This window comes from Acanthaster planci, linkage group LG07 (assembly GCF_054643075.1).
Source record: "Acanthaster planci isolate LZ-2023a linkage group LG07, COTS_SCS, whole genome shotgun sequence".
NCBI lineage: Eukaryota > Metazoa > Echinodermata > Asteroidea > Valvatida > Acanthasteridae > Acanthaster > Acanthaster planci.
The window spans coordinates 19654214-19787249 of NC_141783.1; the positions used below are offsets into that span (position 1 = coordinate 19654214).

Consider the following 133036-nt stretch of genomic DNA (forward strand, 5'->3'; position numbering starts at 1 on the left):
TTTCCCCGGCTTGACGCGACAAATGCTCGCCTGGTAACCGTTCGGCTTTTTGTGAGTGCAAGGGTTGTTCTAAAACCAATTTCCTTGGGGGGGGCCCTTCGCGCGTGACGTCACCTTTAAACAATCGCCACTGCTCTTTCATATTTTCATTTTTGCGGGGGGGGGGGGTAGCTCGAAGTCTGCTTCCGAATCAGACATACACAAATATCGTAAGTTACACTCAACTTTATATTTGTTCAGTTATAGGTAATTCCGGAAATAAGGGGTCCAAAAGTGTAACATTTTGGTGTCCCTGTTACATCTGACCTTTGTTATTTGACATGGAAATATCACCAGAATTGATTTCAAACTAACACTATTTGTTTGGCAGGTAATTTGCATTAATTTATCACTCTTGGGAATTAGAAAAAGTGTTCTGAGCTTACAAAATCATGTGTCAGATGTGACAGGGACACGAACAAAAATAGACCCTTAATTTCTTGAATTACCCTTATAATTATGACGACAAATGCGCAGCTACAAAGCAAAGAATTTACGGACTACACCGCTGACAGGTGAACTCTGTTTTTGTCGACTTCGGTATCTGGAAGGTGGTGACTCCCTTGCTAAAGGGGAGAATAAACATCTGTGCGAGACGTAAATGCAACAAAAATAACCCACAATTGCAAGGAAATCCATGTGGATAATAACAAAAAAAAGAGTGTTCGTATTTTCATTTTTCGAGAGTAAATAATTCGGCATATGTCAGTTTCAGATCCACTGATTTGACAACTGACTGGAACCGTGATTTTTTTTTCTCATAATTAATCCTCTTGGAAGACGAACAGAGCATGCTGTTCGGAACGTCGAGTGTTCACCATCGGTTCCTCTCAGAACCACGCACTCATAAAAGAAATTGTTCCTTGTACATGGTGCAATCGCAAGCCTAGCCTAATATAGTTAATCCTATAACAAACACGACTTTAATACTATGTAGCCCTATAATCGAAATACATTGACAATTCACTCTTTGACAGAACGGAAAATGGTAGTGCTGTATACGTACTTTGCCAGATATCGCTTACTCTTCGATGAAAAATTGTCCTCCACGGAACCAGAACAACATTGACGGGGTGGCCAAACATGTCGAACAATCTAGTATCTTCTGGTATTTGCATTATTAAGTTCGGAGGCGACCAACTACATGTACATAATCCAGTGACAGGTGTGGGAGTGCAGCTCGATTCGCAACTTCACTTTTTTGCGACCATTGTGGTGAATTCCTTCCCGAGTTTCATAACTGAGTTTGTATTGTTTCTTACAACCATACAAGAGTTAGTTTTCTCTGCAAACCGTTTGCCGATCGTGGGATAATTACTTTATTAGATGGTCTTAGAACTCTGGACACTGATGGGCTACAATTTAAAGGTTGGAAACAATCTTCGATTTCTTTTCCACTTTGTTCAATTGGACTGTCGCATTCTGGCACTTGAAATACATTGGGTGATTGAAAAAGACTTTTGAAGCATGGCTCAATTTTTGAATGCGACTACAAATGACGCGAGAAGTGTGATGAAATTGAAACATTTCCCAGGGATGTAGATGGTCACATTGTCAGTTACATTTACATGTAGCCTACACGGTTTGCGTGCGAGGTGAAGTGGGGCATCCGTGTTATATGAATAAAATCGATCTAGAAAAATCCTAGTGTACAGAATAGAGATTGCATTGGAATGGTCTTAAATGTATATGACGTGAAGTGAAATGGTGTTTTACATGAATGAAATTTATCTACTAAACGCCAAATTGTCGCAAAATGTTTAATTTTGTTCAAACGAATAAGATCACACGATTTTGGGTGGCACACCCTGAGAGCCGTTTTTTAAACGTTGGCCTATGTACTACCCTTGCCTGGTATTACGTAATCAGCGGGCTTTTCGATGAGTCACTAGAAAAGCCATCCTTGAATAATTATGGGAAACAGACCAAAAACATCAGCACACGGTAATTTTGTTTTCAAGTTGAATTAGAACTCATTGAGCAACCCTCTCCTTATTATGTCAGGAATGTATCATCGGGCTCTTTATAGGAGCACATGTGACATGTAATCCATTCAAGCTTCCTGACACAGAAAACTAATCGCAAATAACGTTTGTCCCTGGTTTGTCGGAGATGGATGCTTTAGGGAGGATCCGCCATGGACCTAAATATAAAACTGGCATTGATTTTCATTTCTTTTACTTTCTTTCTACGTTAATAATTAATAACAACAACAACAATAATTACTGCGAGGTCCCTATACGTTGTCCCGGATTGTAGAGTTCGAATAGATATGTTTTGAGCCGGGTTTTTAATTGATCAATTGATTCTGCATATTTGACGGCATCTGACAAATTGTTCCATGACTGAGCAGCAGCTGCCTGATTGAAAAGACCAGGATCCGTAATATTTAGTTTTAACAGGAAGTATAACAGTGAAATATCTATGGGTGTAAGGCAGGTTTCTAACTGCTAGGTACCCTTAAACTAAGCTTTGAAGGAATACGAGGGCTAAATTGTGGATACATTGGTAAGTAGAAACCAAAATTTTAAAAACAATTCCAGCCTGTATTGTTCGCCAGTGCAAGTCATGAAGAATAGGTGTAATGGACTGTCTTGTGCGAGTTTTAGAGACAAGTCTACAGCGGCAAAGTTTTGTAAGCATTGCAATCAACGCAATTTGACTATCAGGAAGCCCAAATAGTAAGCTGTTGCAATAGTCTAAACGAGACGTAATTGCACCGTGGGTTCAAAAGCAATCGCAACAAAATTTATTGTTTGCTACAGAAAAGGAGATCTAATATAGGAGTAATATGGGGGTCACTGATTCCCCCCACTCCTCGCTGCTAGTTGAACCGCGCGTATTCTATGCTCTCCATCGCTTTTCTTCAAATATGAATGATTGATTTTAACAAGAAATCCGACAATGTACGTTAAAATATACAGTACAAGCAAGGCCCAGTGTACTCTGTGCATTATATTTGTGATGACAAACAAGATTTTCACGGATCGAATGTTTAAACCAATCCTTCGAAGTATGGCTCAATTTTCGAGTGCGACAACCCGCAACGCAAGAAGTGTTGATTAAAATACCCTTGCCTAGCCTAGGCATGGCCTTTGGAAAAAGACTATTACGTAAATCATGAAACGCAGACGAAAATACTGGTCCACACTAAGCGTCTCACAAATTGATTTTCTTTTTCAAATTAGAACTAGGACAACCCGCTCCTAACTATGTAAGTTCAAGTATCGTTCGGCCTGGTGGGAACACACGCCATCATAAATTGAAGTAGTCCATTTCGGCCTGATTGTGTACAAGAAACATGTAAAGACCGATGAATTCGATAAAAATAGATATTACAGGAAAGTATGTCATCACGGACCTTTAAGAATTAAAACTGACATCATTTTGTTTTCTCGATGCTTAATTGGAATCAATGACAATAATGTCATGTCGACGCCGCCACACCACTATCCAACAACTTGCCTCATGAGGTTCTTTGATGTTTTTGAGGACTGTATTCATGAATATGTCATTTTATTTGCCACCGTGAGCTATGCCAGGATTTTCCAGGGGGGGGGGGCACTCGTCAGCAGCGAACTGACTAATTAATAAAGATGGAAGGGGGTTAATTCTGAGGTATTTCAAGCAAAATTTCATTTCCACTCTTTTTTTCGTGTTTTTTTGTTTTGTTTTGTTTGTTCGTTTTTGTTGTTTTTTTGGGGGGGAGGTTGTTTTTTTGGGTTATTGGTTCGTTTTTATTTGTTTGTTTGTTTTTTGGGGGTTTGTTTGTTTGTTCATTTGTTTTATATATTTTCCTCTTTTTAATCCTTTTTACCCCGTGGAAAGCAAAGGTGTTGTGCCCAATTCGATTGTCACCACAGACTACATGGTATCTTCATTTCTTTCTTGGATGGTGCAAGTTAAAACCCGATTGTTCCTTGTTTGACTTGATTCTGAGTCAGAAAATAATGGTGAATTTCGCCGGAAAGCCTCCAACATTATCACAAATAAATTTGCAAAGTAATAAAACGCAAAGATAATCAATACTTGTACAATTAATTTCATTGACCGTCAACAGACCCATCCAGTAGGCCTAGGTGATCAGTGAAAACAAAGCTACCACAATGGTGTCATACGTTGGAACGAGATAGTGTGTCAGGTAGTCCATTTTCACGAATGATTTCACTGACACTGGGCCATAAACCAGTTAGTGGTTACAGCTGCGGGTCCCAGGTGTAAGCAATTCAAATGAGTGCATATATCGAATTTTGTTGGGTTGACCTTTTCTAAGGTCACTGTTTGCATGACGTCCATACGCCGAGTAATGCTGCAGCTGTAGGCCTATACGTTTGCATTGCTGCGTGCTGCAGACGGCCCGTCTCATAAATTATGACAATGTAGCGTGGCTGCTGCTACTGTCGATGATGCGGTCGATTGGCGCTGCTCTTCGTGCAGTACACCTCTGCATCCAACATGGCGGCCCAGCATGTCATCAAGTGCATACACACCGCATCCTTGCTGCCTTGTCTATCCGTGTGTTTCGGCTTGTTCTGGTCTCTCGCCCTGGTCTCGACATCGTCGGAGGAAATCACCAAAATCAAGGTGCCCAATACGGAGCTGGTGGTCCCCGAGACAGAGAAGTCCCTTATTGTCACCTTCTTCAACAACCGCAAGCCGGAGTTTCAGCCGAATCTTAAGAACTGCAGCACCTGGTACCCAGGACAACTGCTGTTGCCGCCAGGTCGAAATCGAGGTGGCTTTCGGCAAAGTCAAACCCCTAAAAGGGGGCCACACTACCCTGCCAGAGGTACATCAATTACCTGATCTGCTACATCTGTGCGCCGACCCAGTACGAGTTCTACCTCCGGCAGAGGCTCACGGTGTGTGAGGAGTTCTGCGATCTTATCTTCGACCGTTGTAAAGACGCTATACTCAAGGGCTCCAAAATCGGGGAGCTGTACAAGAACGGGACGAATTTCTGCCGCAGTCGGCGCTTTGAAGTCGCGCCGTACTCCTCGGGAAAGTGCTTCTACTTCAACGAGACCATGGATACATCCTCCACCGGGGCTTTCGTGGCATCGTCAGCTGCATCTGTCCTCCTCTGGGTTGGCATGATGGTTGTCAAGGTACTGACAAAAGTATGAGATGCACGCCCGTGGGATTTCTTCACACCGACAGTTGGAAAAGTAGGAGTTGAATAAACTTTTCAGGGAAAAAAACTTGGGAGAAGACCCTGAATGGCAACTCATTCGTGTGTGTTTTTGTTTGTGTAATAATCTTAACGGATAAATCAGAGCCATGCTAAAGTTAACTCTGCCCTTTACACAGGATTGAGACAATCTTGATCACGAAAGCCTGTGATTTTTTTTAGGAGAGAGCAGAGTGTCGTGGGAAACAATGAGCCTCAAGCTGGACCAAGAGAGGTCGCAATTTTTTTAGCAACGGGGGTTCCTTTGGTCGGAACTGAACTTAGCTGGTTCACAAACAGCTGTTAAATGCACGTGTCACGGTCACATCACTACCAACAAAATAAAGACTTCTGACCAACAGGACTCTTTCCAACCCATGGAGGGTGCTTCTGCTCGAGGTGGATACCACAGAGGGGAGGCAGTGCACACCAGTAAGCTACCGATAAGTGTTTGGCTGGCTCTGACATTGTAACAAGATCGTGACTTGCGTAACCGAGGAAATAACGATTCCAATCCGAAGCAATAATGAGAAAATCCCTTTTATTAAGGAGAGTCGACGCTCATGTAAAAGCTACTCACCACTTGAGTGCGGCTTAAAACAAAAGAGTGAGCAGCAAATGAAGTTGAGCCATGCACGATAATTTTTCTTAAATCCTTAAGATGACCGAATGTCGCAACACTTCCAACTTTAACCAAATCCTTTTGTAAAAGGAATCACAGAGCTGAATTTCAGAGCCCCAAAACTATTGTAATAACAGCTGCGCCCAAAAGAAGAAATTCAATGCAGTTTGTATTTCCTACGAAGTGAATTTCACTCCACTTAGGCCTATCTTTAGGTTCATTTCTGTGTGAAAAGAGAGTTTAGCCATTTCTAGTCTCTGAAATAATTATATGTAATTTGAGGGATAACAATTAGCTCGTAATCACTTAGGGACTAGATCACCAAACCGCAGTCCATGCACCAGCAGTTGAGTTCATCATAGCTTAAGGTATATGAGGTAACAGTTCATTTCTGGTATGTGCATTCGAAGGCTTCTCACCTGTTCAGTCTAGCACACAGCCTCTCTCTTTCTACACATCACTGGCGAAACATTCCTTGAAGAAATTAGACTCGATTTTTATGCAAATAAAAGTGTATACATTTTTACTAAGGACTTGAAATGTAGCATATAGTATGGATATTGCAAAGCATTTTTTTCCCACGTAGAGTAAAATTGAAATAAGAACGTCAACTTTGCAATCAGTACTTTCCGTGCATGAGGTGGTCCGCAGAAAGCTAGTAAAATGCACGAACAACGCATAAAGTGATATCATAAGCTGCAATGATTAAGCAACACGATGACATACGTGTTTGACTGTTCATTCAACATTCTGTAAGAAGGAATAGTTAATTTCAGAGTATCTTTGAGTGTCTTTTTACTATACTGGTAGTCGTTAAGCGAGATGTTTAGGCGGTTGCATCAAGCACCGCGTCGTGATAATTGATGTTTGAAAATGGTATTGCCTTCGCTTCCGTTGTTACAAACACGCATCACATCAACACAGATGGTGTATATTTCATTCCTTTATGATGTTGGTGTTTTGGAGAGGTTTGTCAAAGAGACCAAAATAATTACACTTCAGTTTTTGCCCAAGAGTATATTTAAAACGCAGGATTTGATCAGATTCCCTCATAAATTGTTGAAAAGGCGACAAAACACATTCATAATACCGCATTCATCCTGCAGAGCCTCAAGTAGGCTACATCAGACATCATATGAAGCGCAGTAAAGTGCTCAGTAAAAAGCTCAGTGAAGTAGAATTGCTGACACAGCATAGAAAGAACTCGTTGGTATGGAAGCATCGGCTCTAAAGAGAGCTGCTCATGAGAGACCTCTACGGCCCACTTCTGCTTTTCATTAACGCCGACAAGGAAGAATTGTTATTAAAAAGGTGTATAATGATGATGTCAATAACGAAAGTGAATCATTATCGGCAGTAGATAGAAATCCACATCTGTGGATCTTCCTATTGCACAACGCTTGTTTAGTTGATTAAAATTTAATCCTGTTGCGGCATTTAAGCTTACGAAGGGATCATTTCGGCGGGGCTACTTTCAATTTTGAGTGTTTGGCCATGTAATGAAACTAGTGACATATCCCTGGGAACCCTCACCCTGTTTAAAGCGCTATAATGGTAGAACGGTACTACCATCTTTCTTGGGGAAGGGAGTGATCTCTTACTCAGTTTTAGACAAGTTTTCAGCTAGCTGCTTGAACCCAAGGCCTAGATATACGCAATGACTATACATGTATATTAATTTTGTTTTACGTTGGGATTGCCAAAACAATAAACAGGATGGGCTTTGACATGAGCTCATCATCACGTGCTCATGAGGTGAATGGATAAAAATGCTTCTCCGAGATTGTACATTGTGTTACAGGGTAAATATTTTGTCACTTTATAGCATATCGTAAACGTGTAATGGAAATGGTTTTTTGAAATAAACAAACGGACAATTCGGTATTGGTTGTTAAATTTAGACCGACAATTCCTGGTTGGGTTTTGAAGTTTGGACGAGTTGTCTGAGTCTTGAGTTTGAGGACCGAGGGTTCAACGTCTGCCCAGTGCATGCGCACACAAAGCATTGGCATGATCCCCTTGAGTATCCATGGAGTATTTGAATAAAAAATCACTTCCCCCGTGTACACACTTAATTCCTGGCCCCCTTAACAACTTTCCAATTATCCCAGGCTTTTCGATGGCTTTGGTTTGTTGTCATTCCCGTGAACGGCACGAGAAATATGCACTTGGCTCCCAAACCCTACAGCGGGATTATTCAAAGCCATTAAAAACACGGGAAGGAAACGTCAAACAGCAACACATCTGACATGGAGTTAATTGAAACGAATTGATAGACAGATTTCGAATGAATAAAAAGCAAGGCCATTACGGTTGAACTTGACCTTCGTGTAACGTATTAAGCTTAATTGGATTAATTCCCATGAGGGGTTGTGTAATATGCAGTCAGACACATCTCCAAGTTATCTAAGGGGTGACTTTGGGTAGGCCAGAGTAATATTGGCATCAAGTTATAAAATTGAGAGCAGTTCCAGAAAATTTTCATCTGCTTCCTAAGAATTCGGGCGTAGCCAGCACTTAAAACAATTTCTCAGTAAAACCCTGTAAACCGTACTATCGAAAAGAACGGATATACGTAATACTGAATATTGCCGACACGTTGAGCCTTAATTGAATATACATGTATTTAGTTTTACTTGTGGTAACTTCGGCCAACACCAGTGGCTATACTAAGGATTAAAAATGGATTTGGAGTAAGCTCCGACTTGCAACCCCGTGCCCCCACATCCTCACCCCACCAATCTGGAGAACAGTACAGCAAACCCCAGTGCATGGCGCCAGAATAAGTCTAACAATTAGTGGAAGACAGTTACCTTCATCATGAGCTGATCCTTAGAAAATCTGGCAGATAGTATGTCAACTTTGAGTCCCGCTTGAAGTCGGCTCGAGACTGATGTAAACTTGAAGAAAGATATATATCTACCCATACGTCTAAATGCACCAATACAGTTGACATTCTCAGATCAGATTATCAACTACGAATCCCAACCTCAAAATTCGACTTAGCAATTCGGCTAGCGTCCAGTAGCGCACTATTTTCAGTGAACCGAATATACATCCGAAGAATCGAACCTTAGCTTTCGGAAATAGAAGCACGAAACCGCCACTTATCTTGCAGGCACGTTCATTTCTAAGCCCAATTAATTAAGGCATGCATCCCACGACGTATAGTACTTACGATGAAAACTGCGATAAAAGCTGCAGGAAAATTGGTCAAAACTAGATGATACCGTGTGATTGGACTGACGTGTGTATTGCTTGATTAGCTTCGATGTAAATCCATCTTAGCATCTGTCTATGTATACTGACGTTAGGTAACCAATCACAGTGGCCGAGGAAATCAAATGAGACAATGTACATGGAAAGGCTTTTAATTACGCTAATGACAGTCAGCTGATGCATCACTATTAAGACAGAGCATTTTAATGTCTGACTGCAGTCTCCACAACGAAAGGATGGGTCCTTTGACCTTTTGAAAACATTATTCCATGTTTTCTTACCCTAAGAGGCTGTCTTCAAAATGCAGTATCATCGTTTTAGTTTCAATTCGGAGATAACTCGGGAAATGAAGGTGTGGTTGCCAGCAGCGTGTCTGCTTATCTGCACTTGAACCAACTGTGTGAGTATAACCCAAAGGAAGTTTCCTCATTTTAAATTAAGATGAGGATTAAGGGGCTGCTGGAAAGGGGAATGTAACGGGCTAGAAAATTTGAAAGAAAGAAACATTCCCAATCGATAACATCTCACCGATGCCTCTCTTACCCTAATTTATCTACCTCAAAGAGACAAAAAGTCAGGCAGTCTACTGACGACAGACAGGGCATACTGTCCGAACCGTTGAGTACCCTCCGGTTCTTTTCGGAACCACACATACAAAGGAGATAGTCGCCATGGTGCTACCGCAACCCTAGTACTTAACTTGCCACCTTTACTGTGAAAAATCTTTCATGCGGGAAAAAAATTGCTTTGCATCTGGTTCATGCTGGGGATCGAACCCGGTTTCGAAGTGGTAGTTGGGTTGCATAATTTGGTTGCAGGATTGGGCTTCCATCCCCCTTTGGCCTTATTTTTCACTGTTCACGGATTGCCATCTGGAAACAAGAGAAGGGTTGCCTCCATAGTCTCATAGCTGCAAAGCAACAGTTCATTCACCCGCATCTGTCATTCCTTTTTGCCTGAGGTTAAAAATATTCGATGCTCTGTGGCAATTTCCCAAGTGCTGTTTTGACAATGAATATCAAAAGGAACAAATCATTCGGACATTTCTTGAAAGTCCAGCGATTTCCTTTTTTCAAACATTTGCCAGGAGATGCGAGGAAGGACAGAAAATAAGAACTAGATTCTTCGGATACTCGAACAACAAAGTAAACAAATAAGGAACCGCGATGGATGGTTGGGTAGAGAAACCTCTTAACTGCATCTCTTGACGCTTGATTTACAGAAGAAGTCACGAATTCAATGGTTATGCAAACTAGATCACGATTCTAAAGATCGGCCCTCGTTCACAAGGGATATGTTGGTAAAATGAATGAATTTGCCAAGAGGAAGCCCGTATCTTAGATTTAGGAGATCTATTTGTGCTTACTACACTCCACGCTCTGTACATCATGCACTTCCTTGGAGTTCGGCAACCCCCCCCCCCCCGGGAGTGGCGATTTCGACTCTTATCCACGATAATCCCTATATTTGTAAGGTCACTGTTTTCTAATTGTGAATTTGTGATTCTGACAAAAGCAAACATAAAACTGGCGCTTCGTAATTAAGCAAATTTGTAAAACAGTCCCAAAATAATTCAGCATAATACTCCTTCAATCGGCATTGTACAGTGCGTCCATGCTTTGTCATTTGCGTCAGTATTCGTTGTGTTTAGCTTAATCTCAGTGGCAATTAGCACAAATGCTAAACATGTTTATAGTATTGATGAAAAGTGTTGAGCTCTTGCACATTGACGCTCAGAAATTGGAACACGTAGTGTTTACCTTCTAATCTGTAGACACGGAGCTTTGGTAAAGATTTCGTCCCGCGAGAGTTACACAATGCGAACATTTGAGAATTTGCGTTAATGCAAAAGGAAGGGCTAGGTCGACTTGAGCAGTGAGAAGTCGGGGATCGCGCATGCGCGGGTGAATTGGAGTGATGCTGATACGCGATGGACAAAACGAGCAGCGATGATGCGGCTAAGACAGCACAGAAGATAACAGGACACAAAGGATGAAGCATCCCGCATCACTTTGCTCCTCCGCGTTTTCTGGATGCTACTCACCTTAGTTTACCGGATGCAACTTTCTTGAATTGGTTCCATCATGTAAGTTTGATTATTTTGTTTCAAAGCCATTTAATCCTGATCAAAATAAAATGGTTAGTTAAGTGATCATAAAGGCCGAAGCGAAATATCGTCCATCTTTTCTTAATTCAAACTTCTTCGCCTCTAATTTTGGTTTCGCATGAGAACTTACAACGTAAAAAGGCGCTGAGAGTTTAATTACGTCTAACCAATTTTTGTACCTTAAGATGTTTCACCCATGACATGTTTAGACATCCACATTAAAATACGTTTAGGAATGTATTAAACGTGAAGCAGATTTCACAAAGATAAACGTGTATCATGAAAAAACGTTTAGCATTTAAACACTTTCCAAAACTCAGTTTATTGCATAAAATATCTAAACATGTCGTAGACTCAACGTGTTTCAAATTCCGTTTTTATGGTGTAGTTGTAAAGACTTGTCAATTTTGCTTCGCAATACAGCTGCAGTGTTAATGTGATGTCCTTGGTATCCATTCCGTTAAAAAGGGATCGGGTATTCTCCATATCAGATGTAAAATAAGACTGGACAGGTTTTTCACAGTTAAATCGATGAAGAACGAAACACTTCAATTTTTGCAGTTAAAGATGCATGAGCTTCCATTTTAGACCAGGCGGTAGCTGTCTGTACCCAACTCGTAAGTTGTACCTTTATTTGAATAAAGACTGAAGCCCGGCTTTCGTATAACGTGCGAAACCTAAGACAGATTTAGTCTGGTAGCCCTTTGCGTGCATAATTATTGTACATGGAAACGATACCGAGGTGGTAACATCACCTCTGCAATGTTTGCATTAGCTGGTGTTAATCTCACAGTAATCTCACTACACAGTTCTCGTTCACTGATATCCACCAAACTGCTTAGCATAGCTCTTCCTTGAGAGGGAAAGAAATTAAAATTTTAGGTAAATTGAAACGGGAGTTCAAAAAATCATTGCCAAAATATCAGTGTACAGATACAACTGTAAACTTCTGTTGGACATCAGATTCTGGACAGACAGTTCTGAAGGGAGGAAAAGAAACATTAAAAATGTTAAAAAAACAATTAAAAATGTGTTTGTACCACTGACCTGTCCTGGTGTGTTCAAGGAACTAACAATGACACCCAAAGAATAAATAGACATTTCTGCTTTAATACGGGCGATTCACAATAGAGCGCCTACAGTACGCTTCGTACTGCCGAAATTGCATCGCAACTTGCGTTACTGCTATCTTGTAAAACAACCAGTTAAGTAAATTTGTGCCAGAAATGGGGGATGCGGGTGGGGGATGGGGAATTGTGGGGATGACTTGCCCAGTCATGGAAATTTGAAAAGCGTGATGGAAGTGCTGACATCATATGACACTAAATTGGGGAGGGGGAGGTCATGATACACACCTATCTGTGATATGTATTACATTCCGGCAGAATCTTATATCGGGATGGCATATTTATGGCTTTTTGTATTGTTCTCCCTTTTGACTGCACTTTGAGGGTTAGGAAATTCGAAAAATTCTTCACATTTTTTTCTCACCACGAAAAAGTGGGAGATGATTCGATAGATCGTCCTCCGGTCAAAATGTGGGTGTGTGTGTGTGTGTGGGGGGGGGGGGGGGGTATATACCCTTTCCCCGGGATTAACGCTCAGATCTGACCTAAACCAGTAATTTTATCAGATAGTTTGCGTGAGTCTTGGATCCCACGTTTGGACGAATTCAACGACTTTTAGAACTTTTTTAATTAAGGGAAAATGTGCCTCGGTCGTTATTATTTACGACACTCGCACACGCACGTTGCATGCTATATACCATGCCTGCTATATAATATATACCATGCCGTTGCGACTTACATTTTCGATATACCAAGTTGCCCGTGTTTTGTGTTCTCTGAATGTACACATATAGAGTTTAACCAAGGGGGTCTGATTGACTTTTACTAGTTAAACTCCATCTGCCAGGCTAATTACGGTCACTTTACGGGCAGATCAATTTTCCGGATCCAGTGGTTGGCTTCGGCAGCCTGAGTGTTTTCACATCTGACCAGAGAAACATGAGCCGAGCGGTCGCGCAACACGACCTGTAAAACCACCTGTCTTGAGAGATCTAAACGATTTTTGTTTCACAGTGCCCAGGAAGATTGTGGAGGAATTGCTCCAAGCTCGGACCAAGGAGAAAGCTGTGGGACATTCAGCAGCTTCCTGAAGATTGAACAGAACAGACGCCAATGCAGGCCGGTTTGCTGAATTTAATGGCTTATGGTTGATGTAACCCCGGAGAGAGACAGTTTGAGTTAGTTCAGTTATACGCCTACAACTGCAGGCGGGCGGGGTACAATTGACTCTCTCTTGCGAAAGAGAAACTGGGCCTATATTCACCGCAAAAAGATGGTGGCAGCGTGGGACATTTTTCTCTGTGTGCTGTATAGTCTCATTGCTGTGGCCATCATCTCAGGCAATGTGTTCTGCCTGGCCATTCTCCGGGGAGTCAACAGCATCCAGAAGCCGACCAAGTTCATGATCGCCTCCTTGTCGGTGGCCGACCTCTGCTTCGGGGTCTTCGTGGTCGTACCGGTGATCGGGGCCCTGGCGGCGGGCGGCCTGCCGAGCAATCGCGCCAGCTTCTGCACGTTCTTCGCCTTCGCCAACATCTTCTTCCCTCGAGCTGGCATTGCCTGCATCTTGGTCATCAACTTGGATCGCTTCGTGGCCATCTCCCGGCCGCTTCACTACCACGATTTGGTGACCACGCGCCGGGCCTACCTAGCCCTGGGCACCGTTTGGCTCCTGTCCTTTACGCTCACCTGCCTCTTCGGGTTTCTCCCGGGGAGTTCCACGGTCTACCACGGCCAGTTCCACATGTGCTTCTTCGCTCGCGAGGCCGCACCCGGCGGAAGCAGCTCGTTCGTCGTGGCCATTGTTCTGATTGTGGTCAGCGTCGCCATCCCCATCGTGGTCAGCACAGCATTATACGTCTTCATCCTCAAGATTGCCCGAGGCCACGTCCAGCGAACCAGTTCGGCTTGTCGCAGCGTCGACTTGGCCATGCTGAGCGGCTCGCAGTCCCCGCAACAAACGCCCAACCCGGCCCCGAAGCCCAACACCAAGGCTGCCAATACCTTCTTCATTGTGACAGCCGGCTTCGTGGTAGCCTGGCTGCCATTCCTGGCCATTCTCTTGCACGAGGGTCTTAAGAATGACATCGTGCCCCGTTGGTTGGCTGACCTCTCTCAGGTAGCCGTCTTCACCAGCAGCTGCTGGAACTTCATTATCTTCTACGTCAGAAATACTGGGTTCCGTAAGAGGGCGCGCGAGCTACTCAGGCTGCGCGAATAAACGAAGGCTATAGAGGGATTTCACGTTAGCGCCGTCTGCGCATATCTGCATCGAAACCGAGGCTCTCTGTGTTGAACTTCCTCGCGTGCGCCCGCGGAGTCCACACAGTACATGGACTATCCAGTTCGTAAGTGTTACGCCACTTCAGTCTAAACCACGCCCACTGTACAAGATCAATTTGTCAATTGTCGCTATTTTTCTTTGGATTTTACGTGTCGAGTGTTCCTGAAAGACTCTTCCACAAACATTTTCAGCCGGAAAAGTCTGAATTTAACATACCTTTATGTATTAGGTGTCTTGACTCCTTACTTTCAAGCGTCTGACCGTATTAAAAATTGCAGCTGACACATACAGCCTCGTTTTCAAACGCGGAAGTGCGCAGATTGACGCTAAAAGCGTCGCATTGGGATCCCTCTATACCCCGAACTTCGGTTTGTCAATGGCTTCACAATCACCGCAGCCTTTCTCACTCAAAACAGCAAACTGCAAACCTCGTACCTGTGGACATACACGTTTACTCAATACTCATGGTCTCAAACATATCCGATGATCATGGAACTGGAGCGTGAAGCCGCTGTCCGGGATAAAGCCGAGGTTCGGTGCTATCACCATGGCGGTGCCTGAATTAGATACGGCTCTCAGATACGGCTTAAAACCCTAATTTGAGCTGGGTTTGGGGGACCTGTCACAGCTGGTCGGTTTTCCCCTAAGAGCTCAGCTGTCACATGCCCGATCGGAAACTTAGCATGCATGTGAAGACATAAGTACAAAACAAAGTTCCAATTTAATACATGTACAACAGTTTTGATATTTTGGCCAATTGAAGTCTATTGCCTCACGCGCGTGTTGGCTCTTGTGCAATAGCTGAGCACATTGATGAAAAAGTTTGAAGTTCTGGCTGACTCGACAAAAAATATTTGCGTTGCTCATATGTGACATACACGATTTTTTAAATAAATTTCAAACGACCGCAAGATGTTACCAAAAAGTTTTATTTCTCAGCGCGTATTGGAGAAAATGTTGGACGGGCGGATTCTACTCCCTCTGGCTCTTTTCGGATTATATAATTAACTTTACAGTTACAGTGAAGTCGTGCTTGCTTGCTCATATTTCACATAACGGTGAATATATATTAGGCAAAAAGATTCACCAACGACAATGATTGGCTACATCGTGTTTAATTAACGGTAAGCAAAGGCCAAAAATGACCAGCTCATGCACGCATCCAGGATCAGATTTCCGAAAACAGTGAGAATAGCATGCAAAATAGACCTACACTTATTTACAAGGGAGATTGTGGGAAGGCAACACAAACCCTTAACACCCGATTTTCAGAGGTGGCCTTTCAGATTTCTACGGTTACCTGATAACTCAACGACGACGGAAAAAAGTCCGCTTTCTGAGTAACTTGAACGACTGTGTGGAAGCACTGACGTGCGAGGCAACAGCGAATTTCAGGGGTCACTTGTTATGAGGACGTGGCTATGGGTTAGCTTATCAGACCAGTTTGACGGCCCAGCTTTTGCTGAGGCGCTGCCCTATTCTCTCGCGTATCCCATTTCATTTGGTAATACCAAACCGACGTGTTTATCAGTGTAAGTCAGCCAATGGAAATCCTCAGAGCTCTTGATACAGCCCCAAGATTAATCAAGATTTGGGACCAATAACTGTGAATTAGTGAGAGATAAAAAGGCTGATGCGGGCGAGTGCAGGTTCGAGGAGGGGGGTTGGTACTTTACGCGGTCAGTGAACTGGGAACATCTCGTGCACTTTGGGTGCAAATTCAAAACTACTCTCCGTAGGTGTTCGACCCAGTAGCTACGAATGTTTGACACTAATTCTGAGAGAATAGAATTGTTGGCGGGTTGTTGCTTTTGTTTTAATTGCCGTTGATGCAGTCCCGTTGTGGCAGCAGTAATTGTTTTGCTATTAATGGTTGATATAAAAGTAACTGTCGTATAGTTTGCATGTTGTTCGTACTTTGTTGATGACGATGTGGATGATGATTTTTAGATTAGTTACGATGATAATTGTATGTTGCTGTTGGCAATGATGGCTGCTTTCAGTGTTCGTCAGTCTTTTTAAGTATATTCACCACGGTTTTCATCAAGGGCGGATCCAGGCGGGCCTATAGGGCCTTCGTCCCGCCCCAAAAATTTGCCCCCCTAAAAATTAAAAACAAAACCAAACAATGAAACTATATTATACGACGATTTTTGGCTCCTTTTTATTTATCTTTCTTCCCAAACCGTGTAAACTCCCAGTAGCCCTATCCCCCAAAGGTCGTAAAAGGCTATATGAAAAAATTCCCCGAAATTCATAAGCCCCCCCCAAAAAAAAGGTTCTGGATCTGCCCTTGATTTCCATTGTGCAAGTACAATTTCGCAATCCAGCGGTCACCAAATGTGTGTCACATCCCAAATTGTGCTCAGGTGGTCTAGTTTCTTAACTCTCTCTCCTATCGCTGATTAATAAGGCACCGGGCCACACCGAAGCAAATTTTGATAGTAACACACGGGCTTTTTGTGTTATGCAGTAACAATGTTTCGCCTGAATCATTAGCAGGTCGTTAGGGCCCTCCGAGCTGCCGACTAATTGGTGCGGGTCGTAATACTATTTACTCATTTAACCGTTTGAATTTTGAACCAGTTCAGCTGGCCCGTTTTGATGGCCGCAAATTGGGATTATGAAACTTTTAAACAGACAACAGGATAGCCGGCCTAAGGACTGATGACACATCGCTTTGTCATTCATTGGCACTTTTCTGCGGCGCTTCAAATCAGTCTCCTGCACCTGGATCTTAAAGAAGAAAGCCCCGGGAGAACTATGAGTGACCTCAGAGATACACAAGCCAATAAACAGGGGCCTTGAGGTCCAAATTCAGACACTGCGAACATCTAACAAAAGAAACACAGTGCACTTACAATGAGAGACCATTGTTATTGCGCCGGGCTTCTTTTGTTAGCTGTTCACAATGAGAATACGGGCAGTCTAGGTTCAAAGAACAGGAGTGTGTTTTGCCAGCCATGATAGTGGTTTTTTAACAAATACGCAATGAAAAGAAAACACTTTTGTGTGCCGAAGGTTGTTGGTATCAACTTTATTCTAGGTGTACAACAAACCATTGGTTTTACGGTAAACAATTTGCAAATTGGTCTTTCGGTCTGGATAAGACTATTGTAATTTGTATCAAAGATCTATTTCATTTATGTGTAATACAATTCCACTATAGACCCTGCCATTACTGAAGAATGTTTTAAAAAGTATGTAGATAGCGCGCAGTTGTGAATGTAACAAATTCCCAAAAGCTGTTGCGTCGAAGTTGCAAACATGTTTCTGCTGAGGTCGCAAAAACACACCTCCATCGGTAAAGGTAATGATTCGTAACCCCATCTTTCGAATGTCTGTCAATATAAACCACTCTTCTAGTCTCACTGATATCGCTTTGCAGCTTTGATACATGTTGCCAAGTTTTGGTTCTAAAATACGAGTGTCAGTTGTACTCTGTAGTTGTACTATGGGTTTAAAAAATACGTAAAGTTTCTCCAATTTCAGTTAATTGTGATGTGATGGGAGCCCAGATGGATTATATTTACTTAATGTTGCTTTAATTGGCTTTAGTCTTAGAGGCAAGATAATGACTAAGGCCCCGATGTTATTATTATGTTTGTAAAATTCTGCAAAGTGCTACGTTTGCAATGTGACTGTGTGTAATTGTCAATACAGCATTCTCGCAGTGATGAATAAATTCATTGTTTAGGAGACTTTTTGAATATGGCACAAAACTCGATAGTCGTTTTTGTGTGTTGCTATTGAGTGAACTCAGGGCCAAACCTTTTGACTACTCTGTAGTTCATCTTTAAAGGCATACAACAATTTCCCCTTTTCCTCACAAATTTACAACACAAACAATTAAACAAACCACATCTGGGGCCAAACATAAATGTCTTTTTGTGGTAACCCCAGGTAGCAAATTTCTCACTTCCAACCTTTTATTGTCATTTGTGGCCTAAATTTGAAATGGGGTTTATAATGATGAAAAGAAACAACTACCGTTGACTTTTACTACTTACAACCTTAAGAAATAGTTTTAACTGTTGACTGTTTTAACAGCATTAAAGAAACTTCAATAAATGGAACCTAAACTAAACAAGCCAGATATAAGAAATCCACTGCAATATTTAGATTAAAAGTGACAAAACTGTATGTCGTTTATCTCAAGAAATTACCGTCATATAATTTTGTGTTGGCAGAACCAATTAAGTGTAACCAGGCTGACAATATCGACCAAAAGGTCGATGTGGGTATACATCTGGGACGATAAATAACTTGCTATTACTTTAAAGTTTTACAACAGAGGCACCAGGGATGTGCGCTTTATGTGTAAGGGTTTGGGTGCGTAGTGGGTCCTGGATAAGGAGGGACAGATGCAGCTGGGTATGCTGGTTGGCCTGGGTAACTGGGTGGAGCTGGGTAGCCAGTGGGTGCAGCTGGGTAGTCAGTGGGTGCCGCTGGGGATGCGTTTTGGGCAGCTATGAAAGAAGAATGCAGATATAAACGCCAGGCTTCATTAACCTGCTATACTGAATTGATTAAAGCCAATGCTCTTGAAGCCAATTTCTTGAAGCCAAGAAATCAATAATGTGTGCACACTCATGTACTGTACTTCTGGCTAAACAGATATCAATCCCTAAGCCAATGATACGTAGATTCTGACTCCTTCAATCCTGTGATGTCGCCAAACCTTGCAGGATAATTTTAAAGAATCGGGGGAGGGGGTTTGAGGAAAGTAGAAACTTGTACTGAGACAATGAGGTACTCACATGAGTATGCAGGTGGCGGTGGAGTTGGAGATATGTGCTGTGTAAATAAATAAATGGTAAAAACAAGTTTTTTTCAGTATGAGGGGTATGATGTGGAAAACCAACTTCTTGCACATGCTATTCAGAGTCAAAGTTTGAGTTACAGTGAATAGGAGCAGCCGAGCAGGTTCATAAAAAACGATTATGAACTGTTAGTTCAAACACATCATCACTGCGATAACTGTAACTTTCTAGCTGATCACTTGGGACCGACCTACAATGGTTGGTCACTTAGACAGCCTCCAAAATATTATACAGGGGGGAGCCCCCCAGATATCAATTACACAATGCTTGTAATGTTGTAGTATTAGGAATCAGTCATTTGGTCTCTGGCCTGCCCACGTGCAGGTTGTATTGTGCACACCGGTCTCTCGCAAACAGTTCTCGATCCGGTTCGTAAGTGACTTCGTCACGAAGGCGGACGCAGGCTCCCATTGGACGATCGCTGAAGCTGCGCGTTAACTTCCAGTTCCATGGTTCACGTAAACGGTGATCAATGCATGTAACTCTATGTGCAAGGCATGAGCGGTGGGCGTGGTTTAAACTGAAGTTACGTCACACTTTTTATATGAAGCGGATTCCGTTAAGTCAACTTACGTGTACCACATGCACCACAGTAGCAGGATTAGGCCTACTGGTGGCGTGGGCCAGTATGTGTTCCCGCTCTGCCTTCCGGTGAGCCACGTTAGCTTTCATCTGTCAGTTCAGTAATGTACAAAAGACAAAATGAAGATTATCGCAAGTTTTGCACAAAAAACCACACCCCCGAACAGTGTGAAAACGAGGAACCTTTTGTTGCTAACGATGTTCAATTCTTGCTACTTCCTTTCAGCAGAACACTACGTTGCTCTTGGATTAGATAAGTTCGTGTTTCAAAATACTGCTTCATAAGAATCGCTCGATCTCACAAATTTCTTTGAAAAAGAAGGTTCAGAAGGAAATCAAGCAAAATAAAACTTAAATGAATAACAAAGCGAAAGTGTGAAATAAATGATGGCAATTAATTTCTTGTGACAATTAGGCCCTACTCACATTTACTTTGACATACTGTAAATCATACCTTTGTTAGTTTTTAGCCTTTTCAATAAACTACACATGTACACACATACGGCTGATTATTTAAGCATCTAAAGAGTATTTTCGTTTTGAAGACATTAATTTTTCATCGAAAAAGTTTACCAAAAATCTTTCCCAAAGTCACAGTGTTGCAATCAGTGGCGGCGCCAGACCATGGTTACTGTGGGTGCCAGTGTTGGGCATGGCAGAATCGCGTGGGTGCAAATAAAAATACTTATTTTGGCCCGCACCTACGTTGAATTTGGTATGCGACAAAATTTGTGTGGATGCGTAAGTGGGTCAAGCGCCCTTTCAGTGCATTTGCACCTACATGACACCATGCATGTAGCGCTACCAATGGTTACAATGCATCCCGAAGAATACTGGCAAAAATGATCTGATTTTTTAAAATTGATTACACAATCAATCTGAGAGAAAACAGAGAACCGACCACTGTACTTTGTCACTTCAGGTTGAATTTATTTAAGGATTTTGGGGCAAATTGTTATTTGTGAGTTCAACGCAATCATTTCGCAACATAGTGCACAGTATTCAAACATTGAAGCTAACAAGATTTCTACATCAGTTGAAGCATTATATCTTACTTCGAACTCTGTTTATCATTTTCTAACAGTGTGTGAATTATCATCAAGGAAAGCAGATTTTTTTATATTTTACCTCCAGACGAGCAGCCCTGGCGACGTTTCCACGCATTGCCGCATGGGCAGCCTTATTGTGTAGACGAGCTTCACGCACTTCTGCACGGGCTTCACGCTACGAGCAAACATAAATAAACAAATAAAATCTGGCAGACGGTGATGCGCGTGGACTTCGTAAGTCAAATAACGTCAAATTTTAAAAATTGTCTCTAACAGAAGTGACGTCCAGGTTATTGTGTGTTCATGGCAGTTACGTTATTAAATGTTCAAATTGATTTTAATAAAGTAAAGAAATAGTATTTCGGTGTCGTTAGTTTGTTTATTATTTATTTATGTATTTGGTAAAGCACTGGCAAAGCATTGACCTTGGAGGGGAGTTAACTCTGAGGCACACTTTTCAGCCCTCTTCCCTTTGTCGTTTCTCTCACAGTTTCTTCCCTTTTTTTCCTTTTCATTTTTTAAATTTCATATATTTTCCTTGCCCCCGGAACGCCCATGCCTGTGCGACCATGCCAAACCCTATACGATTCTCTGCGACACATTAAACTTCGAGGTTTAGCAAACAAACCAAATATTTTTATCGGAAATTCACCTCCAAAAATTTTGCCAATTTTTTTCAGTGCACGGCATCACCATTTCCTCAGTACAGATATTCAACATGTCAGCTTGACAGAAAGAACATTGTGTTGTGCACAGTATATCATACAAAGCAATCAAAGCATCCTCCTATCCTAGGTGGGGAATGCTAGTGTGACTTTCAGAGTGACCAAATTCCCATTCATATCCATCCCACAAGCAGCAGTACATGTTCAGCTCAACCCCTGAAGTCGGATGAAATGAATAAATACTCGACACATGCTGTAAAAGGATACGGCCTAATTTCACATTTCTTGTGATAAAAAAGTAGGCTCTTCTTTCACGGCAACATGCCAAGAATACAGTAGCTTATTTGGGGTGAAATTGCTGAGGGGGCATCTGGAGGAAACTTTTCTATTTAAGGGGACACTAAAAGCAATCACTGCGGCCTAACAGGCTGTGTGCACTTCGAAATTTCTAATGGGGGAACCACTGAATGATGCGATCTAGAATTCGTCTAAGCACAGGAATATGTACACGGTAAAATTAAGGCACAGTGGTATGCATGCCTACTTCATCTGGGAGATGAACCGTTTAGAACTTGAATTGAGATGTTCTCTTACCCTAGCGTGTCTGTTACTTGCCATCCCACCACATCCAGACATGACGACTGCTGAGTGACACAACAAAATGGCTAACGACGCAAAATGTACGACAAAACTCAGCTACCACGTTAAACAACAGTACGTGTAAGCACGTACGAGCCTGTAGGTATGCATGTAGAGGATCGCTGCCACCGCACGTGATTTTATAGCGCTGGGCTAAATATATCATGTCACATGCATACAAGTCACTAAAAAGGCTGAATAAAGTTCAAAGTGCAGGAAGCAAAAACCATAAAGGAAACAGCTAAACCCGAATGAATAACAAATCTATAGTGCTGCCCCCCCCAAAAAAACCTTTTGTGTTGAACTCACTACTGGTACAAACTGTAAACTGGCAATTATGATTTTTTCAGCAGATAAATACAACGATCTCATTGAACGAGAAAACAACACAATTTATTTGATGGCTTATGATGGACTTGGTCCAGAAGGCTCGAAACACTGCCGGGCATTCAATGCATTTTGTCATGGCAATGGTCTTGTGACGTCATGTAAGCCATGTGTAAATAATTGCATCAGCAACGACCATCGACGTCAGTGGTGGACTTTGCATGCAGCAAGTAGGCCTAATGTGGATTGCACAGGTAGTGGTGGATTTTGATGGATTTGGTCCAGCGCCTAGTAAAAGACACTAAGGAGTTAAGGTTTTTCATACAGCATTCGACTGTGTAAGACTATCTTCTTAATTAGAAAAGACAACTGGTTCACCCTCATTTATGGGTAATTAGGCAGGATACCCACTGTTCACAGAACATTTCTTACTTCAATAAAACGACAAATTTTGGAAATATCAATTTAAAGAAATATTTGGCAGCATTAATACAAAAAAGCGCTTTGTTCCGTCAACATAGCGCAAGATATAACTATGGACGTTTTAGCATGCACAAAATCAATTAATAGTACATGTATCAACGATCGCTTGACCATAACAATTTAGTGAACTATGGACACTAGTTACATGTACATGTAGTATAACTTAAAAGAAGAGTAGAGACCTATTTCAGAAACCTCAAAATCACAAATTTTACCTTTGTGTAAATGTAATGGGGAAAATGTGAAGTTTGAGGAAATATCTGCAGCCAGTCATGGGTGAACCACCTGCAAGCTTTGACCACACATAAAGCTAGTTCGCCTATCGTGTGAATGAACAGCAGTCTTGAATTTACGGCAGTGTCATGCGCACTAAACATGCTTACGCTGGGCATGGAGGAAGGCGCTCGGCAACAAGATCTGGACTTGCGCGATATTAATGCCACTCTAAGAATTCCTCCTCCAAAGTGAAGAACGCTCCGGAAGCCACTGAAGTGAAGCCAGTCCTGAGGGGACTTCGAGGAAGAACAACACAAGCTCCTAAAAAAGAGATCGGAATTGTAGGATACATCCCCTCGCAGTGACTTGAGTTGAGTCAGTTACGAACTGGGAATTGAATCCCAACGAAGTGCGATTCAGGTCGAGTTATCCAACCTGCCCCAACCCTAACCCTCCTGAATCCTTCACCTGTTGGAGGATTGAGGAGGGTTAGGGTTAAATGTATATAGCATTACAATCCATCTGCGTAGAAGAGGTTGTTACGATGAATTTATTCCAATTATGAAGACATGCAATTTAGTTCTCGTTTAAAAATAAAAAGGAATATGTGTTAAAACGTAATTATTCTCCAAAGTTTGAATATAGCAAAATATAGGTAATATCTCACATATAATGAATCGTAGAAAAGAAAACAGGAACCAATATTTTCATACAAAGTATAATGTATACTGTGTTCGAAATTTGATTTAAAATAAATCTTCATTTTAAACAGGTACAATATAAACAAAGTGCCTTGATTTTATATTAACAACTATGTTGCAATATACCGTATACATGTACAATGGAACAGCGTTATAACCAAAGATCGTACAGCGCCGCGAAGGATCTTTGGTTATAACAAGGTTCTTGGGACTTTATGTATAGATTGCCTTGCTAAAACGGGTCATTAGCAGTAACACAAAAACAAAGGCTTGCAACCTAAGATCTTCCTTGTTATAACTATAATTTTGTATGAATATCAGTGTTCTCCTAACCTGTGTTGGACTGCACATATAAGCACCTAAGTATTACATGTATAATTGTACCATAAGCACGTATTCCAAATGGCTAGGCAAAGCAATTTTCTTAGACATGCCAAGGATGTTCTCTAATTACCATGAAAACGGAACCAATTCCGTAATGCGTGCTGCACTGTGGCTCACTTTGTCAATTACACCCATTAAATAATTTACTTCTTGTGTATCGTGTTGTTTTTTGGGTGGAGGGGAAGTTTTTGCTATCAAACCAAGCTCTGCCCTTTTTAACTCAAACAAATTACACTGCAGGGTACGGTGCGTTGGAAACGTCACAAGTTGAGGGCCAAACTAATGATGGAAATGTTGAACTGAACTTGCACAGGGCACAGAAAAAAACGAGTCCACGTTTTACAAAGATATTTACATGAAACACAGGAGTCAGAAGACTCATAAAAAAAAGACACCAGAAGTACAGTTATAGTACAATACCGTAGATAAACACATTCTCCATAAAACGGAGAAATCAATAAGCTTTGAACTCCTCCGAAGTTACCAATGAAAATAAGAGTAGCTCGGTTCTGTGAACTATAATCAGCGTACACATTAGTGTGCCTGATGTGTTTTTAGCCAAAAAAACACATTAAAAGAAACAGAAATTAAGTGCAGCATCATCAAGTGGCTGACCTGGGGTTACCAAAACCCCTCTAGCTGGACACAACATGGCTTCTACACGTGAGTGCAACGAACATGTGGTCATGTATGTGTCCAACCACATTTGCCTGATGCTATTGGCTGATTGGGCAGGATAAAGATGTCCAGACAAAATAACATTGAAAAAAAGAAAAATCTTGCTTTCTTTTCTCCTTTCAATTCTATGAATTTACAAGTTTCACTGTATTAAATAAAAATGACTTAAACTTACTTTAAAAACATTTCCAAAATTATATTTTGTTCAATAACTTTGTCAATCAACTTCATTCTAGAAAGGTACAGTACTGGTCACACTGCATGATGTATGCATAAATATTTCTTCCAGTTAAATGCAGTTATAATAACCGACTTCAAAACTGTGACTGAAGTTTAAGTTGATCATTTTGTCAAAGTATATTGTGCTTACATGTATCTCTGTGTCCAAGTCACATGTGCCGTGAATTGCAAAAGATCCAACTGCACACCAAAAGGCTTAAATAACAATCCAGCAATGCACTCGGCACGAAGCAGCCACTGTGTGTCCACACTTCGACACTGTACTACCATACCCATCAATCAAGTACAGGTAATAACAGCTCCCCTTCTAGGCACTGCAATTTCCGGACTGAAAGATCGTGCACCATACTCAAAATGTTTTGACTGGATACAGCGCCCTCATACAACTCCATTGCTTATTTTTGAATTGCTTACGAGTTATTTTTTTCATGAAATCATTCAATTATAAAACCTTGGACAGATTCTTTTCTTATTTTATATTTTCACAGAGGTGTATTTAATACAAAACACTTGTGGGCTGGTATAAGTCGGTCACTTGTGCACGTCCATGTCCCCCTTGGACCTGTGAGTGACCAAAAGAGGGTCCAGTTTTCCTCCACCTCGACTCAGAAGATGGGACCCTCCTTTGGTTAATCAAAGCCCCTCAAGGGGTGCATAGGCGTACACTGAGGGAACTGTCCCTTAAGTGCTAAAACATCATATCCCATGTCACAAAAGCCAGTAACTGTTAACTGCACACTGAAACACAAATACCATGAACGTGTACGTGTACTTTTTTTCCCGTAGCTCTTACAGCCCCAAAATCTCCAATTCTCCAGTTAGGGTTAAGGACGAACTGATGGTCGACGTTACTTCCCCGTTCCAGAAGTTCACAAATTGGTTCTTCGGGCCTGACAAGACCATATCAAGGCAAACATATATCAATACGTCTTTCCTGTGGTGATGAATCTGTGTTTTGTTGAGACTTTGACAAGTTTAGGGTATGACATAAATCACAGCCTGCATCCAACTGCTTGAATTCCTTTGATATGGTTTAAACTATTTGTTTCTTTAAAAAAACAAACTAAATTCAAGTCAGAGTATTTCTTAAGAGATGTACATAAAAATGATGAGTGAAGTACTTAAGAAGTAAAATGTATTTAATGAGAGGAATAAATGCCATTATGGGCCCTTTTTCACTTGACTGTGAAATGAATGATAATTCATTTGTCTGTGTAATGAACAGAACTTAAAACAGAATAAATAAAAAATGAATTAAACCTTGAAAAACGGAATGAAAGTAAAAAACGTATTTCAGTATTGCCAAAGAGAAGATAGTTGTTAACTGAAATGTGTGGTGAAAAGCAAAAGTGCTTGACAGATCAGGGAAAACACGACGTGTACATGTGTTTCTAATGTACTGTAGGAATGTCTTGGTTCCAGTTGATGAAATGAACTGGGGTTTTATTTGCAAACTAGGCCTGATTATTCAGCCTTTTTTCAAAATTATATTCGGACAGTTCTCCCATCAACAAACGCTGGTGACACAAGTAACAAAAGAAATAGATCTACTTAGCAGGAACAGTGCAGTCGTCCTGGGAAACTGACTTTTACTGTAGACATTAATGCTACAAGAAAAGTGAGTAGCTAGAAAAAGATACCTGTGAGTTAAACTGGGTAGATGACCTGTTTTTTTAACGGAATTTACAAAACAAGGGGTACCTGGTGTACCGACTCTTGTTGGGTAGGCTAAAGAATTGACCCCGCTAGCTCCAAGTTTAGCTAAAAGTGTGGCTAGGTGTTGCCAGTGTCTTGCACATGGCTGCACGCTTCACTGGTAGGGATTACGGTATGCCGTGGGTGCTGAGTAAGGAGAGGCAGATGCAGCTGGGTATGCTGGCTGGCCCGGGTAACTGGGTGGAGCTGGGTAGCCAGTGGGTGCAGCCGGGTAGCCAGTGGTGGCTGCTGGGTAGCCAGTGGGTGCAGCCGGGTAGCCAGTGGTTGCTGCTGGGTAGCCAGTGGGTGCAGACGGGTAGCCAGTGGGTGCAGCCGGGTAGCCAGTGGGTGCAGCCGGGTAGCCAGTGGGTGCCGCTGGGTAGCCAGTGGGTGCCGCTGGGTAGCCAGTGGGTGCCGCTGGGTAGCCAGTAGGTGCAGCTGGGTATGTGCTTGGAGCAGCTGTAAAAACACACAAATAAATAATAAAGATCTACATGTATCATTAAAATACATGACCCCAAACCTTCTGGTGCATGTTTTCGAGGAACCTCCAGAAATCCTCCAATATCTTCCACTGTGTAAGAAACCAATGATGCACTCTCTGACCTTAACTTACACATAGCATGGGTGTGTACAAGATAGCTAAGACAACGATGGACTTACCAGGGTATGCTGGCGGTGGCTGGGCCGGTGGTGGGGCAATAGTGCCAGTCGGATAATCCAGCTGTGGTGTTGGAGCAACATGCTGTTCAAAGAAATTAATAAGTATTATGAGGAGGTCTGGGAAAATGATGTGTTCAAAAGACAAAGATGTTTTCACTGGCTATTTAGTGTTTGGTACATTTGTCTAACGAGGGGCTAAATCTTATTATCAAGGACATCTATACATGTAGGTAAACCATCATTCAACAAACTCATCAAATGCACACCAGTCTGTGGATGGACTTCTTCAGTGGACTATTTCAAATCAGTCTATACCCCAGTACAAGAAGAGGTTGGTTGTAAAACTGATTGTCTACACGTACATAAGGACCATCAGGTCTCTCAGTGAATAGAGTAGACTAGTCTTATAAAGCTCCATTGTCAGCCCAATCCATAATCCACATAACTCATGGCTGTGGATTGGTTGATATGACGTACAGGTAACTTTAACATTGTCTGATGTTGGTGAGTAGGTGCAAGGTACACCAGCAACGGACTACTTATCACCCAGAGGGTCTTGACTGACCCAAGATTTATTGACGCTAAGGCTGGCGTTTGCATGTATTGCTCTTGATATTTGGTGGCACAGTAAATGGTGCTTTTGCATTTAATACTCTCAGATCACATCGCACAAATGGAGAACGTTAACATTTTTACCACCTAAATATACTCTTAGTATGACTAGAAATATCCTCTGGGTAATATCTGCACTCCTCCTATTTGAGAGCTTGGGAGTGTACTCATATCAACGGCATAGTCCATCACTTGTCCTTTATGCATTACGTTCCTTTGAGGCAACAAAATTACTCAGTATCTAAACAAGGGTGCCTTAGAACAAACCTGCAAAAGTTTCAGCTCACTGAATACTGTGCATGTATGTGTACATGTAAGTTATTCCAAGAAAAAACAATGTTCTAGATGGCCACTTTCCAAAAATGCATCTTTAGACGCATGAGTGGAAATGGCCTTCTTTAGTGTTCTTCAAAATGAAAGCTTTACAAAAAGAGTAATTTCACAAGGAGTTTAATCTCATAAATATCTGTAAAAGCAAGTATGCTTTTAAAAATTTTCAACAATGATTTTGTCAGTTATTTTTTTGGGTAACTGCAAATGATGGACTGTACTTTAAACACACTCAAACACAGCCTAAGTGTCAAGCCGTCACAGATGTCAGATGCTCTATGGGACTTGTCAACTTACGTGCACCACCACAGTGGAAGGCAGGCCGGCCGAACAAGGCGGAGGGATGCACGGGGAAGGGATGCAAGGAGGGGGACAGGTGTGGTAATGGCTGGTGGCACTGGCCAATGCGTGCTCCTGCACTGCGGTGTGGTGGGCCATGTTGGCTTTCATCTGCCAATGAAATGCACAACAGACGATCAATGTCTGTTGTAAGCCAAAGGGGAAAAACACAGCGGTGTTTCTGCTTACCCAACCCGACCAACAAAATCATGCAGAACCTATCATTTTTATGTGAAAAAAAGTAAATGTAATCAATTTACCCACAGCCTCACTTTGTGTGAAGGCTGTCTGGTGCTTTTATTTGTAGGCCACTTGATAAAAGTACCTTGCTCTTGAGTAAGTTAAATGGTTTGTACGCACAATACTCGGCTTTCTGAATTCAGAAATTCGTCAACCATTCAGCCGACTACCGATGCATGAAAAAATAGAAAGTGCTGGATTAAATTAGAATCTCCCTGGCTGTCTGTCATAAATGATTGCTCACACACACAAACCAATATTTTGGCTTAAAGAAATTGGTAGAGGAAAAAAATCACCTGCACGTGTCAGCCCGATTGCTTTTTCAGTGAAATAAGAAATTTAGCTACTGTCATGATGTTGAAATTATTGCGAACTGAGAAACACGCACTGCACCAAATATTCTGAGCAAATATTCAGGTCTCTGAAATAATGAAAACATCAGCACGACATCCCTTTTTTGGTTTCCGTTTTCTGAAAGTGCACTCTCAAATACTGAACATGACATCCATTTCTTAATTGAAGAAATTCTGAACCTTTCAATAAAGTGCCCTCTGAAAATCTGAACTGGTATTACTGTTCCACTGAGACTGTACGTTTGTCAATGAGGAAGCATATGGTATGCATGTACATATTCAGAAATTTATACAGGTAGCTTCGTGGCTATTTCATTAGCATGTGTGGGTAGGCAGACAACTGGCCCGCACTGTTTTTCATGGGCCACTGATTTGTTGGGCTGAAAGGGGCATCTGCCATTATAAAGCGGCTAGTACATGTGCATGTAAAGTACATGCATGCAGTTACCATGTTCCAGCACATGTTGAAAGCAAGTACCAGTACATGTGTGTAAATAACAGCAGAGCGAGTGCAATGGTTTCAACAATCACGCACTCATGCGGGCCATTCCTGTACATGATTTTGTTCGGCTCCTGCACTGCTGACTGCTTTCGGGTCAAGCGAGGTTCACACAATTACATGTACATTGCTATATGTAAATCAAACTTAAGCATCTAGGGGTGAAATGCACAGGTGCAAGGTATGTACATGTATGGATCAGCATAATGTACCAATGTACACTGTATTTATGCCAACATTCACAAACCATGATGAAGTTTAAAACTAGGTCTGATTCATCTCACACAATCTAGCAGGAAATTCTTTTGTACGCAAGAATCCGGTAGAAAATGTTTGGATTTTTGCCCCAGCCTGTGCCACAGGATTCTGGCTGTCTCTCATTGAAGGATTAAACAATGTTTATTGCTAGAGGAATGCCCATTAGCAACAATAAACAATCTTTTGCTTGATTGAATGATTGGTTTGGCATTCATGAGTTCTTCCTTGATGGCCTAAACACACGGGTACATTGTAATATGATATACCGTAATATCCAGCTGAATGTGTCTTTTGTGAAGGAATGAGATTTTTTGTTGAAAACTATGCCAAGTATGCATGTTTTATCTATGAAATAGCATGTCTTTATGCTTAAATCATTAAAGTTTCAAAGCATTTTTTTCCCCCAAGAGTCACTGTGTATTCAAACGGCCCCAGAATGCACAACATACACGTATCATTCAATTAACAATAAAGCACAATTTCTAAACAGTGCGAATAATACATTTGTAAATCAGTTTATAATTATAGTTTTTTGCTAATTTCTGTATGTACACATATTGTTTCTGTTCTCAAAAGTAATTTCAAAATGATTGTGAATGGATGAATTGATCAAGGAGAAGCGTTTGGGGCATTTTACCTGGAGATGAGCAGCTCTTGCAACATTTCCGTGCATGGCCGCATGGGCAGCCTTATTTTGCAGATGAGCTTCGCGCATTTCTGCACGCGCTTCACGCTAAAAAGTCAACAAAATACCGGGAGAGAAAAGTTTACAAGTTAACCATATAAAGTAAATTCCTCAACATTATGTCTGCCATGATGTAGATACACGCACATTGACATCACATGTACATGTACTAAGGGTCAGTCCAGTCGATCACAGTCTTCGAACAAGAAAGTACTTGATGCCTCTTGCACACAATGGTACACATATATCCAATGATACATTTATGAGTTTCATGGGAGATCCAGTTTTAAAAAAAGGACCAACAACAAAAACCAGAGGATGTAAGTATACAGGAAGAGTTTTTCCAAAAACAAGACAACAGTGTTGTATTTGAGTCCATCACAAGACCTGTCACAAGTCCCTCCACAAGACCAGTCATAAGTAACAGGGTGAATGACAATATAATATTTTTGTCACAAACCATTTGAACAGCTTGTGAATTGTCTTAAGGCTGAATGACTTGTGATGGACTTGTGATGGACTTGAATGCAACACTGCAAGACAACCAGACTGTTTGCTCTATACCACATATTTTCATATTTCTAAGGCCATGGCATACATGCAACTGTTACTCTTGCAATAAAAAACAAAGAATTGTAAAATGCAACTGGTAAGAACTGCTTGCTGGCTAGTGACCTTAATATATGCAAATCAAAAAGTTAGACCTGTGGGCATGATTATTATTATTATTACTGGTTTATTTCCATCTCGTTTTGTAGCCAACAGGCTAAATCGTACGGTGGATACATATATTAGATTAACATTTATTATTAAAAAAAACACACACATATTTTACATGTATTTATGAAAAAAAAACAAATCTTACACTTAAGAGGAACAACAGGAAAAAATTCAAGATTTAAAATTTCACACCATCCATTTGCCAAACTCTACAGGCCTACTTCACGAAAATCAAATGACAAATATTAATTACTAGATCATAGATGCAAGTTGAAGTAAATTACTCATTGAGTTTCGATCCTTGCAAAAATCAAATGAATTTTAATTACATGTTTAAGGAATGGCACCAAATAAGAATGCCATAGTATCACTCACAAATTCCCTTAGCCTAGCTGTGTTAATCTAGGCCTAATACATGTAATAATATTAACAATAATATTAATGACAGTGAATGAGTGATGACAACGGTCTTTCTTGTCAACAGTTTTGAACTCAAATTCTTTCCTTACCATGGCGTGTTTGTGACTTGCCGCTCCACCGCACCCGTAGCCATACATGATGTGACTACTTAATGACAGAAAAATGACAGCAACACAGAAACCTGATGAAGCAAATTGAACCAATTTTGGTTAAGTTTCTTTCAACGGTACATGTATGCACGCACCTACTGTACATGTACACTATACATCTGACGCGTTTCCGTCGCGTATATTAAACGTAGGCCTACCGACCATCCGGGAACGACTGAGGGCGCGTCAACAGACGATTAACAATTACACTCGCAGATCTCTGGGATAAACCCACATCAAATTAAGGTGTATTTTCTGTTTTATTTAAACTTTTTGGTGGTTTAATCAATCACCTCTTAAAAGATGATCATTCCTAAAATGGTGTTGATATTCCCATACTCTATCCAGTTTGACGTGAAAATACCCAGGTTGCGCATTAGTCCGATGGTCCGATGTACGACCATGGTATGACGGAGGATTATTTGTCGGGCCCTGTTCACGGGTCTAGTTCCGAACTCTATTACATGTATAAAAAACTGAAGAGAAGTTGCACTTACGAAACTAACGGTCCACATGGCAATTCTAGGCCAATCATTAACTGGCCAGCACCCTTACATTTCAAACGCAGGACAATACCACACAAACAAAAGTCAAATTTAAAAGAAAACATTAGATACTGTGCCCGTATACTGTGGATAATATTTTATTTTTCATTACTGTTACAATTTAGATTGATCAAATGTTGATGTCACTGTAAAATAATTAAGTTAAAAGCAAAAAGTGAATTAGGCATTAACTAAAAGTAATACAATTTGGCATGCAAGGCGAGATTTTTAAGCATTTAAATGAACGAAATTATCACTGTAGCAATAAATGTGGTTCAACTGAAGTCACCATTGTATTAGGTCATGTTTACACTCTACCATCCAACACTATTTGACCTTTGATCAAATAGGGAATGCAACATAAAAGAATTCACTAAAAGGAATGACACAACGTCATGTACTACATAATAAACTAATTTTTTGCTTTTGGGCCGTCTTCATTCGAAGCACTGAACAAAAAGAAGGTATGCTTGCAAGAAAACAGTTTTAGAATCAACCAAAAAAAAAGGACTCAAATGGGGAAACTATACAAATCAACACATGGCCGAAAAATTGTAATGTTCATTTTCGAGGTAAGGTAAACCTTTGTTTCTGGCAACAGTTAAATCACCTAAATTTATTTCCACTGAACTGCATGTGACTGCTTCCTGTGAGCAAAAACTAAAAATAACTTCTCCTGGAGACATTATAAAGTAGTATTTTTACGATTTGGTCTTATGTGAAAATTAATATTCTAATATCTTCCCTGCGATCTGAGAGAAAGTAAAACAATTAAGAAGAAGCCATATCAAATAAAATAGAGATAAGATTTGAGATCTGTAAACAAAAAATTGACAGAATGACTTACACGTTTGGTGCTAAAATAAACTACACGTGTCTGTGTATTTTTTTTTGTGCATAAGTGAACTGTGATCCATCCTTCCCAGGCTGCAGTAGGTAATTTTAATGTCCAACAATTTGTCTCCCTTGTGTTAATTTTCGTACTTCAAAATAATCCAAAGTAACATTTTTTTTTCTGCAGCAAGCTTTGGTAGTTGTGGGCATTGAGAGTTGTGGCATCTGCATTGTTCCAGAGTATATTGGTATTCTTTTCCACTGAGTGAAGAGCTTACAATTCTCTAGCCTGATTTTGGAATTCTGGGTCACAGATTAAATAGAACCACAGATTAATACCAAATCTGCGGTTTGAATATACACTTAAACAAGAAATCTGTCGGCAGAAACCACCACTTTGGCTTTTGAACAGGTTTGTGGTGAGATAATGAAACTCAACATGCTATTACAGGACTCTCTTGAGAGAGATGTATTCATTTGAGCAGGTTAATAAGTGATTCTGCCAAGCGAAGCAAAGTGTGCTCGGAAGATACAAGTGTGTGCACTTGGTAACTCTAAAAAAAATGCCATGCATGTTTGCTTTTGTTTTTAGTAAAGAGAATCAGATAAAGAAAAAAGTGTAAGAAATATTATTGTTAGTAATGCAGACTTGAGAGTCTGTACATAAATGACACAGTTGAAAAAAACCTGTACAGGTTGACCAATGACTTGTGTGTGTGTGGAACAGCCACCCTGAAATTGCTTTGTGTTATTTTACGTCCATGAAAATGCACACACAAAGGTATACAAAAACCTTCAAGGCAGCTGGTGCAGCTGGAATAATTCAATATTTGGAAAGACAGTTTTCCCGTTACTGTTGCAACATACTAGAAGGGGATTTCTGGATAACTAAGCAATAACTATACATGCAGCAGCTTTTATAAAACACAATACGGCACCTTTTTGCCACTAAAAGCAAGATGTACATTCCACTACCTACTACCTCAAGTTCCAAGCAATGCATTTGTAAGGCTTTCAAGATATGCCTATGAAGGAGAAGTCCAGTTCTCGCATCAAAAGTTGGCATTATCTCTTTCTTTTGCATTAAAATGCAATTTGTATGAAACTGATCACATAAATAAACATTCATATATTGGACTTGATCACGCAGTAGGCCAATTCCAAATTTCCGTGAGGCATGGTCATTTAGGATGACATGACACCACCACAGCTCCAACACATGGCACGCCTTGAGTATGCCATAACCTGTTCCATCCATTTTGGTCTGCAAACGGAAATTGCAACTTGTACGACCATAAAATGCTCCTACTGTTTACTCAAAATACAGCCTGCCTGTCTGTTCACAGGTTTAAACTGTTTTACAAGTCGAAACTCTGGCAGAAATGTGTAATCAGGGCAAACAGAACCAACATGACTGGCTCTGTTTACTTTGTTTTGTGCCACACTAGCTCACTGAATATTCAAGTATTTACATTGAATTATTTCTTTTGCAATTGCCTAAAGAGAAGCTCATTCATTTTTGGAATAAAAGAATTAGTATGTAATAATACTCTTTGTTCAGTTTTGTAAATTCAAATACTGACATGATTAGTTTGGCTTGTTTCTAAGAAGTATTTAAAATGAAGATGTGGCAAAACCAATATTTATATACACAAACAAGTACATTTAACAAATTATTCAGCATCATTATTCTCAACTTTTCAAAGCAGCATTTTTCAAAACTTTGTAGGAATCTTTGTAGGTAACTAATTTCTGGTTCCAATAATTAGCACAGTTTCTTTTATTACAAACCAGACAAAATCTTACCAATTCCCCAACTAAGAACGGCCACTGCTAATCTGAGAACTGATAAAATGATTCCATGTCAATTGTGCTCCAATGAAACCATTTCACAATTTTGATAGAAAGTGTGTGGGTAAAAGGTGCTGGGATTAAGGGCTAAGCATGTTTAGCCTCTTTATGGCAAAAGTGAAAAAGGCAGAAAACAATTTTATCAAGCGTATCATTAACTAACTGGCCTCAAGTTAACTACTTGAAGCATCAACTGTAACTTTTCTTTCTGGTCAACAGTAAAATACATAAAGAATTGGGTTGAAATAAGCCAGTTTAAAAATTCATGTTGGGAGTAAAATAAGAAAAACTGGGTCACATTCCATTGATCAGAATATAATCTGATGTACATGTAATTACTTTCACAACGATTCATTTCAAATAGAATTATAATAACCCTATATCCATTTTCATCAAAAATACACCAGCCTAATTTTTACTACACAAAATAGAAATTGAGAGGTTTCAAACCAGCAGGACATGACAATGGAAACAATACAATACAGCTGTGCATAAAAGATGTTTCATAGCACCAATCATACTCAAATGCGATACCAACTGTCAGTCCAGTTGCATCAGTGACATGTTTCACAGAGGAAAAAAAGGGACAGCTGAGAGATGGTTTGATGCCACAAGATCTACACGACTGTAACAATGCTGCTGCCCTCTGGGAGCATGTCCTCCTCAAACAGTAAAAGAGAAAGTGAAAGAAAGGTCGAGGACACTTGATTATCGTCAGCTTTATAATTGAGATGTCCATTTTGGATCATACTTCCCAAATCCACTTTATATTAATAAGATACTCTGATATTACAGCCAGCTTGACTATTTTGCTGTAATCACAGATATAGACTCAATTCGAAAACAATGTGTCGTTTGGACAGGTAAATGTAAGATGAAATGACTTTTTATCCACTTTTTGGCATCACCCAATGTAGCACAAGGATGCTTAATCTATAATTTGCCCGTGGCATTATTGTCGAACTCATTAATGTTGATTGACAAATTTTACTGGGATCGCTTCAATTCAAGATGACCAACTTCAAATGAAACTTTCAGTAGTTCACAACTTCACACGCGAAGTACACACAGCCAATTTTAATCAGAATGCGTACAAAGGTGTAGTTTAATCACCAAGGAATAGACCTCAGTGGGAACACCACGTGTACATGTTCTGCTGAAAACTAGCGGCCAAAAATTGTTATTTTTACTAACTCTTCGAATACAGCTCACCATGTTCAAATCAACTGCTTTGGGCATTTACTGCACAAAACAAAGTTTGGTGGACCATTTGGGTTCTTTTGATGTCCAACTTTTAAATACAAATAATGCCCTTCTAAATATGTGAGCTAATAATTAATCTTATGTGTAAATTAATACATTGACCTTCAACCTAAAGTCAAAGGTCAGAGCACCAGGTTTTAATTCATACACTACTTAGAAAGGTGTGTATCGTCCAGGGGAGTATATCGTATCTCATGAGACGACATACTTAAGAATGGAGACGACATGTATGTATCACCAAACAATGGATCCTTTATACCAGCAATTCTCAAGAAATCATGGTGTTTGGTTTTCCACGATTGTATGGCAGTGATGTTAGCTGAGCCGCCTAAACTTCCCAACTCAAGTTTTCACACCGTGTCAAATCGAGTGCTCCTTTAAAGTCTTCAGAACTGCATATGAATGAAGGGGCTGACAAACCCTTGTGGACAATCTGTTTGCTTCTTTTGAAACTTATTCAGTGTTCTTTAGTCCAATTTTTTTTGTAGCACAAATGCCCAAACTGTGGAGGTTGAAAACAAATCTATAAACATTTTGGAAATATTTTTGAATGTATGTTTGGGCAAGCTTACATGTGTACTTGGCAATAACCAATTCAAGCTTAAAATGCTAATTGCTCCGACCAAGAGCTGGTGGTATTCCAAAGCGACATTTCAATAAGGGACGAACTAGTTGTGGAAAATCACCCTTGGCCAGGCACTTTTTTGTTCAAACCTTTAAGTTGCGATATTCCCCTCTGCATCACTTTAGCTTTTGTTCTTATTGTCGTTGATGTAGATCACGATGCCAAAGTTCAGTCGGAGTTGTTCAAAGAAGACAAAGGTGAGAATGGTTTGTGGTGCCAGACGAACAAACGCTGGAATGAAACCCTTGTAGAACCCCATGGGCCCCAGCTTGGCCGTTGTCCACAGACAATCCATAAAGTTCTACTCAAAAATAAGTCAAGACAATGCCATTAAGATGGCACATTTACAAAAGCATATTGAAATGGGAAACCAATGCAACATAAATTAAGCCTGTGATCTTAGCTTCGTTCCGAGTACTTGGACTCATACTTCTTGGTAAGAACCTGGGTGCAAGGAGAAACAGCCACCTGAAAATGCTGAAGTGGAAAACACTCTTGGAGTCTGCATCTTTTCAGATAAACCCAACATTTCCTGTCTAATGTTGTGAGAATTACTTTTGTTTCCCACATCTCGCATCCCCAATTCGCTCCGAGAATTCCGCTGAATGTGGGAGGCTACTCTTCATTATTATGGTGTAATCATGAATTTCCAAGCACTTGGGGACTCTGAAAAGGACTTAAGCTATCTGGTAACACAGTCCATTTAACTCTGTTCTGTAAGTTTGCTGTGACCACCAATTATAATATTCGCAGTTACCCTACAAAACACTTATAAAATTACAAATAAGACATTGTGTGTCAAGGCCACAAATACAAAATAATTCCTTTGTTGTGAAATTTGAAAATGGTGGTCCATATTAGAAACAGCAAACTGTTCCGAGAGTCACTGACTACGTAGAAGTTGGTGTGCACGTTTCTTGTACTTGTATAATAATACCAGAGTGAAAAAGCCAAGGCTAATTTAAAGTTATCATAAAGGCTTAAGGTCCTGGTTCTCTGCTGTACATTATAATGTCTCCAACACTGGTTGCCAGTGCTTTGACCAGCCTTTTCATAAAAGGTTGGCCACGTCAGATCAACTGGCTGTGGCTTAGTGTTACCAGCATATGCACACCTATGGGATTTTCTTCCACTGTCACACATTATTTCCAGCCAAAGCCAAGTAATTTGGACACAGTCTTACTACGGATATCTGCAAAATCAACTGAACGTGCCAGTGAATGGGTCTGTAGTTGAGTGACTCGTACCTTGTACTGGCCTGGAGGGGCATTCATTAATCTTGTCTTCATGACATCGGTAGGTTGTGTCAAGAGAGTGGCACAAAAACCCTGTCATGAAGAAACAACTCATCCGTTATGAAGGAAATTAAAAGTTGCTCAAAATCTGGAAGATTCAGGTCTCGGTTTTAGCACCTAAATCTCTAATTACTTAATTTTGAAATCTGTCATATTATCTATTGCTTTTATCTATTTTATCCTTACTTTCTATAGGAACAATTGACAATAGTTTTGAGATAAGAAACATTTGCCTTCATGAAGTCAGCTTTTAACTTCAAGGTCAACATACTGCATTAAATCCTTTATTACTCACAAACGGGGTCACATTATACAAATGCAGAGCTAGTCTCACACCCAGAAATGCATCTCAAGTCCTGTGTTAAAAAAGTACATATTGTGTCCTTGGGCAAAGGAACAATGCTTTCTTGCAATGACCTCTCCGTGGTCAGCTATCAGCGACACGCTGTATTGTGTCCTGTACCAAGGGAGGGCCTTTACTCAAATCTGTAAATGTCACTTGTGGTTTAGTTTAACCAATAAAAACGGCAGAGGAGAAAATTCTTCAGAGGGTACTCACGGCCATGATGCTGGCTGTGAAATGCGTGATGATGTTGTCTTTAAAGAAGGAAGTGGTTAGGAGAATTTGCTTGAACTGATCATACAGCGAAATCTGGAAAGGAAACCCAAAAATGGGAATTCTCAGTACCTGCATGTTGAGTTGCAACGGTGCTTCTTTCAGGAGAAAAATAAAAAGAAAAATGGCCAAAGCTGTCCACAGATGACAGACACCACAAAAGTCTTGTTTCCATGCTTTAAACCATTTGTGATCATCCCTGCCATTCAGGCTTTTTGATGACGTCTCCTTGAGGATCATTTTAACACTGTTGGAGGAAGGTTGTTTACACCAAGGCAAAAAAACAAACCCTCTAAACATTTTTGAAGGATATTTTTTAATTCAGACACCATATAATTTTATTATTTTTTTGTTCTTAATTTATGATCTACTTTCACGGTCCACAATTGCTGTTAAAATTCCCTAACCCACTGGATTCTGCCACCCTGCACCCTGCTTTGGCTATAGATGCTAGTCAGATTGTGGGAAAATTCATGAGGGTTCCCACCTAACATGCTTATCGAGTATGGATCAAACAGAACATGATCATGTTGTGCAGCGTTGTGGAAGCGTCTGTCACAAGTCCAGTCACAAGTTCTTTTCATAACAAAAACCACAAGTAGCGGGGGCTACTTTGAATGCTTTTTCCAGAGTTCATTTGAAAAGCTTGCGAGCTGAGACTGGGTGACTTGTAACGGGGCTTGCAGGCACTTGTGATGGACTAGATGACAACATGATTGCTTCGAAAGCCAGAGTTTAGAATCGGTCAAGAGCTGAATAGTTGCCAAGTCTCTGCTTTGGCTTTCAAACGAAACTCTCCTGAGCTCAACGCATTTGCGATGTGCAGCTCCATGAAACTGGCCCATGTAAACACACCTGGGAGGCAAAGTCCATTTATGAAACAGATCTGGTGGTGGAGGGGGAAATATTGTACGGAGGAATACCTGTCCAATGGTCATGAGGACGGCTCTGACTGTGGCCATCGATGCTCCATTAAACAAACTCCTGAAACCCTCTTAATGAGACAGAAAAACAAAAGAGGAATAAATATGAAAGGAAACACATTGGCAAGAACCATTCAAAGAGGCAGTTCAACCTCTCATGGGAGATATGGACGTTGAGTGATGGTTGAAAGGGACTGAAGTTTATAGGCTAGAAGATAGCGGATGGTAATAACATGAATCCCTAGAACATTCTGAAATCTCATCGATTTGTTCTACACTTTAAGGTATTCTGAGACCAAATTAATATGTCTAAATTGAACATATTCAAACCCTTCTAATATCACATTATTGGTCAGTACAGCTTAAAGGCGGTGGATTTTACAATTCATTCAATACTCAGCCGCCATATCTAATTATCTATATTTGCACAATGCTTCCACTGTGTCTGTTACTCTTAGGCGGTTATTCTTATATGTAGCTGCCGTGTCAGTACTTACATGTACAATATAAATTATGCACCCAACTCTAGGGATGGCCTCAGTTGCCCATCTGCTGTTCACATTTGCATGTTTCAATTACTTGTAAATATAAATGCCAGGTGATTGAAATGCACATTATGGATGGACGGCTGAATAATCTTTGAGTGTGTGCAAAATCATATTAAAATTGGAGGATTCAGGGCAGACGGGGTTAATGGCAATGGCTGATGATTCCACTATGCGTGGTTCAGCAAGATATCTGAATCGACCATATTAACATGTCTCACATGCTACATGTACCTATATGTTTATCCAACAATTAATTTACGCAGCAGTAAAAAATACAATAACCCTAATCGAGTATGTCTACATGCATATCAATTTTAAACAAAGATAATTATTATGGACACAGGCAATTCAACTATCAAACAATGGACTGAAGCTCCAAAATATAATTTCAATACTGCATTTTAACAGTTAAATATTTAAAAAAGAGTTGACCTCTGAATACTTCAAATGTGTTGTATCGTGTCTTGGTGCCAATATGGCTGACAGGGAACTACTTGGTGCCAATATGGCTGACAGGGAACTACTTGGTGCCAATATGGCTGACAGGGAACTACTTGGTGCCAATATGGCTGACAGGGAACTACTTGGTGCCAATATGGCTGACAGGGAACTACTTGGTGCCAATATGGCTGACAGGGAACTACTTGGTGCCAATATGGCTGACAGGGAACTACTTGGTGCCAATATGGCTGACAGGGAACTACTTGGTGCCAATATGGCTGACAGGTATTACACCTACATGTATATTCTAAGTTTTTGTTCTACTGGTTTCAATGGAATTGACACTTGCACAATGGACGGACAGCTGCATCACTTACCGTATCTATACACCCTCCATAGCCCGTCAAATGCATGCTTGTAACTACAGACAGACAAACAGACACTTCGTATCATGAAGCACAGCTGAATGACTGTGAAATAAGAGATTACTCAATACACGGCTGCAGTTAGTTGGACTGGTTCATTGACCGTGGCCATGCCCTTGTGACCACGCCCCGTTTACATGATCAATACTGATCACGCCTCATTTGATTTTTTAACAGAAGGTATGCCTGTGACAAACCATTCATTGCAACAACATTCACTGCATGGCCGAGCCACATCCGATGAGGTCAAATTTGCAGCTATCGCGCCCTCTTGGACTACATGTATTTACATGTACCCTGTACTGACGAAAGCCACATCTCTAATGGGACAATAAAATGCAGTCATGCCCAATATGCCATTCGCAGCGGCTGCTGTCAAACAACGCTGGGCTGAACAAAGTTATTTAACTGAGGCAGGAATCAAACCAGTCATCTCCTAAATGCCACACAGGTGTTTGAACAAACCAAGGCCAAGTCAAATTAATTGGCTACAACTGGCCCATAACACACAGAAGTGTCTACTCATCTTTGCCAGAGATTTCTTTTGCCATGGCATAGCCATGGAAGTCACCAGGATTTTTTCCAAGGGGGACAAAGCACTACTTCCCCTGGGGGTGGAAATGTTCAGGGTCAAGGGGGGGGATGTGGCAATGCACTCATCAGTAATGAACTGATAAACCATTAACATTAGAACAGGGTAAATTTCAATGTTTTTCTGAGCAAATTGATTCTTATGATCCCTTTTCAGCTCTTCTTCTTTTTTTCGTTTCTTTTTTCCCCCTCAATTTCCCCATTTTTATTTTGCAATGTTTTCCGGAGGGGGAGGGAGGGAAGGAAAGGGCCAAGCACCTCCTTCACCCACTCCCCCTTCCCCCCGAGACGCACATGGCAAATGCATTCTTTCCAGTTGTACCCAGTAATTCAATCACAGCCTGGCTCTCCGGCACCTCTTGACAATATGTGTCCGTTTTCAGATACATGTCTTTGTTTGGTTCTGTCCCTTTCTGGAGACCGACCAAGAGTTCAATAATCTCAGTCACAAGAGCACTGGGGAACGGAAGTTTGAATCCGACTTCAGTCAAATTTTTGTTCATTGAATTCCTGAACTGAAAACTGCCTGTGATACTTTACTTCCTTCTTTTGTCAGCTGCTAGCTTGATGTCATTCTGCATCCTGACATTGATCATGTCTGCAGGTGCACCCACCAGACCACCACAAGCTCCTGTTTTATAAATACAATTTATAAAAAAAAGTTGAGTTTTTGGTATCTCATCATGCTTGGTCAAAACTAGAGCGGCAAAGCCGCCATGGCTCGCTCCTTCTTGTGAATTTGAATTTCTTTCCTGTAATAACAGCTATCTATGTTAAGAGACAAGCAAGTTATACAGATATGGTTACTTAATTGAACAAGAAAATACTAACCAAGCTTCATCAAGATTTTTTACAAGATTGGTTGACATACACGGGCATGTACAATAACAATACAGAGATATAAGATGTTTTATCGACCCTAGTGATAAATCCATGATACTCTAGGAGAAAAAAACCTAGCAAGTGCTGTGGGCAGACTGTGTATTGGAAGGGGCCTGTCATTTAAAAGAAGTATTCAGGTGGAGCATGGGCGGAGCAATGAGCCAGAGTTGAGATCCAGATGTTACCAATCATTGTGGATGGCAGCCTGCCAAATTCTCTGGTCAATCAGCTGACAGGGTTTATTGGGTTAGTGCGAGTGAACTGACCAGCAGCCAGCTTTGCCCAGGCTTTCTCCCATGCTTTGCCAGACACTTTCATCGCAGCTTCGAACAATTAAGCCACATGGATATTATCTTATCTCCACCTCCACCTCCTCTCCTCTACAGGAATCCCCTATAGCTGGCTTTTTGGTGTATTTTTGTGACATGGCACTTTTTGATATGGAATAAGAATAGAACAATTGTTTGTTAAACTAGATAAGCGGTGCATTTGTGCGTTTGATGGATGGTGCATTTCATTAAAATTCTTCTTAAGTACAATTTTGCACGATGCATCCAACCCCATCATCCTATCCTCTACAAGTCTACCCTCCTCATCATCCCATATTTACCATGTCTACATGTATTTTGACTCCACCCCTAATACCATCTATCTGCAATCCAACATCCACCTTATCTTTCCATCCATCTCCTGCTCCACCCCTCCATCATCCTATCCATCTCCTACTCTGCCCCCTCCCCATCATCCTATCCATCTCCTACTCTGCCCCCTCCCCATCATCCTATCCATCTCCTACTCTGCCCCCTCCCCATCATCCTACCCATTTCCTACTCCACATCCTCCTCATCATCCTACCCATCTCCTACTCTGCCCCTTCTCCATCATCCTATCCATCTCCTACTCTGCCCCCTCCCCATCATCCTATCCATCTCCTACTCTGCCCTCTCCCCATCATCCTATCCATCTCCTACTTTGCCCCCTCCATCATCCTATCCATCTCCTACTCTCCCCCCTCCATCATCCTATCCATCTCCTACTCCCCCCCCTTCCCCATCATCCTATCCATCTCCTACTCTGCCCCCTCCCCATCATCCTATCCATCTCCTACTCTCCCCCCTCCATCATCCTATCCATCTCCTACTCTCCCCCCTCCCCATCATCCTATCCATCTCCTACTCTGCCCCCTCCCCATCATCCTATCCATCTCCTACTCTCCCCTCCATCATCCTATCCATCTCCTACTCTGCCCCCTCCCCATCATCCTATCCATCTCCTACTCTGGACCCCTCCCCATCATCCTATCCATCTCCTACTCCGCCCCCTCCCCATCATTCACTTCTTACTCTGGCTGTCCCATCATCCCACTTATCCAGCCCAACCATTACTCCAACCTTATCCAGCATTTCATCCACTTTCTACATACATGTACCTTGTCCCCATGATCCTCCTCCTACAGGAACCCCTCCCCCAACAAACATCCTACGTTGTAATCTGTCACTTCTGTCCCCCATCCCTTACATTTTTCCCACACAGTGTACATGTACATTTCTACATGTATGTGTCTATACACTGTCTATACATGTACATTATAGGAGTGGTCAGAACATACGTATACATGTAGGTACCGGTACATATACACGTACAAGTACATGTACACTGTATGTACTACAGGGTAAGTACAGCTCAAAACGTTAACATTCAACTTTTATAACTTTTTCATTAATTTCATAAACTACGCTTCAAAGCATTAACGCCATATGAGACTATTTAAATACTGAGAGAATTTCAAGAGGAAGCGAACAAGAACTCAGAGGCACATTTTAAAACCCATGGACCTGCAAGGAAAAGCTTTCACATTTGAGGACGGACGGCCCGACGGACGAACAGAAGACAGAAATCGGTATTACATGTACATAAATGTACGAAGGCTCGCATTTGCTTCGCAGCTCGCCAAAAACCATGCAATCATTTCTCAGGGGTGAGACTGGATGAAAATGAAATATTCAGGAAATAATCACCCTAGGTTTTGAGAGCTCCACAGCAGCATAGGGTCTATGGTATGCAGTTCTTTTCCTAAAGGCACTCCTTAAAAATACCCATTTCTTGTATTCTCTGGCAACTTTACACATAAAACCTTAATGGCAAACTCCAGATTTTAAAAGAAATTGTTTGAAAATTCTGAAATCGGAAAATCCTAAAATCTTGAAATCAGGGAAAATCCTGGCAAATCTCACCCCTGATTTCTATCACTACTTGCACAACTTGACATCCCTACGCCTGTTTCTTGGTGTACGTGTACATACACTTGTCTGTTTGTTTGTTCGCTGTGTACATGTACATGTACTTGTCTGTTTGTTTTTTGTTAGCTGTGTACATGTACATGTCTGTTTGTTTGCTGTGTACATGTACATGTATATTCAGTAAATTGTGCATGAATATGTATCAGTATCTTGAGTTTTGTGGACCTAGAAGAATTTTTAAAACACTCTCTTTGCAGTCAACAATAAAATGAAGTTTTAGTTCCTTTTTTATGCATACGCAGTCTGCATTCAGATTCATAAACTGAGCAGATTCGGGCGAGTTCAAGCACATGAAAAAAGATGACTGATGATGTGATGGTAACTTTGGGGCTTGTTTTCCCTGTCATTTTGCATTGTAAACTGTAATTTCTTTCCACACTGAAGCCCCTCATTTGGAAGCAACACTCTCCACTGACAAGGCTCAATCACTAAATGAGCACAAAAGGGGAGACACCATCAATCATCTGAATATTACAGTTCAGGGCTTGAAATGGGACTCAACTTCAAGAGGTCAAGTACTTGCTCCCCACAACGCTCCAATATTAACCCTAACCATCCCCAATCCTTCAAAGTCCTTCGGGCAGTTTTGGAGGATTGAGGCTGCATGGCAAAATTACATTGCTGATTGTGAAGGATCAATTGTCTCAAGGTTGTGGGTTAAATTCATGCCAACACTGTATGCTCCAGGATTCCATTCAAACTGCCTCAACATAATGAGAGGAATTAATGGAGGATTTTGAAGGATTGGGGCAGTGGGCACCCCTCCACAGAACACATTCAAGAAATGTTGGAGGATTTTGGAGGACTGAGGCTGTATTTTTTCATGGGGGCACTTGGAGCATTATGAAGGATTGAGGATGTATCCTTGTCAAATGGGCCTAGGCTATTGGGGTTTAAAGCAACGAAATACAGTAATGTCACAGAGAGGTTTGGTTGAATAGATCCTGTCTTGAATCAGACTAGAATTTTGGTTGGTGGGAGAGATCTTTAGTTGGTTTGAGATCTTGTGGTGTATTGACGACCAACTCTTTATCATTCAACAGTCACGTGAAAATAGGCACCAAGAATTGCTATTTTAACAAAGGTACATGCAGTCAGGGTACATGTCCAAGGGAGTCCAACTAAATCTGGTGGAGTATTTTAACCGCTTGACTCCCTCTGACTTTGAACCCTTTGGATCACCTACATGTATATGTAAGCTGGGCTACACAGTCCCAAGTCCAACAAATAGGGTCAAACCTGGCTGTTGATGATGACGAAGTCAGACCACCTTAAGTCAATTCTAAGTTCTGTCGACTCACTTGTGGTGTGACAAATGAGCTTTAAATAGACGATACTATCTAATCTTATCTAAACCTGACCCTATTCCAGAACGCTTATTATAGTCTAGAACTGTAAAACTCTTATTAATGTTTGTCTTGGACTGTACATGCACACACACTCAAATTACTTTTCAACAGCATGTTTGCAACACTTAAGTACATGTACATGTCATTTCTAAGTGACAGTGTCTCGTTTCAAGGACCAAAGTCAAACTCTTTTTAAATAATAAGTAAACACAAATGTATTACTAAGTTGAATCAAATTTGAGGTAAATTTCCAATACCATGTCTAACAACTACTGATGTTACACTAACGAGTCCTCGTGATGTCTTGCATGTTCTTCATATACATTTGTACGCAGCTCTCTCTTTTTTTGATACACTGTATAAGTTCCGGATAAAAACTTTTGACAAACAAATAGCGACATTATGTGGTCATGGACTGTTAAATTTTTTAAATTGATCTCCGGTCTTGTGATTAATGTATTACCGGTGCTTTCTCACTCAAATTTCACAAACTTGACCCTCAGATCTTAGCTTCTGTGAAGACAAATAGCAAACCTCAAATGTGTCACAAGGTCAGCAAGTATTTCTGTGAGAAAAAAGGCATTCCTTAAAATGTAAAGCCAAATAAAAATTTCTGCAAAGAACAAACACTGATATGTTATTTATATCAATTACCAGTAGCCCAAACCTGGACCACCCCATTATGTATATCTAGCCATGCTATATCTTTCTTTTATGTATAAAATATCTATACTTTTTTAAATGCATTTTAGATGACAAAGTTTATTCAGAAATTGTTCAATTTTCTGCATCTCTTTTAAGTCTCCTCCAGCAAGTTGACTTTGTTTTAAGAGAATGATACCCTCAAATTTGAAGAGAAAATTCTCTGCTGATAGCAAAGGAGTGCGGAGACGGGATATTTCAACAGGGATAGTGTACAACAAAGACAAATATAAACAAAAACAATATCTACAAAAGAATGACGGGGGGGCACCCTTATCAAATTGTATGGTTCTCATTTCTTTTACCACTTGAGATAAGGTTGGTCGGTTGAAAAAAAAATCCTTAAAAAAAAACAAATTCCATGTTGCTGGTGGATAAATGACGGAATAAACCAGGCCAAGTGCACAATGTACATATATTCTTGTTACTTGTTTAACTGAGTATTCTCTGCCGCATCTTGGACCCAGGTTGGACCTATCATAATCGTACCCCGTGATTTTTCTAGGACCATGCAACTAACGAAGGTCACAACAGTGGAGGCCGCCATATTGAATGACATGATCAGCGCGCGTAGCAACACGAGTAGACTTGTCTTTTATCCTCAATTTTTCATGTACAGGGGCCTTTTTGTTCTCTCTGCATTTTTGATATACATAAGTATTAAACAAAGATAAATGAAGGAAAAAAATCGAAGAAACACGTTTTGTGTGTATACTTGCATGCAAATGGAATACACATGTTCTTATTGTTACCCGAAGCCACAAAACATACCGCGCTGGACTGAGGAAGTCTAATGCTGCTGGTCGGTACCATGCTGCTCACATTGAAAATCCCCTTGTACAAGTCCGGGTCAAGACAAGTGTAGGGCTATGCACAAACCTCAGTCGGCCACGGAAAAGCGCGGTATACCGAATGTTCACGCGAACGCCGACCGTCGCTGTTGGTCGTTTGCGAAATCGTAAGTTTTCAGGGCTTTTGTTTACAAAGGTCATGCTGGCCAATTTTTTTCCCTTCAGATTTTTTAGGGTTTAGGTCTTTTTAGCAGGGTCGGCGGGGAAAAAAAAGCTTTTTTTTTTCGGGATCCGGAGCCCAAAATAGGGTCGGAAATGAGAACCATAGAATATAAAAAGGGAGCCCTGAGCTAAGTGTGGTTGTGGAATGGACAAATGACTTGCCTGCCCCAGCAGCAAGCATGACTTTCTGGTAGAATGGCAGGGGCTTGGTGGGGTTATCGGCTGTCATCCAATGCTTAATGGTCTCATACAGTCCAAACCTTGTCAGGGAATAGCTCATCTATGTAAAAGCAAAAGTCAACGATGATTACGAGACATTGTAATGAGGTCACAGCAGAATGATGTGACACTGGCCATCTAATGGCAAAGCACCGGTGAACCTATCGGGTCCAGCCCCCAAACGGGAGGAGGTTGAGTAACTGAGCACCCGGTCCAAATACGCTGAGACGCCATGTTATAATTGGCAAGCAAATGAGTACACTTGGGACTTTTCTTTGGAAAAATGTGCAAAACAAAGGACCAAATGACCAAGTGTTTCATTTGACACCCATTACTAGCGCACACATGTAGATCTGTGCCAAATAACACACAGGTATGCTCAATGTACTGCAGATAAATTTTGCTGCTGACTTTTGAATATGCTTTTTAGTACCGGTAGTGGCCTATGATGTGCATTTAGAAAACTTTTTTATACAAGTACATGTACATGTATATCATATGGAATTCACTTTATCTTATTTCATCATGCGCTGCTAAAGAATTAAAAATGCCTGCACCCAGGAGGCATCAAAGCTTCTCTACGCGAGGAATGACAAGTTAGCACTCTGAAGATATACACGTACAGAGACCCCGCACCAGAGATCCCTGAGCTATGCAGCCTTGCTGTACGCTGGCAGTGTCTTTACCAGTTTGTGGGTTATCTGATAAACTCTTGCCCACTACAGTGCTTCAGATACAACAAACAATTTATATCACACTTGCCGGTACAAAATACGTGTACGTGTACCAGTACTGAAAAGTTCTATAGCAATTTTGGGGGGTCAGATTTTGGATCAAATTTAAACTGCTAAACAAATATTCAACCCCTCCCGCCCTTGATTGAGCAAGAAGTTAAATTGTCTTTGCTACCTGTCTGCAAATGGACGCACTGAGCCCATTGTAAAGAGCAAGGATCCCTTGGTTGCGCACAACGTACACTGCCATGGTACTGGCCCTGTACTTGACCTTCTGCTGGGTCTGTAGGTGGACCTGTGGACACAGAGATGGAAGCGGGGTCACCACGAATCCAATGTGGAAAATAGTTTAAATATTACTGCTCAAGTTTTAGCTACATGCACACTTTTACATCGGCTTGCTCTTTTATGCAATGCTTACCAATGAGCCAGTTTACTATTCTGAGCAAGCCTGAAATGAAGGACATCCCAAGTCATTCAGGAATACCAAAAGACATGTGAGGCCTGCCTTATCAATGCGGCCATACGCCAACTCACATGTGTGCTCTGTTCTTAAGTTACCTTATTATTTTGAAATCCTAACCTGGTTCACTGCTCAGGATTACAGCCAAAGTGAGAAGATGTCCCCCCCTTTTTATTTGGCAACGATGCTGACTTATAGCTGGAATCCTGTGTTTAATTTGCCCCTCCCAACGACTGAAGAGTCTCGGGAGGTTTCCTACCTTGATGAGATCTAGAGGATGGGTGAAGCAGCACGCCCCTGCAGAAGCCAGCCCACCAAAGTACCAACGCCCGTTCCGTTGGGTGTGCAGTTCGTGCACGTCGGTGTGGATTTCAGCGTGCGGCATTCTGCCTGCATCTGGTTCCCAGACTCGCGCTCGCTGAAAATCTCTGCACTATTTGGGAACAACTAACCACACCAGGCTGTCTTTGATTCTGCACAGGGGATTGTGACAAGAGTTGCCACCGACAATGTCCATAGCAGGCTGGCAATCCAAACAGCAACTATGGGTGCTCGACCACAAATTGTCCATGAGTGTCTTGTAAGTCAAGATTGGCTGACCTGAATAGCAAATCAGTCAGACTGTTTTCACTGAGGCAGATGTCTCACTGAAACCTGTCGGGTGAAACAAAAGAAGCTTCATTACAATCAAGAAGAGAAAAGCACTGACAGGCTGCCCACATAACAGTACACATATGGTACAAGAACCATGGAAGAACTCATGTTTATACTATGCTGCCAAGGTCAAAGTGCACGCTGCCGCACTGCCATCCCTTCCTCAGGTCTTTCCTACATGTAGGAACCTTACCCAATGAAATGCAACAAATTCAAATGCACCAACATTTAACACAGGAGAAATGATAACCCCGGCAAATGCAACCCAACGCCACTCATGATACAGGTCGGATGGCCTAACTACCACTACTACATAGCTCCTATACCCTGCTAACTCTTAACTGCTACATGCACAAAACAGCAGATCAGATACCAGCAGTTATCAGGGTAGGGACAATGCACTTTCAACCTCTGTGCAATCAGATTTTGATCAGTCACAAGTTACCAGAATGAAGGCATGTTATGTAACATTGCAAGCAAGTCTTTTAGCATAAATAGAGTAAACAGGTGATCAGCAAATTATCTTTGTTAACAGGTTAATTCTTCATAGCCCATTAATCCTTCATGCATGCATTGTACATCTATAATCTGTGAAAAAAAATATCTCAAAGACAAGTTGAGAGATATTGTAGGATTAACCATGTCAATTTGTTGCTGGTCACAAGAAACTGCAAGGTACCTTGTACATGCAAAGGCTGCCTTATGGAATCAGCACACATGATTTTATGAGAGCATTGGTTTTTATGTTCACATACATGTACAGTATGTACACATATACATGTACATGCAAATTCTGCTTTTAAACCTTTACATTTCATACGGCACACTTTGGAGGTTGGTTGGGGTTTAGGTTGGGTTGGCATTGAGTGGGTGATGGATGGTTGAGTGGATGGGTATTTTCGCTGGTTGGTCGGGTTTAGTTGCTGGTTGTTTGTTTGGTGGTGTTTGGGCTGTGTATATTCAAATGGTTGGTTGTGCAATTTTTTTTGCCGGTCAGTCTCACTTGCCAGTTCTCTCAACACAGCACTTCACTTAAATAATGGTACACATGGCCGATCGATTAATGCCAATTGCAGGACTTGGTGTCACAAATCTATGCTCATCTGCTTATCAGATTAGCTGGACATTCTCTGGTGCTGTTCTTCTCCATAGTGGTAATGTAAACACAGCATCTTAAGGCAAATACTAAAGTGATTTGGAGTCTCAACTGCTGAATAAATGGATGAGTTACATGTACACTGTACATGTAAAACTCTCAATTGCGCATTTGATGGTGCATTAATGTTGACTACAGTAGTGTGTCACAATTAACAAAAACAATGCATGTATAGTTCACAGGCTGCCGTTAACCCAACTGATGCAATGCATTTACACGTACATGTATATGGCAAAGCTGAAATAAAGCTCTGAAATGCATGTGTGAGCCTGTACTCAAATTCAATAATTTTTAAAGCTACTGAACACCGTCCAGGTTATGCCTACAAACTGCAGCATAAAGGGCACTGTAGTTTCTGGCAAGGTGGGACGGGGCGGGACTGGGCGGGACGGGACGGGGCGGGAGGGGTTGTCAATTAAAGACTCACTGTGTAAGTGGGCATTGTCTTATATTCTGACTGAGGAAAACAATTGCCCCCCAAAAAAACAGGATATTGTTACAGTTGTCCCAGGGAAGCAACCTTTGGATTAAAACTTTCCTACAAATAAAAAGACAAATAACAAATTGCTAAAGAACAGGCTGATTGTCCTCGAGTATCAATGAATGACAGGAAAGAAAATGTCCCGTCCTTGAACATACAATATGTGTGCACGATGACTGATTAAAGTAGGCCCATGTTGTGCAATCACGTGCATTACAGGAATTTGTGCCACCAAGAAAGCCATATGAATGTGCCACTGGTGAAAACCTCTATTCACCCAGCCCAGGCACAATGAAAACATGCCCCTCCCCCCCGATTGCACTTTTAACATTGGCTGATTGTATATGAACAGGACATGAATGCTGAGCCAATGTACAGACAAAGCAACGGAAGGAGCTACAGTACATGTACATACCCACACGTGTATGTGTACGTGTACATGTAATGTTCTCAGCACACAACAGTGGGTTGGGTCAAATGCAAAAGGTCAGCCTGCACCTGTTGTCTGTTGCTGGCTCTATGCTTACAATCAATTTACTGCAGGTGTCCATGGGGTGGAAATTACCAGGACTCAATGAGTAAAGCAATACGTTTTAAAAACAAGAAAAGTGTTTATTACAAATTTCATGCAAGTTAATTACCAAAAAAATGAAAACTGACCTTTTAGTGTAGCTGAGCTCTTTAACTTTTATACATATATGTAATAAATGTATTCTAATTTCTAATCTTTATTTTTAGGCATTTCTTTAGAGCTAAAAGGTCAGGTACATGTTTACAATTAGGGGTCCATTTTTGTGTGTGTCCCTGTCACATCTGACATATGAAATTGTAACTTCAGAACACAAATGTTCTCTGATTTCTAAAAGTGATGAATTAATGCAAATAACCTGCCAAACATATGGAAATAGTTTGAAATCAATTACAATGATATTTCCGTGTCTAATTACACAGGTCAGGTGTAACAGGGACACAAAAATGTCACACTTTTGGACCCTGAAGCCCCAACCGTTTGACGCTGGCATTTACGGGAGCCAGTAGATGGTGATGAAGGTATTTTTGGTGAGTCTTTGGAATTTTTGAGAACCGTTGTCACCTTACTCTATGTACAGGCACGGAGCATTAGTATGACGATCCTGTCCAAAATCATAAAAGGAGGCATACTCACACTCCACTCAGTAGAGATACTTATCAATCATGTTTTTTTGCTACTGAACTAGATAAAACTGTCATGATGGGCCCGGATTCGAAATCTTTGAAGCATGTAATTTCCCGATCATTAACATCTTCCAGGCATTTGCCAGGTTATCATTATTATTATTTATTTGGCATTAATCAGAAACACACAAAACAAAGACAGGAATTATCAACGTAAGTAAAACCAAGGACTATACAAAGCAAGCCATCAGCAAATGCAGGAAAAGAAAAAGTTAACTAAATACATGTAACTGTGACCTTCCAAATGAAAGCTGAGCTGTAATTGGTCATTGGAATGGAAGCAAATTAGAGTCTTTAGACCAATCACCGTACGGCTTTCATCTGTGGGTGAAAAGAAAACAAGGAAAAATAGGTGCTGTGTTGCGGTTGGTCAAGCTATGAGAGTACATGTACATGTATACATGTACACTGGCCTGCATAAGTCATATCGCACACTGTTACTGAACAACTTTTGTGTAATTTTTCATGGAAAGTACTAAAAAAGGCCCACAAAATTTTACCTATGTCTGTGTTAATATCTTTATTCCGGTAAATTTATGTTTCTGGTGTGAAAACAAACAATTCCGATTAATTTGGGGTCCGAAAGCTAACGCTTTCATGTTCGTGTGCATAAAGTCAATGGCATCCAAGATGGCAGCCAAGTCATCAACTCGAACTGCCAACTACCCCCTCCCCATTTCTCAAAGAAATAAGGGGTCAGATCAGCCAAGAATTCCTGGGTAATTCTATCCGTGTGTGGCGGGGCATTATCGTGTTGGAAGAGGAATTCATGGCCGATCAAATAGTGGGCAGCTGGCAGCATGGTCTCCTGGAGGATGTCGACAGAGACGTCTGCGTTGATGTTCTCTGTCACGCACACCAGGCTGCCAGTACTGGCGGAGCTCATGCAGCCCCATACCATAATCCCTGAGGCTCCGTGCTGCGTCAAGGAACGACGCATCATTCCTTGAACTCCTCTCCAACTGTTCCCAAAATATAAACCCTGCCACTGGACTGGAACAGTTGAAACGGACTCGTCCGTCCATAACAACCGGCTCCAGTCGTCGGCCGTCAAGTCAAGGTGCTCCCGCCCCAGACTAATCGCAGTTGTTTGTGGTCGGCAGTAAGGTGGGGCTTGTGCCTGGCAACCCTGCCATTCAAACCAGCTGCAGAAAGTCGCCTGGAGACAGTGCTTGTGTGAACTTCCACCCCTGCTGTCGTGGCAAGCTCCATTGCCAATTCAGGGGCAGTCAGGAAGGGATTTCTCCTTGACTACCTCACGAGCTGCAGGTCATCCCACTCCGTGGTAGACCTGGGTTTGCCAGAATGAGGTAGGTTTTCCATAGATCCATATTTCTCCAACTTCTTCAAGTTATATCGAACGACAAACTCACTAACTTTTAGATGTCTGGCAATCTCTCAGTTGGAAATCCCATCCCTATTCCAGGCTTCAATCAAGCCCATTTCGCGAGTTGTGAGCAGCGTTTTGACTGGAATTGTTGTTGCTTTGCATATCAAAAGGAAAGTGTTCACATGCAAATTTTTGTTACCAAGGGGCAGCTTGACACCCCAGAAACCATTCACAAAACATATCGGTTAAATAAATATTTATAACAAAACTTTTCCCACTGCTCCAACTTTTCTTCCGTTGGTTTAAATGCTGCACAAATGATATTCATGACTCATGAATACGTAATAAGGTAATTCAAAATGGCAGTTTTACACGGACGAAAAACAATTGCTCGAAAAATGCCAAAATGAGGGGTCGTGGGCAACTTCAGAAGTGGGATTTACGACTATATTTGATTAAAATATGCACACACTACAGGGGTAAGTTACATTGTTGTTCAGAATAAACAATTTATTGCAAAACCACAACATCAAGTTTGCCACACATGTGCGATATATGACTAATGCAGGCCAGCGTACATGTACAGTGCATGCTGCTGAGCTGCTCAAGAATTGGTTGCACAAATAGCTGTGATGGCAAGAGTAAGTTGGCACAATTGAAACAGCCCAAAAATGTGTTAAAAGTATGGGAGTATGTACACGGTGAAGGTTTGTTCAGTGTACATCGAAAAACCAACAGTCCTGGAAAATCATGTTGAATGTGACCCATACTATACGTATACTGAGGCCTTAATTTCCAATACTGTCATAAGCCTCATCACAAATACTGCATGGGTGATTTTACACAACGGTCGACCTTTTTCCTTCCCACAATGTCTTTCTACCATTGTGCAAAATCACCCATGCAGTATTTGCGGTAAGACAAGGCTGTTGACTTTACAAAAAAATAATAGTGATAGCAATTAAACATCACATGACCACTGACACAAGGTCACCCTGAGGCTTGACGTCAAAATTCTTACCGCTTTTTTGATATTGAGGTATGGCTTCGCTCAGCAAGACAGGACATGCAGGAGTTCTTGTGCATAAAGTTTAGCGACGAAAATTAAAGGATTCCGTGCCTGTCCCGGGAAATGGAATTTGGAAACTAAGCTCAACGCCACGTTGACGCGCCCCGCGTGTGGAACTAGCAGTGAGGTTTTGTCCTGTAAATATAATGTAGAGGGCGGTATCACGTCTCAGTCGATCGATCACGCGTTTGCAGGCCGGGTGCCCACATGTCTCACGCGTGTGGTACGGTCGACAAGTTGCACGTGTGTTGTGTGTTCATCTTCAGTTCACATGCGATTCGTCAATCAAGGTAAACCAAACTTTTGACCGATCCACCGCAGGATTTCGGGTAATCAAGTACATACTGTCATTTTTTTCTTTTACAAAACCAACCAACGTACATGTACAGCAAACAACCATTAGTTGCCTGTTGCGTGACTGATGACCTAGCCCAGGTTGGACCATGGAGTCTACCTCCATGGTTGGACGTTGACTTCATTTCATAACATACTACGGTCAGGGAGTCCACCCATGGAGGAAGGAACACATGGAGGAAGGAACACACGCCTAGTCCTGTACATAGTTCAAGAAATTTGCTTATTTTTGGAGTCACCATAATCATGGGAATCCATTTTCATTGTTTTAATTTAGCGGTTTAGGCCTAACGTGCCTAAATACTTTTTTACCATTATTTTAACATTATGGTTGTAATGTAGTCCTAAATCTACTATCTGGCATGATCTGAACCAGGCCTACATGTATGGAAGCCGGAATTGTTTTTCTTTTCAAATTCAGATTCCTAACATGCATATGAGTGACATTTGTTGCAATTCGGAGGAATTTCATCAATGTTTTTAGAGGTTTCTCTTTTGCATAAACATGATAATGATCACCACTTTTGCCCATCATTGTCACATGGACATGATTGTCAGCAAGTTTGAGTTACCCCCAGAATTTGTGGGAGTGCAGCGGACGTTGAACCCCACAGTTGTTGGGATAAGGTTGAGTCATAACTTTATCCACCTTCGTCACTCAGAGAAACTCAAATATTTGTGTTGGGTGCCTTCAGTCTCTGCACAATAAATGGTCCATCTGATGGCGTGATCTATTCAGTACATTTAATTTTGCCATCTATCCATTACAGTTTCCGTTCTTATTCAAGGTTGTGGAAGATTATGTTGAAATCAAAACTAAAGTTTGAGATTTCGTGAAGGATCAACTGTTAGCACGGCACAACCGATCAATTGCAGAGGTGGCAGCAAGTCACTTGTTGCAAGTCCAAGTCAAGTCACAAGTCATTAGGTCCAGTCACAAGTCAAGTCATAAGTCATTTGGTCACAGGGCAAGTCAAGTCCCAAGTCTCTTTGTCCAAGTACAAGTCAAGCCGCACAATATTTTGCCCAGCTGCAATAGGCAAAAAGAGCCAGGCGTCAACTAACCAAGTTACAAGTTATGAGTTTCAGACAGCTGAACACGTTTTGTCCAATTATTTTGACAATGCCTCTATAACTCCCCCTTTTCACTTGTGTTGTAATTACTATTCTTGCAGTTTATCACATATCTGTCGTATATTGGACCTCTCTTTAATTTGTGATCCACCATCCCCAAACCAGGCTGAAGTCGGTATTTGTGATGTTGGACAATTCCTTTCCTTCAGCTGTTACACTTTAAAGTGATCCATGTTAAATCGAAATTCTGGTTTTGGGATGGTGCATCACATTTAATAAATGTACTTGGCATTTGTGGAAATAAGCATTGAGATGAAATGATGACATATTGAGGGCGCTATTATCCTAGTCATGCATCAGCACAACGTCAACGTAGCAGCATGATATGCATGCTGCCCTGATCTGCAGTTGCAGCTAGGTGAAGTAGAAGCTGGTGTGCGAGCCGAAGCCCCTTTTTTAATGCACGCTAGGCGTAAACTGAATAGGGGGCCGGTTGAGTAGCGTCTGACTTGGGTTGGTAACAAGTCATTTTTTGCAAAACAAGTCAAGTCACAAGTCAAAGCTGGTAATTACAAGTCAAGTCACAAGTCACAAAAAAAGCGAATTGAGTCCACGTCTCATGACTCGAATCAGCAACTCTGATCAATTGTGCAGATTGACTCATCGCTCATGCTCACTGCATGTTGCTGATTCTTTATAACATTTACTTTAATGTTTTGGAATTATTTGGTAGTTTTTCAAACAGATATCAGAGCCAGTATGTCATCATCTACTGATCAGCCCGGCAGCCTTGCTTCATTATTAGGAACAGAGAGTTCAGCAGCCCTCAGCACACAGTCAAGAATTCCAGTCACGCTTGACTGGACGGAGAAACCCAAAACGAAGGTTTGCCTCGCCTGCTTACACTTTGGGGCATCTGATATAGTCAGACATGTTGCATGCGACAACTGTATCTTCTAATGACAGCGGCACCAAGAATGTACATGTACCTGAACATAGAATTCATAATTCTTGTATGTAGTCGTAGTTTGTCTGAACTTTGACCCCAGCTATACATTATTTGGCTATACAGTTGTACTGTTATTTGAAGTTTACTCAAACTGGCCGCTGTAAATTTGCATGGGCCTTAATATACATATGACTTATGTACATTATAAAAAGAATTCGGTATTGGGATTTTTCCTCGGTGTGGCAGTTTGGGAGATTTTGGACATAGAGTGCTTGCAGAAATGGCATGAAAGTTTGGTATTGACTAACAGTGGTATTCCTCGTCTGTGAAATTGGTGAATTTTTCTGCCTTCTATTCCAGTTGCTTTATCATAATTAAATTTCCTGATACTTGCTCCCTAGTTAATAAAAAGCTGCATTTTCCTGGTTCTGCTTGTAAAAATAATTACACAGCCAACAAGGGTGTCATTTTTGAACATGGTATCATGTGTACATGTACTTAGCAATATTTGGTCAGTGGTCGTTAACATTTACTGTAGATGTGGCTCAGAGTTTTATTCAGTTGGCTGTTTTGTTTCTTGACAGGATGGGTCAACAACGCCTCACAAAGATGAAGTGGAAAGTATCGTAGAAGAAATGCTAGATCCCACTAAGGTATAAATTGTCACATTATCAGGGGTGAGATTTCTCAGCTTTTTAGCTGATTCCAGCTTTTTTGGCTTTGGATTTCAGCTTTTTTTCCCTCACTGGCTGTGTACAAAAGTATTGTCACAATTCAGCTTCTTTAAGCCTTTATGCTCAATCTCACCCCAGCATTATACGCATGCATGTACACGTACCAATATACAAGTCCTTTAATTTGCAGAAACAGCATATTGCTTTTGCGTGAGTATAGTGTCACCTGAGTTATGTACAATTATTTTTTTGCTTCAGGTTAAAACTCTTTTACACTTCAGCAGAGTCTGCAAAGCCTTCTTGGAGAAATCCCAAACCGATCTAGACTTGCCCTCAAGGACGTTATTGGCAAGCCTGATTCTTAACAACATCACTGATCGAAACAAGGATGAGACAAAGAAGCACTTCTGGCCCAAGAAATCATTACTGAGGATTATTGAAGAGTGTAATGTGGCTGCGAGGTAGGCGCAAAAGGTTGATCGAAAAACAAACGCAGACTCGTAGGTTGTTGGGCCTTGGGGAGAATTGACCTGTTGGATCTTGTTTGCCACTTTGACGTGATGCAGCCTGATGTGTCTGGCAGGGTTTCTAGCCAAGGTATCCTGAAGGTTTAGGGTGTTGGCAGGCTCCGGCTTAAAGAAGTTATTAGCGGTTGGGCTGAGCATTTCTTCAAATCTGGTGGATTTTGAAGGAACTAGTACTGGAATGACTTAGATGGTCTATCATATGCACACGCTTGAAGAAACTGGTTGTGTTTTATGCAAATTGTTGTTTGCTTGATAGAAATTTGCCGTTCTAACTTCTGACAGTTTCCACCAAAGATACAGACCAGAATATGGTCAGTGCAGCATTGCCATGAAATTAGGACCAGGTGTGAAAGAATCCGGGCTCGAGATTTTTTAATGGCACCAGTTAAATTACATGTGTAAAATGACACTTTGATGTATTCTTTTTGTTTAGCTCATGTCCGTCATTTTTACTGTCGGCCATCGAGATGAGAGACCTAGAGGTTGTCAAGTCCTGTGTTGAGCACATGCAGGATATCCCAGATAATATCTTGACAAAAGTGTTACAGTTCTTCATCAGGTACTGTATGGATTCCCTTATCATAAATACTAACCATCCCTGATCTTTTAACATTCAGCACCTACTGTTGCATTGCTTCGGTCTTCCTCAAAAAGCTTAAAAAATATTACTAGACAATGGATATTTGCAGGTCACATTAAAACTATTGTGCATTAGAGAATTTATGGGAAACAGCAAATGCTTAAAAAGACGAAAGAAGTTCGTAAAGATGACCATTTGATTTGATCAAGTGTAGTATCGAATGAGGGTTTCAGTAATGATTACTAGTCATAAATAGCACAAGACTTGGATCAAACTGGACTTGTCATGTGGATATTTTGAGCCCAGAATATAATTATTTTACTGCAACAAAATCTGGTTACATCTCCTGATTGGAATGCTTTGAAATGATTTTGGTGTCTACACTTGCTCCGTGAGAGTTCCCGACAGACTCTTGTTTCCTTTTGTAGACATATCCAGGGCACATCAAATGGGAGTCAGGAGTCCACAGGTACCAGTTCACCGGAAACTTCTACAGCATGTCCTGTGTCAACAGCATGTGCCCAGTGCCTGTATCCTTTGAAATCAAAGTTAAAAAAGATGCAACAGAGGGAGGCCATGCAGTTGATTTACTGACTAATGAAGCTTCAGTCAGGTTTTACTACAGCTGACATAGTCGGCAAGGTGGGAAGGAGCTCCTCATCTCGCCGGTCTGGAGTCCCGGGGAGAGGCTATACGGGGATTTTTTTGGGAAGCGATTTTTTCAGACCTAAACCCCTTACCCCTAACAGGATATTATGGTTCAGTGAACTACATTTTGTTACTTGTTTGATCCTAAAAGTCATGAGTCGTCTAATTTTAGTCAATTTTACCAAACATTCCGGGGGGAGTTGATTGGAAGGGTTTCATTGCAACATGAAATGTACACCATTGAAATACAGAGCAATGTTTCCACAGTTGAATATTTAAAATCAAAAGAGGGTACCAGGTCTCCGTAAATGTTATTTTTAACTGTTTTAATGCATAGAGTTGTTTATAATTAAGTAAAACCCCCAGAAACTGGCTCGAGGCAACCACGAGATGGTGACGTAAGGGAAGGAACCAAATGACGCTTTCCTCGTATTGGCAATAAGCTCTTCATTTGCTCTGGCAACCTTGGCAACTGAAATTGATACCATAGCCCTGTGATAAATGCATGTATTTGGAAGGTCAGATAACAAAATGGCAAACACTAAGGGAATGCAATGTGACTTCTTTAAACAAGAAGGTCATTGACATGCAACGATGGTTGAAGCATGGTTGCTGTGCAGAATCATAAAACATTACACACTGATCTGTTATGTCCCTTGATGCATTGCTTCAGTAATAAAGCCTTGTGCTGCCCCTTCAATGACACGTTCATCGTTGATAGCTTAAGACAGTTCAGCTTTGACGAAGCTCTGGTGAGTCATTTGAGTTTTGAACCATCTTGGGATTGTGAGAACCTCTCCTTTTGGGCGGTAGAGTAAACTGGAACCAGCCAGAGGTCAGAGTGAAGGGGAAGGAATATGCATGGGGACCAGGGAGAGTTTCCATCCACTAGCCAAGCTGGTGGTGGGTTACGGGTTGCCGTGTTACTGTTTTCTGTGGAGACGTCTTGATTGCAGGATTCCACTTTCACCCGTTGTGTGCATTCTGGAAGGCGAGGGGTTCATGCATTTTGGCCTGGTCACAGCACCCCACTTGTCGAAGATTCAGATAATTGGTTACATGCACATGCAGCATGGTAGAACCACAGTAAAGGCTTCCGAGTTTGGTTACCAGAGTGAGCCAGTTCACTATTTCAAAATGGCGAGGTCTTTCGACTTTTGATAGCATAGCAGGAGAGCTTGGACATATTGCAGGTGTGTGAATTGGCGTTAGGTTTTATTGGGTAGGTCAACCGTGCTGTTCCTGAATGACTTCCGACTTGCTTCATTTTGGGCACGCACTGTTGGGATACCGAATTGGCTCAAATCATTGGTTAGTATTTTTTGTGCTTCACTGATAGTCAGTTATTACTTGAAGGATTCTTGTTTGTTCTTGTTTATACCATGCAAAAGTTGAGACCCAATTACCACCAAATTCCCCCAAAGCCTTCGTTAAATGTTACAAGCTCAATGAGATGACATTTGAAATGTCTCTTCGTATCTTAGTTACATTAGATTTAAAGGCCATTTTCCAAGAACCTACTATGAAAAGCATCACATTCTGTGTGATTTGGGTCAATGATTTCCAGGTGTTACTAAGATATCTTCACTTTCTTCTGTCAACAATGCCAGCCAATGTCCAGGACGACTCCACGCCAACTCTTAACATTGTGAGTAAATTGAAGTTTGGAGGCGATTTTGGACATACGGGATTCTGATACAAGACTTTAGACCATACCATTTCATTCTTGTGCAGGTAACTTGCGTGTCCATAGAAAGAGACTTCATCATTCAGTGGCTTATACAATACACATTATAGTTAATTTTTGGCATGGCACTTGTTTTTTTGTAGACCTTTCTGTCGTTTATTAATATTAGCTACCATTTGATATCATCCTTCCCAAACGCTTGATGCTAAGTGTAGATCACATAAAATCTTGTTGGATTTGGCATTACTAGGGTTAAAGGGGGAAGCATTTTTAATTTATAATTGATTGTAATATTTGTTTATTATTTGATATCTGCATCGGCCAGTAGAAAAAGAAAGGTCTATTGAATAGCCTGATTCCAAATTGGACAAGAGTCGGGGTCACTACATCATTGGTTATACATCATACATGCTTGATAAAGCATAGCCAGAGTCCTAATTGGACATTATTCAGGAGATCGTCAACCAGTTTGTGACTCTCTGGATTACATGTGGCCTGGTTTCTAATTGGGTGATAGTTTGGATTCCTCCATCACCAATTACATGCATGTGTGGTTGATCACATGGGTGTAAGAACTGGAGGGGAGAGCAACGGACTCCAAGATTTTCGTTATTTCTGCTTCTGACGCGGAGTAGGAAGGATTTTGGGTTCCAACATGGGTATCCACATCCAGTTTTTGTGCTCTATATTTGGGATGCAATTGGGACATTCTTGGGAAATGTTTTTCGGTCGATTTTGTTCACTTTTTCAAAATGGAGGTGAGCCATTTGTTATAAATTTTCTATCCATTGTTTCATTGTTTCATGTTTTTGTCGTTTGCCAGGGGCAAAACTTTTTTGGTGAGATATGATATTCAAATAGCAATTTCCCAGCTGGCTGTGATAAGAAGTCTGATTGGCTGTTTGTATTGTCTCCAGGTCGCTGATTGGATAAGTGCTCTGTTAGATGCTCACTTCACCCAGCTTATCCTGTCTCCTGAAGCGAGAGCGCTGCTCGCTGAACTGGCACAATCTGTACAAATGCAGGTGAGTTGAATCAAAATTGCCAGAATGAAAACTTACTTTAAGAAGGTAGTTCCTAGAATGAGGAGCATAAAGAAGGGGTGTGGGTAAGCAAGTATTAAAGGTCCAATGCCAAACTCCTCTGCCGTTGAAATGAGTAGACACTCCCCCTATTCCGATGTCTGACTCCCCTCTCAAAATTCGCTACGCCTGCGTGGGTAAAATCAACAATTTCATACTTCTGCATGTGACATCTTTTTGTCCTGTCAAACTTCCCTCTATTTTCACTGCTTTCTGTTTTGTTGGTAGGAGTCATTCTACACTGAACTAGAAGCCGTAAAGACCATCCTCCAGAGCTTCAAAGATTCCGTGTTGGTACCCGTCAAACAGACGAGTGGCAGCTACAGCATTGAAGTCCTGACCATGTAGGAGAGAACACTTTGCCTAGACCAGAGCTGTTGAAGAACTGCTGCATTGCGACTGAATGCACCCAGAGAGATCGTCAGCATTGAGTTGTTCAGTCATTCATGTGAACTCAAAGCTGGAACAGTAGGGCGCTGAGTAGTCCATTCGTAAGAACCAAGATGTTGGTTTGGGGATGCACGCGGTAGCAAAGCGTAAGAACACAGATGCTTGAGGAGAATGGGGATGACTTGTCCCACGGGAATGACACAGTTTGCACGTTTTTACTGTGTGAGGGCCTAGTTGAGGCTGACTCGAGCTTCTTGCGAATATAAGGAACAACTGACGAGAAATTAGGCCAAATGTCTCGTGCCCGGAATTTTTCCACTTCTTCAAAATTTTCTTTGAAATGATTGGGAAATACCGGAGTTGTGCAAGCACCAGCCCTTTTGTTATGCAAACAGTCCATGTGATGTCAGGATTACGAAAGCAACTAAACGTCGTGGACAACTGATGGAGTGGAAATAGACACGATCTTCTTGTTGAGCATGGAGATCCATTCTGAAAACATTTGGGGGCGTGTTCATTAGTGCACTACGTATGGTGGTATTGACCATACCTGTTTACCATCACTATTGTAGGCTAGGAATGAGTAATACGGACAGCATATTCAGCATTCCACCTTGAGGGTGGTGTGCGCAGTTTACATACCAAAGATGGCAGACATGGGGAACTAGTCTCGTAAGCAGGTTGAGTCGCCAATTTGTTTCCAATGACGACTGGTATACTGTCATTCAGTAGAAGTATTGGACCTACATTATTGACATTCCTTTTGTGGCTTGTGTATTGCTTGGTTGAACATGCCCAGATCACCTTAACAGGTATGGAGGGCCATTTTAACAAACTCCTGCGTGGTCAATAATAACAGTGACTTACATTTTTCCTCTCAGACAGTTGGACCATTATTCTACAGACTAAAGCGACTGGCATTCATTGAATTTGGACAGTATGCTTCAAAAATAAAATGAGAACAACACTTCCACAGAAACCAAAATGTAGTCAAGGGTTTGTTTATTCCCATATTGCCTGTAAACTCTAACTTTGCGAAAGGACGGGACCCTCTATTTCTACGGATTCTTCAAGTTGAAATCAGCTTTCTGCAAAACTATTCCACTTTACATTGGACTACCATTTTTAGTTTCAACATATGCCACTGTGCAAAATATCTTCCTATTTCCTATAGACAACTTCCATGAAGAACTTTATTTCAATATCCAGTGTGCAATATTAAGATAATGCCGACTGCAAAGAAAATAATCTGAATGCAGTCTGCCATGTAATCGAGTGTTAATGTCACTAAATGATCACATTGCACTGTCTTGCAGAAAAACCTGCATTGTCAGCCTTTTGTTTTTCATACAGAGTATGTAGCAAGGAGTAATGTACAATCACCGAGATACATTCAAATGCACACATGAAACAAAAGACACAATTACTCATTACTAATAATCTCTTGGCCAATTTACCTGTTAAAAACTTGAATCATGAATTCTTTTCAATCTAATTCACAATTTTATGATTTTTTTTACGGTTGATGTTTAAGTGTTGATTAATTACACTGCAGTCGGTAGTCTCTACAGGTCTCTCAAATGCATACAAAGTGTAGACTGATCTAAAAATATTCACTATACATCATAAAATATGTCTCTGCAAATGGAAAATCCTTAATTTACAATTACAATGTCAGACAATTTTAAACTCTTATTTTTAGGTCAAGAAACTTTAGGCCAACATGCTAACAATGATAGACTGGCCAGAAATGCCAGAGCTTTGAATGTCAAGAAACAGTACTCTTCATAAGTCACGTTCTTGCTCATCAAGCCTGCCATGACAGCGTCTGGACATGTTGAGAGAAATTTTCCTTCCTCAACCCTTCAAAAGAAACGAATTTTAGGGTCAGATAATGGCATTCCCCAGCACAGAGGGTCAAAAGTTAATACTGAGAAAATATGCAGAACAAATGTTGAAATTTACAACTTTTCATTTCAAATTTCTCAACAGAATTGACGGATACTGTAAGCAGGTAACTTTTGTGCAAATCTTTGATTTCTTGCTTCCAAAGACACATGATTCAAAATTACCAAATACAGATGGAGACTCACCATGACTTAAGTTCATTATTCTATCAAGCATGGCCAAATAAAAATACCAGGCACATCCTCAAAAAATCTCAAAATGGCATGATGAGTGGATTCCAAGCATCGGTTGATGAAGTGTTCATCCATCACAAGTCCAGTCACTAATCCTTTCAAGAGACCAATCACTACTAACAGTTAACAATGGCATAAGGAAGCTTTTCTGACAGTTTATTTGAATAGCTTGTGATTTGGCCCACGACTGGATGGTTTGGATCAGACATGATTGGGGACTTGGACTCGACTGCAACACTGCTTTGATTTTACGGATGCATATGCTTGATACTGTGTGAACACTGCCTCCCATTTACACGCTAGCATTTGACGTTGCATCTTGTTTAACTCTTCGCTCAGAAAAAGTCTGTGTTCTTGGCCGTGGGTTTGTTGACGGTTCTCTTGACAAACACGCCCCCGTCTGTCGGTCGTGTCTTCTTTTTGGCTTTCTTCTTGGGCTTGCTCTCTTCCTCACTCTAGGAGAAACAGACGAAAGAGACACACCACCTCAGAATTGATTTTGGTACCGGGCAGTAGTTACGGTTTAGACAGACCATGGTTGGAATTTCACAGACATGATGCTATGAAGTCAGGATACTCATCCGGATTTGAAAAATCCTGTCACTCTTGCCAGATGACCTAGATTTTCCCATCACAAGGGGCCAAATCAGGTTGATACTGAGCCAATGAATAGAAGTCTGGTCGTGTGTGTAATGCTCTTTTTCCAAAGCAGAGTGCCGACCTATGAGAAAAGATAAGATTGGCTCATGACTACTCACCACTCCCAATGAGGAAGCTCTCTCTAACTGAGAATTCAGATGCTGGATCTCGGAGCGGCACTCATCGAGCTGCGACTCCAGTTTTTCACGTCGCAGCCGCTCATACTCGAGCTGCGATTCCAACTCGCCTATCACACTGAGGACAAAATGTATGAAAATTAACCTCCCATCACTGGAGTTGTCTTTGTCTCATCTTTGATCAGGGTTCGTTACTCCATCAGAGCAGATACCTGCATCTCAACAGAGGATGACCTCTCAGAACCAAGAATGTTATGGTGTGTGGTACAGAGGAGACAATGAGAAGCAGTTGAGTACGGATTTAGAGGTGGGGGAAACCCCCAGAATATTCTTGGTAAAATGTGTGACATCAGGTAGGGACTGAAAACATAATCCATATGTGGACAGAGCTGGGAATTTAACCTGAGCTGCTGAAGTGAAAGGCAAGGAAAGGATTACTGCACCAGCCGGTTCAAGCATGTGCCGTTGGTATCGTTAACCACACCCAGTTCTGGGTTAACCCAGGACTACATCTGAATTAACCACACCCAATATTGGGGTTAACACACCCAACACATAGGCCAACCACAACCCAACAGTTTGGTGTACCACATTCAGCTTTTCAACAACCAAGCCCACTATTTTGATTGACCTATCACTCGTTGCTGAGTTTGGGGGAGGGGTTAACCACACCCAAAAGGTGGCTGACCACACCCATCATCTTCAGTTCAAGCATCACTTCTTACCTTCAGTCTTGACTTACCGTTCACTCTCCCTGTCCCTCCGTCTCATCTCTCTGTCTTCATCCAGTCGTCCTCCCAGCTGGTGGTAGTTTTGCTTGGCAATGCCCAGTAACCTCTCAAGCTCTTCTACACGTTTCAATGCACGGCCTACACGCGAGACACAAGTAATGGCAAAGGCCTGCCAATTCTACAAATCTCTTCCCCAACAAGTTTTGATTCAAGTCTGCAAACTTCATGTAGAGTTTGCAGACTTCCACACAAGTAAACAAAACACAATCTTTTGTTTCATTTTATTCACAAATCAAATCTCACCAGCTTCTTCATAACACTCCTTTTGAAATCATCACAGGTCAATGACAAGTCACCCAGTCTCGTTTTGACAGAGTCATTCCTTACAATGCTTTGACACTTCTGACGATCCTATTTAATACTGAATGCAAACAGTCATATTTATCGCATAATGACCGACCTCCTTAATCCTTTCCTAATTCCATTTCCCCTACATCTGCTCTAACCCCAGCTGATAGCCAGTTATTGGAATGGACTGTCTTTCCTCTCACCAGAGCAAGCAGACAGTAGCACGATCTTCTCTATATCCCTTACCTCTTCAGTACCTTCCTAAGCCCTTCTTATTCTCCTGTAAACCAACTTATCATCTCACCTCTAGCTTCCTCGGTTTCCCAGGCAACAGAAAGGATTTCACACAACAAGTAGACAGTCCAACAATCTTCTTGACTCTTGCTTACATGTAACTCGTCAGCCTCTTCTAAATACATGTACCTTTCTAAACCATCGCTGTCCCTCCAAACCAGCGTATCTTCTTGACTCCAGCTTCTTCCTATTTCCCAGTCAGTGGGATGGAGTTTTCATTCTGTCTCACAATCAGTAGATAGTCAAGGAATCCTTTTGACACTCTCTGAACTCCTAAAACCCTTCCAGATCCCTGCCTCCTAACCACACTCTCCTCACCTCTAGCTTCCTCTTTCTGTTTCCCAGTTAGCGGGATGGACTCGCCTTCCCCAGTTCCATGATCAGCGGACAGGCGGGCAATCTTGTCTTCATTGTCCTCATCAGCAACGGCATAATCTGCCGGCCCCTCATCCGAATCTACAAACAGACAAACGGATGCCAAACATACAAACTGCCAGCTCTAACACAACCTAACACTGAAACACGGTAAAGTGAATTTGTGAGGGGTGACGGTGAAAAAACAACTTGATTTCGTTAGATGTGACCAGACCCCACATATTGAGTCGTCAGGCCATCTTTAATAGTTTGCATTAAAAAGAGCAACCTGAGTTTTGTTTTGACATGCCACTCAGTTTGGTATGCTGATGAAAACTTTACATTACATTATGTGGCTGAAAAAGGTTGAAGGTTCCTACTGAGTTACACTGTGCACGATCCTTAAACAGCTTTGAACTCAAAGTGGCTCTGGTGTCTTCAAACTCACTCCATCGAGTTGAGTCACACATCTGCCTGATGTAATTTGTTAAAAAGTATTTTTTTCAAACTAGATTTCCTTAAAGGAACCACGAAATAGAAATATTTTTACAAATTTTACTAAAAAGTCTTGGAATTGCATCTTTGGGTTTCAATTGACTTGATTTTAAATTTTGTCTTGCAATGTTAACCCATATTTTGATGCTTTGGGGGTTTTTATGCTAATGCACTTTGCATATTCATGAGCAGAACTATAACGTCATCCAAGGCACTGAATCTCAATGTTGCACTGATTTGTGCACAGAAAATTTCTAGATTTTTTTAACCACTGCTATGGCAGATTTCATTTTCTTTGGCAATTTATTGCTGTGCAAGTATATGGCAATAATCCAGCAAAAATCCTTTTCACAGAAATGTTCCCAGATAGCAAATTTGGGGTTCACAATTTGAAATGTTTGAACATGAAAACATGCAACCTGAACCATGTCTTCCTGGATTTACATCAAAGCAAAAGCGCCCTCACTTGTCCAGAAATGCTTGGTCCATTTTCAATGTTTGAAAAAGTGCACCGTTCAGTTCACGTAACTCAAAAAAGATGTCAAACAGACTTCATAGATGGAAGAGTACAGAGATACACAAAGAGTGATTCTAAGAAAAATTTATTTCCTGGATCCTTAAAGATCAGTTTAGGATACAGAACATTTCCTACGTATCAAATTGATTATGAACAATGGATCTTAGTTTGAAAACAATGAAAAAATTATTTCAATCAGTCCAATTCCCCTGAAATATGGTTAGAAGTATCAACCACTAACAGGAAAATTCAGGTGTCATTTCATTGCTGCTAGTGTACTGGTGTTTTGCAAGATGTGGACTTGTTGGGTGTCTCACCTGACTCGTCACCTTTGAGCAGTTTGACACAAGCCAGCTGAGCAAAACGAGTGGCAACTTCCAAAGGTGTCTCCCCGGCTGAATTCTGGATGTGAACTGCAAGAACATTTAACCCAAAAAAGATTCAGTCAGAAATAAAGGCGTATTAAATCTTGGAGTGCATTTCTAAAAACTGAGCTAAATCAAAATATGTTTCCAACATTAATTGTTTTGCTACATGAATTGCCATGCAGGTCAAAAAACATGTTAACTTTTTATAGTGTGGATTGCAGTACGACAGCTAAAATGTCTTCGAAACACACCCTCTCAGAAGTTTTTTGGCCATGGATGGTATCCTTGCACAGGGAGGATTCTTTGGCTGTGCTATTGGGATCTTTATGGACGACTTTGATGACTCAGACCAGGAATGCTTACAAAGATACTTGGGAGAGAAATGTAATGCATACCTCAGACACAAGTTTTTATCCTACAGTTATCACAGCTCAAACGGACTTACTGTTGGCTCCCATCTCGACCAGCCACTGCAGACATTCCAGATGGCCATTTCCGGCAGCTGAAATAAACACAGGATCAGATCAGAGCAAGTGTTGGTGGTGATAGCGAGTCTCCTCAATGCATTCAAGATTTTGTTCCTCATAGCCAAGCACAGCAAGCCAACTGTGCTATTTTTTCACATAACAATGGAGTTCTTTATATGTAGAACTTTTAAATACATGCCTCTGAGTGCTTCTTCAATTACTACCCCTGTTCACTGGGCTGTGAGATCAGTTTACTGCAGCGGCTCAAGATTGGCACAGCCTGTTTGCTAACCTCAAAGGAACCCATGCATTCCTCTAGATGGAAAGAGGCAATTAAAGTGAAAAGCATTTAACACAAACTGCTTTGGTCCCCGTAAGGGTTCGAACCCACATACCAACGCATAGAAGGCTGCCACCTCAGCAAATGGACCACAGCACTCAATGAGTGAGTCACAATAGGAAAGTGACTAGAACCACTACTCACCTTGATTTGATTGGACAATGAAACTGAACATTGCTGGATGTGAACCTGTGACCCACAGAAAATTGCCATTTCCAACAGGAACGTCTGCAGTGATCCTTACCTTTGTGGGCCGGAGTCGAGCCTTTCTCATCTCGTTCGTTGATGTTGACGACTCCTTGCTCAATCAGCATCTTCAAGTGGCTCAGATCACCACTGTAGGCAGCAATGTGTGCAGGGAAGGCCAGGTCTACATCAAACAGGATTGGAATATTTAAATCTCGACAGTTGTAAAAGGATTGTTGAGATAAACTTGACATTAAAATCACTGTGTGGGTTTTCTTTCAGTCCAAAACTGTTATGGTGGTTAAACACAAATTATTCCATCATCATAGAAAAATTTTTCCACACTCTAATCCTGATATTTCTTTACTTGTTTGGCCTGATATCTAACCTACACATCTCATTTTTCTTGTAATCTGACTGGCCAAAATGCAGCCCCCATTTAGGAGCATTAAAATGCACAAGACCTCAACAATGTGTCAGATCACTGAGCCAGCGAGCTAAAATGTGACCAACTATTCCCCAACAAGGACCTGAAGCAGGCAATTTTGATGTTCAACAAGTCTGTCTCCTCCTGTTGTTAGTTATCACACTTCAAAATGATCCAAAGTAACAATTTTGAATGCAGAAAGCTTTGGTAGTCATCGGCAATGGACACGGGAATGTGCATTGCTCGTGCGTGTCTTGGTACCATTTTCAAGGTAATATCTTGTTCATCTTCAGCCTAGTTTGGGAATGGTGGGTCTGAAATAATATTGACCTTACTTTCCTCATCTTCAGGATGGTCACGCTCCCACTCTACCAAAAAGAAAGAAAAAAACAGAAGTCGTCAACTAGCTAATAACACTGAAAACATGAACTTCCTGAGGCAGCAGAAAATCACTATGAGACCAGAACACTGAATGTTGAAACACCAACATAAAGAATAAGTTTGCAGCATTGAGGACAGTAGAGTGCAGTTATAAATTAATTACAAGGGATTTGATGGCCCTTGAAATTAGAATACACAGAAGGTCCCGTTGGCTTCTTCCAAAGCACAGGACTAGAGAGTTAGATTCAACAATACTTTAAATTCCAGAGAAAATGAATCTTTCTTGATTTTGATCACCCACTGTGGTAGAGACCTGATCTGTTTCATACCAACAGCATTGATATAATCCACGCAGCTCTGTTTATAGAACTGTGAGGCCAGCGTCTTGGGCGTCTCTCCGTTATCGTTCCTCGCTCCTAGGGTGTCAGACAAACTGGCACCATGACTGACCAGAAATTTGAGACAAGGAAGATGACCCTCGCAGGCTGCCAGGTGGGCTGGGGATATGAAAAACCCGAAAAACAAACACAGAGGTTTGAAGAAACGTTTTTAGCCAAAGCAAGTGGTCTTTCAGAACTCGAGGATCACTTCATGACATAGGTTCTACATGCACACAGTCATGTGAATGCAAACAAACAAATTTCAGAAATGAAAACTGACGGAAATGGGCAGACACCGGGTATCAACCAAATACTGTCTGCAATCTATATTTGATGTCAAAAGTATGCAATGGGAATAAGTGGCCTTGTGAAAGAACTACAGAAAATGGTGACACAGTTGACATGTGTATCCAACGTCACACATACATGTATTCTGCACTTTCATCAGTTTAAGATGTTATGAGTAAATTCATGATGACAGCTACAGTATGTACTAAACCACACAGTAAAACAAATTTCACTTGTTCTACTGGTTTTCTTTCATTTTTAAAAGCTTTTTTATTACGCAAAGGGCGGACTACCAGCCTTCTCCTTTAACCAGGGCACAGATCCTGTCCAGAAACTGAAGGCGGACCACCAGATAAACACACACGGTGTTTCTACATTGGTAGGGATTTAGTGTCTCTGAAAGGCTGATTATTCCAATATTCCGATATTCGTAATGATCTAGCCTACATTTGCATGAGTTAATCATCATGAATACTCAGGCCTGATCTAGGTATTACCAACCCGAATATTTTGAGAATGCTTATTTATTCTCATAAACTGTGTGTGACCATTTACACCTGTCACCAAAAATTGGGATTTATAAGCGCAAGAGAAGTGATCAAATGTGCTGAAGAAGAGATCAAGAGCTTTCAGTGCTGAATGACGTTTCACAGGACGGTAATTATAATCTGTAAAAATCGCAAGTGCCCAACTGCCAATTCTGTGTATCCTCACCAGGTATGTTGCCAGTGCTGTCCGTGTCATCAGTCCTGGCACCCCACTTGACCAATAGCTGCAGACAACCAAGTCTGCCGTGGTATGACGCAACGTGGACGGGTGTCCAGCCAGTCATATTCTTAGCTTCAATGTCCTGCAGGAAAACGACAATCGGGCTTTTAGCGAGACAGCCTCAGTACGTACTGTAGTGAACATCTGAAGTGAATTATTTTGACAAACGCTGATGAAGTTACGGAGGAAAATGGAAAATCCAGACATTAGAAGGTACACAGGTCTGAATTAGTGAGGCTGAATTGATGCACAGTAATCAAGATTCAAGTATCTCAGTAAGTTACAGCCGATAGAATGTTTCATGTTTCTGGAGGAAGTGTTCTGGATTAACACATGATAACAAGTGTGATCATTTCACTTCCAAAGACAAGAATTACTGTTAGTAAGATTTTGCCTCATTTCTATAAGGACACCCAAATGAGTACATGTACGTACCGTTCCTGCTCGGAGTATAGAGCTGAGAGTGTAGGAATTGCCATGGGCAGCGGCCAAGTGAGCAGGGGTATTACCGCGCTGGTCACGACAGTTCATGCTAGCTCCACTGGTGCCCAGCGCCTGTACACCAGTTACCAACCAAGATTAATAAAATGCTTTTTTGGTATGCATCAATGAGAAGTTTTTGATTGAAATAGTAATTTACAAAAGCCTTCAACTCCAAGTGACCTTCCTGAGCCAATTAATCAGTATTTCAATAGTTACAGCACAGAACAAAGTTGCCAAGAATCCGCTGGCTACAAAAAATCCTAAAAACAGCATACACCACTGTCCTGCATGAGCTTTTAGCCAATTTCAAAGAACGGAGTGTAAATGACACCAGTATATTAAAGATTGTTCCCAAATTCAACTGATTTCTTGCACAACTCAGCCAGCTGCAAAACATACTTGCAATCTACTTCATCAAACTTTCCGCCCAACATTTTATATTGCTTTAGCACCTTTGACTGAGACTATGACTAAGCCACTATGAAGGATTTCACTGTGACTCTTGCAAACTGATCACGGAATTACCTGTCCATTAATTTGAAAACATTTTCATCTTTTCTTGGCATGGGGCACACATTTCTGAAATATTCTTAGACGTACACTGGCAGATTATTACTTCACAAAGTTAATAATAATAATAATAATAATAAATTTATTCATTTTATTAAATTTATAAGTTGCATGTTGCTCACTTCAACTTTTGAAAGATATTGGCTCTTATGAAAATCTCATGTGTTTTAGTAAAAACTGTCCATTTGTACCACTTCTTATGCCACTCAAAAACCACTGACTGAGGAACTACCTGGTCACAGCTTTATTGCGCACATCAGATGACAAAAACAGCAGTGAAGTCGAGCAGCTTTGGAGAGTTTTGTGGAATTGGTTGTTGGTCTCTGACAAGTACTTCAAGAGTGCCTTGGTTAGTGGTGGATGGAACTTTTAATAAAGATTGCGACGCTATGCACCTACCCACCTGAATGCACTGATCCTGGCCTCGGATTGCAGCGATATGCACAGGGGTCCATCCCTGCGGTGTCTTGACGTTGACGTCGGCACCGTGCCACAACAACCAATGAAGACACTACGAGGAACCAGACAGAAACAATAAAGATCACAAGCAGTTTGCATAAGCAGGGTTCAGGGGGCTCGTGCCTAATACAAACAGCTAAGAGGGTTACCGCACGTACAATATCTACACCAAATAGTATGATCCCCAAGGCCCAAATGGTCTCAGGCTCCCAGCCAAACAACTACTGAAGGATCCAACAAGGACACCGTCCAGTGGAACTAGTTCCCATTGTCTTGGATTCTGCAGTTTTCACTGCTGCTGTTGACTGCCCACTTTAATAAATCGGGCCCCCTAGCCTTTCGAAAGTGGAGAGCCTTGCCGCCTCTGGCAGGGTAAAGACTTGGGTTTAAATTTTGATTTGATTGAAAATCACCAGAAATGAAATCAAGCTGACACTGATGTCATAAGAAGTGATTCTGTTGCAAATATGCAAAAGTTGCACGTTGCCGTCACATTTCATGATTGAATACAATTAATAAATATTTAATGTTGTACTGTTGTTGTTTTTTTTAGCAGAGCAAGGACCACTTAATTTCCACCATGTATATTATTTTATATGAGTGGCGAATAAACTATGTAATGTTTTATTGTTTTTTTAATGACGTATTCACATTTGTGTGAGGTACATGTATGATCCTTCCAGCCTTCAATACCTAGCTGAAACTCTTTCATTTGGTTTTAAGTTAATTTTCCCAACTTGCAGTCTCCTACTCAGAAAAGCCCTTCCCTAAATCCCTACAATTAATGCATCTCGCTTCATCAGTCCTATTCATGCAATTGCAAACAGAGCCACAAAGAGCATGACGCTATGAGGTCACTCAAACCTTGGAATGAAGAGACAGGAGAAATGCCCAACAAATCTGTAAATTCTGCTTCCAAAACTTGTTTGTGAAGGAGAAACCAAGAGGCCTGCAGCAAAGGCCACACAGGCAAAATGATGGCATTTTTGGACAATACAATTCAATCCAACAGAAAACATGGGTAAACATGGTTTTACTGAGAATCACTTTCTGAGGGGAAAGTATCAAAGAATTTATGAAATAATAGGCCTTGCAAATGTTGAAGACCGTTAATATTTCTAGCTACAATGATCATTTGTGTTCACTGCCTCAGCTGGTCCACGTGCACAAAACAGACCTCCAATGCACCGCAATGACATGCCCAATGCAAGGCGGTGAATTTATTCTTGGCGTCCACTTCATTGATGCTGGCACCCCGTTTCACCATGGCCTCCAGCTCCAAGACATCCCCACTGCGTACTGCATCATGTATGTTCATTAACCTCTGACCTGCATAATTTTTTAAAAAGAGAGCATCATGGGCAGATTATGCTGCTTTAATATGTAAAAATAAAAAGGGCTATAGAGTACCGAAGTGTGACGTCACTGTGAAGCAGAAAGTGTAGTGCAAACAAATAGCGCGCGTGTTGGTTCGCGCGCTGATTCTCACTGTAATGCCTTCTACACACACAATTATGCGCGTGACGTAGTCACTTCGGTAGTCTATGCCATGGTTGAAACGGAGTTGAAAGAATAAACAAAAAAAGTTTAAAGTACCAAATGTCTGTGTACAGGGTTCTTATGAGGGAGATGGAGCCCAGCTCCAGCACAAAAGCTACTAAAGGACGTAAGTTACTACCAGATGAGCTTTGAAGCTTTTCATGGAGAAGGAAGTAAGTTAGGTTTGCAGTAGCACCATGCATATATCTCTTTTGTGAGGATGTGTGGTTCAGAAAAGATCCCGAGGGTACTCAAGGTTTCGGACAGTATGCTCTGTCCGTCGTCAGGAGACGTTTAGTTTAGTCGGTTTATTTCCATACATTCCATACAATTAGAACAAAAAGAAACAGTGTTATTACAGAATGAAATAAGAGATGATGAATGGCAGATACCAGACTGAAAGAAAATGCTTGTTTGTGGCCTGGTTCCTTATACATGTGTATGTCACAGTAATATCCGTATACAGCTATAATTACAAGATAGAGGACAGAGAGCGTAAAGAAAGTAAAATAACTGAGGGTGCAGCTGAACGTCAGAATTAAACAAAGATTTTGATTGTCATAATATCTTAGGAAGTGAGCACAAATCTAAATATGACTGCTTCATTATTAAAGATATGAATGCACAATAGAAATGCAACATACATACATGTATGTACACTAAATACAGGTACAATACTGAGAAGTTACATGGAAAGGAGGATATTCTTCAAGAACTTCTTCAAACCATCTATACTTCTGAAGTATGGTACTGGGGTGATTTTATTCCCGAGCAAAGGGCCTTGATGTCGAAGTTTTTACAGAAATGTTGTAGTTCTTATTTGCAATGTGAAACTCGGCTGTTGACCTTGTATTATATGAACAATGATTTGATTTCAGGGGGGCAGAAGATCATTTTCAAATCAAAACGTTAGGATACCCAGATGATATTTGTGTAAGTTGAATATTAATAGCGTGTTCAGTTTCTGGAATAGCGTTTTGGTATGGTCTCTTCGACCAGATTTTGCAATAACCCGTGGTCATTTTTTTTGGCAAAATTTATAATTTATTCAAAGAGGTTAACACACATACTCATAAAAGAGATATCCTTGCATGATGCTACCACAAACCTCTGGCTACCACTGGTCCCCACAGAAAATCCTTACTATTATTTTAGACAGTGGATACACTGTATATGTATTTGTCTGTGCATGAACCGGTCTAGATACAGTGTATATGCTTTTGCTGTTCTACCGGCAATGTAACTGAACACGTGCAGTGGGTGTTTTGGGGTACACTGTACTTAAAGAATTTCACCGCGATACATCTTTTTCACCTGGATCCATGCTTACATGTGTTGGAGTGAGTTTGTATTCACGAGGTGGAATTTTGACCGGCTGTAATTTTGGACTGTTTTCCTTCAAAGAAAATACTCCAGAGGCATAGATCACAAAAGGGAGTGAACTGTCTAGCAATTTAATAAGGGAATAAATGTCTGCTCGGCTGGTCTTAAATCGTGCGTTTAAAACCACCTCAGGAGACTTTACACGACTAATGCCTGAGCCGCAGGCAGGTGTCGACAACAAAGAAACATGAAAACAAATGCACTGATTTGAATAATTGTTCACCTTTCTAACATTTTGCAATAAATAAATCCCTGAATTGCATGGGAAAACAGAAACTTTATTAGTCTTACAACTTCACAACCATATCTCCACAAAATATCATCACTCCCTGAAGTACATACATGTATTTCTCAAACATTTTAATGTGTGTAAACAGCTGGCTTGACAATGCAGCGTGCATCGCACGCCCTGCCATCCCCACCCCTCCAAATGGTCTCGAGCCGATATGTAATTAGTGTGGTTCCCTGACCACAGATGTCCCAGACGTCTCTATACATAATCTTCAGATCTTTGTCAGAGTAGTTGGAATTATGGGGACTGGTATCCACAGAAACATGAACATTAGTTAAGCCTAAGCGAATACGCTGCGCCTGTTTTTGTCACGTGACGTGTGGCCACAGAGAATGCAGATGTGTGCGGATCATCGAGGGATGAGAGGTAAGGATGGTGGAAAGAACCTCATTTTTTGCCAACAATATAGGCCTAGGTTAAATGCTACAAAATACAAGCAATAATGGTAGTTCCATATGTTAGCTATTATTAATATGGTCTTTAGGGGAAGATTTGCTTAAGCAAGTGCAAACAGATGTATTATCTGGTAGGCGGACTGGGCAGCTTTCAATATGCCATAGCGTGCGGAACCATAAAAAAGATCGCCCCAGTAAAGTCTACGGAGTAACTTACATGTACCTTACTGTTCGGCATGTTTGGGAAGTAGCCTAGCCGGCCCCCTGCCGTATCACCGGCACCACACACACATTCTCCCATTCCACGCATCAAAGCTTGGACTCTATAAACATCACACACCTCATCACTAGTATACAGTTTTTGTTTTGAAAAAAATATAAATCTAACACGGAATTACCTGGCATTATGGTTTCAATTTGACGATCTACAGCACCGTTGTTTTCATGTTGTCAAGACTGCAGAAAAAATGTGAATCGACTGGTGCTCGTCTTCCATTTGCTTTTTCTCACGAAGTATACGTCTAGGTAGTGTCTCAGCCTTCATTTCATTCGACGCAAGAGGGCGGCACGCTACGGCTTCTAATCCGATAGCCATGACTATTCCAATGTGTACACAAAGTGCTTGTCGGGGGCCTTCAGCTAGTGGCTTCTGTATACCATTAATACGTACAATTTCAAGCTACAGCCGTAACCTTGCGACGCGGACTTACTAGGCCACTGACGGGTCCAGCCACCGTAACCAAGAGGCGCGCGGCGGGCGGCAATAAAAAAAAAAAAATTTAAAAAAATTTTTAAAAATGGAGATGAACCTGAAAATAAAAGTGTCGTATTTTTTATTGACAGTTTCTGCCTCAAAACCTATTAAATAATCAATTGATAACAGAAGAGTAACCAAGGCGAAAAGGAAACATTGTACCCTTGAAAAAATTCGGGATGGGGGATGAAATGCCACCGGATGGGTCCGCACTGGATCTACATGTACCACTACAAGGAAAGGGGGAGTAGGGCTGAGTCAATTTGAATAATTCACATCTGAATATTCAACCTTCAATTTGAAGGATATCTGAATATTCAGTCGTACCGACCGGGAGATAATTGAGCAAACCATATACAAAATCAGTTGCAATAACATACATGATTGTACGTTATAATCAATATAATAGCTTCTCACATCTAGGAGTATCTCCAGCCACAATTTAGCAAGTTTTAAGAGATAAACAATAGTTCTCGTCCTTTTGAAAATTTCTATTCCTTTTCAATTGTTTAATGAATAATTTACGATTTTAATCGTAAGATTTCTGTCACTTTTCATTTGAATCTGCTTGAAACAAGCCTCCGTTATAGTGCAATTTTTCTCATTCAAAACAAGAAAATTTTCCCCGGCCTTCCTTTTTATGAATTTTGTATTTGAATATTCAAATTTGAAAAAATAATACTCAAATAATCAATCAATTATTCATTTATTTGGTACAACCCTGGGGGGATCCTCCTTTACATACATCAAATGCCCCCACTATACAGGGGACCAACTGGGCAATCCAACGTGATGGATCTAGCATTTATGAAAGGGGGGGATGAAAATGCAGGTAAAACCCAAGTAAGCGAGCAGGGTGTTTTTTGGGGGGGGCTAAGACATAAAAACATCTTGCTGTGCTTTTAGTGTTGCCTAAATGCATATTCTGGAAGCATACATTTCATGGACTGCCAACACTCAAAATGGGCATGAAACTCACATACATATCGCACAGAACATTGGAGTCATTTCTTTCTCATGTTCACTTTCAATATAATTCTTTAATATATTCCATTCCATGATTCTTTTAGAATAATCCTCAGCATATTTGGTTAAGAATATTCCAAGCGTACTCATCGTTATCACTGTAAGCCAGCCATTATTAATTTTTTTCTTCATACAACGGACATCATTAAAAAAACAGACTAAAGCAACAACACTACCAACAACAAGATTAGCAGCTACACTGGCAGGTAAGTCATACAAGCCCTGCTGGTGATACAAGAAGTGCTATGCAGGGTGCAAGTTAGGTAGATTTAACCAAAGTTTGCAACAAATGGTTTTTCATGTTGGCGTTGCCTGACCTAGAGATGTAGGTCTGTCCTTTCTTGGCTGTTGAAAGTTTGGGCTATGAAAGATATTCAGGTAAGGTCCAACCTACCCCACTAGCAACCGTATTGCACTTCCCTGGAAACAAGCATTTTGTTTTGGACAGCGGAAATATTTAAAGTGGCGGGCCAACGTAAACCACTTAGCCACAGCCGTAAAATGGCAAATTCACACACGGCTTGATATAAACAATGGATTACAGCATAGGTAAGTGTAGGGTTAACTTAGATCATCCAGTTGGCATGTGTGACCAGTTCCAATGAAACGCTAAGTAGCAAGTATTAACATTGTTCAACAGGTTGTGGGACCATTTTGCAAACTGTAGATTTGCTGTTTTTTTCTTACCGTTGAAAAGTTTCTTAATGTAGAGTGTTCACAAAAGTAACCGTTATGTGAGTGCCGGTACTCTTTACAAAATGCATTGTCCAAAAAAGAAATCATTGAAATATCTGGAACTTTTCCCCAACTTTGTCACAGGTGCCTAGGAACAGGTTACACATGGGACCATCATAAGAATCCAGTTTCAGAAAGCTAAGCCTAAAAAAGAAAATACCGCCAGGCAAATGAAAGGCCATGCTAAAAAGTCTGTGGGTAACCTGTTTTCTGCTCTGCCAAATGTTTTCTCAGGCTCATTTACGGCTGGCTGAAGTACACTGAACTCAGTTGATCAGACTGAAGCCAAAGACTTGATTTCGTTTTGGATATGCACTGCCTACACATACTCAGGGATATTTCTACAGTTCTCCAGAGCATTTTACAACTATAACCTGACAAATCTTACGACACTTACTTTACACCTTAATTATGAAAGATACAGGGATAAGAACTTCATACTTCAGACAAACATTTTATACACTGCTTTGAAAACAAATACAAAGGAATCTTAAAATGACACTGTTTTTCAAATGGTTCAGTCCAATTCATACGCACCACGTGATTAAAATGACTGGTATGCACAAACCAGTTAAAACCAGTAACTAAGCATTGGTTTTTATAATCTGGCCATCACCTAATAGTAGAGATTAACTGGTAAGTCAGGTAAAACCAATGCACACATACATGTAGATGACAGATGACAAGGTGGTTTACTTGAGTCTGTCGACCACATCGCTAACAATTTGACTGCCAATATATATATGTGAGTGGGTGACTAGAATCATTAAGTTAAATTAAACCTGTTAAATACCTGGTTAATTTGTAAATAATTATGACTTTTACTACAATGAGTTGGAAGCCTTGACACACAGCACTGGGGCGCAATTTCACAATTGGCGATCCCCTAAAAACATTAAGCAGAACTTACAAAGGTATAAGCTGAGAACCGGCCACAGCTCACATGCCACTGCCAGCCTGACACTGCTGGTTACCATTGTGTTAAGCAAAAAAAAAAGCTCATCTGCTAAGCAAATATGTGGGCTTTGCAGCCTTATAGAATGACATATTACTTTCTCTGTAAACAGCTTTTTAACAATATCTTAAGCAGATGTATACATACATTCCCATTGCAAATTGTTCTTGCATATTTGTAACTGCAAACATTCAATCTTGCAAATTATCCACATTATTACAATGAAGCAATTTCACCATCACAGGTGGAAACAAATCATAAACAATACTAAAGATTGGCAAAATTACACCAAAATTTAACAACACGCAGCATGACAAATAGGTCATTGTGAATCATTCCAAAAATTAACAAGAAGTTGTCTGTTATTTACTTCAGTCATAAATTATGCTCATGTTTCTAAAGGCCAAAAAAATAGTCAGTCTCTGGTCAGCACGCGCATCGATTTTGAACATTGGCTTGATGCTTCAATGTTTTTTCCATTTTTTTCCTTAAATTTTCAAATGGCACTGTCTATTTCCACACCACCTGAATGTTCATGAGTAGACTGATTCCCAGCCACAAGTCCGAAGGGCAATTTGTTTACAGAACCAGACTAATTCATAGATAGCTCGTACCCAGTGATAGATCCGTTAAGACTGCGTAATGTTGATGTCAAACACAAACAGCAGACCATGGGTAGGTTACAAAGTTGCAGCCAGCTGATCATCAACAATGGCGGCATGACGTGCAATGTGCTACTACTAACTAGCCTTTGCTCTTTGATTAAATATGCCACTCGCTGCTCGTCTTAAAAAGCCACCCCCCCCAAAAAAAGAACTCTGCATCGCCGCATCAATCCTGGAACTTTGGTCTGACCAGAAACCAGGGGTTATTTTGCCTTACGTTGGTGTTAGTCTACTGTTATTTATGGCTAGACCTGTGATTTTCTTGAGCCTGATTTCATAAAAACTCTGACAGTGCAAATTATCTTGCATATCTCATATTTTTTCAGTTTCCAAAATGCAAAACTTTTAAATGCTCTGTCAATGACACCCTACAAATGTAAGAAACATAAATGGTACTCCAAGTCGGGCAATGTACATTTACATGTACAGCAGTCTTTAACCCTAACTACCCCAAAGGTGCCATACTCCAACAGCAGGTTGTGTGAGGTTTTGCCAGATCTGGTACCACACCTGTTGAACTTCTTGTTGAAGCTTGTGAGACTTGGGCTGAAAGGCCCAGGGAAATGGTGTTGGGTTCTGCGCGAGTTGGGAGACGCAGGTTTCATTGTGTGTAGTGTCTGGCTTTCTGTACCTGGTGCAGGTATTGGACTATGCTTGATTTTGTCAGGTTTGGCACTGCTCAGTGCAAGTCATCCTATACTGCATAGATCTTGCCCCACAACAGAAAAGAGACAGATTGTAAAAGAGAGCCACTACAGGCCTAGGTGTGGGGCTAGCACAGACCCATCCATACCATATCACTCAAACCTCCAATGGGCTCATTCTATTGGCATTGATCAGGTTTGGTACAGTGACCTGCATACATGTACAAATACGCTGACAAGTACATGCGGTTCAGTATGCTTTCTACATGTAGTGCAGGAGCCCAGGGTGTTAGGGGAAAGATACATGTACCACATGATAGGGAAATAGCGCATGCTGCTCATCAAATATACATGTACTTGCCAGGCAATATACAAATAAATCAGGGCACCATATTATTTGTTGGACAGTAGTTCTCACTATTGGATAGGATATAACGGTCTGTGTGCATATAAGGAAACTAGGAGAACAATATGTTAAGAGAATACAGGAAGCCCGAATGAAAAGGCTCATGTTGCTTGTGATTGTTACTTCTGGGGCACAGAGAGAATATTCAGAGAGCATTCAATCACGGTGGTTAGATATTTCAGCCAATTATTGGTGCAGCCAGTTTCAAATGTACAAACTGTTGACTTGCACGGGAAACTCTACGATGGCAAGTTGAACTTATGAAACTGGACTTTTACAAATATTCTACTTCTGAAAGCTAAACAGACAAGAATCTACATGTACACGTAGTCATTCCAATGGTGGAGCTAATGATATCCTTTTTAAAACCAGCAACAATCGATTCGTTATCATGATTGCCATCTTCATGCTTGTTTCTTTGGTGCGACTGCTGCCGCCGCATGCAAGCGACTTGCAGTTGCATTGATTAAACACATACATGTAGTTACACTTTGTAACATTCATTCTGTGTAAATAACACATAGTTATTCAGATAGCGATAACTTGGGCACTCTAGTTTGTCTGGGAGTTAAACTAGCGATCTGCAATTCTATTCAGAATGGTCAAATGAAGTGCACTGATGTAATTAACTCTTTCAGGGACTCAATAAAGGTCAGAGGTCAAAGGGAGGACAGTACTAAGTACCCGGAAGTTTGCGTTTATGATACTATGCATTCTATGCTTGCAGTGATAGCCCAGAAATTCTGGTGCCAACCAAGTGAGCATGCAATCCTTAGTTATGGGATTTCCAACATGCGCAGTCCAGGTCTTCTTGCTCACCTGTGAAATGTGCTAACTGCTCTGCTATAGTTAGCATCAATTTGTTCCCGCCAGCAGTAAGCTATGCACAGAATTCGGCTTAGCAAAGAAAGGACTTACCCATATATTATACCATGCAGGTACCATGTATTATGGTATTAAGCAATGCCGTCCAACCCCCCAGTATTTTATTGGTTCCTAAATGTATGCATATTGCAACTGTACCCAACCCCAACTGGCCTAGCTATTGAGGATGTATTCATGCAAAGTGCAGTTGCATGTTTGGATTTTTAATAAGTCTTTCCTCCCTCTTCAGCATTTGGCAGAAGTGAGCGGATCTTTCTGAAGGAATTTCAAGGCATAAAAGTGAGAGAGTTATGTTGATTGCAGATCAAGGGTCATAAGGTCACTCAGACGACACGCTGGTCACGATCAGACTCTTCATCAGAGCAAGATTAAGAGACCGTGTTCATTTCAGTTCAGGACATTGTCAGTTTAAATGCTCTACATGTTCAACTGCTCAGACTTTAAAATTGGTGCTCTCTCTCAAAAAAAACAAACTGCAAATAGCTGGCTTTAACATTGAGGTCGTCTTCGCATGCTATCAATTCACATTACATTCGAGGATACATGAAAGGTACTGCAGGAAATACCAATAGTAAAATGGTCACTTTTTTTAACTTACCCACATACATATATAAAGTTACTGTAATATCAACTTTGGAACTTTCAAGAGTCTTTAATTTATGCCCATTCAAAAATGCCACATCATTACATCCCATACAAGGTCTATCGACAGCATACTTTGTAAGCTTACTGCTTTCACATACAATTGACACATTTTTTTGCCTTGGAGATTGATCTAATATTTCCCTTTTCAATGAAACCGAAAGCTTAACTTCCTAACTTTATGCACAAATCCTCTAAATGTGGTAATGCACTAACGGGTATATCAGTGTTGGAGTACTCGTACTCGAACTCGAGTACAACTGAGTGCCAATAAGTACTTGGCCCATACATGATCATAAGTACTCAAAAAAACAAGTACTCGGCACGTACTTGAAATTTTGTACGGAAACTTGTCCCTAAATTTGACAAATTGTACTCAGTTAATTCGATCCCAGACTCGCAATACTCAAAAAGAAATTGGGAATTTTTTCGTTATGAATTTTTCAATACTAAACTTTGACCGAGAATTTCACATAGTGTAAGCTACATGTTACAAGTCACGCAGTATTTTTATCAACTGGTGTACATTTTTTTGACCAACAATGTAAATTTCTGATAATGTTTTAGTTTTACAATGTACTCGGATGTACTCGATTATCTTTGTACTCATACTTAGCCTGTATGCAGACACAGATTTTTGGCCACGGACTCAATTAAACAGTACTCAGACTCGGCCCGTACTCAGCACTTGTGTACTCAGAAAACTCGGTACTTGAGTTTTGGTACTCGACTACATCACTGGTATATATGGGTCATGATAAGATGCCTTTATACATTTGTTCATCAAGAAATGATCAAGTAGTATTCAGTTTTTACTTTAAAACACTCTTAGAGGTTTGGCTTGTCCATGCTCATTCACAGACGTTAACCCAAAACAAAGGTAACCATAACAAAAACACTTTTTGTTGTAATACGAAGCCAGCTCTTCTAAATCTACCTTTCACAATGCTCCAGTATATATTTGACCTTTAGGGAGTTTTTGTCTTCGCGCAGCAATAAGGCCTTGTCATAATGTGGTGGGTGGGAAGCTCTGCAAGGCACAAGCATTCCTCCTAAAGTAACAACCTTGAGCAAGATGGGGTTACTTGAATGGAACACGTGGTAGTTACCAAATGAAAACTTTCTGCCAAGGCTACATTAGGAAACATTTTAGGAAATGCTGACTACTGTGTATACACTGCAAGTTTTTATCTATGAGCAGGCTGTATGATTCTTAACACTCTAGACATTTATGACTCGATCCCACAAAATGACTCTTAATGGCATAGCTTTCAAAGATTTTGTTTTAGTTTGCTTTGAAAGAGGAAACAGAGCTCTGATTTTATCACGGAGTTTCTTTTAGCCTCATGAAGATGGAGACAATGTTCACGGTTCCTGGTGATTTACATTTGTGTATGAATGTCGACAGCCACGTTAGTCTGCACGTAGGTAAAACAGCAAAAATGGCACGGTACTTCATAGGTTAACTGGAAAAACATAAGGACTGTTTCTTGCGCAAGTCTATTTTTTTTTATGACTTTAACTCAAGGAGTGGCTCTGGTGACTCGGACTCATTTTGATAGGTTGAGTAATGCTTTGTGTTTGGATCATTCCTGAGTCCTTCTCAATCTACCCATTTGAAGGAACCACTTTTTTAAGGAGGATCAAACCCAAATCTGATGTAATGACATATAGGCATACCCCTCCAGCCAAATTCCTTCAATCTGTCCCTTGGATTTTGAAAGATCTGAATGTGAGCAAACAAGCAGCATCAACTTGAACACACTCGAGCATCGATGCACACCAATGTGTTCAAGCCTTCTCCAATACTGTTTGACATCGACACCATTAACTTACACTTGTCCAACACAATCAAAACACTGAACTGGCTTTCGGTAACGTGTCCTCCATGCAGGCCAAGAAACGCCACTCCAGCAAATGTTTCAGATGCCCTTAATCTTTATGTACATGGAACTACAATGCCTCATCCATCCGTTTGGCGGATGCATGAACAAGATAAAACAAAAAGTCACTGTACCTAGTGTATATGACAAGTTAATAATCGGCGTTGTGCAACTTTCCTGATTCACTCATTCGGGCCACAATGTTTGACACGTAGCCAGCAACATCAACCTCTGCTCTGTCATACCTCTTGATAAATGGGTGCTCCTGATTAAAAAAAAGAAGAACGAGTGTGGGTCAAATTGCGAGAAAAAAGTTCTTGTTCATCAATACACCCATTGCAGTTGGTACTCGGCACTAGTTCTTCAACATGGCAAGGAACCGTTGCAGAAGCATGAAGTGCAATCCCTCTATACTACAACTAAGTCCTTCGTGGATGGTATGTTGCCCGGCTTGCCAAAAGCTCCTGTTTTGCATACAAGCTGTAAGCTCTTTGATAGTCTCCATTCCAGTGTTTACGAGGGCCTCCAGTGGAAGACTACCAACCACCTGGCATTTCATTTTCCTTATACTCATAGGGTGTCCGTATCACATGAGAATTTGACTTCTGTGTGACATGTGAGCCAAAAAAATGATCATTTTACTAAGATAACTCTGTCTGGAGTGTGCGATGCAGCAGAAAAAAAAAAATACTTTTAACCGTAGAGAAACCTCCGCCCATTTTAAGACCGTCCTATTCTTCATTGAAACATGTTTTTATTTCATGATCAACCATTATCCTGTTATTTCAACACTCACCAGCAGTTTGTTGTACTTTGGTCTGTCCTCCTCTAGCTTTTTTAAACTGAAAAAAAAAAGTCCACAAGGGTAGTTTAGTGGGGCAAAAGACTCAAACTCAATCCACTATTGCCAAGTCAGGCTGTAGGTCTAGAAAAGCATCTGGGGTGGGCTGTTGAAGGTGAAGCCGCAGCACAACTGCCATCAGTTGGAAGTTCAATTCAGTTTTAACCCCTTTGCATAGGGAACGGCTGAAGGTGTCTTCACACAAATTTACATTTTTTGTCTTTCATATTTTTCCAAAAGCAATTTTCATAATTGAGTGAGCAACCAGCTACATTCAAATTCAATCTAACAACCATTAAAGGGGCGAGCTTGGGCAGTAAGCCGTTGGTTTTAAAGCATGAATCCTACTCCATCCAAGAGAATTTAACAACGGCAAACTATGAAGGCTGCTGGAATCTGATGGAAATTACAAACTGTAAAGTGTGCTGGATCATATAGAATCCAACACCAAAGTGTGGAATCTGCTTTATCCAACAACATCCAATTTGTGGAGTCTGCTGAATCCCACAGATTCCCATAAAAGCAAAGGGTGAAGTTTGCTGTGCCCCACGGCATCACACAACGGCAAAGTGTAGGAATCGGTTTAATCCAGTGGAAACCAACAACTGCCATGTAGTGGAGTCTGCTAAATCCTACTGAATTAATGTGTGAAAATCTGCAGACACCATTAATAGCACTGTGTAAAGCCAGCCCATTCCTACGGAATCCAACAGTAGCAAATTGGGATAAAAACTGACAACTTTAGAATCCAACACCAAACTTTGAAGCCAGCCTAGTAAAACCGACTTAACGGTCATTCTGTAAAGCCTGTCAAATGCAAGAAAGAAAAACGAAAACAACATCTGAGGATTGGCACTGACAAAACTTACCAGTTGCTGACAAAGTCTGTGAATTCAGCAGAGAATTGCATATCTGGGGTGCTGACCAGTCTAGGAGGGGGTCCTTTGACGACTTGAGCCAGCTGGTCAAACACACTGTTCCACTTGGGGTAGGGAAACTTGCCCGTGGCCATCTCAATCTGTCAGGAAAAATTACAGCTTTAAACAAACTAGGCTTTTCAAAAAATCTTTACTATTGGGTCTTACACACAATCAACCAACACCTGCTTATTCGGTGCTTGCAAAAAAAAACCTCAAGCCTGAATCTCCGGCTTGCTCAGCCAGGACTTCAGAACACTACCTCCAGCTTACAAGTGCAGGCATCCTGACCACTTGACCTCTGGCCTAGCCAGGTCAGCATCCCAGTGAAGGACGGAACTCAGAATTACACTAATTGGAAGGCATTCATGAGTGTTTCTGAAGCAAAACAAAACTCAAGATATTGGCTGTGCTCTGTTTGGTATAGCATTATTTTCTTCAGTATGTATCAAATATCAAATAGAAACAAAACATTACTCACTAATGTGATGCCCAGACTCCAGACATCAGACCTGACATCATATCCTCCCTTGGAAACATAGGGATCTATTCTTTCAGGCTGAAATGTGAAAAAAAAGGAAAGTTTTTACATGTTCAAAAAAACAGACACGCAAGCAGACAAACGCACAAAAGAGATGTAAACTTTTGACAGTAGTGTAGCTACATATTACTAAATAGGAAAGCCCCAAGTGAAATCCGAGTAACTTGATCAGGTTAATTAAAATTTCAAAGAGTGGGCAGAAATATTCTGGGGTCAGAATAAATTTGAATTTTGAAAAACCTAAAAACGGTATAAGTTGTTCAACCACCTGGCAAGACTTGCTTTCCTACTTGCGAGCTTTGAGGACATGGACCTGTGTAATTTGAATGAATGCTCTGAGAAGATTCTTCTAAAAAGACATTTTAATGAAATCAGTGGGAGAAATGTGAAGTTCTGAGATGCGTCCTCAAGGTTTTCCACTTACGGCCATGTAGGGCTTGCATCCAGCGTCTCTTGTCTTGGCAATGGAATCCACCAGCTGTCCACTGATGCCAAAATCACACAGCTTGATGTTACCTTTGGTGTCTAGCAAAATATTTGACGGCTTCACATCTGCATCGCAAAATGAAAAGCATCAAATTTGTTCCAAAGGATTTTGGGTTGGTCTTGAGTTATGGTTGAAAGTTTGGTGCGACTGCCTAATTTTTTTTTCAAAGTTCTCCCTTAAATGTACGACCGATGGAAGATCTATTCTTCTGAACAACTTATGGCTGAAATATGCAATATGGAGAAACAAACAACATTTTGAGTGTAAATGGAAATTCAGAGTATTAAGAAACAAACAGACAAACATCTGTTTTTCAAGTTTCTCCTTTAGTTGACTTTTTTTCTGCCATCAAAAGAACCATGTTTACCTACATACACATGCAAACTTTTCAGTTGTACAGTGGGGCTTTTTTTCCACTTTTGCAGTACCAAAAATTCAGTCAGATGGAGCCATATTGGATTTGTTTGGTCGATGATGGTTTGAACTCCCAACAGGCAAACTTTATCATAATTCTGAAATTCAATCTTAAATCTTCCAGTATTCAGCCAACCACAAGAGTGACAGTACACAATGGCAAGGGAAGACAGTTTCTTCCCTCTTCGTAGAACAGTAGTGCCTGTTAAAAAAAATTTCAACTGGGTACATGGGTGGGGTTCGAAACCTCACACATCCTGCTTGCAAGCACACTAACTTTAGATGCATCTCACCTCTGTGGATGATCGTCAGCTCCTCCTTCAGATAATTCAGTGCTGTTACTGTCTGTAAGGATAAAATATACCGACAGACGATTAAAATGTTCCTCCATCAACACCTGTTTTCATGGGGTTCAAACTCAATAGGCCATTTTCGTCAGGAGAACCCTTCAATGACTTCCAGAATCCTCCAACTTCCTCCGTATAGCCATGCCTCTTTCACAGAAAGAGATGCATTGCCTAAATACATTGCGCTGTAGAACTTCAACCTCATGAAACTTGCCAGGCAAGAATAAAACCTTATTGTATGGCCCATTACTGCACTTTAACACAAATTGGTCCACAGGTTGGCTGAATTAGAAATAGCTAAGCTCACATTCTTCCTTTTAGGCAGACGTATCTTTGAAAAGTACTTGTCCCTTTAATAACACCATCCCTGTGCTCATGAATTAGGAATCTTACATATACATGTAATGGCATAAATATTTATATTTGCTCAAGACAAGAGATTTCCCCTAAATTGAGGGAGAAAACGGGCTGTGCCAGTGTACAAGTTAATCTCACTGCAGGTGCACTCCAAATATTGTCAGACAGACAGCGAGCCAGCCTGACAGACAGTCAGACAAAGAGACGGACTGACAGTCAGAGAAGTGATGCTGCTCACCGAGACAGTGATTTTGCCTAAGATGGGTTCTGGGATGCGGCTCTTGAGATGTTCACACACGAATCTGTAGAATTTGTCTAACGAGGTATCCATCAGCTCCATGCATATCCAGCAGTCGCCCTGCAATGTAAAAAGCAACGTCAGCATGGAAAGATAAACCTCTGAGTCTACAGACATCACTCATATTGCCTGCAAACTCTTGGTCATTGTCCGATTTTGCCTCAAAGTCTCCTTTCTATGAGAGAGCTGCATCTTCATTCTTTATTTCTTTTCTTTTGTGTTGATGACCAATTTTCTAGCCTCTTAAGGCAGAAACTGAAACCGTACAATGTAGATGGTAGAACATGACATAAACCGAGAGAGGTCCAATTTTCTCACGAAGTTGGCACTATCGATAGAGGTTTTTGAGCACGGGATCGCATGTAGAAACCACAGATTAGCATGGTGGCCTATTTACAAGAACAAATGAAAGGGACAATGTGCACAGGCCAATATAAGTGTGACGTCAAAGTCATTGCGGGGACACCGAAACTTTGTGAGGACACACCAGCGTCCCCACGCTTCAAATTCTCCGGACAAAAGAGAATTTTCAGGAGCCCACCTGAGAAAAATAGCTTACCGTACTAGTACTGGCACTCCAGTGTAAATTTACCCAAGTATTTAGAATTTTAATCCCTGATAACTGGATTCAATGCTTTACTCTCATATAGGAATTCAACTGTTTGATCTCGCAGTAATAACAAACACTGAGAAATACATTGACCACATTTCACCAAACAGTTGAGCATACAACAGTTGCTGTGAAAACCTATCCATTTTGCAATACCATCAGGCTCAACAGAGTTGACAGGTAGATTTGGCTCCGAATAAAGACCTCATCTTACCGTGCATGCACAGCGGAGAGCAAGGGTTGCTGGCCCTAACCTTCCCCATTCACACCAAGTTAAACACCCACATGGGACTTTGTGCACAGAGGCTGTTGGACTTAGTTTTTCTGAGGTGCGCCAAACCCAATGCAAAAGCCAGCTGTCTGAGCCTACCAGACCTATCCCCACAGAATTAAACACTTTACTACTGTTTAATTCTGTGTGGCCGGGGAAGGTTAGGGTCAAGGTCAGAGCAACATATATTACCTCTTTGAAGAGTGCTCCATAGAATTTAATGATACATGGACAGTGGTTACTCCTCTTGACGACATCCAAGTCCATGAGTAGCTGCTTCTGTTCTTTCTCATCAACTGTTGACCTAATTCTCTGTGAAAAGCCCAAACACTTTGTAGTATAATAACAGTCGCCTAAATCAGCAGCTGCAACTTCTAGTTTCAAAAAATACACAATTTGTTTTTCTCAACTTCAAATGGATAACCCCGGGAAATTTTTGATTGCTTCTATATACAATTTCTAGCAACTTCACGAGGCTAGATGTACTGGGCGACACACTCTACTTTATAGTGAGTCTTTGTGCCACCTTAACATAAGAAATGCCTCCTCGAGTGCAGTTTCAAGACAGAAATTGATCAAACTTGCCTGAAATCTATAAAGTCACAGATTTTGAACAGGGGCTAGGTAATTTAACGTAACAGTTTTTTTACGGGAAAAAAATCTGTAGCCTCACACCTCTTTATATTCCACTGAAGTTGTGGTAAGAATTCCATCCATTTTACCATTTTTGGAACTATTCAAGATAAGCTCCCTTGCGGAAAAACCAACAACTATTTGTTGGATCTAGTAAATGCTGTTGAGGGTAGTGCAAAGCAAGCTTAAAGTTTAGCTTTTTTTATCAAATCAAAGACTTTTCAAATCAGGAGTAAATTGAACTTTGTTCACATCTTAAAATTTTCTTCAAAGAAAGGAGATCAAATGAAAAAGCTGACAAAGATACCGTTCTTGCCACCAACGATAAAAAGCCCGAGGATAATACATTAAAACCACAAAAGGGTGCATTCCACTAAATGGCTCGATTTCTACATGCGGGCTCATTACAATTTTGGTGAGTCAACGGGTAATTTACAATAAGCGGCGCTGTAACTGGGACCGATCGAGAGATATTTCCATAAATCACACATTTGGGGTTTGTGGCTTCCCACTGGGGGATTTCGTTCACAAAAACCTCTAACCCGTGGGGCTATTTGCATAGATTCAGGCGGCTACATTCAGAGCTGAGCACATTAGTTTACTACTATTTTGGGGGGGTGTTTCGGGAAGAGCAAAACGACAACTGAGCTTCTGGCCACAATCTGGAATTCCCATTGAAAACACAAGGCCACCCTCTTCCTGAGAGTCACCAGTCAGGACTATTTCTGTCCAATTTCGCAATGTTTGCTTTGGGTGCATATTTAGTGTAGCGCATCCACAAAGAGTGTACCTGTGCAGACCTTAATCGCAGGGAAGCCATTTTTGGTGGTGTTCCCTGAATCTACTTCATTCAGTGTAATCTGTTGAATTGGATGGTGCCAGATTATTCTGTGATCCAAGCCTCACTTGCAATTTTTTCATGTGGCAAAAAATTACAAATGCAAACTTTTCCTCAGCAGAAACCTGTGTTAATTTATAATGAATTCTTACCCATTGCTTTCATTTCTATTCTCAGATTCCCAAAATGAAAAGCAACCCTCTCTTTCAATTTGATACCGTCGACTCATGAATGACATTTTAGTTACCTTGACTGCCATGAGGGTATTGCTTCTAGAATGCCACATCTTGCTCACAGAGCCAAAAGCCCCACGTCCTATCTCTCCTCTGTCTTCTAGATCATCTGATGTGAAGTCGTACGTCTGTCAAAAGACAACAAATGATCTGTGTTCAGAAAACCTGCCTCCTCCTGGAGTGAACCTCTCCAGTCCCCTTCAGGACTTTGGGCGGTGATCCCTGGCAATATGGTGTTAGCTATTTTATGGCTTCAGACTGGAAACCCTCAAGCATAAATACTGACAAAAAGGAGGGACTACCTACTTATTTGGGAGAGCAAAGGTACAGTATCTAAAGGGCGAAGATTCAAATCCCCCTTCAGTCAATTTCTCTGTTAACAGTTACAAGGTAAGCACCTAGTCATTGGTTTGTTTCATGAAAAAAAAATGCAAAACAGCATACAAGGAAACTTCAAGCTGCAATCTTGAGTGTGTTTTAGTGATTAGATCCTGTTAATATCTTCAAGTGATTGGCAATTTCCATTTGGCTGAAAATACTTGTCTGCATCTACCATGCTTAAAAAAAAAGAAATACTTTGAGATTCATGGAAATCTACGCCACTGTACCTGTAGGCCACATACATGTATCTACACAGGCTTCCTGTGTCAATTAGACTGTTTATGCAAAAGTGAACTGACACGTCTTTCATTTTCAGTTTTAGATCTTACCTCCATGGCCGATATGCTGAGTTTGCCAATGGAGTCCAGGCTACGTGAACGCATTCTGTCGCTGTCAACAAGAACGAATAGGACATGTCCAGGATCATGAAAAGTTACAATGATTCATTGGTGAAGCACTGGTCCCTAAACGTAATGAACCTGGCAGGAAAATTTCTCAGCTGTGCTGGCAAAATGACAAAATACAAATCTGGGAGCCCTTGTCTACTGTACGAAGTCCTTCCACACAAAGGTGTGCTTTGAAGCGCATGCATATGTAGTTAAATGTGAAATTACTTTTTTTTTACTCACATCAACATCGGCCTGGCTTGGAAATAGTGAAGGAAATATTGGATGACATGAGTTGGAGTCACCACATCCTATTTAAAGGACAGTGTACATGGACGTGTACGTGTAATAGGATTTTTACGACCAGAGTGCATGAATTACATCTTTATTACATGTTACAAAGACTTTCCACCTCCTCTGTAGTAAATAGGAGTGTCTGTTTACAGGAATTTTTGGAACAAGGTACCCGTGTTATGTCAATACCGAGTGCTCAGGTACCCTTAAAATATGAAGCACACCTTATAACAAATGGCATTGCGTGCAATCCTGGCAGACCATGTGCCCATAACAGGGCTCTTTTTTCGTACATACACGTAGGAAGTAGAACATTGTTCTAAACATTCGAGGGGAATCACTCCCACCTTTTCATTAAATGAAGTGTTACTGTAATTTGTAACAACAGCAGCTCTGTCGATCTTGGAACAGGTATTTGGATCTTGTTTATATTGTTGTAACACTTAGTGATCTGCCTGAAAACAAGTTGAGCTGAAATTCACTGCACGTTTCCTTTTAACTGCATGGCCTACGAGTGGGATGGTTCACACTTGAGCATACGTGTACCTCATGACTCGTTCTTCTGCCGCTGACAATTTTGAGATGCCTCGACTGAGACAAGCTTGTATACATGTATGACGGCCCAAACTATGATTCAGATCCAACAGCAGACCAACGGCTGTCACACTTGATGTGACAAGCGGTAAATGTACCTCTGTGAACTCCAACACATGTAAAACATAATCACTTGAACTTTCTGTTCACAGGTGGTTTGTAAGAACGTGACAGCTTTCAATGGTCCTAGTTTGACCTTGTTTCATTTTCATTTTACCAATTAGTAAAAGATTCAACCAGGGGACCTGTGCATGTGGTACCAGTTGGATGGTGACCAGATTCCATAATTGTAACCGGGGAAACAGGGCACAAGTCGCACTATGAGGATTCCATTTCTTTAAAATTGCTTGGACCCTTTTTAACCCTGAACCCCTTTGGGTAATTTCTGGGCACCCTGGTGAACCCAACAGAACCCAACAGCTGCAACAAAAGGCCCTTTTGTTCGCGACTCATATCAGCAAAATCCAATGGAAGGAGACTACTGTTGGATATTGCTGGGCTTGCGCTTAGCATGGTTAGGGTGAATATTGGGTATGTACAATTCATGACAGGCAAATTCACGAGAAGGCACCTGATGAATTATACCAAGCTTCAGCAGGTAACATATCCAGTTCTAAAACATTCTATGGCTCCCATATACACAGCAAAATATTGATTAATTGTATGCATGGTTAGTCACATAACTGCTTTTCATGTTTTAGAATCTGACAGCATTTTGTTCAGTCAATATTACGTGTACATTTGTACCTAATTAATGCGAGGTACATGTATACGCCGCTGGTTTGTTGTACATTTCGTGGCTTTCAGGAGTCAGGATGAGATATTTTTGACACAAATTACTCCTTTTGAAGACAGTCTGCTTTCTATTATTAGGAAACATTTCATTCTATTCCAACCACAAGAAACTATGAAAAAAATCACTTCCTGCTTTGGCGTATTTGTCATGTGGTAGACATCACCAGCAAATTGCTGATCAAAAAGGTCTGTTTAGTAACTCTGTCAAAGAAATTAAGACAACAAAATTCAAATATGATAAATTCCACTTTGGAACTGGCCAACTGTGTTCAGAATACATTCACTTCCAAATGTTTTCGATCTCTTTCTGCACACATCTTGAACATTTTCCAATAAGAAAATCAACATTTCACCATTTCCTGTTAAAAGTAGACTGCAAGTTTGAAAAATTTTCTAAGAAGACAATTGTTTTGGGCCTACTCACAGGGGTGACTCGTATCTTTGATTTCCACTGCTGCCATTGCTACTGTGTGTGCTGTGCGTGCTGCTGATGCTGGAATTGCTGGGGCTGGTTACCAGACTTAGTCGGCTGGGGGACATCCCATCCGGCACTGTGGATTCGTGGATTTCGTTGTCATTTTGAGGGGTGATGCGGGTGAAATCCAGCTTCAAGGAGCGTTTGGAAGCCTCTGAAAGTTCCAATTATAAAACTCATATCAGTTTTTTAAAAAATCCAGTGGACTTCAAAAGGATAAAATAAAGTAAATGAAGCTATTAATATGTGGAAAATTCAAGAAAAGTTCCCCAGGTGAGATTTGGAGATGAGAAGTAATCAGCTTTGAAGAAATGTCCAGCAGGGCTTTTAACAATGATAACAAAATGCAAAGACTTTTCACGGCTTTTAATGGCTACAAAGGAATGAGTTCTTTTGCAAGAAGTTACCATGATCATATGAATCTTAAACTAACAACAAAATATTGAAGAGAATTTAAGGGTCGACAAACTGAAACATAGGGCTGAGTCAATTTGAATAATTCACTATTCGAATATTCCACCTTCAATTTGATCGAATATCTGAATATTCAGTTGCACCGAGCAGCAGATAGTTGAACATACCATATACAAAATCAGTTCCAATAGCACACACAATTGTACATTATGATCAATATCATAGCTTCTCATATCCAGGAGTATCTCCAGCCACGATTTAGCAAGATTTAAAAGATGAACAAGACTTTTTGCCCTGCTGAAAATTTCTATTCCTTTAAAAAATTTTTAAGAATTAGTTACTTTTTAATTCGTTGTATGATTTCTGTTCCTTTTCATTTGAATCTGCTTGAAATAAGCCTCCATAGTGCAATTTTTCTCATTTAAAACAAAAAATTGTCCATTCCTTTTCATGAATTTTGTATTTGAATATTCAAATTCGAAGAACAGTATTCGAATATTCGACAATCGATCTAATGTTCAGTTATTCGGCCCAGCCCTACTGAAACAGATGTACTTTATACAAAAAAATACTGAGAAATAACACTAGTCTTTTATTGCTTCCAATTAAATTGGGGAAATGGGAGAATCATATCAGGCCAGTCAGGAAAATTAAAGTCGTGAGAAAACTGGGATCCTAAAAGAAGCCAGAGAAGGAAATTTGAACTACCCTAAATTGCTGCCAGTGACAATTGTTGGGTGTTTACCAAGTTGGTTGTGACCATACATTGCTTCAATTACATTTTGATGGGATAGGCTAGTTAAACAGCAAAGAAATTAATGCAGGCCTGCCCTTTGTCACTTTGTAATCACATTAACAGAGGATTCGGAAAGAATTCCATATACGAAGTTCACTTTTTAGGAGAAATTTTTGCTCCAGGACAGATTTAAAAAGGGGCGACATTTATTTTTGGGGGATCGAGATGTGAAAGGGGGTTCAGTAACTTAGGGGGACAGGTTTAAAAAGAAGGGGCCCCACGCAATAAAACGGCAAAAAAGTGAGTCCTTTTGCCGTTCTTTTTTTCCCTACTATATCCTCTACCGTTTCCTCTTTCCTTCACTATCCCGTCCTTTTATTTCTCCACAGTTTTCCTGTCATTAGTACAAGGATTATTACAGTTAGTATACACATTTAAGACATTTAATCCAAATTGTGTCGTAAAGGGGAAGCGAACCTGCAATGAAGAGAACTGTTAGGTATAGAAATGCAGCAGTCTAACTGACCACGCCACACGAGCGCTTGTTGCCGGAGGAACTCGATATGTTCCATATAAAGTTACGGTTGAATTAAGGAGAGGTCACGATGAGGTCAAGATGAATATTTAAAAAAATTAAATATTTATGAAACTGAATATGTAATTATTCACGAATATTTGTATAAATTAGAATATTTGAATATAAATAAATGTGGCTATCCGTTGTTAAAGTAAGTAGGTTGTGCCAAAGGAAATCAACTAGGTAAGGTACATGTCTGAGCACAATTGACTGTATGACGTGAGTTATCTCTGTCGTATTATGTAAACCAAAAGAGAAAGAACAAGTAGAAATGCAGTCGGCCGTACGAAAGAAGGAATTTCGTTCCAATGCTGTATAAGAACTCAGGCTAGGTGGAGTCTTGCTTCATCCATTAGCAATACATGCACTATGAGCGAGAATTGGAGTCTTACGCGCAATTGGTGAGAGAGGTGACTATCCACACAGTGGAAGCGACCAGTTTGGGTTCTACCTGGCCGAATACATGTGGCGCTGCCGACATGCAGGAGTAGACCACTTCAATCAAATCTTTAAGGATGTTCTTCTCCTGTACAAGCCTCCCCTCACAATTTAGAGCGCAGATAGCCACACAATAATCTAAAGACAGGTTTCAGCTCCCTTTTCCCCTTCCCTCTGTATAAATATAGAAAAAAACTCCTCCAACTGACAAGCACTCTCTAAAACAAATTTGTCCCTTTTTTTCCTTCTAAACAAATTGTCCAACTTACAAACTGTCTGTAAAAGAAATTGGGCCCCTTTTTTCCTTCTAAAGAAATTGTCCAACTTTAAAATTGTCGCAAAACACGCACTATTTTCCCCCAAGTAAAAATTGTACATGTACATGTACAGTACGGCACATTGCGCAGCATTTCGTGAACTGTGTAGATCCATCCAGACAGATGACGGCCCTCTGCACTCCTCGTGTTGCGGATTCATGCATAAAATTACCTCAATGCTTGTGGCAGCCCAACCCCTATTACATAATGGTTCTTTCCGGATATGATTCGGTTCATGCGCACACGTCGTGCGCATTCGCCATGTTCTTCAGAAGCAAAGATGGCCGCCTGTCGATGTAAACCTGGTCCATGTGTAGCTCCAAAAGTGTGCCCAAAACTCCATATTTCTGTCCTATGATGTTTAGCTCTTCAATGCCTATTGGAATCGTCTTCATTCAGCGATCAAAGTAAGGATACTTTTGTAGTAATTACGCGATATTACAGTGGACTTCGTATATGGAATTCTTCCCGAGGATTCATGTCAACCATGCTGGCCAGATGATAACTTTCATAGTGGAAATCTGGTTCAAAATGAAACAAAAACCTTCACATCTAAAAAAATTTCAATAAATTACTTGTATATATCTTTTTAAAATTCTCTTCCACATATATTTGAATGTTGACAAAACTTCAGCTGAGAATACTCAAAACTGGGTCTCAGGTTACTGAACAATCACAGTAAATTGCTACGCATTTACAAATGTACATTTGGCAGGGGTGTGAGTGGCCGCTTAAAATTAAAGCTGAAAACAGCTAGCAAAAAGCCGAAATGTAAAAAGTTCCCATACTTTTGTAGACCTGGTGTACAAAAAAGCTGAAATTCTGGGTCAACATCTACAAAAAAAACTGATATCAGCTGGGAAGCTGAATTCATACATCGCTGATTTGGTTTAACTGTGCAACCATAGCATCTGTTCTAACAGCCATGGACCTTGGCTTTTTAAGTTCTACACTAGATGCTTGTCTTATGCATGATCAAACATCGCTCTCACATCTTGTGGACGCAATGTACGTTAAGGAGCAATCCGTTGCACAATGCTGCTCATTAGCCATCACTCATACTGGTAATGAAAACAATAAAACATCGATAATGGATTCCTCTTCCATCATGTCGATAGCCCGAGTCAGTGGGTCAGCCAAACTAGGCCTACAGGCTACAGACAGCATGTACAGCAAGGGACTATGATAAATATCCTAACTGAAGTTGGGACTGACGCTACAGTTGGGGTGTAACACAGTCACAAGAAGTGTAATGTTGTCAAGCATGGCACTGCTTCATTACTATACTAGTCCTAAGTTAAATGGGCCAAGGCCCCTGCAGAAAGTCCATATCCAAAACAGCGCATTCTACATGTACACCACACTCTGCTCCGAAAGTCAGCACTTTTCACGAACTGACATGAATATTTTCACTTTGTTGTTATCAAATCGATGCCTAATTATAAAATCTATATAAAAGACAAATTATGTAGATAATTTGTTGAAAACTGTTCCTGGAATTAACGATAATAAGACGAATGTTATGACTCACCGTTCCCACTACGAAACGCCATTTTGGATGACTGATGCGGTAGGGATCGGTCAGTGGGTCACTAGATTGAATAGACTTCTTTTCCAGTCATTCAGTGTAATAGGCGCACAATGATGCCAGCCTTGTGCGTTTGAAGTAGTGACAGACTGTGGCTAGGATTAGCTTTTAGGTGTACAAAAAATGGACTGATGGAAGCCTCAGCTTACTACATTCATAGTTGCGTGTATTTATCCGAGCCATAGCCAAATAGTTTGCACAAAGCCATCTACGCTGGAGTAATTACAGCCCACATACGATTTGAAGCTAGTTTACTTTTTATTCTTCCAAGTGACGTTTTGGTTTTGGTTAAGAGCGCCCTCTGCCAAGAGCCTCTAGTCAGAAAAATGGGTGGGGCAATTTGAAAATGGGTGGCCACGCCTTGTTTCTGCCAGTCAGTTTATGGTGATATATTCTCCCATCTTGGCAAACAAGTCTGCGAGAAATATCTGAGAAAATTCCAGTTGTTTTTGAGCTATGATACACCATTTGATGGAGAAATTAAAACTGGTGGAAAATCTGGCAGATTATTAAGAATTTAACAGATTTCTGTCAGGTAATTTTAGCAGATAAATCAAACCTCTTGAATGCGAAAAGTAGATGCGGACTAGCGGGAGGTTCGGTAGAAAAAAATCATACTGCGCAATTTATTGTAGCGCGAGAGAGTGCAAAATATTCAACCCGCTAAATTGGGATCAACTCAGAGTGAAACTTTTTGTTGTATGAGGAAGTGTTTGCCTGTGTTGTAACTGCAGCTACATGTATGTATTATTGCTTTCGGGTTATTTCTTGTGATTTAGAAAAGTTTTGCTGTAGCGGAATTTTGTGAAACAAATCAAGCATAATTTTCATCTGGTCACCTTGCATACGAAACATGTAACCGACAATACTTTATTCGTCTGAAGCCGTTACGTGCTCAAGACTTCCTTCCAGTGGCGTTTAGTGTGCTGGAAATTGTAGGCGCGGGGGGATATGACACTACATAGGCGTCAGTGTTCATGGTATAAAAATGCATTCTGTAATATGTATCACATTCCTACATCTTAAACCTGAACAGCATATGTCTTTTTTTCCTCTTCCTCTGAGAGTAATTGAATTTATTCTGATTGTTGGATAGTTCAGAAATCTTTATTGATACTTTTATAGAAGTTAGTGCTAGAGCTGTTTACTGAGAGAGTTGCGACATTAATGCCTCAATTGTTGGAACAAAAATGGTGGATTTTGCGTCAGTGCACACATACAAAACAGGCTTAGTTCCGAAGTCTGAACTTAATTAATGCTTTGCCCATGGTTTGATAATGAGGATATCCTTGTACCACGCTCCTGTAACGACAGAATTTTAAATAAAACACTCGCAACAGCGAGCTGCGAGTCAAATCGCAGTCTTGTCCAATAGTTAACGTGGGTTCTAGTAACATGTACATGTATCTTCTGTGCTTGATGCGTCGATTATGACGTCAGGGTACCGTACCGGACAGTAGGCTGTAGCAGTGGAAGTGGTGAACAGGAAATGTCTCTAATTTAACGAGTCCAAGTCATAGTAATAATATCTGGGCGATTCAAAACGACATAATTATTTAAAAAATTCTATCTGGCAAATTCAAATTGACTGCCTGAAATCAATAGAATCGGTTTAGAAAATGAGAATCACTGACATTGAGAAATCTAAAAACTTGAAGAAAACGTGTGTGTTTATGGTGTCTAGTCTAAATTTGGTCTTTCACCTTATTTTTTAAAAAACATTCGTATGGACTTCCATTACTGCCATCTTACGCGTCGCATGTGTGGCGTTGTTTCTTGAGTCTGTAGCCACACGTGACGTCAACGTCGCTTAATGGCGTCTTGCCGTCGCATAGTCGCGTAGTGCCATCGCGCCGTCGCACCTTCGAGTGGTTCATGGTTTTTAGCTACTGCTTACCCTGTTATCCTCAAATGTCTATATTACAGGCTCCAGATCAAGCTTGCGTGATACACCAGGAAGTCCGAAAAGTCTTGACAATGCTCTATTTTTCTCACCTCAAAAAGTTGGGGAATGATTCAATAGACCTAGTCCCTTCCCAAAGGTGTGTGAGTGCTATTTACCACCCACCCCTTCCCCCGGAATTTTCAAGTGTCTTGTGGGGGTGGCAAGAGCGTACAAATGTTTCCTGGAGCTGCAGTCACGGTGGAATGGCGTGGACTCTCCGGCAGCAAGACCTTTATACCTTCACTTATCCACCTCAAGCAGAAGCAGCCCCTCATCGGTTGAAATGAACCACTGTTGGTCGGGAGTGTTCATTTTGTCGGTAGCAATGCAACCGTATCGCGTGCATTTCATAGTCGGTCGTGAACCAGCGAAGTTCATTTCCGATCAAATGGGCCTCAATAGCTAAAAAAAAAATGCGCCCTCTGTTGGTCCAGCTCGAAGCTCTTGGGCAATATCCGAAACTGGCTTCCTGAGCTCTACGGCTACGGGCTGAAGCTATAAAAGGTCAACTGTTTTGAAAATGAAGTATATGAGATTAAATTCATGCAAAATATTGTCACCATTTTACAGTGGCGTATGCAGCTTTTGGAGTGTGTGTGTGGGGGGAGTTAAAAAGCAAATGCACTTTCGGGTTCATCCAACATGATAATGGGGGAAAAATAATGAAACCTATTTTTTTTAATATAAATAAGTGTACGGATTAGTTTCTTTCCTACTCACCTATGAAGTATTCTCAGTTGAAAAAAAATGAAAAAAGTAAGGGGGCGAGAGTTGCCTCCCCCCCCGATACGACTCAGCCTTTTGGCCACAACTAAATTGATAACATAAAGTGACTAATTAACTATTCAAAAACCACGCCCATTCTACAATTCCTCCGCAATGCTACCATCGAGGGCGATTCGCGGTCCTTGGTGGATGTGACGTCACGGCGTATAGTCCTAACCGCTGTTAGTCTTGGGTCCAAGACTGATTCACCGTGAAAGCACTCTGTTTTGAGGCCTACCGGTACTAGTCGCAAAAAGAGTCTTGGTTATTCGCTTGTTTGCTTGCAAATTCTGAGCGAATCTTAGCATTTTTACTCCGAACAAAAAGTGGGCGTGCCAGGATAACGTATGAGGTTGAGGAAAGCCTTCCTTTATTATTTTTCAGTTGGGGGAAATACCCTCTTTTCCCGCCCCCTGCTCCGCCAATGACCCCAAAGCATGTAAAAGCCCCCCAAGCGTAGACGTATCCCCAGAGAAACCATAAAATGTAAAATAAAGAAATTTAAACAAATGCTGCCTCCAAAAAATTGGAACCCCCAGCCCTCCAATGTTTTTCTTGATCCGCCCTTGGGCATTTCAGCGTATTTGCAACAGACTACCATGAACAGTAGTCCAAGATCTTTGGATTTGCGTAGAAAAAAGATCTAAACCTCATACAGAAGTCAACAGCATATTATCCGTTTGAAGTAATGCATGTGGCGATGGGTTCAAGTACTCTAAACGATTCAACAGATTTTACACAATTTGGCCCTAATTATACTTTTGTCCATAGCTGTAACCCATCCGTTGCTCGGAGTATTACATTCCTAATTGAATTAATTTTTGCATGCATATGGTTTGGTAAAAACGATATTTTTTATTTAATTTATGTCATTCGCAGTCACTATCAAAATGCAAAGTTATTCCATGCAAAAAGCACCCCATGTAGGCCGTATTTTAATTTTGTCATAAAAAATTGCAACATGTATTAAAACAAATAGCTACTATTCGTTGTAGTTTATTCTTCTGAATTCATTATCATCAAAATAAAAAGTTAAATTCCTCTTGATTATAACAAAATTATGACATATAAATACATGCAATTTGTTTTTCTATTCAGAAAGGTATAAACATAATTTTGATCGCTATACTGACCTTTCTTGATCACTAAGCGCCTGCTACATGCTTGGTTTTATGACCATGAAACGTTGAAACGGTTTGATACAGCGACCGAACCACAAAATGTTAGTGGGTGAATATTAATCTCCTAACTGGTCAATGCCACGGACAAATTGCTCAGGTTAAGGACACGGTTTGGAAGATTTTCAAAGGACTGATGAAAACTTGGGGGAGGCAAAATAGAAATTATTTTATGAAATGTGTGGCATTTCTGAAGGGTGAGGCTACATTTTGTGGATTTTTGCACGCTTTTGGAAGGAAGGGAAATGAAATACACCCCAAAAAATTATCTTTCTAATTACCCCCCTCCCCCAAGTCTGTTTGGCTCCCTTTTAGTGGCCAGGGTGCCCGTTCCCCCCCCCCCTGCAGTCCACCCTTTTCACAAACTTAACATTGATTTTTTTCTTTATTACAGACGGCAGTGTTTATAGTTTATAATTCTCGCCAAGCCGTCAAGTCAGGTTCGAGCGCGAACGCTGCTGCTTTAGTGTAAGATGAAAACGCCTCAGGGAACAATTCATGCCTGACGACAAAAGGGACAGTGCCTTGTATATTTACCGCATGTGCCTTGGAGTCTGCAGAGTTTTACAGATTACAAACCAATGCTTCCAGTTTTAAAAAGTAGGCAGACGTTTTGTGATGCGACCGCATAAAGGACCAGTTAACAAGTTCCCTCAGCTGTCAAACATAGGTTCATTAAACAAAGGGGAATTTGGTGCAACTAATGTAAAGTACATTTTGTATTCATGAAAAAAGATCTGTGATGTGTTTTTGATGGAAGAGGGTACATGTACTGCGAACCCGTGTACCTGTTCCAGCCAAGCTTAGGAACATTGGCGGACTCAGGAGGTGTGGGGGAAGCAATTGGAATGGAATTGGACCCCAAAATTGGCCACAGGGGACAAGGATTTAAGACTAAATCAGAGATACATGTAGTTGTTTACATAAAGATGTAGATGCACAGCTTAACCTCCTTTCGTGTTTCATGTTTTATGGAACTGGAAGTAGCTCCCAATTTTACAAGAAATGGGACCAATTAGTCATATAAGGCCAAGGCTAGCAGGTTTTTAATATTATTGAAATTTAAAACTGTACTTATTTTATAAATTGTTAGCATGGATGTTTAAAAAGACACGGTGAACAATAAAGGAGAATTCCAGAAAAAAAAGAAAGAAAGATGTGTATTTCTTTTTTTAAACATATGCTTTCCTGTTTATTTATACCTTTAAATGTAATAGAATTAATATAAGTGTAAACATACGCAAGGCGATGTCCGGTGAATTGTCGAAGTGATAGTTTAATTGCAATGAAGCGTAATATGGTAATTTTAGCTAAAGTAGACCTATTGCTTTACACAGTGTCAAGGTTTAGGAGTAAAACTTCCCTGGGCAAAATATCCGCTAAAAATTCTACCTGTACTTTTTTAATTGAAAGAACAAAAATTATGACCCTCTATTACAATGACAAATTATAGGAACTCTCCAATCTGTAAATGTAATCAGGTTCGGTGTGCGCCAAATATCACTTAGAGCACCCGTGTTAAATGACCAATGAAAAATGATCTTGTTTTATCTCGCCTGATGTAGTTTTACTTTTTGATACACGATTGGTCGGTAGTCCTGTAGACTCTTAAAAGCTCATCCAATAAAATGTGTTCTTTACTTGAAATCATGATGTAACTCTTATGCTCGAACTTCCATTGGGTGATTGTAATGGTTCATTTTCTTACAGTTCCCCGTGCAAGTGAATTTATAGAGCAGTTGTGTTTCCGTTTCACCGATGCACGTGTGTCAATAAACTCAGACTGGTTCATATTTGACTCTGACGGAAGTGATCATAGTTTGCAGCATGATCAGGTAAATTTTTCCCCGATGAAATATAATGCATAAACAGTTTTTGGCGATTGGACATTGTTTCGAACACTCTCTTGCTATCAGTTTGTAAAACGTGTGAATATTATCACGTTAGGGTATTAAATACTGTTCAGTTATTGAGCATTGGCGTTCAGGAAATGGCCACGTAATGTTTAGCTTCTAATGTTTGTAAAACTGGCCTAACAGTTGGGGAATAATCATTCCTTCAAGCTTTACTTTTTTTAATATGGCAGTTCTGTGAGGTCCTTGAAGTGAATTACGTTTTCATTTTTGTAATTTGGAAAGTATCTGAGAATCAAAAACTGTGTTGCACATGCAGATCGCGAGAAAAAAGTTAGCAAGACGAAATAAAATTCAATCGGCCAGTATGAAAACAAATGAGTGGATAGAGAACCCCTGTTGGCATAAAGGGGCAGACAATAAACACCTATCATTTGTCGAGTTCCGAAAAACTGCTTAACCATTTCTCTTTTAGGCTTTTGTTTGTTGTGTTCTTGGCTTCTCTTGTTGCCTGTACGGTGTTGGATGAGGATTTGAGAGGTCGAGACTTGGAAGATCTCCTGCCTAGGGATGATGAAAATGTGGCGGCCTACTCCAACGGTATGGCCTATTTCAATTATAGATTTCCCACTAGCAACTAATTGTACGTGTATCAAACATGCCGGTCCAGACAACAGTTAAAATCATGAAAACTGTAAACATCATTTTCGAATGAAATGCATCCAGTGACAAATAATCACAGGTTAGAATCTTAATTTTTTTCAATTGGGGTGGAGGTTGCTGATAACAATGTTGCGGTGCATTGAAAGAACGTGCATCAGAGTTAATGTTTGTTCATGCCGATCTTGTTGGTAGAGTTTTTCTCCTAAATTCAAATTACTGTAGAGAAAATCAACAAGAAGTTGGCATGTAAGTGCCCAAATCCCGCTCTTTAAGTTCAACACTAAAGTTCCAGTTGCTTGATGAAGTCTGGCATGAATTTCCGTTTCAACCAGATCGTAACCCAGACAGTTTGTTGAGCGAATTCAACGGCGGCTGCAGTCGACCATCGGCTGACGAAGACAAAGGTAGGGCTCACGGAAAGTGTGTGTCTTAAATCGTCACACCATCCCCACACCTATTTCATGTAATAGTTTACCCCAGGGGTCTTGAGTCTCTCCCATGGGACAGGATTGGTTGAGTCGACAGTCAGTCTGTCCCCGACCTTAACCTTTTTGTGAATTTCCCCACTTTCCAACATGTTCAACAGTTGTTCTAAACTGATCGATGATAGGTTTCAAAGTCACTGATATAGTACCCATTCAAGCACTTTGTTTTCTATGTTCAGGACGAAACCCCGATGTTTTCTTGAGTCAGTTCAACAGTGCCAAACGATCGCCTGAAAACAAGAGAAATCTAGAAATGTACCTAAGAAAGCTCGAGGAAACGGATCAACCTCTTACCAAGATGTAAGTAATAAAGTGAAATGGAAAACATGAGCATTATCCTCATGCACAATGCAATACGTTTCGAACACTCTGACTCGCTTATAAATACATGTAAAAATATGACGTGTACATTCTGAATACACCTTTTACTTTATAAGCGCCGCTGCTTATACACAAACACTTGTTTAAAATATTCAGTTTTAAACGCTTTATCACTGCGAACGTGTCCATCTGTTTAACAAGTTGGACATGATTTTACCAAATATAGCGTTTAACACCCAATATGCAAGATACAAGCTTCAAAATTAATATCTTGTGACATTTTGTGGCAAAATAATAAAGTTTTAATTCACTGATCGCATATTCCTTACAATGTATGTTCAAATACTCTCACAATAAAGATTTTGGGCGCATTCGGCTGATCTATGCGATTACTCGAGTCTTGCTCGGTTAGTCGAACTTTTACTGCACAATATCAGTGTCAATAATCCCTCATCAGCCAGTTGCATTTAATCTCTACGCGATCGACCACAGGATCGACCGATCACGCAGGCTGATCGGGTGATCATGTCCCCAAAACGACAGTGTGGTCCAGCCGAAGGCATGTAAAGGCGTCTCAAACAGCCGCCAAATGACCTTATTCTGTCCGTGGAACAGAGCCAGATATCGAAAGTGTTTATTTTACGGTGAGGGAAGAGGGGACCGTAGAACCTGCCCCGCTTGGCACAGCAGAGAACCTGCAAACAACCCTATTCACACATATGCCCAAAGCTCAGGAATCGAATCCGAGCCACATCAAGCATTAAGAAAACCGTCAAAATCGAAAATTTGTGGTTCTTTAAAACTCAGTAACAAAGGGACAAACGTATGCGACTTGAAATTCCCCGAGAGACGTCTTCGGCGATGCGGCTTCCGCTCACAGTGGGCATTGTAAGACATGTTGCAAAGGGACAGTGTGTCGAGATAATAATTACTGAATATGAAATCTCAACTATTGCAGGCTCTCGGCCAAAGATTTAGAGCAACGCATCCTGCAGATCAGGGAGGCCCTCGGCGAACGGCAAGCGTGCGATTCAGCCAGCCCAGGGTATCGCACGATTGACGGTACATGTAACAACATCGGCAAGCGAGAGCAAGGTTCGGCCGGTGCTTCGATGAAACGGTTGATGGACAATGCTTATGGTGATGGTAAGTTCTACTGGAACACTAGTCTTGGCCCAAGACGTCAGTGATCGATAGTTGTTTTATTTCTGTTGAAGAGCGCCCTCGCACAACTAGTTTTTACTTACTCTCACTGTGCACAGTCTAATTATGAATCGTTGGGGGCGCACTACTACGCACGGTGTCAGACAAAGTAATATAGAGCATGAGGGACTTTACCTGAAAGAGGGATATTTGCCGCAGGTCTTTTGAGTTGCTATATTTTGCATTCTTGGTAGTAACGCTCCCACCAACAACATGTGTAGGGCCTGAAGAAACATCCATTCAAGGCCCGTAATTAGCTTTAAAACCATGTACATTTGTATTCACGAGAATCTCACAAATATATGTACTTTATGTTTGGGATCCACTAAAGAATTAGGTATGTTCTACTACTTTAACCTAAATCTGAGCACGCTTTATTGGCAGACTTTCTATTTGCACATCGCATGCGTTATTGACTTTTAAAATGACCAAGACTGCTTGGAGAGTTTTGGAATTGAAAATTATGAGTGGCTTCCGTTGTAATTCAATTACTTTTAAATTTAACCTGTACTACATAAGTCATGTTTGAAGATATAAATCCATTATTGCAACTATAGCTTTGGGATAGGGCAATCAATTTGATGATTTCATTCAATTTGGATATACACGGGGGCCCATTACATTATTCGTGCAAAGTGGCATCCATTATGTGATCTGAATGTGATCTGCTATGTAATTTTTCATGAATTATTGCCTGTGGCATCTTTCATTCATTGTCACGTTACACATGAACATATCAACACAACACATACCTTTGACATCCTAGAAAATAAACCTAATTACTTTCAACCTCATTGTAGTTTAGTTCTGTTGGCTTTGGCCTGTCATGACAGCCCTTTCAGTTAAGGTCACGTGACAAAGGACGGCATAAAGTAGTTGTCGTCTATGACTAGAGCACATCCCAGTCTATGAACTAACACTTCAATCTGATCACAACTGTACTTCTGCAGACAAGAACATTTGAAAAATACACCTTTAACAGACACAGTATTTTTATCTGTAACTCATGCATTCCATTTCAGCAATCTGATGATTGATTCCAGCCGTTTTGATTATCATCGAATCTTGCCTAATATGGTAATCAGAAAATCGCAGTTTTATGGCGTCATCATGACGTCTAAGAACTTTCAAAAGAACGGTCACTTGTATTTGAATCATCAAACATCAGCAAAAGAATTATGAAAGGATTTGTTTTGATCAGGAGATGCATTCAAAAGATTGTTTAAAAAAATTATATGATTGTATGGCCTTTGTTTTTGTCCAGTTGCACGTTAAAACATTGTACCGTCTTAATTAAAAAAGAGCCGCAGGGAGTTATCGTCAAAAGAGCATCGCTATGGAGAAAGAAGTCATATAAAACCAAGCTGTGCTATGGGTGGCTGGCTAAATAAAAAGGAAAATGCATAAAAATAGAGTGACAACTGGAAAGCAGCGAATAAATTCCAATCCAACGTTTCAAAGGATTACTTGGTTACTGTAAACTTGAAATCACATGGGCAAACTTTTTTTTTATTGTTTAGCAGGTAATTTGCATTGCATAATTAATCATGCTTGGAAAAAAAAGAATGTGTCCCAAACTTTCAAAATCTTACGTCAGATGTGACGGGGTCACGAAAATAAAGTTAAAGGTGACGGCAACCCGTGACCACTGTTAAAAATGAGATTAGGCCTGTACTTTAAAAGGCTTGAGGGGAATTTTCTTACTTCATGGATAGCAAAATATGTTATTTTAATTCAAGTTTGTTAGCCTGTTTTCAAGATGTATTTTTGCGTTTGGGAGATGTTAATCTATATAACAGGTTTTGCCCTTACCCAACGTACATATGTACGTTGGGTTTTGGGCAAACCCTGTTATATGAGTTTGTTAGCCGTTAAAAAGAAATGGATATTGACGTGACTGGAGTTATGTAAGAATTTATTTCTCTTACCGTCTTCAGGACTGTCTCAGCCGCGCACGACATCTGTGAACGGGGGCCCATTACCGAGCCCCAGGAAAGTCAGCCTAGCAGTCTTTAATAACGCCCGCACCATGGTCAAAAATTTCACCCAGGTGGGAATGCACTTAGCACAGCTGGCCAATCACGACATCGCCGGAAGTCGCACCTGGAAAGGTGACTAACAGGTCGCACCCAAATCTGCGGCTGTGGCTTGAACTTACGCACGGCTTTATGGGAACTGGCCCGGCCACTACCGTGGGCTCGTGCGTAACTTCCAGCCACAGCCAAGCTATTCGGACAAATTCCTTGAGAACACATAGAGGGATCCCAATACGACGCTTTTAGCGTCGATCTGCGCGCAACCGCATTTGAAAACGAGGCTGTATGTGTCAGACGATTGAAAGTAAGGAGTCAAGACACAAATACATAAAAGTATGTTAAATTCAGACTTTTCAGGCAGCAAATTTTTGTGGAAGAGTCTTTCAGGACGACTCGACACGTAAAATCAAAAGAAAAATAACAGTTGACTTCGAACTAACGTACCTGCAATGGTCGTGTATCTTGTGCAGTGGGCGTGGTTAAAACTGAAGTGGTGTCACACTTACAAACGTGATATGCATGTACTGTGTCGGCTCCGTGGGCGCGCGAGATGAAGTTCAACACAAAGAGCCTCGGTTTCGATGCGGATATGCGCAGACAGCGCTAACGTGAAATTCCTCTATTGCATAATGCTATATACATCTAGCCGCCCATGTTATTGATGACCTGTGCGCGTGGTGTGGTTGTGTGCACATGCATCGTAGCCTTGCAGAGAGCGAGCGATCAAACATGTGCAGAGAAGGGTGAGATAGGTGGGTCTACAGTCTGTTGCTGTGAGTCAGTCCAAGGGGAACAACCACCGCATGTTCTCTCCGAATTTTCTAATTATGTCCCACTTTTAAGGGGGCCACAGGATGAATTTCGTAGATACCCTTTACATCTCTGGACCCTTCTTCAGTGTCTGAAAAACTATGCGACATCCTTTTGGGGTTAATTGTATTAAAATGAATATTTCAAGCTAATTCTGCCTAATGACGGCACTGTTGCCGTGATGTCAGAATGGAAAACCATAGAGGAAGGAAACAGAGCTCAATTTAGATAAGTCTTGAAGGTTTGCATGGTGAATAGGTACAATAGAAAGTAGGTTTGCGGTAGCACCATGGACGTATCTCTTTTGTGAGTATTTGCGGTTCTGAAAAGAACCAGTGGTACTCGACGTTTCGAGCAGTATGCTCTGCTCGTCATCAGGAGAATGCCGGATACTGACTGGGAGTGGAGCTTAAGTAGTCTGGTGGAGGATTCTAGAGACAGGGGATTAGTCCGATGATGCGTGAAGGCGGGAACTCTGGAGAAGGGATTAGGCTGGCTCGGTGATGCGTGGCGGTAAACTTACTCAGGTGTGGCAGTACTGTTGGGGGTGTGGATTGGTAAACATGGGTGCTAAGGGTATAGAGGACCCATAGGCAGACTAAAGGAAGAACTGGGGCAGGGTGCCAAGGGGTATAGATGACCCATAAGGCGAGCTAAGAAGGGTTGAGGATGGGGCGCCAGATGTCACTGAAGATGAAGCCTGTGTCTTGCGGAACTGTTCTGTTCTTGTAAATCTCAATTGCCTCACGAACACGGCGTGGATACCATTGTTCTATGTTGGCAATGAGATGGGCTTGTTGCCAGTGGACTTGGTGGTCTTCAGTGCTGGAGTGCTTGATGATGGCAGATTTCTCGAGATCCCCCCGTCGTCCATGGGCTCGGTGTTCGTTGAGTCTGGTGGTGAGATCTCTGCCAGTCTCGCCGATATACACCTTGCCGCATTCGCAGGGGATCCTGTAGACGCCTGGCTTGGTCTTGGGGTCTTGCTTGTCCTTGTGTGACTGGAGACTCAACGAACACCGAGCTCATGGACGCATATTTTTGTCCACAAATCAAAGCAGAAGTCGGGTTTTCTCCCTAGGATAACATTATAGTTTCGTCGGTGAGTATGGAAATTTGCAATTACTAAAGTCCGAACAGGAGTCAAAAATGCCAATGAAAATATTTTAACAAAATCGAAATTAAAGTAAATTGAGGTACAAAGATGCATTTTCAGGCGTTTCTGTGAAATACATTTAATTGCATTTAATTGGCAGGTTGCACTTGATAAACAACTCTTCAGATTAGCACATTTCTTATAGCTTTGCTTACTGTCTTACTTGTGTACGGTGTGTGGTCCTATAACCTGTGAGATTATTGATTGCTCACCAGCGCTCTTTAGCATGATAGACTGTGGCAGATATAGGATTGGGTTGTGTATAGAAAGAATGGATCCTCCTTTCATGTGCACTCTTTGTCCTAGTTAACTGCGCGGGTTGCGCGGCGAAGGGCGAATGTTTCCCCATCCTGATCGACGACAACGACCCTGTCTTTGGTGCCAAGCAAGATTGCTTCAACTTTCGCAGGTCCATCTATCAAGCTGATTCTTCGGGTGTCCGTCAGCAAATCAATTTCGTCACTTCCTATCTCGACGCGTCCTTTGCCTACGGCTCAGATGACACAACGGCAGCCCAGCTGACAGGAGGTAGGAAAAAACTTTTTCTTCTGGTTAGGAACAAAAGTCGAAATTGGGAAAAGCCATAATCGAAATTAAATATACAGGTCGGTCTATACCGCGCACTAATTTAATCTCCATCGGTTTCACGATCGACGCTGATTATGCCAGCAAAATTCTTGGTCAGCCTTGAATTATCGATTCAATTGGTCAGTAATAAAAATATCTAGATATTAGCTCCTCTCCCGTGCTTTCGGGTGAAAAATGATTATTGCTGCTTTGAACTACCAGCAGAAGCTTACTTCTGGTTAATTAGTTTGGGGCCAAAATACTCATTAAAAGTTTAACTGACGGTAAAACATCTTCGACCGCATTCTCTGAAGTATATAACAAAGATTTCTTGGTGGGCTTTATACTAGGATGACAGTCCCGTGGCTCTATATTGCCTGGTACCCTACCTGAGGGCGCTGTATTGATCCAGGGCCCGGGGGACTGTTAAAGACTGTCAATTTGGGCTGAGAATTCAAAGAGATTAACAATTAGATGACAGTCGACATGTCAGTACGGGAACGAGTCATGATTACGACAGAGAATAGGTACATGTGACAAACTGTATTTTTGTCATGTTTTCGAAATGTAGATTTTGGAAGCTTGAAACATCTCACCGACACAAAGACGGGTCGAGAGCTGTTGCCACCTGACAAAGCATTGGAACGTTGCGCTGGAGTCAATGAGACAGCAGGCATCTACTGCGGCAAGTCAGGGGACCGTCGCACTGCCACACAACCTGGCCTAACAGCCCTACATACCCTCTTCCTGCGTGAGCACAACCGCATCGCTAAGGAATTCCGCCAACTCAACCCTTCCCTGGGTGCCGATGATGTCTACCAGAAGGCCCGAAAGATCCTGGGGGCGGTGTGGCAGCACATCATCTACAACGAGTACCTGCCGCTGGTCGTCGGAGAAGATCAGTACAGATCTAAGAATCTTTCGCCGAACGCTCCTTACGCGTACGACCCGGCCGTGGACGCGTCGGTTGCCAACGAGTTTGCCGCGGCAGCATTCAGGTTCGGCCACTCACAGGTCCCGTTTCACCTCACCCGCGCAAACAAGCGGTACATGCGCAAGACGGTCCCCCAGATAAACATGGCAGAGGCGTTCTTCAATGCCACATTCATGTTCGACGAGTCTATCGATGATGGCGCTGTGGATTCAGTTCTACGGGGCATGACCTTGCAGAGTATGTATAAAGTAGACCGGCGTTACTCGGACGCCCTGACCAACAACCTTTTTGGTGACCCGGCAGTACAAGGGTGAGTGATGTATATTGAAGATTAATTGCTTGCCGTTTGGTCAAAAGGGTTGGTATTTCAATAATTTTGTGAATGAAACGCCGACTCATTTATTATTACACCCGTCTGAACTTTTCTGGCTGTATGTGGTCATTCTCCTTAGCAACGCCAGTTCAATGTTACGGGTCAATGCAAAAGTGAAGCAAATTTGATGTGGCAACACGTGCAGGAAAGGTCGCATGCGCATTTGCAAATTCACAGGACGAATACTCGATCTGTTACCAGAGTTTCAAATTCGTAAAAAAAAGGGTCTTCATTAAACTCTAAAGAGTCGGGTTATTTTTGCCCATCTCTATGCTATGGAATTCCATATCTGCGACGGACGACGCACGACGGGCGACGCACGACGGGCGACGCACGACGGAAAATGGCATGTTTGGAACTGGTAAATGGCAGAATTGGGACACAACAAAAAGCAAAATGCGACAGACGTCGGGCGACGGGCGACGGCAGATATGGAATTCCATACTATGCCGGGGGGGATTCAGCCCCGCTAAGAACTCAGCTGTGCCGCACTTGATTTTGTTTTTAAATTTGGTATGAATGTAAAGAAACTCCTTATCATTAAAAATGTGAAGTTACGTATGGTTTTGTTGTTACAGTCGTTTGAAGTTGATGGCTACATACATGTGCACTGAGCACCAGACTGGAAAAAGTATAACCGTCTCGGAAAAATGAATGCTGAGCAAGAACAGTATGTCTGATTTTCACAAAATTGGTGTCAAAATGACAACAAACAGTTACTCTAAAACTCCTGAGGGTTCAACCCCCCCCCACAAAAATGCACTGCTATATCGGGAAAATGTTTCGGGGGCGGATTCCGCCCGCCCCCAGCTCTTTCAGGCACTGGCGACCAGCACTTTCGACTAATGATGGCGCTTGCCTCATTCTCTGTCTCCTTCTGTCATTGTCAAATTGCCTTGTGCTTGCTTTCGCTCATTTGCAGCGATGGGTTTGATCTTGAGTCTCTCGACATCCAGCGGGGTCGCGACCATGGAATACCGAGCTACACAACCATCAGAAAGGATTTCTGTGGCTTGAGTGAAATCAGCAGCTTCCAAGACCTTGTTGATGAAGAAGTCATGCTAAACATGGACGCCCGCAGCCTTAAGAAAATCTACGGGTAGGGTGATTAAAGAGCCTCGAGCTCGACCAAGAGAGGGCGCAATTTTCCTAGCAACGCAATCTAGTTTGGTGTGAACTGCTCTTTGCCGGTTCACAAACGACTATGAAGTGTTTGCGTTTATGGTCGTGTCGCTACCAAAAAGATAAATATTTCCCCCCTCTCCGCAAATCTGGCTCTTTTCAACCGGGTTGCTTCTGCTTTTGTTGGAAATGGCATTCTTTCCCATGTGCGCCTCAGCGCGATTCGCAGTGACTCCAATAATTATGAGTAAATCTGTGTATAGTGTTTATTGAAATTTTACGGGAGTGAGAACGGCAAACGGATGTATCATAACTTGAAGCTGTACAAGAGCTTATCCAGAACCAAAGTGTTGGGGGTGCAAAATTGTATTTCTTGAGTGTGGAATTTCGGTTTCATGTGTTTTTTTCTGTTTTTTTTTATGGTACACCTTTCATGATCTGTCGGGTTTAATCTAAATTTAAATGTAATCTTGAATTTGGTTGTTAGGCCTTTGCAAGTTCATGTATTGCATGTGTGCATTAAGAACGTCAGTTGCCGATTCGCAAGAACGATTTTCACCACAGTCTGGGTCCGATTTTCACACACATTGGTGTCAACATCAGACCGCAAGACATCACTAGAAAAACTCCTGTTAAAGGACTCGCCTCCGGCAAAATGCATCGCGATGATAGAGGAGAATTATGTCAGAGGTTAGATTGCACTTCCGGCTCTGTTAGGGTGAAAATGTGTATCCAAAAAGGATGTTAGTGTGAAATTGCACCTCATTAATCTTTTACGCATTGTGCAGAGACGACGGGGTACAGGACGTGGATGCTATTGTCGGTCTTGTCCTCGAGAACCATCTTCCGAACACCTTGGTTGGACCCACCGTATCTTGCATCGTTGCTGATCAGTTCCACCGACTTAAATTTGGCGATCGTTTCTTCTACCAGAACCCTGACCAGTTCACTCAAGGTAAAGCCAAAGAGACCGACCATTATGATCCGGGTTTCAATAAAATACGTCATAACAGACCTTTACAATACCGGTACCCTTGATTTTCGCGGAGGATCCTTCGACCGTGTGATCGACTGCTTTGACGTTCATTCAGAAGTTTTACGTCAAAAATATCACATCACGAGCCTTTATTGGCGTTACTGGTCTTGAAAACTAGCAAACCTCAGAGAGAGCTGGCTTAACAGGAATTTGAGCACAGTGCAAAGTTACACATGACTTCTTTTGAAGAGATACAATTTCACTTATGGTAAAATTTGAGGCAATTAAGAAAGAGGAGTAATAGTTGAACGCCATTTTTCTTTAAACTGAGATGAAACTAAATCAAAGGTAATTAAAATCATCTTCAATAACGGAATCGCACATTAACACTGTAACAAGACTTCACTTACACAATTTGGACACCTATTGTGCTGTTTACATTGCACCATAGAAAACTACCGAAGTTAAAAGTTCCACTCAGCTCAGTGTATATAAGGCAAGCAATATTCGAGATATTATGATACCTCTCAGCCCGATTTTGCTGATTTCTTTCTTCATGACAGCTCAGATCGACGAGATCAAGAAGGCAACCATGGCTAGGGTGATGTGTGATAACCTCGAAGCCATCCAAAAGATACAGCCTGGCGTATTTATCAAGCCGTTCAATTTCCAGCCTCCCGTATCAGACGGCGGCGAGGAAGTTAATGCTCGCCAATGGGAAATGAGGTGAGTTGATAGTAGCTTGAGTGGAGCGAAAAGTCTGATCCCGGCAGTGTATCATACATCAAGGGCACTGAAAGCAAAATTTAATGAGCAATGACATGTATACAGATTTTGTACATTTCAAAAATTCAATCAGACCGATTGCGCCCGCTAAGTCACGTGATATATAGTGGGTATTAAACACCAACGAACACGGCGTCCTCTATAGCAAACTGTGCCATAAGTGTAATTTACCAAAAATAAAGTCAATACACAGACTAGTGATGAGCTAATGACTACATAAAAAAATCGGCTTCATATTTGGAACACAACACTTAAAACACACTTTGCTATGGGGTTTGTTGGTTTTTGATACCCACACTAGGTCACTTGACGTAAAGGGCACAGTTAGTCCAATGAAGAGGACCCGGGGATAGCATGACGGTATTCCGCCGGCGATTACATGCCCAATCACTTGACCCCGTAGTTACACCACTAAATGGTTACCTCAAGCCGAGTGCATCCACGTGAAGGTGATTTTTAAATCAAATCCACGAAGATTTGCCTTTGTGCCATATTTGATTTTATTGTCCTTTTTTGCTTTGTCATTTTTAAAGAGTATTTTGGAGGAAGCACTGAATTTGTTTTTTAATGTTCATGTTAGTTTGTATATTGATGAGCATAATCATGACGTCCAATCGGATGAACCATTGATCACCCAAGTTGCCCATTGCATCCGGTTCCATGTTTCCTCGTAGTACTCCGTGTACAGTGGGCGTGGCTTAAAACGGAAGTGGTGTCACACTTACGAACCGGTTCAGCCCGGGCCTACGCACTCGGACTTGAACGCGTGCTTCTTCCCGAGTGACAGAGCTCTTCTGCTATACCGAAATGGCTCGTAGCGTGCAAAAGTTAACATGTATGCCTATACAGGACTGAAGTGTGTGATCAAACAGTTCTAGTCTGAATGACATGTAATCATGGAGTCATAATGACGTCGCGGCTAATTATGACATTGCCTTTATAAAGCACTCCTCAGACCGTCTGTTCTATTCTGTGAGTTCTGTTTACCTCTTCAGGTATGACTCCTTTTATGAGTACAGCAGGTCTGGCACCTGGCCTCACAAGAGAGCTACTGTGTTGGATGGCTTGGATAACTCACGTGTGGAATGCGCCTCGGACAAGATACCAGTCGTCGACCTCTCGAAATTCATCTAGAATCTGGGCACTCACAAGGGCGGATTCAAAACCAAATTTCGGGGGGCGGGGTCCACATTTTAGGGGGGCAGCAAAACTTTCTTTCTGTGAAACCTTGTGGTCTTTCCTAAGTGAGGCTAAACATTGGGGCTTTTTACATACTTTTTGAAGGAAGAGAAATTACGAGGGCCCACGAAATCGCATTCCTCTATTTCAGAGCACAAACGACATTCAACTGGCCTCCCCTTTTGGAAGAGGGATAACTCCCTCCAATCTATGGTCACACACCTTATACAATTTATGGCAGAAAGATGGCTGCATGCAAACAATGGTAGGTGGAAAATATCTTATATCTTTGGGTAAAATGAAGATGTTGGTCGCACAACCTTACCATTGTGAAGTAAACATTCTTTAATTGTATGTTTGAAAGGTGAATCACTTCTAGTCTGAACTGTGATGTCTATTTTGGAAAAAAAAAGAATATTAAATTTTATTTAGCGTATTGGTTGCCTTTATTGCATTTGGGGTAGGGCCTACATGTATATTCAGATTGATGAGGTTACGCACATCCCCTTTTAAGGTCTTTGAATGTGAGTCGAGTCTAATAATTTTTGAATGAGTATTTCCCCGGTAAAGGTGTATTTTTGACATTCAGTAGGGTGTAAGATTTGATTCTAGAATAACTGGCACAAGCTACATTTTGCTACATTTTCAGTAATTTTTTTTTCAATTTGGAAACACTAAAATAGAAACAGTTGAGATTAAAATTATGCATTAGTAGTCTGTCCTTTGTTGGAATCGACAAAGGTTTTAAGTGGTTATTTTTGCTTAATTAAAGAAGATCTTGTCTTATTGAGACTATTTGACACTGTGTATACATTAAGATACCAAAGTTCATTTTTTTGACAAGAGAGTAACCTTGCTAAGTTACAAGACGAGGTACCACACCGGAGCGTGCATTTGCCACTGACGTTCTTAAGTCTTTTCGGCGCGAAAAGGTATTACCTGAAATTCCATCTGCCTTCCTCCTAGAGTCCTAGCTGTTTCTGTGATATGCTTAGTGGAGCGAGCACAAGAGTCTGCTATATAACTATATACCTATAGTCATATTTTGTACGAGTCACTCTTGCTCATATACCCAGAGAGGGTGCTCTTCCACAATAACAGTAAGCCTAACATCATAACACAACTGCAGTTTCCAGTGCCATTAGTCTACAAAATAATATGGCACACCATCGAACACGAAACTCATTCACTCTTCCTGTTTCCGCTCACTAAAAGAATGTAACTGGATTTGCATTGCATTATTAGGCACAGGCCTACAGAGATCTAGTTCCTATATTATGGCCTCTGAAACGCTTAAAGCGGCCCTGCTGTCTATAACAATATTGAAATATATAGGCCTAATTGCATGTATACAAGCATGAAAGTAGCATTTATCAGGTTTAACTATGAAGATGATTATTAAGTAGATGCTGTTGTATCAATTAAGAAAACCTAAAAGGTATCAGACTCACAAGAACAATTGTGGTGTAAATCCCAGGGGTGGGGGTATAACCCCCCCCCCTTTTTGGGGGGGATGGGCTAATGAATCACCCCCCCCCCACTTTGTTTTAGTTAGCAAATGTTTAAGCGGAGGACGTGTTACAACGACTTAATGCATTCAATATCACTCAAAAAGGGAAACAACTTCAAAAGACATAAATATGCTATTCTGAATACATAATTACAGATGTACATCAATATCATGACCATCGATCTCTATACAGAGTCATATGGTTACCCCCCCCCAGCTTTTCAAATGTTTATGGCCGGCCAGGTCATCCTTCCCCCCGCCTTCCCCCATTCCAAATCAGCCCTAATTCCCAGCACAAATTTTACCCCACTGAAAGAAATGTTTACCTTCACAAATTATATGCATTGATTCAGTAATGGCAGACAATCCTGCCCTCTATGAGCAAAACAATGAAACTTGACATCTTGATAATTTGACGTAAGGACGTAATCTTGGGGCACCTTTTCCATTGCGCAAAGTTAGAATCTCGTTCGCGAGTAATCATATGCTATCTCAAGCGTTTTGGTGGTAAATCCCTAGAGTTTGGGCTTGGATAACAAGAACCGGATTTTAGTCTGTGTATGCACCAGGCTCTGTTTAAAATCAAACGTTCAATGCTGCAGCTGTATAACCCAAAGGTGCAGGCTCCACGGCTTCAGTTTTTTTAATAGTTATTTTGAAATTAAAACAAAATTATGTTTAACTCCTCTTTCAAAACGTAGGAGTTAAAATGACAGCTGCTTAACCTTTGATTATGACTTGTACAAAAAGTACAAATATAGCTTTGACTGAATAATTAGCAGTCTCTAACCTCTTGAGTGATACCAGGCGAAATTCAAAAATTTATAATTATAGATCCCATGAGATAATCATGTTGTTGTGACATTTCAGCTTTGTACACACAGGATGCATTGTTTAGTATTCAATTAAGTCAACAGTCCCTAATTTGATGTGAATGATTACAGATGCATCGTTTGGACATAAAATGTTTTGACAAGTATAGAATTGTTGCTTCACCAAAACAAGATGAACTGTTTTCCCGTGGAACGTGTAAGTGCTGTGAAATAAACGCAGCATAAACCAGCCATTTGGAAAAGATGAAATTCTACGACTATTTAAAATACCAGTGAAGTACAAGTGGAATCGCGTTTATGATTCAGAATGGCTGCCGCCAGAACTTTGAAGTCGTTTTCCTCAAAATGGTCATTTTTTCAAGTTTCACTCTTTTGCCTGGACAGGGCCAAGACACTTCACAGAGGTGAGTAAATTCATATCTTTATTATTATTTTTTTATTTTTACTAATTTGTTCATAGCCAGGGCTGAATTGTCAGATTCGTTACAATAATTTTTAAAAATTCATGAAAATATCAAATACACTTAATAGTTGAACACTTAAAAATCTGTTGACCATAAAAAACAAATGTACATTGGCTACATAAATATTACAAAAAAGAAGAAACACCCCCCCACCAAAAAAGTACATGTACATTGTACAGACGGCAAAAACGCATAGCATTAAACAAAACACTGCATGACTCTTCTAGTCACTACTCTTCAGTAATCGTGTCAAATTTGGGATGGCACTTTTACCGTATCTTCCAACCAGGAATTTTGTTTCGCGGTAGGAATGTCCAAGAGGGGTTCTCATGTTGCGACTAGATGTGTTTTTGATAAACCAGTTCAGATGCTCTAACTTAAGGCAAGATTTGGCAAAGGTTAAACATAGTTCCTCCCGTGTTTGATTTAGTGTCGTGATCTCTATTTCAGCGAGAGAACTTTCATAATTGGTGAAACTGGGACCTAGGTTAAAAATTCTTTCAATGGACAAAGTCTTACTGGTTGTAAGGCCCGAATGCTAGACAGGGCCAGTGTACTCAAGGATTGGACGAACGAGTGTTTTATAAATGATTACCATGTCTTGTTTTGTTACTCCAATTTGTTTTGCTAATCTTCCTAAAATATGAAGCCGCTTACTGCCCTTAGCAACCATCTGCGGGACACGTTTGTTCCATTTTAAGTTGTTCTGGATCCAGACTCTAAGCAATTCATAAATTCAAAGATACTGTCATTGATACACAAAGAAGGTTGTTCAAGTTGGGTTTCTTCAAAATGGAAATGTATTAATTTACATTTAGATGGATTCAGTTTAAGTTATTTGAAATAGACAATTTTTTTAGATTTGTAACACCATCCTGAATGGAGGAAACCCGATCTAACATCCTGACTTATCCTAAGCGTATGTCATCCACATATTTCCAACTGTGACAAAGCGAATCTTTGCACGCGTCATTAACCATATAGCCCGAAAGACAATCGGACCTAGTTTGGTGCCCTTGGCAACGCTTCGTGAAAAATGTTCCCGACCTGAGAGGGACGCGAACCCGCTGGCGTCTTCTTGGAAGAATTGTTTCGGGTCTATTACCCCAACTCGGCACTGTCAAACGCCTAGAGAAGTCGGTTAACAGGAGCGCACCAGCTGTATGGGGTGTGTAACTGCCCTTGTAAACATCATCAAATAGAGTAGGTAAACAATGAGTAGTGGACTTGTGAAGTCCCTTCACAAGATCAGTCACAAGTCGAGTCAGCCCCTGGTTCCAATATGTGCGACTGAAGATTACCCCATTTGCTAGGCACGAAAACATGTTCTTTCTATAAGAGAGGGTTTGCAAACTAACCCTCTACTTGCCCCCCATAACATAACATAAAATCTGAATCGGAAAGCTAACCAACCAATTTTTATGTCCGCTTACAAATTAAATTTCAAAAAAGGACATTAAAAGGGACAGAATTGAACACGACCCGCAACAGCCAGTCCAAACAAAACAACCATGGAGGAACGTCACTGGATGGGAGAGTGCCATTATCACTCAAACACAGGCCAGTTTTAGGCACAAGGGTAAACAATTGTCTCAGCTTATTTGAATAGCTTGTGCATTGGCTTAAGACTGAATGACTTGCGATGGACTTACAGGGACTTGCCTTGACTTGTGATGACTAGAGTACAGCACTGGTGGACAATCAACTGAGACTACCTATAGAGTATGGACTACCGACCTGATATCTATAGATGTTACCTACCTCCATGATGTTACCTCCAATGTCAGCCATGAACGACTTTGAATAGAAATGAAACCCTTAAATTAACAAATTTTGACAATTGCGATAATTTTGATAATTGGCTTCGGTTTGGAAATAGAAGGTGGATGTTCCTCGGAATTGGTGCAACGATGGCGACTTTCCCAAACTTGAGGGACAATGCCCTCGTTATGTGAACAGTCAAAACTATACAAAAGCGGACGCGCCACGACTTGCAGGCTCCCATTGGACAATCGCTGAACGTTGCGCGTTAACTTCCGGTTCCATGTAAACGGCGATCAAAGCATGTGAGTATTTAACTCTGTGTGCAGTGCATGTGCAGTGGGCGTGGTTGAAACTGAAGTGATGTCACACTTACAAACCGGATATATTAGCGAATACGAATAAACCAATAGATTTCATGGTACAGAACCCGGTATCTGACCATCCAAGCACCCTGAAGACATTTGCATGAATTTGCACGCTTAACCACAAATGTGATCAGAAATGAGCAAATTAAAAAACAGTGACCAACCATATGGTCATTGTGTTCAATCGTATTTCAGCCCATATTCTTTCCTCGTGTCCATACGGTGACCTGGTCTTTCTCATCGGTTTATCAAAGGCAAATATTACTAACTGAAGCAGACACATTTCAGTCGCGGAAATACGTGATTAATATGCATTGTTTACACATTTCATATTGGTTCAGAAAACGCTGAACAACCCACCTGCTTGGCCTTGTAAATAATGATTTAATTATACTGGGATAAATTTCACCATTTAACCGTTAAGTGTCGGTACCTCCTCCACTTTCTCTTTCTCTGATTGGCTCTGTCCACGGGCGTCGCTAGAGCGTTTTAAAAGGGGGGTGCCCCATGAAATTTGCCGCCGGACCGTCACGCCAAACAAGTGTACTCTATCTCCTTTAATTTTCATTCACCGTTCTTCTTGTATATTTTGCTCACAGACAATGACTTTGCCGACAAAACTAAACAATGGGGGTTGTGACACTACCGACACCCCCTTTCTAGTGACGCCCGTGGCTCTGTTTTGTTTGTTGTATCAACTTTTCTAACGTAAAATCTGACTGGCTGAGGAACCATCCACTCCACAGCGACTGCCCATTCGCATCAATTTGTTGAATGCAGGCATGCACTGATTGGCCAATGCAAACGCTGTGTATTACATACAATCTACATAATTGCTGGCAGAGATGACTATCGGCGTGGTTATAGGGCAGCTTGCTCGGAAAATCTGCTGATAAATGTGAATCAACGTTAACAGCTCACCTTGTCGAACGTCGCTGTGAATTAAAACTCTTCGCAATGTACAGGTGAGGTTTTTCTAAAATTAAAAGTCGTTGGTATAATCACCGAAACGTGCAATATGCATGCTACTACAAATTTTGAGTCGCACACTTTTATCAGCTGAACTCTTTTAAAGAAACACCCTGTTTACAAGGCCATCTTCATATTTTCTTGCAATCGTTTTTATCGTTTTGTTTCGGCCAGGCTCTTGTTGCTAGCTTTGCTGGTGTCGCTTGGTTCCTGCACTCTGCTGGATAAAGACGTAGGGATGCTGGAAGATCTGGAGGATCTCCTACTCAAAGATGAAAACATGAAAGGCTACTCGGACCAGAAAAATGGTACGCTTCTTAAGAAAATGATGAAAGGACATAGTTAAATGTATTTGTTCATGGAGGTGTCAGCTTTCCTGAGAACAAAAATTTTGGGGCAGCCGTGACTATCAGAGTCTAGATCTTACAGCTGATTTCAACAGGCTTTTTGATTTTGATTTGTTACAGGTCGAACCCCTTTCGGCCTGTGGAATCAATTCAACAGTGCCAGAAGATCGCCCATGAACAGGAAAAAACTTCAGACGTATCTCAAAATGCTCGAGGAAAGAGACCCCACATTTACAAGAGTGTAAGCAATATTTGGTATGTTTTGTTTGGGGGGGGGTTATAATCTAATTTAAGAGATGGAGGCGGGGCAAAAGTGCTGACGGATCAGGTTAAGAAAAGAGTTTACTTGTACTAATTTAGTATTAGGGGGAAGTCGAAAAAATTAACAATCATGCTTTGATATGTACTTTAAAAAATAATTTCAGTAGATACAAAGCTTTAAATAAAAAAAGTTGACCAACAAGCATGGGAATGCAAGCCCGTGCTGTCATCTGGTGCCTAAGTATGTTTGTAAGAATCTTTGCCATTTTTTTCTCTGTCCAAGCAATATAGTGAGTGGCTCCCAAACGTTGACCAAAGGCAAGTAAAAATTGCGTCCAAACATACTCATGGTTAACAAACTCAAAAACACCTTAAAGAGTCTAATGCGACATGGAAACGTAGCTATTGAGGAAAAGCCTGGGTGGAAATCTCATTTGTAAATTCCACTTAATTCGATTCAGTAATTATTGGCATGGGTTCTTTCAGACATTTTTCACAATTTTCTCAACGTCTTCTTGCGCATCCGAGATGCCATATAAAAAACTCGTCATTACTGCAGGCTTTCAACCGAGGACATAAAAAGTCGCATCGCTGAGATCAAGCACACCTTGGAGACAAGGCAAACGTGTGCCACCACAACTCCTCAGTACCGAACGATTGACGGCTCATGTAACAACTTTGCTAAACCAGAACAAGGCGCCGCAGAAACACTGTTGATCCGGGTAGTGAACAACGCTTATGATGACGGTGAGTGTCAAAAAGGTCCACGTTAAATTTAAAGCATCAATGCTTTTCTGGTATATTTCAAGACGAAGCTAGTATTTGCACTCGAAATTTGCAAAGGTTGAACATAATTATGTAAAATACCTTAGGCAATTTTAAGTTACAAAGATACAGTTATAGTATCTTCAACTTCGCTTCACTTGCGTTCGCATTTTGGACTGCGTATCGCTTTTGTTCAGGATTAGCAACGCCTTTCTCGTAATATTCAACTGAAATGTTCTTTTTTTCGGGAAAGATCAGGCACGATAAAAATCAAAAACAGTGCCTTGACGCAGGAAGCGTGTTTGTCTGGTTTTTGTTTGTTTGTTTGTTTATTTGTTTGTTTTTGTTCAACAACTGCCCATGTTCTTTGATAAGAGAATATGGTTTTATGCCAGTTTCGAGAGGAGACTAGTCTTTACGAATCATTAAAGCCTCCCTTGTTGAAATGTCAGTCTTAACTTCGCTTTGAGAATTTCAACAGTCACGTTATTATAGCCTTTATTCAAGTCGAGTTTCCCCAGCGTATTGTGTACAAAAATCGCCAACGGAAACTGTATCGATTATTTTATTCTTCTTGCGCGCAGGTCTTTCCAAACCGCGCACGAAGTCGGTAGCTGGCGGTCCGCTGCCCAACGCTAGGGACGCGTCTCGTTCTGTCTTTGACAACGGAAACAGGAAGCTGGCTGATTTAACGACGCTGGCAATGCATTTTGGACAGCTGACCGACCACGACCTGACAGCGGTACACACCCCTAATGACGGTAAGAACCAACCATTTCTGTCTGTAATGATGTCGTTGAATTCTGAAGAAATGTTGTTATTGTTATTTCCATTTGGGGACTTCAGTGGCTTGGGCTATATACATGTAACTTGTACAATAAAAGGTTTCTTTCCAGGTTGTATTCTTAGTGAAAAACAGGATCGCGAAAGAGTTCCTGCAGTCCGCGTTCCTTTAGTAGTTAATTCAATCATGTTCAATGGGACAGCTTCAGTTCCAGAGAAATGAATTTTTCTGAAAACATTTTTTCTGAAACTTGGTATTCTTCTCCAATGTATGAAAATTATTTAACATTCCTATTTGTTATGCATTGATAAGCGTACTTTTTAAACACTAAAAAAACCCATGCGATGTCATTCAGGGAAGACATTTTTCAGTACACAGGTTTTTCTCAAAAATTCCGAACGCAGTATTTCCATATTGAAAACATTTATGAGTAAGAAATTGATGTTTACTTCTATGCACATAAACAACAGTGAATCATCAAAGAAGAGAATGAAATTTAGTCTAGCAAATCTGCATTAAGCCTAATGCAGTACTTTTTGTGTGCAAACCAATGTAACATTGGGTCTTTCTTCCTGAGCCAAAATATAAGGTTAACTGAGACGCAAAGGTGCATTTTGAAAGTTTGTATTAAAGAAAATTGATTGCAGATACCCTTCAAGAAAAGATCTAAAATGTTAGCTTCGGATGATGTAATGAAATAAGGAAATTATGTCTCTTCCCAAACTTTTATCTTCGACTTCTTTCGCGATTATATTTTATAATGAGTTTGGAAATTTGTGATTGTCCAAACTGCGTTCCTGTAGTATAATAATGATTGTATTCGTTATCACAGTCAACTGTTCTGATTGTTCCGTGGAGAGGGAGTGTTTCTCAATCCCCATCAACAACGCGGACCCTGTCTTTGGCGGGGTCCAAGCCTGCTTCCCTTTCGTCAGGTCGAATTTTGAGACGGACTCTTCTGGCGTCCGTCAGCACATTAACTCCATCACTAGCTACCTGGACGCGTCGTTCGTGTACGGCTCGGACGATGCCTCTGCACGTGACCTGGTTGGCAGTAAGTACATGTGACTGTTTGTGTAGCCTACGATGGGAAAAGTTTTCAAAGCAAATAACTGTATCCCAACCAAATCTTGATGAACCTGCGGCAGTTGCTGGAAATGTGTCTATTACTTTCTTATGCAGTCTTCATAGACACACAAATGTTAACAATACTGAACTGTTATCTTCTGGTTTTCGGTTCAGCGTTTATAAAGATAGGGGTCACAGAAAATAAAATATAATTCAAAACTCTGAAAAATCAAATCAAAGCTCACTAAGAAATGATTTTCAACCAGGAACGCAAAACTACCATTCCACCCTATCTGTAAAAACGTTGACGGTTCAAAGTCCTGAATTAATTAATTTTCCCGTCCAACGTTTCTTCGTTTACGGAAACAGGAAGTTACGATATGACTATTAATTGCCCTAAGAATTTACTTTTCTATTGTCCACGGAGCTCCGTGCAATCCATCAGCTTTTTGAAGTTTTGAAGCAGGTTATTTTTCCATTTATACAGAGTCACTATTTATACAAGGATAAAAACTTGAATAATGGTGACCTTACTACCCACTGGACAACTTAATATCAGGATCTTTGTTGAATTGTCGAATTAAAGTGAGAATTCCAATTTTATAAATTTCCTTTTGATAGGAAATTGGCAGTTTAAATTAATTTTCTATTGGTGACAATAAATTTGCCAAACAATTTAAAGTTGTCAACTTTTTGTCGGTAATCTGAGAAGGTCAGCCATACCTCAAAAGTTCTTAGTGTTTAATTTTGGTTTCGTTTGGGGCATAAACCTGACCCAAAAGCTAACATTTCAATCAAAGACAAGACCATCTTTTGCCAATGATTCTGGCTCTGTCATCCACACGACCCTGTATATTCCTACAACAGGTAATGGATTCTTGTTACACGACATCGACGGTGTAACTGGCCGCGAGTTGCTTCCCCCCGATAAAGAAAATGATGAATGTGTCGGGGTCAACGAAACTGAGGGTATTTATTGCGGCAAAGCCGGTGACGGTCGCGCCCCTGAGCAACCTGGCTTGACCGCCCTGCACACTCTCTTCTTGCGGGAACACAACCGCATCGCCGACGCCCTCCTCAGCCTCGACTCGACTCTGAGTCCGTTGGACGTCTACCAGATAGCCCGTAAGATCGTCGGGGCCGAGTGGCAGCACATTGTCTACAACGAGTTCTTGCCGCTGATCGTTGGGGCAGACTTGTACGCGTCCGAGGGGCTTTCACCAAACTCAACGTACGCGTACAACCCGGCCGTGGACGCATCCAGTGCCAACGTGTTTGCTGCCGCCGCATTCCGCTTCGGTCATACTCTGGTACCGTTCAACATCACTCGTGTCAACAGGAATTACCAGCCGCGATTCGACGAGATCAAATTCACCGAGGCGTTCGTCAACGCCACATACATATACGATGAATCCATTCCCGATGGAGCCGTCGATTCCATTCTGAGAGGTATGACGGTTCAAAATTCGCCAAAGGTGGACAGGCATTTCTCGGACGCCATCACAGACAACCTATTCGGTGACCCCGATAAGGAAGGGTGAGTCCGCTACTTTAAAATTTGAGTAAACTTCAGAAACCTCAAATATCATGTGGATTAAAAAAAAGAATATTGAGCCGAGGAGTCGTTTTCCTGCATGAATGCACCATACACGTATGAATGAAGATAATGTGCAGTGGTATATAGATTTTATGATGGAAGTGATCAACAGATTATGATCTGGAATTAACAGTGCATGGTGTTAAATTAACAATGATTGGTGTTAAATGTACATCATTCAGTATTGAATTAATGGCATGTGGTGCTTTAACACCATGCATTTTAGCAGCACCTCTGTTGCCGTAACATACATAGGGCTGTATTGCGTGTGGTGTACCAAGATGGTCGTATGTTCAAAATGGATGTTTTTCAGTGGCCATTTATGCACCAACGGTTTTCACAATCTAACCGAGAAGCATATCTTAATCTTTTAGAGACGGTTTCGACCTGACAGCACTGAATATTCAGCGAGCACGTGACCACGGTTTACCGGGCTACACCACCATCAGAAAGGACTTCTGTGGACTCGGCGGGATTAATAGTTTCCGGGACCTTTTCGACAACGGCGTCATGACACGACAAAACTTCGAGAATCTGAAAGACACATATGCGTAAGATTTTGTCATCAATTTAATCACATCTTGAGTGTCATGATCGAGGGTGTAAACTTTCGTCATTGACGGGATGATGATAGAAAAAAATATTACAAATTTCAATCTGTTAGACATTCGAAATGTGGGTCCATGCATGGGGTGTGTGCGAACAAGACTCATAATTGACTTTTCACTTTAAGTATTTAAGCTTTTTTCCTCTCTGTCTCATTTATTGAGACCGATGATACCCAAAGTACCAGTTAATTTTGGAAACGCGCACAGCTGCATACATCTGGTACTCTTTTTCAAAATTCCCTGTCCTGTCACATTCCAAGATTGAAGGATAACAGATGGAATTTCATACCTTGATGCAGCGCATTTCATTGTTTGTTGCTTGTTTAACCTCCTGTGCCTCTTTTTTACCTTTTGATGATGTTCGTTCCCATAGTGACGTAAAGGACATAGATGCTTTCGTGGGCTTCGTCCTCGAGAAACCTCTCCCTAACGCCTTGGTCGGACCGACTCTGGCTTGCATCTTCGCCGATCAGTTCCGCCGACTGAAATTCGGCGACCGTTTCTTTTACCAGAGCTTGTGTCAGTTCACTCCAGGTATGGAAAGGGACCTTTGCCAGTTATTGCTTAATTTAAAGACGTAATGCTGTTTCATATCAAGTCAAATTAAAGGCATCCCAAAAGAACGACACTCTTAAATCCTCCACCCAAAAGGTTCACCAAGCCTCTACCCTACTACTTTGACGATGTTCTCTTGTACTCCCTTCACCTTTTAGACCAATACGCTAGAAAAATTTCTCCTCCCACAATTTTTAAAGGACGTCGGCCATGGGCTCTCCTTCACTCCCCGAAATGAAGCATCAAACAAATCAGTTTTGCTTTAGTAATCTCTTTGTCTATTACATGAAAAATTGGGCTCCTTTATACCAGAAAGCTTTTTGATTTTATTTTCACGACCATCTACGGACTTAATTCAACGCCGTGGCCTTAACATTACACGCGTTCTGTTGACTGTTATTCACATGCAGCGCAAATACAAGAGATCGAAAAAGCCAGCATGGCCAGATTGCTTTGTGATAACGTCGAGGCAGTCGATGAAATCCAACCGTACATATTCATGAAGGCTAGAAATTTCGGGAACTCGGAGAGACGTCAACAGGGAAAAAGAGGGTAAGCAAAAGAAGAAAACTATTCGAAAAATATCGGGTAGGACACAATCTAAAGATTATGAAGCGGCTTAATTGAGAATGCATGTAGCAATGATATTCGTCCTGAACTACAAATGTGTGGAATTAAATGGGAATCAGAAAACATGGGGAAATGTCTAGAATTTTGGGGTATTCAAGAAACTCGCTAACATAGAAGCTATAGAAGTAATTAGTTTGTGGGATTGAAGCGCTGTCTGAACGATACGCCGTTTGCTTTAAAAGGCCCATTTTCTGAATCCATCCCAAAATGTCAAAGTTCAACTCGATAGATCCAAAGCCTGATGCTTCTATTTTTCCCCGCTCTCTCTAGACTGTACACCTCCTTCTACGAGTACAGCAGGTCTGGTTCCTGGCCGCATAAACAAGAAACTGTACTGGAGGGATTGGATAATAGCAGAGTGTCCTGTACCTCGTGCGAGATTCCTGTGGTGGACCTCTCCAAGTTCGTTTAGACAACACTCACCGGTCGAAGCACATATTATGCTTGAAAAGAATATCAAAGAATCGAAAGAAAACGACGCACGCACATTAAGTTCAATATTTGGTATTAGTATGATTTGCGCGGAGTTGCCTGTTGTCTATTTGTAAACGCGCAGGTAGGCCTAACATGTTAAAGCAGCGTGTACGTGGGTAATTTCAAGGGTTTTCTAATAACATTAGTTTTACAGAAAGGTGGAGTTTATTTTAATTTAATTTAGTCTGTACCTTTAAGTTTAGAAGTAAATTTGGTGTTGTTCTATTGACATTGTTGCTCTGTTTTGCCCTACAACTTCGTTTATGGATAAATGCACATTTGGTGTAATTGTTTGTTCACCAATTATTGAGTTCCATTCGTTGCACACGGTTTATCGATCTGATGTTCACACAGACATACACTGACTGTTGTGTTAGTTGGAGGTCATATTTTTGACGTTTATCGGAAACTAATAATGTTAATTGAGGTGAAGGTTTATTCAAAGATCGCACGATAATTTACCCATTTTTAATTTTTCCACAGCATTCTTTAAAGATAAGTCATCTTATAAAAGAGACCATAAGGAAAAATTACGTTTAATACAGAAGCAATAGAGATATTTCTGAAGGTTTTATCTAGCGTACTGATAAAAATTTACATCCTTGCACATTTTATTCTTACTGTGACAGACTTAACCTTGCCTATAATATTCATACAGTAATGACAAGGTTTTCGTTAAGATGGTTACATAATTCCAATACAATCATTTCCCTTCAAGAAATATATGAACAAGCTCTCCTTTCAAGTTTCTTCAGATTTTTTAGACAGAGATCACAATTTATCTAAATGCTGTATTTTCGAAACGCCGGAAAATCTTAAGCTCTCTCCGCCCCCCGTCTCTTTCAAATCCCCCTTAAACCCCCACCCACTACTGCGGCTCATAGAGATCGCGCACTCTCTTCAAAATCATCTCTCTAAAATCTCTTATGTACTCTCTTAACTGTGACTCGCTCTATTACATATATATTTTTAAACGGTTCAGTGCATCCACATTCTCTTGCATTCCCACGCTGTATCCAATAGATTCATCAAGGTCGACATACCACCTGTTGAATAAACCAAACTGTTTTCTTCCTTCGTGAAAGTGAAATCAATGTGTATAGGTGAGAGAGAGACTTTTATGCCGCGTTTGAAGTACTTGGCTAATACTTAAAATTACACACGACTCTATGGGAACTGGCTTC

General features: G+C 41.0%; 9 protein-coding genes and 1 pseudogene across 18 annotated transcripts; 5 read left to right on the forward strand and 5 right to left on the reverse strand.

Annotated features, from left to right (window-relative positions):
- Positions 1-3566: 3566 nt before the first annotated feature.
- Positions 3567-7715, forward strand: LOC110976240 (uncharacterized; annotated as a pseudogene). Its single transcript, XR_015425811.1, has 2 exons — positions 3567-5207; positions 5393-7715. The product of XR_015425811.1 is annotated as an uncharacterized LOC110976240 (transcript).
- A 3269-nt stretch (positions 7716-10984) lies between these two features.
- On the forward strand, positions 10985-17475 carry LOC110976156 (beta-2 adrenergic receptor-like). The gene is made up of 2 exons (XM_022229212.2): positions 10985-11136; positions 13239-17475. Exon 2 carries the CDS (start codon positions 13498-13500, stop codon positions 14443-14445), a length of 948 nt encoding a protein of 315 aa, XP_022084904.1. The 5' UTR covers positions 10985-11136; positions 13239-13497; the 3' UTR covers positions 14446-17475.
- Positions 17476-17530: 55 nt separating this feature from the next.
- On the reverse strand, positions 17531-22635 carry LOC110976221 (uncharacterized). Its single transcript, XM_022229305.2, has 5 exons — positions 22222-22635; positions 21042-21137; positions 19905-20003; positions 19269-19305; positions 17531-18977 (listed from the first exon to the last, which is right to left on the reverse strand). Exons 1-5 carry the CDS (start codon positions 22261-22263, stop codon positions 18823-18825), a joined length of 429 nt encoding a protein of 142 aa, XP_022084997.1. The 5' UTR covers positions 22264-22635; the 3' UTR covers positions 17531-18822.
- Positions 22636-25156: 2521 nt separating this feature from the next.
- Positions 25157-32709, reverse strand: LOC110976145 (uncharacterized). 4 transcript variants are annotated; one of them, XM_022229190.2, is made up of 6 exons: positions 32552-32705; positions 32199-32290; positions 30922-31017; positions 28893-29045; positions 27654-27735; positions 25157-27449 (listed from the first exon to the last, which is right to left on the reverse strand). In XM_022229190.2, exons 2-6 carry the CDS (start codon positions 32244-32246, stop codon positions 27106-27108), a joined length of 723 nt encoding a protein of 240 aa, XP_022084882.2. In that variant the 5' UTR covers positions 32247-32290; positions 32552-32705; the 3' UTR covers positions 25157-27105. The 4 variants fall into 4 exon arrangements, with proteins under 4 accessions (XP_022084882.2, XP_022084883.2, XP_022084884.2 ...); XM_022229191.2 differs by lacking the exon at positions 30922-31017 and having other exon boundaries at positions 32552-32709; XM_022229192.2 differs by lacking the exon at positions 32552-32705 and having other exon boundaries at positions 32199-32391.
- A 163-nt stretch (positions 32710-32872) lies between these two features.
- Positions 32873-55873, reverse strand: LOC110976146 (mitochondrial dicarboxylate carrier-like). Of its 3 annotated transcripts, none has more exons than XM_022229193.2 (10): positions 55735-55873; positions 50137-50531; positions 49590-49709; positions 48624-48741; positions 42756-42846; positions 41577-41620; positions 40211-40281; positions 39231-39323; positions 38624-38704; positions 32873-37677 (listed from the first exon to the last, which is right to left on the reverse strand). In XM_022229193.2, exons 2-10 carry the CDS (start codon positions 50260-50262, stop codon positions 37498-37500), a joined length of 924 nt encoding a protein of 307 aa, XP_022084885.1. In that variant the 5' UTR covers positions 50263-50531; positions 55735-55873; the 3' UTR covers positions 32873-37497. The 3 variants fall into 3 exon arrangements, with proteins under 3 accessions (XP_022084885.1, XP_022084887.1, XP_022084886.1); XM_022229195.2 differs by lacking the exon at positions 55735-55873 and adding an exon at positions 50758-50890; XM_022229194.2 differs by lacking the exon at positions 55735-55873 and adding an exon at positions 50725-50876.
- LOC110976144 (nucleolar protein 11-like) lies at positions 52977-64752 on the forward strand. Of its 4 annotated transcripts, XM_087138718.1 has the most exons (11): positions 52980-52996; positions 53120-53227; positions 57944-58095; positions 58744-58812; positions 59092-59294; positions 59794-59919; positions 60369-60470; positions 61262-61340; positions 62156-62236; positions 63193-63300; positions 63586-64752. In XM_087138718.1, exons 3-11 carry the CDS (start codon positions 57970-57972, stop codon positions 63703-63705), a joined length of 1014 nt encoding a protein of 337 aa, XP_086994844.1. In that variant the 5' UTR covers positions 52980-52996; positions 53120-53227; positions 57944-57969; the 3' UTR covers positions 63706-64752. The 4 variants fall into 4 exon arrangements, with proteins under 4 accessions (XP_086994843.1, XP_086994844.1, XP_022084881.2 ...); XM_087138717.1 differs by having other exon boundaries at positions 52977-53227; XM_022229189.2 differs by lacking the exons at positions 52980-52996; positions 53120-53227 and adding an exon at positions 55904-56111.
- Positions 64753-64973: 221 nt separating this feature from the next.
- ankrd42 (ankyrin repeat domain 42) lies at positions 64974-78629 on the reverse strand. Its single transcript, XM_022229187.2, has 14 exons — positions 78528-78629; positions 75698-75849; positions 74465-74572; positions 73444-73563; positions 72955-73090; positions 71902-72069; positions 71527-71559; positions 70823-70948; positions 70217-70273; positions 69721-69816; positions 68356-68493; positions 67407-67533; positions 66647-66782; positions 64974-66343 (listed from the first exon to the last, which is right to left on the reverse strand). Exons 1-14 carry the CDS (start codon positions 78532-78534, stop codon positions 66224-66226), a joined length of 1524 nt encoding a protein of 507 aa, XP_022084879.1. The 5' UTR covers positions 78535-78629; the 3' UTR covers positions 64974-66223.
- A 1261-nt stretch (positions 78630-79890) lies between these two features.
- On the reverse strand, positions 79891-100590 carry LOC110976118 (dual specificity mitogen-activated protein kinase kinase 2-like). The gene is made up of 12 exons (XM_022229136.2): positions 100450-100590; positions 96386-96590; positions 94222-94282; positions 93526-93639; positions 92000-92119; positions 90867-90986; positions 90218-90269; positions 89448-89575; positions 88964-89041; positions 88435-88583; positions 87521-87566; positions 79891-86989 (listed from the first exon to the last, which is right to left on the reverse strand). Exons 1-12 carry the CDS (start codon positions 100469-100471, stop codon positions 86876-86878), a joined length of 1209 nt encoding a protein of 402 aa, XP_022084828.1. The 5' UTR covers positions 100472-100590; the 3' UTR covers positions 79891-86875.
- A 5527-nt stretch (positions 100591-106117) lies between these two features.
- Positions 106118-120451, forward strand: LOC110976213 (salivary peroxidase/catechol oxidase-like). The gene is made up of 12 exons (XM_087138709.1): positions 106118-106229; positions 106723-106847; positions 107243-107314; positions 107575-107695; positions 108675-108862; positions 110857-111030; positions 113228-113449; positions 114060-114732; positions 115718-115894; positions 116706-116872; positions 117457-117619; positions 118675-120451. Exons 1-12 carry the CDS (start codon positions 106222-106224, stop codon positions 118811-118813), a joined length of 2229 nt encoding a protein of 742 aa, XP_086994835.1. The 5' UTR covers positions 106118-106221; the 3' UTR covers positions 118814-120451.
- A 4148-nt stretch (positions 120452-124599) lies between these two features.
- Positions 124600-132942, forward strand: LOC147798693 (salivary peroxidase/catechol oxidase-like). The gene is made up of 11 exons (XM_087138710.1): positions 124600-124759; positions 124938-125071; positions 125231-125351; positions 125931-126118; positions 126721-126897; positions 127753-127974; positions 128856-129525; positions 129960-130136; positions 130567-130727; positions 131159-131300; positions 131649-132942. The coding sequence occupies exons 1-11, from the start codon at positions 124752-124754 to the stop codon at positions 131788-131790; spliced, it is 2142 nt and encodes a 713-aa protein (XP_086994836.1). The 5' UTR covers positions 124600-124751; the 3' UTR covers positions 131791-132942.
- Positions 132943-133036: the final 94 nt, after the last annotated feature.

Bases quoted from the DNA above. Each gene is read 5' to 3' on its own strand.
- LOC110976213 (XM_087138709.1), top strand. The intron at 108,863-110,856 runs GTAAGTTCTACT...TACCGTCTTCAG, and splicing joins GGACAATGCTTATGGTGATG to GACTGTCTCAGCCGCGCACG. The intron at 114,733-115,717 runs GTGAGTGATGTA...GCTCATTTGCAG, and splicing joins GGTGACCCGGCAGTACAAGG to CGATGGGTTTGATCTTGAGT.
- LOC110976146 (XM_022229193.2), bottom strand. From the start codon at position 50,262: ATGCCGCACGCTGAAATCCACACCGACGTGCACGAACTGCACACCCAA. The intron at 48,742-49,589 runs GTAGCAAAGACA...GCTTTTACATAG, and splicing joins GTGCGTCCATTTGCAGACAG to ATGAGCTATTCCCTGACAAG. The intron at 37,678-38,623 runs GTACGAGTCACT...ATTTTTGAGTAG, and splicing joins CCCCTCCAGGCCAGTACAAG to AACTTTATGGATTGTCTGTG.
- LOC110976156 (XM_022229212.2), top strand. From the start codon at position 13,498: ATGGTGGCAGCGTGGGACATTTTTCTCTGTGTGCTGTATAGTCTCATT.
- LOC110976144 (XM_022229188.2), top strand. The intron at 58,813-59,091 runs GTATAAATTGTC...TTTTTGCTTCAG, and splicing joins AAATGCTAGATCCCACTAAG to GTTAAAACTCTTTTACACTT. The intron at 62,237-63,192 runs GTGAGTAAATTG...TATTGTCTCCAG, and splicing joins CCACGCCAACTCTTAACATT to GTCGCTGATTGGATAAGTGC.
- LOC110976221 (XM_022229305.2), bottom strand. From the start codon at position 22,263: ATGTCTGGATGTGGTGGGATGGCAAGTAACAGACACGCTAGG. The intron at 20,004-21,041 runs GTAAAATATAAA...CTGAACTGACAG, and splicing joins CCAGGGCTGCTCGTCTGGAG to ATGAAAGCTAACGTGGCTCA. The intron at 18,978-19,268 runs GTGAGTACCTCA...CTTCTTTCATAG, and splicing joins ACCGCCACCTGCATACTCAT to CTGCCCAAAACGCATCCCCA.
- ankrd42 (XM_022229187.2), bottom strand. The intron at 71,560-71,901 runs GTATGAAACAGA...TCTTTTTGGTAG, and splicing joins GGATTATATCAATGCTGTTG to AGTGGGAGCGTGACCATCCT. The intron at 66,344-66,646 runs GTGAGTAGTCAT...TGTTTCTCCTAG, and splicing joins GAGCTTCCTCATTGGGAGTG to AGTGAGGAAGAGAGCAAGCC.
- LOC110976118 (XM_022229136.2), bottom strand. From the start codon at position 100,471: ATGGCGTTTCGTAGTGGGAACG. The intron at 96,591-100,449 runs GTGAGTCATAAC...TGGAACTTTCAG, and splicing joins GGCGTTTCGTAGTGGGAACG to AGGCTTCCAAACGCTCCTTG. The intron at 90,270-90,866 runs GTGAGCAGCATC...TTATCCTTACAG, and splicing joins TAGGCAAAATCACTGTCTCG to ACAGTAACAGCACTGAATTA.
- LOC110976145 (XM_022229190.2), bottom strand. From the start codon at position 32,246: ATGTATGGCTACGGGTGCGGTGGAGCGGCAAGTCACAAACACGCCATG. The intron at 29,046-30,921 runs GTAAAATGCCCC...TTTCATTGGCAG, and splicing joins CAAGAGCTGCTCATCTCCAG to ATGAAAGCCAACATGGCCCA. The intron at 27,736-28,892 runs GTAAGTTGACAA...TTCTTTGAACAG, and splicing joins CTTCCACTGTGGTGGTGCAC to CATGTTGCTCCAACACCACA.
- LOC147798693 (XM_087138710.1), top strand. The intron at 126,119-126,720 runs GTGAGTGTCAAA...TCTTGCGCGCAG, and splicing joins GAACAACGCTTATGATGACG to GTCTTTCCAAACCGCGCACG. The intron at 126,898-127,752 runs GTAAGAACCAAC...TCGTTATCACAG, and splicing joins GGTACACACCCCTAATGACG to TCAACTGTTCTGATTGTTCC.